The 139,524-nt window shown below is 42.5% G+C and overlaps 12 protein-coding genes across 24 annotated transcripts in view; 4 read left to right on the plus strand and 8 right to left on the minus strand.

The window, feature by feature from the left end:
- The window catches only part of LOC311260261 (nectin-2), a 79,842-nt gene extending 75,546 nt beyond the window's left edge, over positions 1-4,296 (minus strand). For both annotated transcript variants that reach the window (XM_084357875.1, XM_084357874.1), the window contains exon 1: positions 3,843-4,296. In XM_084357875.1, coding sequence (XP_084214001.1) covers positions 3,843-3,930 — 88 coding nt within the window. In that variant the 5' untranslated portion in view covers positions 3,931-4,296. The remainder of the gene's footprint in view (positions 1-3,842) is intronic.
- A 2,603-nt stretch (positions 4,297-6,899) lies between these two features.
- On the plus strand, positions 6,900-19,864 carry g6fl (g6f-like). The gene is made up of 11 exons (XM_084357873.1): positions 6,900-6,978; positions 8,153-8,479; positions 8,838-9,104; positions 9,408-9,443; positions 9,795-10,130; positions 12,686-12,940; positions 18,038-18,160; positions 18,375-18,448; positions 18,680-18,706; positions 19,089-19,135; positions 19,457-19,864. Exons 1-11 carry the CDS (start codon positions 6,906-6,908, stop codon positions 19,476-19,478), a joined length of 1,587 nt encoding a protein of 528 aa, XP_084213999.1. The 5' UTR covers positions 6,900-6,905; the 3' UTR covers positions 19,479-19,864.
- A 59-nt stretch (positions 19,865-19,923) lies between these two features.
- On the plus strand, positions 19,924-28,798 carry abhd16a (abhydrolase domain containing 16A, phospholipase). Of its 2 annotated transcripts, none has more exons than XM_084357226.1 (20): positions 19,924-20,050; positions 20,606-20,665; positions 20,749-20,815; positions 22,043-22,129; positions 22,399-22,484; positions 22,638-22,711; positions 22,875-22,982; positions 23,625-23,739; positions 23,829-23,930; positions 24,039-24,102; positions 24,196-24,245; positions 24,573-24,696; positions 24,824-24,928; positions 25,017-25,080; positions 25,236-25,292; positions 26,564-26,626; positions 26,716-26,792; positions 26,951-27,049; positions 27,183-27,229; positions 27,841-28,798. In XM_084357226.1, the coding sequence occupies exons 1-20, from the start codon at positions 19,949-19,951 to the stop codon at positions 27,922-27,924; spliced, it is 1,635 nt and encodes a 544-aa protein (XP_084213352.1). In that variant the 5' UTR covers positions 19,924-19,948; the 3' UTR covers positions 27,925-28,798. The 2 variants fall into 2 exon arrangements, with proteins under 2 accessions (XP_084213352.1, XP_084213353.1); XM_084357227.1 differs by having other exon boundaries at positions 20,609-20,665.
- Positions 28,799-28,904: 106 nt separating this feature from the next.
- vars1 (valyl-tRNA synthetase 1) lies at positions 28,905-42,345 on the minus strand. Its single transcript, XM_084357224.1, has 29 exons — positions 42,250-42,345; positions 41,202-41,557; positions 40,968-41,111; positions 40,590-40,803; positions 40,026-40,141; positions 39,803-39,881; positions 39,392-39,492; positions 39,150-39,277; positions 38,828-38,992; positions 38,642-38,723; positions 38,436-38,555; positions 37,484-37,592; positions 37,222-37,401; positions 36,933-37,057; positions 36,686-36,789; positions 36,416-36,574; positions 35,168-35,258; positions 34,956-35,061; positions 34,751-34,821; positions 33,673-33,798; positions 33,469-33,573; positions 32,901-33,048; positions 32,579-32,706; positions 32,170-32,325; positions 31,779-32,003; positions 31,489-31,600; positions 29,864-30,039; positions 29,187-29,336; positions 28,905-29,101 (listed from the first exon to the last, which is right to left on the minus strand). Exons 2-29 carry the CDS (start codon positions 41,553-41,555, stop codon positions 29,033-29,035), a joined length of 3,843 nt encoding a protein of 1,280 aa, XP_084213350.1. The 5' UTR covers positions 41,556-41,557; positions 42,250-42,345; the 3' UTR covers positions 28,905-29,032.
- A 1,004-nt stretch (positions 42,346-43,349) lies between these two features.
- Positions 43,350-48,192, minus strand: LOC311259450 (uncharacterized protein). Its single transcript, XM_084356596.1, has 3 exons — positions 47,574-48,192; positions 45,164-46,081; positions 43,350-44,281 (listed from the first exon to the last, which is right to left on the minus strand). The coding sequence occupies exons 1-3, from the start codon at positions 47,886-47,888 to the stop codon at positions 43,766-43,768; spliced, it is 1,749 nt and encodes a 582-aa protein (XP_084212722.1). The 5' UTR covers positions 47,889-48,192; the 3' UTR covers positions 43,350-43,765.
- Positions 48,193-49,395: 1,203 nt separating this feature from the next.
- On the minus strand, positions 49,396-52,820 carry ino80e (INO80 complex subunit E). 2 transcript variants are annotated; one of them, XM_084356213.1, is made up of 8 exons: positions 52,715-52,820; positions 52,352-52,434; positions 52,174-52,244; positions 52,028-52,080; positions 51,823-51,904; positions 51,134-51,251; positions 50,716-50,814; positions 49,396-50,204 (listed from the first exon to the last, which is right to left on the minus strand). In XM_084356213.1, the coding sequence occupies exons 1-8, from the start codon at positions 52,740-52,742 to the stop codon at positions 49,998-50,000; spliced, it is 741 nt and encodes a 246-aa protein (XP_084212339.1). In that variant the 5' UTR covers positions 52,743-52,820; the 3' UTR covers positions 49,396-49,997. The 2 variants fall into 2 exon arrangements, with proteins under 2 accessions (XP_084212339.1, XP_084212340.1); XM_084356214.1 differs by lacking the exon at positions 50,716-50,814.
- Positions 52,821-52,832: 12 nt separating this feature from the next.
- On the plus strand, positions 52,833-61,146 carry LOC311259221 (zinc-binding protein A33). 3 transcript variants are annotated; one of them, XM_084356209.1, is made up of 8 exons: positions 52,833-52,858; positions 53,781-53,908; positions 55,700-55,772; positions 56,022-56,117; positions 56,271-56,504; positions 57,165-57,187; positions 57,350-57,465; positions 57,547-61,146. In XM_084356209.1, exons 2-8 carry the CDS (start codon positions 53,865-53,867, stop codon positions 58,098-58,100), a joined length of 1,140 nt encoding a protein of 379 aa, XP_084212335.1. In that variant the 5' UTR covers positions 52,833-52,858; positions 53,781-53,864; the 3' UTR covers positions 58,101-61,146. The 3 variants fall into 3 exon arrangements, with proteins under 3 accessions (XP_084212335.1, XP_084212336.1, XP_084212337.1); XM_084356210.1 differs by lacking the exon at positions 52,833-52,858 and having other exon boundaries at positions 53,769-53,908; XM_084356211.1 differs by lacking the exons at positions 52,833-52,858; positions 53,781-53,908 and adding an exon at positions 55,497-55,515.
- On the minus strand, positions 59,273-75,907 carry LOC311259220 (uncharacterized protein). Of its 2 annotated transcripts, none has more exons than XM_084356208.1 (11): positions 75,696-75,907; positions 71,128-71,193; positions 70,798-70,818; positions 70,393-70,668; positions 67,650-67,770; positions 67,333-67,508; positions 66,919-67,061; positions 66,322-66,469; positions 65,553-65,734; positions 65,380-65,460; positions 59,273-64,640 (listed from the first exon to the last, which is right to left on the minus strand). In XM_084356208.1, the coding sequence occupies exons 2-11, from the start codon at positions 71,171-71,173 to the stop codon at positions 63,927-63,929; spliced, it is 1,908 nt and encodes a 635-aa protein (XP_084212334.1). In that variant the 5' UTR covers positions 71,174-71,193; positions 75,696-75,907; the 3' UTR covers positions 59,273-63,926. The 2 variants fall into 2 exon arrangements, with proteins under 2 accessions (XP_084212334.1, XP_084212333.1); XM_084356207.1 differs by having other exon boundaries at positions 65,368-65,460; positions 75,696-75,906.
- A 1,362-nt stretch (positions 75,908-77,269) lies between these two features.
- mdc1 (mediator of DNA damage checkpoint 1) lies at positions 77,270-89,443 on the minus strand. Of its 4 annotated transcripts, none has more exons than XM_084358119.1 (12): positions 89,398-89,443; positions 88,561-88,722; positions 87,852-88,457; positions 87,685-87,763; positions 86,249-87,528; positions 84,637-84,705; positions 81,174-84,511; positions 80,568-80,705; positions 80,288-80,470; positions 80,047-80,172; positions 79,347-79,457; positions 77,270-78,524 (listed from the first exon to the last, which is right to left on the minus strand). In XM_084358119.1, exons 2-12 carry the CDS (start codon positions 88,694-88,696, stop codon positions 78,327-78,329), a joined length of 6,264 nt encoding a protein of 2,087 aa, XP_084214245.1. In that variant the 5' UTR covers positions 88,697-88,722; positions 89,398-89,443; the 3' UTR covers positions 77,270-78,326. The 4 variants fall into 4 exon arrangements, with proteins under 4 accessions (XP_084214245.1, XP_084214246.1, XP_084214244.1 ...); XM_084358120.1 differs by having other exon boundaries at positions 88,561-88,727; positions 89,398-89,415; XM_084358118.1 differs by lacking the exon at positions 89,398-89,443 and having other exon boundaries at positions 88,561-88,821.
- Positions 89,444-90,910: 1,467 nt separating this feature from the next.
- On the minus strand, positions 90,911-95,568 carry tubb5 (tubulin, beta 5). Its single transcript, XM_084357359.1, has 5 exons — positions 95,403-95,568; positions 92,725-92,833; positions 92,375-92,485; positions 92,035-92,279; positions 90,911-91,907 (listed from the first exon to the last, which is right to left on the minus strand). Exons 1-5 carry the CDS (start codon positions 95,457-95,459, stop codon positions 91,095-91,097), a joined length of 1,335 nt encoding a protein of 444 aa, XP_084213485.1. The 5' UTR covers positions 95,460-95,568; the 3' UTR covers positions 90,911-91,094.
- A 4,200-nt stretch (positions 95,569-99,768) lies between these two features.
- flot1b (flotillin 1b) lies at positions 99,769-106,968 on the plus strand. Its single transcript, XM_084358122.1, has 13 exons — positions 99,769-99,903; positions 100,756-100,806; positions 101,227-101,302; positions 101,524-101,614; positions 102,753-102,896; positions 103,060-103,179; positions 103,484-103,579; positions 103,705-103,857; positions 104,000-104,181; positions 104,287-104,332; positions 104,513-104,650; positions 105,168-105,332; positions 105,429-106,968. Exons 2-13 carry the CDS (start codon positions 100,764-100,766, stop codon positions 105,456-105,458), a joined length of 1,284 nt encoding a protein of 427 aa, XP_084214248.1. The 5' UTR covers positions 99,769-99,903; positions 100,756-100,763; the 3' UTR covers positions 105,459-106,968.
- Positions 106,969-107,742: 774 nt separating this feature from the next.
- ddr1 (discoidin domain receptor tyrosine kinase 1) overlaps positions 107,743-139,524 on the minus strand; it is a 48,354-nt gene continuing 16,572 nt past the window's right edge. The window contains exons 3-20 of one of the 4 annotated variants that reach the window (XM_084358099.1): positions 136,366-136,468; positions 132,743-132,818; positions 131,378-131,530; positions 130,395-130,542; positions 129,177-129,279; positions 127,686-127,872; positions 124,760-125,006; positions 122,540-122,692; positions 120,863-120,922; positions 119,563-119,729; positions 117,436-117,643; positions 116,301-116,420; positions 113,465-113,766; positions 113,245-113,372; positions 112,320-112,517; positions 111,948-112,215; positions 110,558-110,707; positions 107,743-110,360 (exon numbers count right to left, since the gene is read on the minus strand). In XM_084358099.1, the coding sequence (XP_084214225.1) occupies positions 110,220-110,360; positions 110,558-110,707; positions 111,948-112,215; positions 112,320-112,517; positions 113,245-113,372; positions 113,465-113,766; positions 116,301-116,420; positions 117,436-117,643; positions 119,563-119,729; positions 120,863-120,922; positions 122,540-122,692; positions 124,760-125,006; positions 127,686-127,872; positions 129,177-129,279; positions 130,395-130,542; positions 131,378-131,530; positions 132,743-132,818; positions 136,366-136,468 (2,912 nt within the window). In that variant the 3' untranslated portion in view covers positions 107,743-110,219. The remainder of the gene's footprint in view (positions 110,361-110,557; positions 110,708-111,947; positions 112,216-112,319; positions 112,518-113,244; positions 113,373-113,464; positions 113,767-116,300; positions 116,421-117,435; positions 117,644-119,562; positions 119,730-120,862; positions 120,923-122,539; positions 122,693-124,759; positions 125,007-127,685; positions 127,873-129,176; positions 129,280-130,394; positions 130,543-131,377; positions 131,531-132,742; positions 132,819-136,365; positions 136,469-139,524) is intronic. The other 3 variants (XM_084358096.1, XM_084358097.1, XM_084358098.1) reach the window with 3 other exon arrangements.

The following is a 139,524-nucleotide window of genomic DNA, read 5'->3' on the forward strand; positions in this document are numbered from 1 at the left end:
GTTTTTGAAAATGAAAAGAGCCCGCTGCTAAAATGTTTTCAATACACCTATTAAAAGCTTTCCTACCATTTATTGTTGGATAAGAGGTACTTCATTTCTAGGCATCCATTAAAATACGCTACTAAGCTCAAATCACTTTTTTTTCCTACCTGGTGAAACAAGAAGTCATAATAGAAAGCTGTCTAAGTCATTAGGCTCATTTGGTGAGATGCCAAATAATTGCTTCTGTCTCTCTAGAATTTAGTTATCTAAAATTAATGCGACCACATTCGCCTCACAGAGTCCATGTCGATGCACACACACCGCTGCTTGGAATCACTTTCACATCTCCATTAGGCTGTAAATTCAAGCACAGTTTTATGTCTGAATCAACGGAAGTCTTAATGGTGATGATAAGGGGAGGAGGAGGTTATTGATGTGTCATTTAAACAGGAAGGCCCCTTTGTGAGCGTGTGCGCGTGTGTACGTACAAGCGTACGCCGCGTCCAGACTTCCTTACACACATATAGACACGCACACCTGACCTTTTCAAAATCCTTCTGGCATTTACAGGGCCGGTGCGAAGGGGCGAGGACAGCTCATTTACATAATGATGGGACCTAACTGCGACAGCCATTAACACAGGAACCAAACCCAGACCGAAGCCACTCGCTCCGCTGGGACTAATGAGATACTAAGGACTTACTTTTCCCTTCTTTTATTAAGGAGGGAGAAAAAAAAATAAACTCCAGTCATGATCCATCAACTACATTTCTCTTAATAGACAGAGTGTAATGCTGTTGCTCTGTTGTAATGATGAATGGGCCTAGGCTTGGCAGGAGCCCACTGTTCACACTGAATCTCCCCATGTGGAGGGAGAAAGTTTAGAGCTATTGCACAAGTAGGACGGCCAAAAGAAACATCACTTCATCAGAGTTACTGATTGTCTCAGTATGTGTGTGTTTGTGGGAGGGCAGGGTGTTGTGAAAATGCTGGAAAATCTCCAAAATGTTTCACGAGTCATTACAACATTAGCTGGCATGACTATGCAGGATGAAAAACGCGACTACAGAGGGGCTAATGCGACTCTGCCCGACAAGAAATCCGACAGCTACGGTGACAGACTGTGGTGAGGTCACTTGTAGTTTATTTTCCTGTCTGTCTGCATGTTGTTCCTGTCATAAACAGCATGGCCTTCAGTCCAAAGAGAGACTGGGGGACGTGGGAGGGAGGCCATTCGAATAAACCAATTACAAGCGTCACTCAAACAAAAGCGCTGGACAGGGAAAGAATGAAAGATAGCTGAAAATAAAAAAAGGAGACGAGAACAAGGCCCCTGTATGTACTCAACGGCAGTGGTGGGGGGAGGGAGCGAGGGATGGCGGGAGAGAGGAAAGGTTTCAAGTGGCGGAGGGGGGGGAGAGGAGGTGGGGCGTCGCCTGTCTTAATCAGTCGCTGGCCGTTTTAGTTTTCCAGCCAATCCTGAAACTCTGCGACACACTGCAGCGGGCAGCCGAAAAGCCACCTGTTTCCCCGAAACTGTGGAGAGCCATCGAGGGGAGCTTTGCATCTGAATTAGCTTCAGGTATATAAAAGACAAACATTGGTTTATTTGTGAGTGGAGAAGGAAGCAGCCTCCTCCCCCGGCCCTGACCCTGCATGCCCACCAGTTTCTCAGGCAGCCAGCCAGCCAGCCACCCCCTGCACGCTCGCAGCTTACTCAGCCATAAAGACAATGCTGCCATAGCCTCATAGCCCAAACTCCCCCTCACGTAAGCCCTCCCCTGTTCCAATAAAAACATCTCCATGGTAATGGGCCAAGCCTTTCTGACCCACATCCACGGGTCCCTCACAACCTTGACTTGGGGGGTGGGGGTGGTATTGTAGTGTAATTTCAGAGCTTAAACTAGACCCCCACTTGTAGGCTTCTGTTGAGTTGTACATACAGAAGGCTACCTTAATTAAAACCCCATCAAACTTGAATTTTTTGCACTACAGCTAAGCCACAATGAGCTGAAAACTTTGCAGAGAACGAAATCACGTCTCTCACTTCCAGACGCAGGATGGAAGCTGGAGGTAGGTGGTTGCTGTCACAGCTGGGGAGGAAATGGGAAACAAAAATGCAATGTAGACAAGTGAAAAGTTTCAGTTCTGTAACTGCGGTTTAGGCTGCATAGTTTATATATTTACCCAAAAGGAGGTCAACGGTTCACGTCGGGGAAAAAAAACGACTTTAAATGAAAGAAAAAAACTTAAAAAGCAGTGCTTTTGCTTGTTCTGGTAAAGCCTTTGCGTTTTTCCCCTCGCTCATAAATATGTAAAACCTTTTGTTTTGTTTTCCCCCCACTTTTCTCCCTCCCCTAAGAGCACTTCATGTTCTGTAAAATGAAATTGGACAAAAAAGGTCCACTGCATGAATAAGTCAGAGGAGTGAGTGTGCTTAAGAGTCGTGATTAAAAACACCACCACAATCAGCTGCATTACTGTATATACCCGACTGAAAATGCACACTGTTAGCTGTGCCAGATCTGCAGGTCCTACATTCTTGCCCCAATTACGACACAAAACAAATAGCTGGCCTTGGGAGGAAGCAGGGAAAATGTTGAACCGGTTTCATGCCACACACATTCATATGTTAATGGGTTAACTGCATGCCAGGGATGCCTTCTCTCAATATTTGGCTCTGCTCTCTGTGATACCTGTAGGCGAGTTGTGCTCAAGTTGACAGGGAAACATGTGAATAATTAACTTGTATTGCCAGACAGGCAGGAGCGGCCCGAAACCTTGTTTAAAGTAATAGCAACTTGAATGGAGGCCTACATGGGAGTGATTCACTGAAACTGAAGTTGAAGTTAAAAGGGCCAGAGAATAAATTCAAACTCAGAATGTTTATATTTACAATATTTATGAGGTATTGACACAAACTCAGACGTATTTAGTTTCCAAAACTGAATAAACAAGCTGTTGTTGGGGGGAAATAAGGTCCCCAAGCAAGAAAAGTGTCAGGGTCCGACATATATATAAACAAAGTAAAACAGTATGAAACTGTTGTCCTTTAAGGTCGGTTTGTTTATTCAGCGATGAAAACAAACAGTCTGCTTAGTTTGTTTTGGCTTGAGAAAACAGTCAACATCTCTCTTCTGAAAACTAAACAGTGCACCTTTAAAAAAAATTTAAAAAGCCAGCATAGGTTAAACGACCAGTCAGCAGCACAAATGATGGAGTTTCAGCTGTTACCCCTTCTGTTGCTCTCAGTGTACATTAGGAGCTGTTTCCAGACCCATTTTTCTCAACTGAAGTGTAACTAACACAGGATGATGTGCGGACGGAGGGAAGAAAAGGAGCATGGGGGACGTTGAGTAGGAGAAGGGTGGCTTTAGGGGGGGGAAAGAGCACCAAGGACGGACTGGTACAGTGACTCAGTTTAAAAGAGAAGAGGACACTATATAACTGTAGAGGCCGAGAGGCACCTGCGGAAAAACACCTAACTCCACAGCCTGAGCCACACCTTAGAAAACTAAACATGGCGTTGAGTCACAGCGACCGAAACTCGGGTCAAAGAGCGACACAGATGATTCATGGGCGAAAACACGAGAAGAATTAGAGAGGAGGGAGAGGTGTGAGTTGGTAGCACGACTAATTATTTGATATTTAATAAGGATGAAAGCTGGAGGGGGGGGCAAATACAAACTAGAGTGAGGAAATCACCTGCCGGGGTTTTCTGCTCCTGTCACCGCCCTGACAGGTGGTAGTTAAATTTATCCACCTCTGAATTATTAACAGAGGAGAAATGGAGAGGAAAAAAAGGGGCTGCTGACAATGAGCTGGACACTATTAAGTTCATGTAAGTGATCATTTCTTACCGTGTTGAAGAAGTATCGACGCGACCAAGCAGAGCAGTCCGATCATTTTTGAGCAGTCATGCCAATTTCGGGCGTCATGTCTCGCCATGGTTGATTACGGTCCTCTTTGTGAAACCACGCGTAAGCTCTCTCTCCGGAGTAAATGTTCAAAAAAAATAATAATAATAAAAAAAAGAAGAGACCTTCGGATGAGGGGGGTCAGTTTCTGTGGGAAATCTCACAGAAACTTGTGCGGCGTGCAGGACAAGAGCAGCAGGGGAGGGGGGGGTCCGACACAGATTCTTGCTCCGTGTCCCTCACTGCGCCTTTAAGACGGAGTCTGCTTAAAATAAATGAAAATCCTCGTGAAATCGTCCTGGCAGCGCACAGGTGAATATTTCCTCCAGCTGGTGCTCACTGGATGTAATGAAGTGCTGCGAGTGGTTCCCTCCCTCTCTCTCTCTCTCTCTCTCTCTCTCTCTCTCTCTCCAACAACTACTTCCTCTGAGCGCGCGGCTGTCCGACTGTGTGACTGACTGGGTGATGTCATCAGGCTGAGAGGCGTCACAGCCCCAAAATTTAAAAAACAAGGAGCAACCCAATTAGGACCAAGGATGGCAGAAGAATGGGGTTGAGGCCCTGGGAGCAACTTGTTGAAATGGCCACGAGCATTTTGATTTTTTTCTTCTTCTTGGAAAACACAAGCTGCACCTTGATGGTGTCTGAAGTGAGCAGCACTTGTTTTACTTCTGACGAGTTGTATCGAGGAATGCTCCTCTGTAGCTGTGTTTTTAAAAGCTGAGAAGTATCATCTCTGCGCATCCACGCGTAAAACCTGCCTGGAAGTCATCTTGATGAATACGCGGCCACAGCGCCAACAATCAAATTACAATCAAAAGGATGTAAGTGAAATCCGCAGAAAAGTGACATTTCAGCCGAACAAAAAGGCAACATGAAGTTACCACAGTGTATCCGAGTCAGACAGTTGTGATGTAGTGCTGAGGTGCGTGGAAACGGATGATTCTTGCGCCCTCTGCTGTTTGTTCCTGCACACGCCAAACCGAGATTAGCTCATACTGTTTAAACTCCAGCACAGCAGATGCCAGAATCAATAAACATTCATTAATAAACGGCAAAATACAAATCCAGTGGCAGTCAGCGCAATCAAATCAAGTAGGAAACAGCTTCTCATGTATCTATTTGCAGACTCCAGCAGACTCTCTGTTGATGAGATTTTTTTCCCCTCTCCTCCTCCTCCTCTTCCTCCACAGAATAACTTCCAATTCATTTTTGCCCTATTTTCCTCTGGAGCAGGGTGCGTACTAGCATAGCAAAGGCATTATCTGGTTTAGGTCTAATCCCTATACCCAAGTGTTTTACAGCCAATGTAATTACATCTTCATAAGTCCCACAGTTTAAACTGTGCTGCTGCTGCTGCTGCTGCTGCTGCTGCTCGGTTCCTCCTGTTCTTTTCCATTTTCAAGTTCCCCTCCAGTGTCACCCCTCTTATTTTCTATCATCGGTGCAGTTTCTGAAGACAACAATCAAAGGTCAAACCGTGTTCTGCACACCAGTGAAACAAATTAACAGCTGAAACGTGTTCTTCTTTTGGGAGATCTTGCAGAAAAAGGAGTGGTCTCTCTCTCCACTTTCTTGCCCACTGTAAATCCAGACACCGTGGAAGCATCTGCCATGCAAACAGCAGCTGTGACATTTGCATTGCCATGTTTTTCATTTGCAGCCCTATAGCTGAATGTTTAAGCACCTGCACAGCCAGAGGAAGTGCGCAGGGACCACCCAGATACAGCTACCACTAAATCGTATGCATTCACGGACTAGAATGAGGAGCTGTAAAGAAAGTGGCCACCAAATGGAGGATTTCATTTCCTTTCCTTCCCATGCTCATCCATTTTTCATACCCATAACAAATCGACCTTCACACCTTCCACTTTGCAGCTACCACCCACTTTACTTATGCACTTTCTTATTTTTTTCCTTCCCAACCATCTCACACCCCTCACACCTTCCCTTCGTTTACACGTCACTTTCCTCTCCTCCTTCCTCCCCCCTTCTCTCTCCCTCTTCCTGTGTCATTCGATTTCCTTTGTCCACTCGTCCTTCACTCCTTGCCGCTATTCATCCCGTCCTCCATCCGCATGCTCTCCGGGGGTCTGTGGCAGTGATAATGAAGCGCGTAGTTAACAGATATTAGCTCATTGGCAGTGGATTCATTAGACAGAGCCAAGGCTTATGGTGATTATTTACCCATAGAGGAGGGGCCACAGGATCAGTACCACGCTCTGTGTCAGCAGCCACAGGCTTCTTTGAAGTCACACACTGTCTCTCTCTCACACTTCTCTTCTCCCAGGGTTTTTCTCATCCTGTCTGAGCACCTCTCCCTTCACATTTCTACTTCTCCCTTTTTTTTTCTCCCCTCTCTCTCCCTGTCATTAGACACCCACAATACATATCTGCTTTCTCTCCCTCTCCCTCTCTTTCTCTATCTCTCTTCACCGCCCCCATTCACCCAATGGTAATTATGGAAAAATCTGTAATAGTGCTCAGAGGAGCTGATAATACCTTTAGCTTAATTAAAGACATTTATGGGATGTAAAGACATGTAGCCTAGGGGTTGCTGTGCACCCACACTAACCCAAACTCTTTATTTCTCGCTTTTTCATCTCCCTCAGTCCCTCGCTTTCTGCTATTCTTATCATTTTCTCGGTTTCACACACACATCGTGATACGCGCGAGTACACGCTCATTCCCTTTGTCAAACCGAATGTTAGGGTCAGAAGTTCTGCTCTGAAATGTTGTAAAACATTATGGTAATGTACTATATAGTTTATCAGCCTCGAGCACACGCATGTGATGGCAGTCTTTTCCTGTTGATTATCCCAGCGTTGCCACATCCTGTTGGGCTGAGGGATGCACAGCAGACTTGTTAACATGTCAGTCAGGGACAACAGTAATACTGCAGGAAAGTGAACAATACTCAATGTTCTGGAGCGTACTTAGAAAGGTCACAGTGTTGGAGCGACAGCTGGTGCAGCAAGAGTCTGGTTTTTCTGCTTTCAGTGTGTGATGGAGTCTGGTTTTCTCACCTTTATTCTCATTTCTTCCTTTGCGGTGTCTTCCTCTCACACTGGCACCCCAGGTATGAATTACATTGCGAGTCTTAGAAATATATTTTTTTTACTGTGCTTGAAACTGATCGTGCTCGCAGGGGAGCCTACATTTCCCGGCTAATGTTGCTTTTTAAGTGCAAACATGATTGAAGCTGTTTCCTTGCAGGTAATTGATGAGTCATGCACAGTTCCTCCGTATCCCAGGTGGTCAGTTTGAGAAGTTAAGAAGAAGAACACCTTGTGTTTTTTAGTGATTTTTTTGTTCTTCTCTTCTGACATCTGGTACAATTTATTTTCTTTAAATCGACCCAGACAATCTTTAAAGAACATGTTCAAAGGTTTTTCAAGTCTGTCCTTAAAGGAGCACTATGTAGTTTTGGAGAAGAAATTGCAACTCAGAATTTTGATATTTAAAATATTAATGAGGTAATGATTCAAACTCAGAAATACGCTAGAAAGGTGGCAGGGTCCGCCAAATATAAACAAAGTAAAACAGTATAAAATTGTGTTGTCCTTTAAAGTCAGTTTGTTTATTCAGTTTATTCATGAACATGATTAAAATGTCTCCCCCAGCACTACATAGTGCACCTTTAAACAACATTTACATGCACATTTCTTCACTGAGAAGTTATTGGTTGTTGTAAATTCTCCTCTTGTCCACACTGGCTGCAAAGAAAGTGATTTTAATGTAAGACAAAACCCTCAAAAAGTATTTCTTCCATTTTAAAATGGCATTATAGATGCATTTGAAGTTGATATGACGCTTTAGTAGTCTGCATCAGATACAAACATAGTGGTCATCTTCCAGTCTTTCTAGTGCAAAATTCTCTCTTTTGTCACTATCCATCTGCTGCAGCTCAGCAAAGAAACACTACCCAGGGAAAAAGAAAGAGGGAATTTGACACTAAAAAGACTGTAACTGCGGAAGATGCCCATTAGATCTGACCGACACAGAGTGCTGAAGCCTTGTTTAATCTTCAGCAAAAGTCCAGAAGTCATTTTTACACAGAAATAGGAATGTGGATTTCGTCCCCCAACACTTAGATTGAAAGTGCTCTGAGAAGAGAGATCTCTTTTGCAGCCATTCTGTCCAGAAGGAACAACTGGGGTAACCCCTTCGATGCACACAGAGTGAATAACTGATTAATTTCAATGGCCTGAATAATTAACCTGTTTTAATGCTTTTTTTCATCTCTCCCTCAGATGAGGTGTTGGTGGCAAGAGAGGGCACGCCTACCACCTTGATCTGTACTGATAAAGCAGTCAGGGGTGCTGTAACCATTAACTGGAAGGTGAAGTCATCTGGTGCGGATGAATCGAAACTGGTTCTCTCAGCCAGTGAAGGGAACACGTTCTCTGGTGGTGCCTCGAAGGCATCCATGCGTTTGACTGATCCAAACTTTCAAGACACCGGGGTTTTCTCTCTGTTCTTGCTCCCCAAAATGGAGGACGGTGGCCTCTACTCATGCTTGATAAAGCAACAAGAGAGGAAACCGAAGGAGAGGATTATCCTCTTAGCAGTCCTCAAAGGTAGAAAAATCAACAGGGCATATGTGAGGTGCTTACACTAGTACCAAGTACAAAGTGACTAAGTGCATTAACTCAAGTAGTGCACTGAGGTATAGTTTTGTGGTACTTGTACTTAACATGAATATTTTAATTTTTATGGGACATTGTAAGAGGGAAGTTGCAATTACAGTTAAGGTTAATATTTTATAATGGGGGGGTAGTGGATACTTTTACTATTGACACTTTAAGTATATTTTATCTATATTTGGCTTCTCTGCTTGTACAAAGGTAACATTTTAAAATGCCAGACTTTTACTTGTAATGGAATATACTGGCATTTTCTGACCCTTGATTTCCTGTGTTCCTCCCTCATCTCCAGTGATTGTTGTCCCCGCTGCACCCATTCCTCAGCTCAGCACCCTTCGGCTGATTGCCAGTGTGAATCCTGACTCCGCTGTCACCAGGATCACCTGGGCAGCGCCTGGAGATATTTCCATGAAGAGCGAGAAAAAGCCAAAAACAGGCACAGTGGCCAAACTTCCACGGCTACAGATCAATGACAGCGGGGCCTACGTTTGTGTGGTTCACTCGCAGGGTCACAGCAGTAAGGCTCTCTTCCCCTTCAACGTGGACGTGACTGTTGATGGTGAGACTGGTTTGAGAGAGAGGAGAGCAGAAAAGCACCGAGGAGTAGAAAACATTTGTTGTTGCTCGTCTTGATGGTTTGAGTGGGCATCAGTGCCAGAAGCTCCAGCAGCAGCATCATTTATTTAAGCATCCTGTAGCTACAGTTCTTCAAAGTATTTACTTTAACAGACCAGTTTCAAAAGTCTACTGTAGATCTGCGCAAAAATTCATCCAGTCCTCCTGTGAATATTATAGTTGCTACATTTATGTATTATTCATCATTTGCCCCCCCCCTCCCTCCCTGCTTCCCTTCTCTCCACAGCTGACAATGTGGCCTCATTCACCAATATAACACATGGTGAGTGACTTTGTAACACAGGCAGTCTGAAAGTCCTGTGTCAGCAGCTTGCTAATCAGGCAGAGCAGAATGCAAGAGCGACTGAAGAAGTAACTCTCAGCCTATAAGAACGTAATCCCTATTGTTGGAGGAATTTTCCCCCCTATCTCCATTTCCCTACTCTCTTACTTACTATTCTGTTTACTCTCTGTCTTCACCTCACTCTTCATTCAGCCTCTGTTTATTCTGAATTCCCTGTCGATATGTCTGCTTGCACTGTTATGTCTTCATGTCTGTCTCTACTCCATCTTCCTCTGTTTATCTATTTTAACATCCTGCTTTCTCTTGTCTTTCTCTCTATATTGCCTAAAGCCCCTTTGATCTCCACCGCCACTCAGGCGCACACATCCTTCACCTTAACCTGTCCTGCTGTCCAGGGGGACTACGTCTTACTGTACTGGCAACCTCCAGATCTCAGGAGGCAAACTAACATGAAGCTGGTGTACCAGTACGACCGGTGGAGGGGTTCCACCTCGTTGACCGAGCAGAGCAAGAGAGTCCAGCTTGCCGGCCCTCCCTACAACGCAGAGGCTGGGAGCTTCTCTTTCCTGCTCGTACCTGGGTTGAAGGAGGGCGGTCTCTACGTCTGTGATGTGTTTGTCAATGACAATGCCTTCAGCCAGAGGACCCTTCTCAGCGTGATGAAAGGTACAGATCTGTGTTAGGAAGAGGAGAAGGAGGAAGTGGTGTCACTGAAATGATAACCCTGCATATAAGGGATAAAAAACAACATACACTGCCAGACACTCTCATGTATGTGCTGTAAATATGGTCGGGTTACGCCCAAACAGAATACGTTTGTGCAACATGCTGTGTGCGACCATGCCAGAAATAGTGTTCGTCATTGTTCCAGATGACGACACTAGAAGAAAAGCTTGTTGTCATAGAGAGCGGAGGCGTGATCTTGTTTAAATATGCAGGTAATATAACATTAAGCCAGTCTCCTCTGGAAAATCCTCAGTTGTTCTCATGAAAAATTCAAGAAATAGTTGTGCCAAGGATGAAAAAAGAGCGCTAGAGAGAGTTCAAACCCTGGCTTCTCTCTCACCTCCGCACAGCTGGACAATCATGGCATGAAGTGGGTGTGAGTGTCAGATTGCTGGTTTCAGAACGCTAACAATCCTCCGTCGCCCAACTAGCACTTCTGAAGAAGCATACTGGCAGCTTAAAGACCACAAGCAGCTTTAGCCTGGCTGCCTCCAAAGTTCAAAAGCACGCCTACAAGCACCTCTAAAGGTTCACTAATGAACAGCTTGTTCAATTGGTACACAATTAGACATGTAAAAACAACAACATGAGTTTTTTTGGGGAACTATTTTCTTGACAAACCTCCTCCTGGCAATTCTGTGTAGCATCTCTACTGGTTGTCTGGCAACCTCACTGTGACTGTAAGCCTCCTGTTGATCACCAAGGAACCTAAAAAGAGAAGGAAGGGTCATTACGTCACTGAATCTTGCGTTGGGGCCAGTTTGCCGTTTGTATTGAAATCAATGCTAGATGTGTGGTGAAACACACTAAAGCCCAACATATCTATGAAGAAATGCCACCAGAAAATGAAAGGACACACTTCAAAGAGTAGGCTGACCACAGATATTTTCCCCCCCAAATGATTGACATGGCTGATAATATTGTCAACAAACAGGGCAGGTCTGACTGATTTCCACTGATATGACTGCAGTGACACTGCAAACAGGAGCCTTTCCTACACAAAGCTGCAGAACAAACAACATGTCTATAAAAAGAACGGTCGTTTACCTCCTCCCTGAATTGTGTTTTTTCATTTTCTTGAGGCATTTCTTCATCTGAAGTCATATGATGTACTGTAGATATGTTGGGTTTTACTGTATTTCTCCTATTGACTCCAGTAACTGTCACCATAGTCTGGCCCCAAACAGATTGGTGACACAATGACCCTTCCTTCTTTTTTTGGGTTCCTTGTTGATCACCCGGAAGTGGCTGCAACACAAATCCTCTTGAAACCACAACGTGTCATTTCACTTTTCTGTTTATGTATGGATAAAAAAAATGAGACCTAACGTGTTAACTAGTGAGCTTTAGACATGTTTACATTGGACAGAGCCAGGCTAGCTGTTTCCCTCTGTTTCCAGTCTTTATGCTAAGCTAAGCTAATTGCCTTCTGGCTCCAGCTCCATACTTAAGGTACAAACATGAGACTGGTATCGACCTTTTCATTACTCCTGTAATCTAAACACAATGGCAACTTAACTCATTGTTCTCATAGATCATGCACTGTGAAACAAACACAATGAAGATTTCCCAACAGCTCTTGGTAAACTGTCACATTATTATGAATACATTCACAATACTGCTCATGAAAAGGAACATTCGCTCGATTCATATATTTAAATAGAAAAAAATGAGCAGAACACCTGTTGATTTTTGTGAGCGAGCCTTGGGCAGGTTTCAACCTTTGCAGAAAAAAAGCAGAATACATTTGCACCTCACCCACCCCCTCACACACACACGACACCCAACATACACACGTACATATAAGACGCTCTGTCATGGCGGCCTTGGAAGGCTTTACTAATCACAGTCCCACTGGCATCCATCACAGCTGCCCAGACGTGACCAGCCGATCAGTCACTGTCACTGTCATCCCGCTTCACACATCTGCATCCCTCGCTCACGCACACACATGCACATCCACCCACGCACCAATCATGTGACGCATATATTTTTACCCCACCTCATTATAAGTATCATTATGTATGATTATACCTGCTGCCCTCCCTCGAAGGCTGGAGGTGGCCCACACTGATCACACTAATCAAGGCTGAAATGTGTGTGTTTTGATGCGTGTGTGCAGGTCTGTGGAGCTTGATTACACCCAGATGGATTCTCATTTCAGTTTGATGAGACACTAAGCATCAGTCACAGTCAACCAATGCATTAGCAGCAAATCACTTTAATGAATATATATTATTTTGACCCCTCTCTGGATTGTTCTTTGTTTTTCATATCACTTTTCCTTTACCCCATTACTCTCTATCCGTCCTTGGCCTTTTCTATATTCACACACTACCCTTTAACTCACCTTCTCATCCCGTCTCGCTCCTTTCTCCTCCCTCATACCTGTCGTTTTCACTTACTCATCTTTCCCTCGGTTTCTTTTGTTTCTTCCTTCTTTAACATTTTCCCTCCCACGCTCCCCTCCCCTCCCCTCTGCATCACATCTACAGTTAAAACCAGCTACTACCCCTCAAAGCTGGAGCTGCTGTGCCTGTACTCGGAGCGGTCCCAGGTCCAAAGTGCCAAGTGGAGATACCAGAATAAGAGTCACCAGCTGCGCATGATAACCAACGGCCCTGGCAGCGTCAGCACCCTTCTGCCCTTGCCAATCACCTCTGACACAGCCGGGAACTACACCTGCACTCTGCAACTGAAAAATGGGCAGACCGTCTGGGCAACGCAAGCTGTAACACTGCCCCATGAAGGTGGGAGGGATGGCATGGTATCACAAACACTGGTCTGTTTTCTGATTTTCTTCATCAACAGTATATTACAAGCACAGGAGTCCTGGCAGACTTCCTGTCAACTCAGTGAAGATAACGAACCATGAATGTGGATGATTCTCAAGTATGTGCTCCGTGAAGCGTTCTGCTGTGCATTCAAGCCAAGCTCAGGTCAATTCATCTGCCAGACAGCCCCTGGTTTACAGCGGGGAAAGCTCCTGACAGATACCATATGTTGTGGTTTTTAATGTAGTTAAAGAGGTCAAAGGTTAAGACTTCTGTGTAACAAGAAGTTGTGATTTGCAGATAATATGCAGCAGGATAACTGAGTCCATTTATATGCCCATGTTTCATAAAAATCCACCAGCGCTCTAATACTCTGCTTAGCTTTCTCTTCTCCTATAAAATATAAAACATAGTGGCTATCGCTTTTCTCATCACACTCACCCTGCTGATATGCGAATATAAGAAGACAGGACCTTAGGACATCTCTCCCCACCAAAACTAAATTATTCAGGCTTATTGTATTGGTGGCTGTGGGGGAGCGCAGGAGGATGTGACAGTTGAATGGATCCCTTAGCAGAGATGAGTTCACTCCACGTACCCCGATACATCACTGGGGCTGAGCGGCCCAGAGCTCATCATGATGCACGCTGATGGTATGGCCGTAAGAGTAATGGACATGGAGGAAAGAAAGAGAGGGTGATAAAGACAGGATGGGGAATAGGGAAGGCAAGATTTTGCCTGATTGGAGAAGTCGGATTAGAAAAAAAATCTATACACTCCCTGGCAACATTATTAGGTACACTTATACACATTTAATAAAGTACTGTATTTAAGTACAATTTTGAGATACTTGTACTTTCCATTTTTTGCTACTTTATGCCTCTACTCTATTAGATTTTGTAGGCAAATATAGTACTTTTTACTCCACTACATTCATTTGATAACTTCAGTTACAAGTTACTTTGCAGACTGCATGCTGCATCAGAGCCACAGTAATCTTTTTTAAAGAGGCATATTATGCTCATTTTCAGGTTCATTTTGGGTTAGCGCTAGAATAGCTTTACATACTTTAGTGCTCAAAAAACAAATCTGTTTTCTTATACTGTCCAGTACTGCAGCACTGCATTCCCCCTCTGTCTGAAACACTCTGTTTTAGCTCCTGTCTCTTTAAGGACCCCCCTCCTCCTGAATACCCAGTCTGTTCTGATTGGTCAGCTGAAACACGCCTGAGCCAGCACCACTAACAACAACACAGCAGCTGTGCTAAGTGAATTCTTAAGTGCCAAACTAGCAAGGCATAAATTATGCAAATGTACGACACAGTGACATAGTGTGCTGTCACAAAATCACAGAATTAAAGGCGGGACTGCGGACGAGGCGTTTCAGAAGCAGTGTTTTCTGTGGGAGAAAGGAGCTTCTTTTGGTGCGGACTTTGACCTTTTTAACTTTCAATATTTTTTATATGCACAAGAATTGATAGAAAATGCTAGAGGAAAGGGAAAAACAAAAAAGCATTATAGTTCTTCTTTAAATCAATTTATTTCATCAGCAATCAGATTTTTAGGGGGCTAAAAGTTGAAAGAGACAACTTCAGCCCCCCTAGCATTTCTACGTGGTTGCAAAGACACCTGGATCTTCTCAGTTTTTTTCAGTGACGCATCTGCCAACAACGCTGGACAAAACATGGGTTTATTTATTCATTTAGTCTATAATGGGGACGTGAAAGCAGATAGAAATTGTGCCAGCCTGCCAGTCAGCCTTCATTTTCTCAGGACATTTCGAGCTGGGTGGCAGACAAAATTGCATAGTAAAAGCCAGGTTTATAAGAAACCAATCTAAATGCTGATGGCGTCATTATTCTTTAGCCATTACATTGTGCAAACCACATTTACTTCATGGTGATACATTAAAGCAAAAACTTGTCTACTACCAGTTAAAGCACATTTATTGCCAGAAATGTACTTTTGATAAGTTAATTTAATATCATATTACTTTAAGACTTTTACTCAACTACTATAACTCTTCCTTAAGTATAACTTTTGGCTTTTTTACAACACTGATGAAACTTAAAAAGGCCATTTTTTAGTAAAAGTTTCCAAGAGGTGTTATCTATATGTTAATATTGAGCTCACAGTTAGTGGTGGTGTTGCACTACATTGTATTATATTGAAATGTGTTCTTGATATTCTTCCCCATATCTGCCAACTTTGAGACTTCAAAAAAAGAGGGAGTTTGAAAAACTTCTGAGACCTTCAGTCTGGTGACATTAAAAGACTGAAAATAACAAAATAATGATTAAAATGCAACAGCATTTTTATGTCAAATAATTAAAATTTTACTTAGTTTCTTAGTAAACAACGCAGAATAGTAAGCCCTCTAGTGTAAACGTTTGCAAATCTTTTCATTCATTCATTCAATTTTTGCCCCTGCACCTTAGAGTCTGTGCACGCAAATGCCCTGTGTTTGTCGGCCTGTTGATGGGGATTGACGCAGTGTAACCCCCCTGTGATTGAAATGAGAATTTTCCTGTCCATTTCTCTGTCCGTCTCTCTCTAACTGAGGAGGATGCCAGTAAAGCAGAAAACAGGTTATCACGACTAAAGGGGGAATAAGAGTAAAAAAATGGGAGATTGGCAAGTATGTTCTCCCCCCTTCAAGTTTGTGACTGAGGTGGAAAAAACATTAGAAAAACCTCTCAATTCAGTGCAGTTAGGTTTAACACCACTGCAAACTAAATCATCCATATAGTTGAATTAGACCTTCCTGACAGTATCAATCAAAAGTGACGTGTTGGATTGCATTAGATTTTACAGATTTGTATCTAATAAAGTGGCCGCTGAGTGTATGTTGAGTGGCAGGTGTCAGTCTAGTGTGTCATGAAGAATTTAGTCTGAGCAGAGTGAGAAATTCAAATAATGTGAGTGTTCGTTGACCTACATTTACACTGTTGACAAGTGACAGGTTGCACAAACTCTGCAATGGTGCAAGTGCTCAAACGTTCTTGGTTAATAATGAATAGTGTGACAATAAGCAGTGACAGTTTATAAAAAAAAAAACCCTGAAGCTTTATAAATAGTTGTTGTGGATGGCATGAAAGCTCCTGGAGACTGTGAGATTTTGCACAGAGTAAGTTTAAGAATGAACTGAAATAACTTTTTCTTTCACTGGAAATAACCAAATTACCAATACAAAAAGTTATATATGTGTGTATATATATATATATATAAATCTATATATATGTTTATATAGCAACTTGGTGATATCTTGTGTGTTGTAAGCCAAATCTAAAGTAAAGTGCCAGTGGTACAAGTACAAAAACCCCGCATAATAGAATTCCTTTCACTGGTGGCACAGTTCAGAAAATCCAAAATTGAAGCAATCATTGTGTTCCGCAGCACATAAAATACTTCAAATGTCAGGGATGTTCTTCAATCATTTGCTACCCCGAGTTGGCCCATCATTTGCAAAGCATTCGAGCAGTTCTTTGGTCTCCTTCCCATCAGCCACCGTCCTCTACAATGGCGCTGATATGATTCACCTCCTACCTCATTTGAGATGAAAAAGGCGAGCTAGAGAGGAAGTGCCAATAGAGGGAAGGAAGAGGTGAGATAGAAGAAGATGGGAGAAAGGGGGAGAGAAAAGACAGAAAGGGAGAAAGAGAGAAAGACTAGACATGGAAGTGAGAAAAGCAGTTTTGCCTCACTTCACTGCACTCAATTACCATAAATCATGGGCTAAAGCTGGCATGGAGAACAGTGCGGGTCAGTCTTGGGGTCAGAATACACCACAATATTCCATTAGCAACCTCCACACATACTCACCAATCAATTACACCTCGCACAGCAAATATTGATTGATTATTTTGAAGCTGGCTAAAAGCTGTGACACCAGGGCTAAGGTGAAGTCCAGGGGCCAATCCTTTCACAAACAAAATGTATGAAAAGTTAATGAGATGCCTGAGTTGGCTTTACTTTTGCCAGGTTTCTGTCTGTCAGATCACCTCCAAAGCCACAGAAAGACACCGTATGAATTGTGCTGATTCCATTAAAACTCTGTTCTCAGTAGCACGTCTTTGTTTACTTCGCTTTTGTACTCCAAAGATGTCTGACGGAGCTGATTGCTCTGTGCTCCATGAACAGCGATCTGGCAGCGAGAGAACACTTGTTCAGGTGCACTAAATTACAGCAGTCTCTGTGGAAACGAGTACCTCCTTCCTGCTTCTCTCGTCGCCCTGTGGCTGTGTTCTGCGAGGCTGATGTCATCCTCATTATGCAAACAGACCTGACAAGTTTGATAGCACGCGTGAGATCTTCCCACAAAATTTGACTGGTGCCACAATGAGCAAATGGTTGGCTTATGTAATCCTTGTTCAAATCATGCCTACGCTTTCTATCCACCTATTTCTCCAATGCTGCATTGACATGGTTTGGCTGAAAGATGTGATGTATACATTGTTTGTCAGCCTGCCCAGAGGCAGTGTGTTGCCAGGATCAGATATCATGGGAGTGTGCACGTACAAGCCTCTCTTGACTGCATGCTACATATATATTTAGATAATCAGATGGCGAATAGATGGGATTCGCAAGAAGTTAGATGAAACTAATCTGTATGGGAGTTGCACTTGGTGAGGCTTTGTGCAATGATCAGACAGCTTTTGGTCTCTTTGATACCAGTGCTTTTCTTCCTCTTGAAAATGTTTTAAAATTGACAGCATCCATACTGGGGGTCTGTCAGATCGATGTCTACTGAGGTGTCGTACAGACTATTCACTCTGTCTGACAGAGCCTCAATTTCCCCTCCTCCTCCACTGACTGCACCCATTGTCTGTGACTGACAGCAGCATGATGCAAATGCATGTAAGATGTTGAGGAAATCCTAACTGCAAAATCTCTAGCTTGGAGTGTTCAAGTAATAGAAAAGGTTGCCCCCTCTTGACTTGAGGGTGGAGAACAGGAATAGCTTCTCTCTACGTCAGTCAGCCGCTCACACTCATGGATCTACAAGTTTTACATTAGCACTGTTCTTGGAAACACTCATGCTTTTTCCCCTCTCTCACTTTTTTCTCTTTTGCAGAGAGTCTCATTGTGCCCCCCTCGCCCCACCTCCCTTCCCTCTCTGCTTTATTACTCCTGGTGCCCCTGGTTGCCGCGGCTGTCTGTGTGTTGCTATGGAGACGGAAACACATTTCTGATCGCAGTGAGTCTTCCGGCGTTTTCTCTTTTGACAGCTTTTCCTGTTCCGTCCATCTTCGACCCCTGTCGGCTGCCACTGAGTGATGTGGGCCGTGACATCCTCTGGGGTTGTTGTAATGAATCTGCCCCCACCTCCTCCTCGCTCCCTGTGCATTTGAGTGTATATATGTGGGTGTGCAACTCTCTCTCTCTCTCTCTCTCTCTCTCTCTGTACTTAGGTATTGAGCAGTCTCTGTCTGTCCACTCGGGTGAAGCAGAGAACATCTATGAAAATCCTGAGGATATCAGACAGGTGATGAATTCAGACGTTTCCAATAACTATCCTCTGATGAGTTCCCCTCATTTTCTTTGCCCTCATCATCGCCTCTGGTATTTATCACTCTTGCTCACCCTCCCCTCCCTTCTCTTATTCGTCTCTGTTGTACACTCTTTTCTGTTTTCCCCCGGATTTCCACTATCCCCCCCACTCTGTCACTTGTTGTTCATTAAACCTGTTTTCTCTGCTCTCCTCCCTTCCCAACAGGCTCCTCCCGAGGGCTCAGTCTACATGGTGAGTTATTGTGTCGTCCCCTGCGCACACACCGAGGCGTGGTGCACATGTGTGTGTGTGTGTGTGTGTGTGTGTGAGGAGTTGTGATACACCAATGCATACAGACTCTCCCTCTCTGCATTGCTCCCTCCCTAAGCTGTCAGCAAATATGTCTTCCCTCACACTCACAGTCCTCTCCTCCGGTCTGTCAGCCCTCTCTCAGATAAACCCATTGCCTATCAGCTGTCACCCTTACATTAGTGGTATTAACAAATCAATCTCATTACACAGGCTGCAGAAGGGCATAAATCTGGCCTCTGTAGCATGGATCTGGCTCTTTATCATCCTCTTCTCTGTCCCACTCTTCCCCTGCCTCCCTTCCCCATTTTCTTCTTTCTGCCAGGATTTGAAGCCAAGAGGAGAGGATGATGTCTACAAGGAACTGGAGCGGTAAGCAAAAACCCTTGCATCACCTGTGTGTGCTTTTTTCTGTTGAACTGCTTTTTGTGAGTGTGTTTGTGTGTGTTTGTGTGTGTGTGTGTGTACTGTCACTCATCTGCCCCTCACATTCTTCTCACACTCACCAATCATGCTGGCCTGAACATCACTGTGACACAGTGACATAATATCACGCCATGCACTGACAGGCAGCGCTCCTTCGCCCGTGTGTTGTTGTTGCGTGGGCTGTCTGTGTTTGTGTTTAAGGGAGAATAAAAGAGACTGGGGGACGGGAGATTTTTGTGCGAGTTTGTCTTTGTGCTCTGTTTTCAGATGCGAACGGTGTCAGAGCTGATCACCTACCCACATCTCATCCTCATCCAGCTGTCATATCCGCTCAGTTCCCAGCTGCAGCAGAGGGCCTTTATAAACAGAAGTAACAACTGTGTCTCAGAGCTGGGATGTGAGGAGAAACTTCAGTGCTTCAGGGAAATGCAACTCAATTGTCTGAATGATTTGTGCATTCTTAGCTATTGCTCTTTATCAGTACTTTGTTACTGATTTGCTTGTAATGTTTTTGAGCTGCACATAGAGAAACGGTTTTCAAATGACATGTGCCAAATGTGTGAAAGTTTATATGTTACCTATATTTGCTTTTTCTTTTCTTGACATCTTGTTTTATCTGTTACCACTGTGGATGTCTGTATTCACAGTCATTCTGAATAAACAGTGTTGACTGTTTCTTGTCTCCTGCATTATTTGTGAGCGCTTTCGCCTTTGAGAGTTTTGGTCAGTGCAGGCTTCCGTAGTACTCACAGTGGAAGAATGGCCGGCTGGATGTGGCTCCGCTGTGTTTTAGGGCCTCATTTGCACCGAATTCACAATTCACCGGACCAACTTCGGCCTGGAGGCCGGGCGGGGAGGAGGGTAGGGATATCTATAATGTTCTGCTTATGTTTGAGTACAGCCGACTGCGAAAACTGAACGGTATTTCATCTGTTAGCATCGATGTAGCTCCGGCTGCGTCCCGGAAGTGTCAGGTGTTTGTTATTGAAACCCCGCTGTCACTGCGCCGTACAGCCGGGTTGACAGCGAGTAAATGAATGAAATGACACGAACACGCCTGTCTTTTCATGCCCGATGCATTTCTGTTTCACCAACACGGTAGCAGCGAGTCCAACTGAAGCGTCATAAACTGTTTTCCCTCAATGACATTAGCCCGGTTATGCTAACGCTAGGTGAGAGGAAACTTTGCGAAGACGGGAGGAGAAAAATAGAAACTGAACAGAAAACTAATTATAAGAACAAGCATACATGTGAACGTAAACAGAGCCACTGTAAAGACTGTGTGGAGTTGGAGTATTTAGCAACACATCTATTAAAATTGCTATTACAAGTGCTACTAGCTAGCTGACGTTAGCTCTCTGAAAGGCAGACGTTAGCTTCGTTGCTCAAGATTTGAACAGTTTCTCTCACTTACAGCAGGGATGGAGCTACCAACCCAAGAGCCTGGAGAAACACACAGACAGCATCCTCGGCTGGGTCAGTATAATTGTATGATTCACGTCACTGTATGTGAAGGATTTCGAGGTGAAGTCAAGTAAAAGTGTGTCTTTTCCCTGCAGGCTTCAGCACTGTGGTCTCTGTCCTACTACAGCTCCCCTCTTCTCCTCTGCTATCTGTACAGAAAAGGTTGGTTGTATGAATTATGTTTGGTGGGAAACACAAGAAGACTTATCTTTCTCTACATTTTACGTTTATTAATTAGTTGCTCATCTGAAAATTACTCAGCAACAGTTTTGATGAGTCATTTATTAGGAAAAACAGCAAACACTCATCCAGTAGCGAGTTCTTGTTTTTCTCTGTTTGATATTTCTTTCTAAAATAAATTGAACATGTTTTTTTTTTTTTTTTACTCCATGACAATACATTTGAAGATATCACCTTGGGGCTATTTTCACTGTTTTTAGTGTTAAAAAGACCAAAGTCTTAATCAAATAATTGAGAAAGTAATCTGCAGATTCCCTGAAAAGTGATGTACCTATTAATTATTGCCTTAGTCGATGTTTCAAAGAGACAGGCTGGGCTGTAAAGGGGACAGTTTTGACAAAGGGTGGGTTAGGGTCATGATAATCATTCATGTTTTAATTTCAGAATAACAAAACCATGATGTTATGTTTTTTGTTCACTAAGTTTTATGGTAAAGAGAATCTGAACATTTTGTTAGCTACAAACGAAGAATTACATTTCATGTAGTGTGTAACAGTGGAGCACAGTAAATAACTCTGAGTACCAGTTTGATTATTTTATGTGTAATCTTGCCATATTATGATGTACATCTACTGTATGTTGGAAAATATCCCGATTAATATTGTGCTGATGATGTTGACCTCATTGCTCAGTCCTGCTCCCATGTAAACCATCCCAGCTTTGGGAGAAAACTAACTGTAAAAACACACCGAAGCCATTTTTTCTCATGGTGCATACAACAATGCTTTATCCTCTTTAAATGTGAGCATGCCATGTTTGAGTAGCAATCTCTCTCGGAGCGTTTGGCAGTAACATATGTCTAAACGCGTATATTTTTCCAGATGACATTTCTCCTTCCATTATGTTAGAAAAATTGCCAGTGTGATGGCGTTCTTGGGAATTACTGTTCTCCTACAAGTGGGATTAATATAAAGTTAATCAACTGAATCATCCAGCAAGACTATGCATCAATATAAATTAATTGCTTGAGGTTGTTTGCTACTCCTTAGTGTATAATTGAGCTTCTGATATTGATTTATGCATACAGCCGTCGGGTAGTTGTCAGACTGTGAATGTTTGTGTTGGTGCCTGTTAATGAGGCCCAAGACTAGCAGAAAAAGTGGGGGCTTATGTGGATGTCTGTGTCACTGTTGCTCTGTGTATTTTTAGGTTACATCTGCACCAGTAAGTTGGTTCCAGTGAGTCAGTATTTGGGAACAGTGCTGGTGTGTCTTCTTGGAGTGGCCTGTCTTAGAGGTGAGGCTACAGATTTCAACTGACAGGCAGACAATGACTGATTCAATTCATTCATCTTCAGATATTACACACATATGCTGTATATGCTGCATGCCAAAAAGATTTCATTAACATTGAGACAGTTGCACAAGGTCTACATCTACAAAGCATACTAAATGCAACCTTGAGGCTTTGCAGCAAAGTATGTTTTGTGCCTCATGTAAACTCCACTTATGTCGCTCCTTGTTTTTGCTTTCTACCTACCTTCCCTCTTTCCTTTTCTCCTCAAGGTTATGGGAGATGGAAAAACTCAGAGTATCTTCAGTTTATCTCCATTCTTGAAGAAGCCAAAAAGAATCACACACCAGCGAACAAGGTGAGGTCATGGCAACTTGAGTATTGAACAGGAGGATTTGCTATTGGTGTCTGCACAAAGTTTTTGGGGAAAAAGAGGGACAAAAGAATAATTACATTCCGTCAGAACTTAACTCGAGGTACAACTTCTTATTTGTTTGTGCTTTCCATGTAGAAAAAAGTGAGTTGCTATGACTTTGACTTCTCGTACTGGCCTTTGGATTTCAGCTGGACAGAAGTCAGCAGTCCGTGAGTTCCAGCTTTTATATTTTATTTAATTTGAAGTGGCTGTGTGTTCACTACAATTCTATTCCCATCAGGGTCAGTCCATTATAAATGAATTCATTCAAAGCACTGCAAAGTACATTGGTTTATTTGTTTCGATGTCTGCCTTTGATCCTCTGTGTGACAGGAAACTATCCAAGGCTGGTGTTTCTCTGCTAAAGCCGGAGCCCAGATTAAGAGGGGCTGCAGACAGTGTCCTCAACACTGTGCGGACTCTACCATGCCACATCATCGGGTAAATGCAGTTTATGCAGCACAAAGACTGCAGGAAGGCACTGCAGTTTTTTTTAGCTAGTATCCCAGTAGGGCCAGGCAATAGATCACTGTCATATCTTTATCTTGATATGAGACTATGTATCCTCTTAGATTTCCGATATCTTTATCATGATATGGCATAAGTGTTTTCTCTTCCTGCTTTTAAAGGCTGCATTACAGTGCAGTGATGCCATTTTTTTAAAATAATAGTACCTTTACCCACTTAGTCATTATACCCACATTACTGATGATTATTTATCTAAAAATCACATTGTGTTAACATTTTGTGAAAGTACCAATACTCACCCCTACAATTTTGTTGCAATATTGATATCGAGTATTGATTTTGTCACCAAGTCCTAACGTTTATGAAGAGCTGTAGAGGAGATTTCAAAATATGAAGATACACATTTTGTATTGTGATATAGCCTAAATATATCATGAAACCATTGTAAGGCAACATCACCCAGCCCTATATCACAGGGGATGGATACAGACTCCTTCGTAGTAGGTTTACATTGTATTTCTCCCAGATTCAGTCGTTTTTTCCAGGAAAATATACGTAAAATAAGTGTTTGTCCGATGTTGCTACAGTTTTGTCATGTCTGTATTTCCTCTCCAGCTTTCTTATCGCCCACTCGTTTGGGAGGAGGATGCTGTACCCTGGCTCTGTAGGTTTACTACAGAAAGCCATGAGGCCTATGCTCCAGCAAGGCCAGGCTAGGTTAATAGAGGAGGTAAATGAAACACATTTTCAGTCTGTCCATATTGGCTCCAATAAATACTGATCACCCTTCCCTGCTAATTTCCCTCCCTTTTTTCACAGTTTGATGGCCAAAGGAACAAGCTCGTGGCCTGCGATGGTAATGAGATCGACACAATGTTTGTGGATCGAAGGAGAGAAGGGGGACAGAATGGCCAGACGCTGGTAAATGTCTGCAGTGATTTGTTGTTTTTGTGTCTTGGGCTCGTTCCAGGGTTCAACAGAACTTGTGTCATTGTGTTCAGCTGTTGAAATCTAAGAATTCTGCCACAGGTCATCTGCTGTGAAGGGAATGCAGGCTTCTATGAGGTGGGCTGCATGAACACACCGCTGGAGGGTGAGGAATGGTTTTCATCATACAATTTTTTTGTCGTTTTATTGTCTCATTTCAATTATTGTTAAATAAAATTAAATGTTGGTGTCTCTGTAGGTGGCTACTCTGTTCTGGGCTGGAACCACCCTGGCTTTGGAGGCAGCACGGTAAGCAGTGTTGTCAGATTTACTACATTTAATCCTTAAACCAGTGTTAGTTTGCAGTGTGTGCTGTGTCCTGGGCTTCAGATACAGTAGCCTTAACAAACAACACAATGTAAAAAAATGTTGCATGTTGAAATTCTGGTTTCAGTTAGTCAGTATTTCACAAGAGGGCAAGTACACTCCCATGGTGGATATTATCAGTGGAGAGGAATGAAACACTGTAAATCTGTTCAAACTGGGAGATGCAGGGTTTTTGTAGGTGGGTCGAGTATTACTGTGATGTTTAATAATGCATAGATATCGCTTTTTTTACTTGGATCTTTCTGCCAGGGAGTGCCATTCCCCCAGAATGAGGCCAACGCCATGGATGTAGTGATCCAGTTTGCAATACACAAACTGGGCTTCAAGATCAGTGATATTGTCGTATATGCCTGGTCCATAGGAGGATTCACAGGTAGATGAAGACAAGAACAATACGCGATGAGCACTTTTATATGCTATGAATGTAAATCATGTTATTACATCCTTCCTTTATGGTTTTGTTTATTGCCGTCCTTCACTTTGTGTATTTCCTTTCTTAGCCAGTTGGGCAGTGATGTCATACCCAGAGATCCAATCTGTAGTGTTGGATGCCTCCTTCGACGACCTCCTGCCTCTGGCCCTCAAGGTCATGCCCGACAGCTGGAGTGAGTCTACAAGCTTAAAAGTTCTAAACACCATTTTTTTTGTTTGGAGCAGGCAGCTTCATTTGAACTGAAATATCTTCTCTCTTAGGGCCATTGGTGCAACACACAGTTAGGCAGTACATGAATCTCAACAACGCTGAGCAGCTTCTCAAGTGAGTGGGACAATCTATTTATAGTGACACTAATCATAAAAGTCAAAGTCTGCATCACTGAACATTACACAACATATTGGGGAGTAATTGTCTTTTGTTGGCGCAGCTCGCAGTGATGTCACTGATGATTAACACGACTCCTTCTCTTCCTCCAGATATCAGGGACCAGTGCTGCTCATCAGGAGAACCAGAGATGAGATCATCACCACAACGTGAGTCCCCCACAGACCATATTAACATGTCTCAGGGCCGCACAACATGTTGAAAGAATCTAATTGCAGTAATTAGCATATGATTCACAATTAAGGGGAATGATGATTACAATTTGCATTGCAATTTTCATTTTTACTGAAAAAACAATTAAAATCATGATGGTGTGACATTTGATTTAGTCTGTACCAAACAAACATCTTTCTAACATCTAGAGAACAAGATTTGTAGACCAGGGCATCTCTGCAGCACTTTAGTACTTCTTTATAGTTTTGTTTTGCCACATATGTTACCTTTATCAAAAAATTGCCATATTAAGATTTTGATAATATTTAAATTCATTGCACAGCCCTAAAATGTCTCGATATAGAGTATAAGTTTGCTTTCCATTGGGGTTGCATGTGTATAATGTCAGTAGGACACATTTTTGTTGAAAGGGGATGTTGATTGGGGTCATAAAAACAGTTCAGTTCAAATGTGGTCAAAGGGAATTTGTTTTTGCACCTAATGTCGGACACAGTAACGATTCAACCACAGCTGTTCATATCTTTCTGTCGCCTAAACAGCAAGAGACAGATTCTTACTGCAATTAAAATGTAAACCTCTTAAAGTGATAATGTCTGTCAAGGTCAAATTGATCACTGTAAGTGGATGATTATATCTGCACTTCTTTATTTCTAATTTATATATTATTGAATGAATACTAAAGTAATAAAGCAGACAGCTTTGCTATTTACTGAAATGTATTGACTGTTTCAAAATACAGTACAGCTGTTTCAAAAGCTTTTACTGTAAAAAAATTACTGTACAAATTATAGTACTGTGTATAGTTCTTTCGTCATGCGCCAAGTTTCACTGCTGCATTTTTGGCAGCTTGTCATCAGCTTTTTTCTCGTCACGGTTCCAATTTTCACGCGGCACCAGCCTCAAATAGCCACCCGGAAGCAGGCGGGTTACTGCAAGGCAAAGTATCATGGGATTTAAGTAAAAAAAGGAAAATCACTGTAGTTTTATTGTATGAGAAAGACCCAACATGAACACTGCTTGATGACTATAAGGAAATTATTTAAACAGCATTTGTGTAGGGGTGATTCTGTACCAGGCTTTTGATCCAGGTTAATCTCTATATAACATCTACTGTTTGAAACACGGTACCTGTCGATGGTGAGGGTTGAGTGCCTTGCTGATGCAGAAATGGGACAAAGCATCCTCCTCTTTAGTCAGCAACATGTCACAGGACTACTGACACTATATGTTGTACACTGTATTACAGGGGTCCAGAGGATGTCATGTCTAACAGGGGCAACGACCTCCTGCTCAAACTGCTACAGTTCAGGTCGGTGTCCTGATTTTCAAACGTCTAATCTCAGTAGAATTATTGTTGGATATATGCTCACCAAGTGGTGCTGTCATTTTCCTGCCCAGGTACCCAAAGATAATGACAGATGAAGGGATTAGAGTTGTCAGACAATGGCTGGGATCCTCCACTCCGTTAGAAGAAGGTAAGTTCATGTTCACACCACTGTTAACCTCTGATTAACCTTTAGCATATTAGAATTAAACCTACTGTATTAACCTGAAGAAAAAATGTGTATGTTGACATTTAAGATTTAAACACTTCATAAATTGTGTGTAATGTCAGTTCACTCTTGCTCCTCAGCATCAGTGTACAGTGGCTACGAGGTGGACGATGACTGGTGTGTGTCTGTGCTGCAGTCGTATCAGGCAGACAGAGATGTTTTGTTTCCATGGAGCGTTGGTAAGTCCCAGCGTCCTTTCACAGTCATGATGCAAATAAACTGCACACAGCACGTGTATACACGTGAGGCGATACATACATGTATCACCTCACAATGCTTCTACATATTCTCACACACTCTTACTGTTACCAGGTGAAGATATGACTCTAGAGGGAAGGCGGCAGCTGGCTCTTTTCTTGGTAAGGGAATAATCTATTATCTGTGCACTCCTACTCAGAGTGTACAGTTGTTTCTCCTGTCTGGTTTAAGGGGAAGCCACCTGTTGTCTTTGTCTCGTCTCTTTCGAGTCGGGTTAAAAGAAAAGTGTAATTTCCTTTTCTCAAATAAGCCCATTTTCTAGTTTAAACTTGGCTTACCTCCCCCCCCTCCCCCTGCAGAGAAGGAAAAAAACACATCACAGCTATTCACCGACATCATTACCACTGAGGAACACTTTTCTGGTCACCATAGTAACCAGCTCACCTGTGCTCTCAGGTTGACTGGTGTAATATATTTCACTGCGCTCAGCTTATTGAAGTCATTTAACATCAAACAAGAGGAGTGCCATCAATTACAGCTAATGCTATGCTTTTCCTCCCTTGGTAATGCCTTCTGAATTAGGCTTTATTCACCTCCCCTGTAAACCCTTAAGAGATGGAAGAGATTTGTATGGCGCAGAGCCATACAAACCGAAGCTAATATAATCAAGTTCTGCACTTTTTGTTCATTGCCCTCCCACACCTCTCATTTTCTATTCCTCCTCCATCCCTGCTGCCTTTTTAAATTTTTTTCTTCTCTCTCTCCGTCTAAGGCGCGGAAGTACATGCGAAACTTTGAAACAACACACTGCACTCCTCTCCCCGCCTCTGAGTTCCACCACCCCTGGAGACTGTAAAGAAAGAAAAGATGGATGGATGACAGAAAATAAGCAACAGAGGTTTTGGATGGCCTGTGGTCAGAGCGTGCTCCTGGCATGGTGTGAATGTATACTGTGATTTTGACAGATTTGTTGTCATGTATATTGTTGCTGTGGTGGCATCTGGAAAGATCTGGTCTACTACCCCCCTCTCCCCTCCAACTCCACGCAAAAACTTGTAAAATATGGTAAATCTTTTCTTTTGAGGTTAGTGGTGAGTCATACCTTTCAGTTCTTGTCACTTAAAGGGTGCATTTCATGTAAATGCATAAGCCATCTCTCACTCCTTCCATTGTTCCGTCTTTGGCTGTGTTTTTAAAGACTTAATTAAAAATAGAAATACATTGTAGGGCTGCAACTAACAATTATTTTCATTGTTGATTTATCTGTCAGTAATTTTGACAACTGACTAGTTGTTAATTAAATATCAGAAAAAGGTGAAAAATGTCAATCGGTGTTTTCCCAAGATGACGTCCTTAAATGTCTTGTTTTGTCCACAACCCAAAGATATTCTGCTGTTTGCTGTCATAGGAGAAAAAAACCTCACAAATGTCACATTTAAGAAGCTTGAGTCAGAATATAAAAAAAGCTTCTTGTTTTTACACGATTTAAACAGATTATCAAAATAGCTGGAAATTAATTGTTGCAGCTCTAGTACATGGCTACAATTTAATAACGGGAAGATCTCTTAATGGCGTCAGGTCTGAGGTATTTTAATTTTTAAAAATGCAGCCAAAGTTTTTATTTTTCCAGGTTTATTTACTTTCTGTGGACAGTCTTTATGAACAAAGCTCTACGTTCTGCTTACATGTTCGATTAAATATGCTGAATACAATAAAATGTTTGACATAAAGGACTGAATTCATTTGTTCATTACTTAAGTGCTCAACAAATTGCACTGATGTACAAGAGACTTAGATTAACAAACCGCTTCAGAACAATACAGTGCTGACGACAACTGTCTGTCATACGAGCTTTATTGAATTCCCTCCACAATACAATCAACTTGGAAAATGAATATGAAAATTGCTACAGAGACATGAAAAAGGGGAAATAAATCCGGATTTACATAATGCTAAGGGGAAAGTCACATCATTTTCCTGAAGTTGTCCATGGCTTCTTTGACTTTTTCAAGTTCGGTCTGGCTCTGCCGAAGCTGAGGAGAGAAGGAAGTAATTATCATTCAGCAAGAATTCACGTCACACATCCCGAGAAACATTGACTCAATTTATTTTTCCCACCTTCTCAGCATCCTGTTCCTGCACCTTCACTGGCACCTTTTCCTTGTAGTCACCCTTTGCCATCTTCTCTCTTAGTTTCTCCATCTGTTTCTCCAAGTCTCCTTTCTTTGTCATCAGCTTAGCCACTTCTTTTTCCACATCAATGAGACCCTGGGGGAATTAAAGGTGACGTGAATATAAAGACAACAGTTGTAAATTAACATCTTGTTATTTCAGATCTTTAAAAGGAGGAAGAAATACCAAATTTAAATTCAAGTGGAGGAGGCCTTGTTTAAATAGTATTCTTAGCTTATTTACCTGCCTTGAATGCCAAGTAGGTGGGCTGAGGTGCAATCATGCTCTTAGACTATTCAGGTAGTCATGTAGTGACTCAAAATTAAACCAGTGAATTTAGGAAGTAATATATGGCAAACATTACCTCGATGCTAGGTTAGGGTTAGTCTGACAGGATTTTTGATTTACATTATTGATTGTGTGGATGAAAAACCAGATTATCTATATTCAAATTCAAACATATTCCTAACCTTGAAGACATAACGGATAATTACAAGCATTTTCCAAAATTATAGGACTCAGTCCTAACTCTGAAAACAAAGCCAGAAAAAAAATGTATTACACACCAGAGAGATAAGCAGTGGGAGAAACAAAACAAAATGGCTCAGACGACCCTCTCTCACCTTGAGCATAAGGTTGACAGTACATCTGTCAGAGGCGATAGCCACGGCACAGCCTTCTGGGACAGGCTGGTTGTCTGTCAGAGGGATGATGGCCTGAGAATAAGACAAGGTCTGAATCTGCAGACTGTACTTGTGCACCAAGGACGCAGTCGCAGAATCTATGCACTGGAGGTAACCTGGGAGAGAAATGGGGAAATTGAAGTTTAGGCATCATAACTTGTTGACAAGATGCATTTATCATACATGACGTTTATGTGCTTTGGCTTCAGGGTGGTTTAGGCATTTGTCAACCTGGGTTTTATTCTCAGTGGAGGAAGTATTCAGGTTCTTATGCAACACCTCAATGTAAAAATACTCCATTAACAATAAAAGCCCTGCATTAATATCTTAATTAAAGCTAAAACAAGGAACTTTTATTCGTTGTTGGTTGTGGCAGCCCTTTCAGATGAAAGATGACCATTGTAAAATACAGTATACTTTGCGCAGCTTCTTTCCTCGGGCTGTGAGACCCCTCAATTCATCCTGAGCACTGCACCATGACTTATCTAACCCGGAGAAGTCAGTTAAGAGTTGGGTAACTATTTTAAGCTGGTTTCTATTTTAATTTTACAGAAATAGCCAATATTCTGGCCGATGGTCTCATTTGCTTATGTAGGTCATGTAGAGGCATCACTATTGAACAGAAATCATAACCAGTTAAAAGTCCTTGTAGTATGTTTAAGAAAATCCACAAAAGTAAAAGTAAGCAGACCTAATGCAGAAAAATGATACAACTATCTACAGTATGTGATGTTACCAGATTGTCATTACTGATGCATTATTGTGTAAGCAGCTTATAATGTTGAAGCTTGCCACAGTGGAGCCAATTCTCACTCCTGTAAACACCGTTCTGTAGTTTAATCTATTACAATGCATCATATTTTAAAAGGTCACCATATTTCTCGTAGGTAAAATCTTTCTCATCAAAATTACAAATATATTACATAGAGAAGCTGAATATTTGCATCTAAATTTCAGTTAAGTTTAAGTATAAGAAGTAGGATAAAATGTAGTACATTTTAGTACAACTACCTTAAAACTGTACTTAAACCAGCAATAGACAACCTTTTTGCTTTTACTAATCATTCTTAAGTAAATACTGATTGCACCATGTAATGGCTGTAGAAAAATCACACCTTCCATGTTAAGATTGACTCCTTATAAGTCTCGCTTTTACAATGCCATTTGGCCTGCCACCAGGCTGGAATTTTCCCGGAAAAACGAGGGCAGAATTACGGCACAAAGGGAAGTGAGTCTGACATTTCAACCAAAACAGGAAGAGGCATTGTTTTACCCTCTCACTGTGCCTAGGTAGCAGCGGTATAATTGGAATAACTGGAAACTCTACACTGTAGAAGAAAAATAACCTTGCTGATGGAGGAGGCAACAGGAAAAGAGGGAGTGTGATAGACACTGAGTAAATCAAACCACTTTTGTAGATGTCCATTTCAGCTTTGTGTATGGTATTTCAGTAAATGTACAGTTACTTTTCATCACCATTTTTCCCTTTCTAATTGAGATGATAATTAGTTCACCATTAACAAGATTTATTTCAGAGCAACTTTTATAATTGTGTGTAATCTTACAGTCAGCTCTGGTCTTGGTCAGGTTGTAGTCTGCCCTCAGGGACCGGATGGTCTTGACCACAGTCATAATGAACTCCATGTCCCGGTCGACCTCTTCACTGTTCCAGCAGAACTGCAACAAATCACAGAAAAATGTACGGCTCACAAAGACGGAAAGAGAGCATTGCTGCAATATGAACTTCAGTTTCCATCATCCTTTCACAACTGCAACTTTATAAAAAAAGAGGAATTTTCTTCAGCTCAGTCAGTTTTTCTTTAAAACAACCCTCATTACCCTTTCATTTTCTCACCTCCTCGGTTTCAGGATAGGATGTGACGCTGATGCTGGGGGGATCACTCTGTGGTCGTCGCCGTGGTAACCTCTGGTAGAGTTCCTCGGTGACGAATGGCATCAATGGAGACAGGAGGCGCAGACCGACTTCTAAACATGTGTAAAGTGTCTGTCTGCACACCAGAGCCTGTCTCTGGCTGGTGCTGTCTTCCTCTGCTTTACTGAACACTGGTTTCACACTTTCCTGGAGGACAAGAAGAGTGAGAGGGAAGAGATGAGGAACAAGGAGTAGAATCTGTGTTGATCCTGAATACATCTCTTCTGCAAAATCATTAAGTTTTTACATGCCCTCATACAATCTATTCAAGATGAATGAACCTGGGCTGCTCAGTGGTCTCCAAGACCCTTACCAGGTAGACGTCACAGAGCTCGTACAGCCAGAAGTTGTAGATGGCAGTCGTGATGCCAGGGAAGTCGTAGGCCTTGAAGGCAGTGTCGCAGAGGCCGACAGCTGCACTCAGTCTAGACAGAATCCACCTGTCTGACACACTCTCCTCTCCACACAACTGAGAGCATTGAATGAAGTGAAAAGAGAAAATGTTCAGACTCAGATAACACGACTTCTATACTTCCAAATGTCAACGTGTGCAAGTTTATGAATACAAAGCAGGGCAGCATATGGGGAAACTGAACCCCCAGACAAAAGAAATGGTAACAAGAAGAAAGATTTGCTAAACATCTACTTGGTCAAAATATGTCGCTGGATGAATATAAATAAGTATGGAGCAGTTTTGTTTTGTTCCTTTCCCCTGGTCTCACCTGGGCTTTCTCTGATGGCACAAAGTTGTCTCCCAGTGTCTTCATGGCAAACTTCACAGCGTTCCACAGTTTGTTGCAGAAGTGACGGTAACCCAGGATGCGGTTGACATCCAGGTTGATATCCCTACCTGTGACACAAACACAGGAATAAATGATCATTTCAGAATATATTAAAACGGATTTGTAACAACTGACCTTGCACTGACAGGATTGTAAAGTTCTTTCAAGCGTTTTGATCTATTTTATTTACTCAAGTATGAGATGCAGGCTGTGGGCCAATGGGGGAACAACTAAGAATAACAAAAAAGACAAATGAGTTCACCTTGGCTAGTGTAGGCACACAGGGCGAACCGGAGAGCATCTGTGCCACACTCTGGGATGCCATTTGGGTAGTCTGACTTCTGGCCCTGCTTTGCCTTCTCCACCTCAAGCTGATCCAAGTTGCTGTCAGTCAACTGGGCATGAAGGCCCTGGAGGGTAGAGGCTCAGGGAATAAGTCACCATTTGAAAAACAAAACAATGTGTTCAACAGTTTTCTCTTTTCATCTTGAGAGCCAGAAACCACTTTCAACTGCTTGATGTTTTAACTGGGTAGAAATGGACCTTTAAAGTGAAACATTAAGGGTAAAGTGGAGTTTTACTACAAGTCCTTCAGTGCCCCCTAGAGGACAGGTCTGCTTCGCCTAACGGAGCAGTGGGGAAGAGATTGATGGCCTCAATAAAAACTTGTTGGAAGCAGAAAGGGGTGCTTAATAAAGCTTACATAAGAATATGAGCCTCAGGGGAGCAATGAGTGTGTGCTCTCCATGTAAAAGACAACCCAAAAGGGAGAGGAAAGACTTTATGTATGCGTTTATCTGAACATGCATCAAAGAATGATTGGGCTTTACCTCCAGGGAGATCCCTGTAATGACATCCAGAGGGTCAATGACGTTGCCCAGAGATTTGCTCATCTTCCTCCCGTGCGCGTCCCTAACCACTGCATGCAGATAAACCTGGAAGGAAAAACAGCATCATCATTACTTGGTCGTGTCCTGCTTATAACACTTCACGTCATATCCCATTGTGTTATGCTCCGGTTTGATTGATCTCACCTCTTTGAAGGGCAGCTTGCCGGTCAGTTTGAGGCCCATCATCACCATACGAGCAACCCAGAAGAAGAGGATGTCGTGGCCCGTCTCCAGCAAGGTGCCGGGGTAGAACACGTTCAGGTCCTGGGTCTGGGGGGAAACCGCAAACAGCAACATTTATGACAAATACTGAGAAAACAAAACACCATTTAAAAGTCATATTTCAACACTTTAAGAGGTACAGTGACATGGGTGTCTAGTTTATATGCGTTTTGTTTTTTTTGTTTTTTACAAAATTAGCCTTTTTCAGATCATCAACATTGTTTACATACACAAAATATTCCTGTCGGCCCTGATTTTTTTTAAAAAAAGACCATATTCCTAATAAGCTGTTTACATGGCTAACAAAAATGAATATTCTACTTATATTCCTGATTACATGCAGCAGTGCATACTCCAATTAACACGCCCTAATGAGTTTTTTTTTTATGAGTTTTCCACCGGTGGCTGACTTGTTCGCTGGAGCAAACACAGCCTCCCTCTTTGATTAGTTCAACCACATTCTTGAAAAGGTCGGCAATGATATTTGCACATATCCAAACACCTGTTGACATCCAAGACTTTCATAATGTTTAATAGTGGCCATGTTTCTCCGTCTCAGAAATGGGTTTTTTTTGGGGGGGTATGCATCTCTTCACAGCTGTGCAAATGGATGGCTGGTTAGTTTGTGTACAACACATCCATGACAACACGCTAGGCTGACTATAAACAAACAAGAGGCTGTGTGTCGCAAACAGCAATGAGATGCATATTCCGAGTGCGCTGAATAGATGTCCAAAGAATGCTCCTAAATTCTAATTAATATCGGCATATTCCACGTCTTAACTACAAAATGCTACAGTCAGAATAAGGCCTAATTAGGAATAATGAAACAGAATATTCTGTTTAGATAACCAGTATCAAATTTGTAATATCGTCATATTCAGAATAAGAGTGTGCCTCTAAACGTACTCACTGTTTCTACCTCAGAAGATATCTTTATTATCTACAGCACAAAGTGCCATTTGTGTCAGCAGAAAGGTGGGTGACCTCAGTGTTTTACCTCATTAGGCCATCCGAAGATGGAGAAAGGGAAAATGCCAGATGAGAACCAAGTGTCCAGAACATCCTCATCTGAAACACGAGAACAAAAGTTAGAAGTATAATTAATTAAATTAGGTGAATGTGTGCAGTAGCAAAACATGAACTGATTAGATAACCTTTACAATGATTGTAGTAATGAGAAATTAAAAACTATTAAATCTTACCCTGTCTGAGGGTGATTTTGTCCGTGGACACATTGAAGCGTTTCGCTGCCTTCTCTCTGGCTACTTCCTCCGTGCTTCCACTCACCCAGTAATGACCGTCCATGTCCTGAAAGGAAAAAAACAGATGAATAAAGAAACTGAAATGTAGATTAATGGACACAAATAGCTTTTATTCCTCTTGACCCTGACGATAGTGACAGACATTATCTTACCTCTCCTGGTTTCACGGAGGGATCGTTGACAGTGACAAAGTAAGCAGGAATACGATGACCCCACCACAGCTGCCGAGAGATACACCAGTCCCTGAGAGGAAGATGGATGGATGACATCTGAAACAGGACTCACTACAAACTTGATTGTTCAAAATATCTATTTCTATAGGTACGAGAATTATTTTAATACCTGACAAGATACACTCATCAGCAACTATTTTGACAATCAATTAATCATTTATATAATTTTTTATATCTTCGTTATGTGACAGCAAATTAAATATTTTGGGGGTTTTGGACTGTCCTCCTTATAAATGAGTAAATAAAGGCAGATTAATAGATAATGAAAATAATCATTGGCTGCAGCCCAAATATTTTTGAGATTCTTTAAAAAGAAAACCAGCATATTCCCTAAATGTCAACATTCAATTTAAAATGCTTAACTGTACTTCTGTGGGCCAAAAGTGCAGTCACTGCATGTAGTGAAATCAGAGAGGTCAGAGAGGTCACCGGTATAACACTGTCTAGCATTAATGAAATTTGTTATTCAAAGGCCATTACTGCTACGATCTTTGTTGAGGAAATATAACAAATGCACGATCAACCTCCCAGGGACCGGAATCGGCTGGTTTTAGGCATGACCGGCGATGACCTGCTGTTGCACTGGTTTTCTTTTGGGAAAGTAAAACATTGTCGAGGATTATAAATGATAATTAACAACACAGTGACTCAGGCGCCAACTTTTAACAGCGGCGCATGAGAAACAGACTCCTTATGTTCTTACCTCTCACAATAAGCTTCCTGGATATACCAGTGCACACTGTAAATGCTTATCAGAGGGAACTTAAATTCTCTTTCACCATTTCACCAACAGGTCACTGAATAAAATAGCTAAAAACATGTTAGATGAAGTGGGATGTACTGCTTTTCATCTTTAGTTGTATTTTATTTTAAACAAAAAAGCTCTGTCCAGTTACAGAGCCCTTTATTATAAGATGTTAAGTGAGAGACAGAGAGAAGGTCCTGTGATGTAAGAGTGAGGCCTATTTAATAGTCAATGTTTTGTTATGAACATACAAATGTTGGTTTATGCCGTCAATTATAGTTCTTACAAAGATCGGAATCAGCCAAAATCAGAATCAAACAATACATAAATAATCTGAATCGCAAAAAAAAAAAAAAAAAATCTAAATTCAAACAATAAATGTTATACAAGAGAAACTCATTTAAAAATAAAACGATAATAACCTGATGTTGTCCAGCCAGTTGAACCACGTCTTGAGGTGGTGATCAGGGATGATTTTGAGCCGTCCCTCTCTGACAGAATCTGCGGCCTCCTTGCCCATGTCTGCGCAGCTCACATACCACTGTGGCTTCATCAGCGGCTCCACGATGTCCTTGGAACGGCTGGTAGTTTAGATAAACAATGAGGCTTTGAGGATGATCCGTAATGGGATGAAAAGATCTAAAACACAAACAACCCGTGTTCCACTTATGCACAAATGAGCCTCGCTTTACCTGCAGACTGGGACGACCATGGGGTTGTCTTTGATCTCTTTGAACTGGCCTCTGTCCTTGAGAGCCTGCAGCACGGCCTTCCTGGCCTCAAAACGCTTCATGCCCTGGGGGAAAGACAGAATGGTTAATAATGAAAAATTATGACATAAAAGCGAAACAACAAGCAAACTATGAAGATGGCTGACTTTTAGTGTCAGGGTGGAAATGCACACACTGCAGGGGGAAGGACGTTAATGAGACACTATACCAGGAAGGGGGGAGGCACGTTAATGAGCAGGCCATTCTCATCCAAGATGTTGATGAAGGCCAGATTGTGTCTCTCTCCAACCTCGTAGTCATTATGGTCATGGGCTGGGGTGATTTTGACAGCGCCTGAACAGAAAATGGTGCAGAGGGACATTTGAGTCAGACAGAAAAAGTAAAAGACGACAGTCGTAATAAGGGCAGTGGCCAGGCTTAACGACTTGCTATAATTACTTATTCTCTGCACGCTGCTGAACAACAAGCAAACTGTCTCCTCCTGTAACAATGCCTACCTGTTCCAAAGCTCATGTCCACAAAGTCATCGAAGACAATCGGCATCTTGCGGTCACAGAAGGGGTGCAGCACCATTTTCCCCTTCAGATGCTGATATCTGGAGTCAGTAGGGTGGACAGCTACGGCAGAGTCTCCCAGCATAGTCTCAATACGAGTTGTTGCCACGATCACTTCCTCGTCTAAGGAACAAAAAAGTGAAATGTAAAGAACAGATATGGCACAACGTGTTCAAAGTATTCTGCTCTCTATGAGCTCACGTACCTGATCCGTCCACCTTGTAGGCGAATGACACCAAAACTCCAAACTCCACTTTCTCTTTGTAGCCTGGCACAGGCAACAGAGTCCTGCCAGTGAGCTCCTTCTTATCCACCTGCAAAGCAACCAGAAGATTTAATCAAGAGAACAGCATGGCCAGTACTGGCAGAGCTGTTTGGATCCGTCTCCATCACAGCCTTGTAACAGGGTTAACAAAGTCAGGCTGAGTGCTGTTTGAAAACATTTGCTGTGAATTCCAAAATTAAACTTTTTTCAATACTCTCACTACATAAATCCTCATTATAATCACATTTTTCTTTGAAATTCAATTTCTTCTCCTTTCTAAAGGATTATTTTGGGGCATCTTGCCTTTAATTTGCAGTGTGCAGTCAAGAGCCAGACAGAAAATGTGGGAAGAAGAGAAGGGGGGGTGGAAGTGCAACAAATGTTTCCAGCTGGACTTGAGCCAGGGACGATACGATGTGACTCATATGATACGCATCTTAACCCTCTGGGTAATTTTTAATTTCTTGAGTAACAAACTTCTCAAATGCATCAGTTTTTAATTTTGTCTTAAACACAAAAACATTCCCTGGATGAAATCCAGTACACACTGAACCAAATTATGAATTAAATCATGTACTGTCTGATCAAAGACAGAATGCAGATCGAAGAATCCATACCAATAAACTTTCAGTGCGTCATAATTTAATCATCTTTGCTTCAGATATCTGTAGATACACCCAGCACTAGTAATCAGTGGGATATACGTATACACGTCGTTCATCTGTCAAAGGTTTAATAACACAGCATTTTAGTATTTTTGGTTAAATCTAAACATATACACTGAGTTTAAAACCCTAGAATTAATAGTAATAATAAAAATAATAACAATAATAATAATAAAGTAAACTAGTTGCCTGGATCAGTTAACCAAAATACTTCCTAAAAAAAATACCTCAATGTCAGAGATGGCAGAGTTTAGTGTGCAGGACCAGTTGACAAGCCTCTTGCTCCTGTAGATCACTCCCTCATCGTGCATGCGGATAAAGGCCTCTTGAACTGCATAGGAAAGTTTCTGGACAGAAAAAAAAATGGACATGAGAATGAGAAATAATTCCTCAGATTCAATTCAGATTAGTTCAGGGATTTCAGAAAACTCACAGGGTCCATGGTGAAGCAGGCTCTGTCCCAGTCCAGAGAGGAGCCCAGCTTCTTCAGCTGGTGGTAGATACGGTCTCCCTTCCTAAAAAGGTAAAATAGCTCAATTATTACTGAGTCTTTACTCTGGTATTTATTTCAGTTTATAATCTCTCACATCTCCTACTCTCTACTACTTGCTTCACTCACTCATTCTTCCATTTCCAGACTTCCTGGATGAAATTTTCCCTGCCCAGATCGTGACGGGTCATGCCCCTCTCTCTCATCAGCTTTTTCTCCACCACCACCTGGGTGGCGATACCGGCGTGATCACAGCCTGGGTTCCACAGGGTGGTCTCGCCTCGCATCCTGTGCCTGGACAGACAGGGGAAAGCACAGCATTTCAAACACACAGGTTCCAGATCACAACAAGTAAGTCTGAAATGGGCAGACAGAAATCCCAGGATGCAATAAGTCTCACTGAAAATATGACTTTGAATTTCAGCCTACTGAACAGTCAAATCATAGTTACCATCTGGTCAGAGTATCCTGTATGGCGTTGGTGAGGGCATGACCCAGGTGAAGTGATCCAGTCACGTTAGGTGGAGGGATACACATCATGAACATACCACGAGGGTTTGGGTCGCTAATGTTCTTCCTCTGCAGAAGGTAGGGAGGGAGACAGATATGGCATTGAGGACTCAATAATGATCAATAAAAAAAAATGGTATTTTCTGCTATGTGACTATAGTGTGAGGGGAAGGACTCCCTTACCCCATGCTCTGGCTTGAAGAATCCCTGCTTCTCCCACCATGGATACCAGGCTGCCTCCACATACTGAGGACTGTAGGAGTCAGGAAGCGGGCTGACAACATCTGACACCAGAGGAGAAAGAGAAAAAGGGTTGACATAAGGAGCTGAAGCTAATCACAATAAAATATGATAAGATTATTCATAATATGGAGGTAACATTCTGATTTCTCATAATACAATCCCCCCTCACCACCACTGAGAGGCAAAACAAACCTGCTCCCACTGAAACAAAGGTCCCAAAATTAAAACCTCGACAATGGAGAAGTAAAGTTTTTATGAACAAAACCTCAAGTCCAAACACTCCCGACATACTCCTACCCTTATACTTCCACTACAAGAGAGTAAATACCTCCACCAATACTGATCAATCACCTTTTTTCTCCCCAGGGGCAGTGGGGGTATCGTATGTGATCACTCCCAACTCCTTCTTCTTCTCCGGTTTGGCCTTTTTCTAAAAGAGAAGAAAAGCAGAGCTCACATGTGTTATGTGATCATAAACCTACGCAAAAAAAATTATGTTGTTGATATAAACCAAATTTTTGTTTTTCAAAGCTGCACCAAACAAGTTCCATTCGTAGAAGTTAAATATCTCTACCTCTGTCGGTGGCTGCGTCTTTTTCTTTGCCTCCATGTCTTTCTTCTGCTGGAACTTTTCCAGCTTTTCTCTCTTTTTAGCTTCCTTCTTCAGCTGGGCTTCTGTCTTTGGTGGGCCTGAATGAGGAAACCGAAAGCAAAATCAAAGTTATGTTCACACAAAAGAAAAGACAAATATTTGTGTACTGTGGCACAGGGCTTCCTGACCTACGCTACAATGTGATAATAGAACAATTGTCAACGTATCTCGATGCATCAAATGTTTTTTATTTCTATACATTATTCATTTTTTATATTCATTTTTTCCTCACTGTGTGACTACTTACTACTTTCAAAACAATTTATTTGTAGTGATCCATAATTACAATAAACAGATGAATTTACATCCACTGCCTTTGCTCACGCTCACCCAAAACTCAAGAAGTAGCCTAGCTTAGAACTTGAACATGATGCTGTAAGAAACCTACGATCCCCTTTTACAAAACTGTTTAAACCAATCATAAGAGAGAGTCAAGAGTAGAATCCCAATGCATCTAAGAATTTATTTTCCTAAAGCCATACTGACCATTAGCTGTGGCATCGGAAGACTCAACAGCAGGACTGCCGTTAGCAGCTTTAGCATTTGTAGCAGCATTCGTCTTTGGTGCAACTGGAACTGGAACCATCTTCTCACAAAGAGTGATTTTCCCCAACACCTTCAGGAACTGAGGCTGATTTATACAGGTTGTGAACCACCTGGTAACATTGGTCAAGACCACCCTGTCTGATGGCTCCAACACCTAAAAAGAAAAACAATAAATATGATCGGAGCTCGGCTGACTGATTTATAGCACAGTCAAATGTTGACTGGCAGAAAAGTGCACTAGTTTAATCAGACAACGGAAACTTTCGGAGATACAAAAAGCAACTATGTAGAAAAACATGGAAGACAACATATGCGTACATATTTGAAAGGTAGAAGAACAGCTGTGGCTACAGCCATATCAGCCAGGGTGATGCTCTCCCCCACCAAGAAGGTTTTCGGTTCAAGTGCCTGATCAAGAACCTTTAGAAGACGCATCAACTCTGCACGGGAACTCTGCTGGAGCTGAGAACACACAACAAGACAGTTTAGAATAAAAACTGATACGAATAAATCACAAACATTTCCAAGTAAATACCTGGAGGCTCCTCTTACCTTCTTATCCACTCCCGTCATCCCCATCAGTGGGAAGACCACAGCACAGGACACCGGGGTGAGTTCATTGTCTGCAAAGCCGAGCCACTGCCACACCTGGCTCTGCTGCTTTGTGTCTACACCAGCCCTCTTCCCCTGTAAGGCCAGGTACCAGGACACAGCGCTGGACCCGCTCAGGACGGAGTCACCTTCCCCAGCGCCCAGCACCAGGGTCGGTCTGGAGCGGGCATTCAGGGACGCAGGAGGGTCCTCTGTGAGGGCCTTCGGGCGGGAGGATGGACAGAACTCTGCAGCAATGAGAGCCAGGAGGCTCCTGAAGTCATCAGGGTGAGGGGACACGTAGAGAGTGGCCATCTCTGGTAGAGACACAGAAGTGATGAACACTGTGAACTGTTTTCACTTGTGACTTCCCTATTCTTCTTATCAGAGAGTAGTCTGGCAAAACAAGTATTACTACCATGCTATCTCAGACATTTTGTACCTGCCTGACAATTATGAAGTGGGTGTGTTTACCAGTCACATTAGTTCACTTCACTTTTTTTACTTTATGCACTTTTGGAGGGCCTTTAACACCCTGCAGCACTAGTAGCACTTTCTTGTGTTTTCTTGCAGCACTGTAGCATATTGCTATACAAATAAAATTTGATTGATTTGATTTGACTTCAAACTGACGTCTACCTTGAGGTTAATGAGGGACGAGCTTTGTAAACAAACTGGTTTAAACGTGTCACAGACAGATTTCTGTATTCTTTACTCGCCCTTAATCATTGTTTCAAAGTGTCAGACGATGACTATGATAGTCGTTTAGCTATCCCTTTCAATTTCTGCATGCCTGGTCTCTGCCACCTGTCAAAAGGCTGATGAAAAGTCATGTCCACCGGGCTAGTTAGCTTTAGCTAATCAGATAAACTAAAAACTCCAGTTTTTGTGAGTGCATGCCGAGCTTTGCGTGTGTACGTACGTACACCTCGTGCAAACTCGTTTAAAAGTTAGAGTTTAAGAAAACCGTGACTTGTTACAGAAAATGTCATGAAGAAACTGCCCATACCTTTGAATGAAAGAGAAAGAGACGTCAGCTTAAGTTAGCATGCACAGCAGAGCCACATGAGTCCTCTCCGCCTCTGAGCCGTCTGATGCAACGAGAGCGAGCAACGTGTTCCGGGTTTGATCCGCCGCTTCCGGCACAAAGCGGAAGTCATTTTATTATTATTATTATTATTATTATTATTTTATTTGATGTAAACAATTCCAATTAAAAAACAATGATGGCAATGAATACAGATTATGAATAAAAGTAAAGTAAAAAATATGTACATATATAAATAAATGATGAAAAATACAATCTGTGACAGCTAAGTATTGTGTACACAAATGTTTCCAAAGTAAAATAACTAGTTATTCAGAATGGCTCCTTCCAGAGTGTTAGATATCATAATATACTGTTTTGATATTATTACAATTGCTTTAACTATTACTATTTAATTACTGTTACTATTAACATAAACATGGAGCCCATTTTGTCTTGTCTGTAGCAATAAATCCTATATCATAAGATGATAATATGTTTGGCATGTAGACCTAACCTGTAAGGTTACTAGTAACTACAGCTGTCAGATAATTGTAGTGAAGTAAAATATACAACACTTCACACTAGAAAAGTAGTGAAGAAGAAGTGGAAAAAATACCAGAAAATGTAAATACTTAAATAGTATATAGTAGTAAGTACAAATACCTCATAGTAGTTCAGTGAATAAACCCACCTCCTATAAAATCTTGGAATACCATAATGTGGAAATACAACTAAAAACCCTGCATTCAAAGTTTTACTGAAGAAAACTCTACTACATATGATTGGCTAGATATACTACTTAGACTATCATAGGTAAAAGTACTCACTCAGTATAATATTTCCCTCTAAAATGTAGTGGATGGGAAAAAAGAAGGTAGAACGGAAATACCAAAGTAAAAGTACCTCTAAATTAAACTTAAGTACATAAGTATGTTCTATCCTTTGTTTGTGTTTATATCTTCTTATGTTAAGCTTTTGATTTCATAATCATGAAAACATTACTCAGTGTTACCATGAAAAGGACAGAACAAAAGTTGCTCGGTCTTATTTTGATGGAGGACACCTTCCATTCCACATAGTACAATAAGCCAGCACTCTCCTTTATTCAAATGTACATGTAAGCAAACATTTATCATAACAATTATCATACAAGAAGTATTTGAATAATTACATCCAAAAGCCTTGTGCACAGTGTTTTTTCGATCACAGTTGGGTCACTTATCCAAGCGCTCAAATACAGCAGGTTATTTGCACTGCCAGCCACAGTGAAGTGTAAAACCTACAGTGGAAGTAATGTGTGTTTCACTAAATTTGATTTAGTGAATTACAATCCTTCTAAAATGACTAAGGCATATCAAATGACATCAAATTGAAGATTTACCCCCTTTTCACACTCTTAAATGCTAAAGAAATTTACAAACCAAAACTGGAGAAAACATTTGAAAAAGTTTGTTACTAATGGCATCAAGTGTAGTTGGGATGTTTCCTCCACTTGTTACTCTGACCAATACTCAAAAGCCTCTCTTATTCCACCAATGAACACATCCATCCCCCCCATTATTATTCCCACTCCCATCCCAAACACATTAGCCACCCCGTTTACGCTTCTCCACACCAGCCTCCCAAACCCGCCACCCACAGCCTTCGCCTGACCCCCCATCTCTGACACCACTGTCCCTACATACCCCTCGCTCTGCTCCCACAGCCGCCCTCCAAAAAACTTGGTCACCCACCAACCATTATCCAGCACATCACTAAATATCCCCACTGTGTCTCCAGTCAGGGTCCCCATGCCAGTGACCCCAGTGTGGCAGCTGTCCAGCAGAGCCCCCAGCATGGAGGAGGTGCAGAAGTAGGCGCTGGAGAAGCAGGTTTCCCCAATACCCAGCAGCATATCTCCGGCTGAGCCCGTCCAGGACAGGAGGTCAGAGGTCATGAGGTGGAAGACGGAGTAGGTATCTCCAGGCAGGGCACACAGAACTCCGAGGTCCTCCTGAAGAACGTAAGTGACCTGTGTCGAGATAAGACAAAAAAGTCACTTTGAAAGTGAGATTAAAAGGTGTGACTGAGGAAATGACCAAATAACCTGAGGGAATGTGATCAGATAACACTTCCTGCTGGCCTCTCCCCTCATTCCAGTCTCCGGGAGGAGCAAACTGGAATGAGGAAACGCCTCAGGAACTGAACATGTTAAAATGCAAATAGTCTCTCTACAGGTTTGACTGAACTAATATTTGAATGATCTATTTCAATGTTGCTATCCAAAAAAAGACTCAAAAGTAGGAAGTAAGCAATGATTGGGGATATCTTTCTGCAATGTGGCATTATTGTGGTTCCTCTTGTGATTGTGCTTTATGTTGCAAACTTGTTAAACCTGTTTCGCTCGTATTGTAATAAACTAGCATCCTCATTTTCCAATACTTTGTTTTTTAAAAAGAATGAATCCAGTATTTTGCCTTTAATTGGTCAAATGAAACAAGAACGCCCCCAATTTCACACATTAAGTTTACTTAACACGTCATGAGGAGCGCAAACAACTATTATAATGTCATCTAAAGTCTAAAGTCTGACAAATGACAGGGGTGTGTCAAACTCAGTGGAGAACATTATGGGAAATGTAGTATTCATTATATTTGGAGCATGACCCATAATGGAGGCTAAAAGTCAGGACATCTCAGCCTCTGCTGCATCATTTTTTTGCCTTTTGGAGGTGTGATGTTTACTTGCCAGAGTGCACCTTTAAAGTTGGCAGCAGTAAGCAGTTACTCTGGTGTTATGCTGCCCCCTATTTGTTGTTGAGTATGAATTTGACAGGCAGTCTAATCTTACATATTGCACTTTTAAGATTAAATCAAATAAAACTTTGTCTTAATGGTTCAGTCACTTTTATCACCTGTCCAGGTAGCTGCGTGATTGTGGAAAACAAAGGCTGCAGAGGAGCCTTCATGATGGACATGGTAGTTGAAAGGATGTAGACCAGAGTGCTGCTGGAATTCGTGTCTGTCTCCTGCTCATCCACAGTTTCATATTCAGCTGAGGCCTCAGGAGACTCTGATCTCACAGCTCTTGAATGCGTCACATCACGCTGCCCTTCACTGCTGCTCTCCGAAGTCGCTGCATCTGCTGAAGTTTCTTGTGTGACCTCTGCAACATCAGCTTCCTCTGGCTGAGCATCAACACCAGCCACCTGCTCCTCAGCGATCGGTGCCTCGCTGCTTTCCTTAATGTCTTCATTTGAATCTTGGCTGGTGGAAACAACCTCCTCTCCTTCAGTGACTCCACCAGCAGTGTTTGAATCACCATTTGCTCCTGTGTTTTCATCAGTGAGATCCTCATCTAGCTGTTCTGTATTTCCTAGGAGCCCCTCATTCTGAAGACCCACTGTGATACCAACAGTCTCCCCATCTGCTCCTCCACAGCCTTCTGAGAACAGCTCTGCTCCTCCGAGCATCTCCTCCAGCTCCTTCACGCTCACTTGCCTCTCCCCTTCCTCTGCCTCTCTGATTAGCCCCACACTGAAGCCAGTCTTCCCCTCGGGGGCAGCGCAGCACACTGCAGACCACAGCGGCTTTGTCTGACACTCCTCTTCTCCATCCTCAGCAGCATCGAGACGTCCCACCCCGGTCAGGACGTAGAGATCTCCCTCTACGGAGCTGCATTTAGGAGTGATGCTCGACTGGATCAGTGTTGTGACTGTTGAGTCCCAGTGTTGGAGCAGGGAGTCTGTGTGGGAGACAGGATCAGACGGATCCACGTCTCCTCTGAGAAGAGTTGGTACTGCTACTTTAATGTCATCTTCTTCTTCCTCTGTCTGGCAGACACAAATCATAAAATCAGGTGTTAAAGTATGACTGCATTAGAATCTATGCAGATAATAACCCTCACTGTATTACCTTACAGACACTTTAGCCAGTGTTTTTTAAGGTTAATCAATTCATTTTATTTTAATGATCATTTCAAATGCTCAGAAGTTCTTTTTCCATATTAAATCAGTTTTGTCAACTTTTGAAAAACTGGACATGTTCCCGTTCTAGTGTCATTGTATGTCATCAGCAGGGATGGAAGTCACTAATTACATCTACTCAAATTACTGTAATTAAGTTTACACGTACTTAAGTATGCATTACACCATATAATCTACTAAAAATCTGAATTGTGGCCAATTTTAATTTATATCTAAACCTTTTATCTGCATTTTTCTAGCCAATAAGGCTATCTGATCACAAACGGACAAATGAAAACCCTGATATACGGACAAAAAGACAAAACTCTGCAGCAGGCCCGGGTTGGGAGAGGTGACCATGACCACTGAGCAGGGAGTAATTGGAGTAATTTCAAATATTATTCTCGTAGTTTTACTTGTAACTGAGTAATATTTCGGTAATCTAACTGTACTCATACTTGAGGGCAGATTTTTTCTTTCCACCACTGGTTGACAGTGACTTTTTCAAATGCAGGGACTTGAGTGCAGTGGTAGAGGAATTAATCATATATTTTCCCAATACAAAGTACCAGTACAACACCAAAAAACTACATACAGTATTTATATACTCTATTACAAGTAAAAGTCCTGCATTCATGATCCTATTCAAGTACTGTCCACAAAATGAACCTCAGTAGTTTAAGCAAAAGTGTCCCTGTGACTATGTCTTTTAAAAATCTGTCAGGAGCAGTTAACTGTTGCAGCTGGTCAAGTTGGAGCTAGTTTTAACTACTTGTGTATAGTTATATAGTTTAGTCCCGTTCTACTGGACTCGTCACAAGAAAAACCTGAAATGCTGTTAGATGATTAATGGCGTAGAAGAAAAGAAAAAAACAGTTCTGTAACACATCTATGCTCTGACCTCTCTAGGGCTTTAGGTTATTTTAAAATCAAAGTAAGACGGTAAAATGTCTCTTTGATGGCACTGCCAACAATCAGGTACATTATACACACCAAATTATTTTTAAACAGGTCAGAGTCCAAGGGAACTGGTTTAATTTTTAACACTGCATTTCATTGTCATATTTTTTTAAGTGCAATCTTAATCTGAAAAGTAGCTGGTAACTATATCTGTCAGATACATATAGTGGAGTAAAGGTAGGCTACAATATTTCCTTTTAAAATGTACCAGAGTAGAAGTATACATGAATAAATAAAGTAAATACCCCAAAGTACTTCAATAAATGTACTTTCCCCCACTGATTTACTGCTTGCATGCTGAAACACTGATCTCTGATCTGATCTTTGTTCAGTCCTTTCAAATTCCATCCTACAAAAACAGATCATGCTGCTTTAACAAGCATTATAGCTGCGTGCTTACCACAAGCTCTCCCCCCTCCTCTCCCTCGCTCTCTGTCCATCCATGGCTGAGATGGAAGGCAGAGTAGACAGCTGTGTCACAGTTCGGTCTGGACAGAGTGGCGAACGCCTGTCCCCCGGGCAGACTGTGGCAGAGTGGGCGCAGCAGTGGTCCTGCAGAGGCTCCCCGAGGAGGCGTCTGTCTGTGGAAGCAGTGGCTGCAGAGGCTGAAGCCTGCCTCTGAGTTGTCCTCAGCTGGAATAGACAGGCCTGGGCCCAGCACTGCCAGCAGCCAGAGAGCCGCAGCAGCTGCACTGACAGCAGCAGGACACAGCATGGTGGTGGTGAGCTCAGCAAATCCCCCCCCTCTCTCTTTCTCTCCCTCGCATACACTCTCACTCACACAGAGCGAGAGGGAGAGGCTTATAAATTATCCAATGGTTTCCGTATATAGATGGAAAAGATAAGGTGGCCAGGGTTGGCTGCTAATGGCTTCTTGTTTTCCTTCTAGCTCCTTGTTCTCTCCTCCAGTTTGTCTCCAACCATGTCTGTCTTCTTTTAGTGTCAGCTGTACTCTGAGAGAGTGAATCTGTGTTGCAGGCACAATCTTGCTTACTCCTTCATTTCTCTTTCCCTGACAACCTCGCCCCCTCTGTCAGTTCCACCCTCTTTTGACTCTCCCTCTGGCTGTACCTCCACTTCACCCCTCCCTCGTATACTCTCTGTGGTTACACCTTTAACTCCCAGGGCTGCTAGGTACACAAGCCAAGCCCACACCCATCGAACACTGTCAATTACCTGTATGTCTACATTCCCTAACAATGGTCGTTGTACAAGGAGAGCCTTTTGATTGACTCACTCTTGTTACCCATTATTCTTGGTTAAGCGCATTCCTGAAAGTGCTGACTCTGTATCAGGTCAGTTGCTTTGAGATACTTTCATATGAGTCAGGACTTCTCATTTTAAACTCCAGGTAAAGTGTGAGCAACAGAGCTCTAAATTTAACCCTGTCAGTTCATGAAATCCTCATTAAAGCTAAATCCTGACAGTGTCAGAGCCACGGGTCATTGTCTCACCCAGTGTGCAGTGATTCTTGAAATCTAACAGACTACACACACCCCCTTCCACGGCTCACAGATTGCAGCTTGCTCTCCTTAATATTAGAAACAGGCCTGCCGAGACATGATGTTGGCACTTGCTGTTCTTTGGAAAATCGTTATGTGTCATAAACACATATACACATAAACATCAATTTGACCGTAATCTAATAAACCAGTCCTGTATGTGTGAGAGTGCTCAGATACGTATTTTATAAGCTCTCTTTTTGACATCTAGAAGAGGTGGATTTCAGCAAGATGCCTTAATGTTGCTTAAGAGTAACAACCCACATGAGCCAAGTGTATGCCTGGGCTCCTTTCAAGAGATTCCTTTGCAGAGAGGACTAGCAAACAAAGAAAACAAAGAGAACCACATGCAATGATCAACAAATGAATGAAGCTTACATGCGCTTTCCTAGTCATAGCTTTAATCTAGTTAATGTTGTCATTCCTGTATACTATGACTGTCGACACAAACCATACCTCAGCATACCTCAGGGACTGTCTGTCACTCTGGAATGAGTGTTTGGGGTGGGGCATTAAATCATAGTATGAAGGTATGTTTGACACTTTCATAGCTTTTTAAACATCTAAAATGGTGATATGGGAAGTTAGTTTTAGCCAAACTTGCAACCGCCCTAACCAAGTATTTTAGGTAGGATAGCCACTGCAGCAGGTTGACAGCAGGACCTGTGAATGAAACCTGGCACACAATTTAACTTTAAACAAAAAAGCCCATGAGTCATCTGAAATGATAACATTTTGCATTTTATTCTCTGACACACAATTCGATAAATGCAAAAATAATATATCTCCATTAAAAATGAAGTAGCTTTGATTTTTGACAATTTGTTAAAAAAAAATATTAACATAGTACAAAAAATGACAGTTGTCAAAACTGCCTGTAACAAGCGAAGACGACTTAACATTTGAAACATCTATATCACATTAAAACAGCTTTAATGGTGGTTACACAAACGTTTTGTGCATTTAGTCAGTTTGTAGATTTCTAGACTGTTGAGACAAAAAATAATCAGCAGGCAGCTTGAAACTGTGTAAAATGCAAAGTATCCAAACACCCCAGTGGTTGTGGATTTATCTTAAAAACTGTATATTTCTTTCACAGATTGAATTCTTAACATAATATTGGAGAACATCTATGTGGGATGTTATATACAGTGATACTACAGTTAAGCAAAAGTCCACAAGGGGGAGCCTGGCTCCCCTTCTGAAAAAATGAGATGGCCGACTGATTACAGAAAATGCTGCATATTCAGTCACGTTCTGTCTCACATATGTACAACCTTTACACCTTCTGCTTATAAACACATGTAAACACACACTCAGGCTCACTCATTAGGGATGTCAATGACTAGTTCAGCCTCATCTCCCTCCCCTCTGTCCTCATCTCCTCTGTCGCTGTCTCCATCGCTGTCTCCCTCCTCCTCAGCTGCATCTCCACTAAGCATCTGTCTGGGAACCCAGCTGAAAGGGCCGCTAGCAGCAGGAGGGGCTGCAGTAGCTGATGGGTAATTAGCCGCCATTGGGGCAACGACCTGAGAGGTGTTAGGAGTAAAGCAGAATTGTTTGGAACGGCAAAGGGATGACGATACGATGCAGAAATTAATGGATGGATGGCTGCATCACGGATGAAAATCAGCAAGCATGAGGCATGAAGCTTGCAAACAAAATGACCAGAAGGGCATTTCAGCGTAGTATCAAACTTAAAATGGCTGAGGGGAATTGTCCTGGGATGTCTTACAAGTGATTGAGTAAAAATCAGAAAAACACAGATCAGACACTGTTCATGTATCAAAAACCTGTCAGCATGACTTTGCGACAAAGTGAAATTAATCATTACAGAGTTTTTGCTTTCTCTAAGGACAACAATCAAAGTCTACAGGTCTTACTTCCTAGTACTTATGCATAAACTATGACCAACATATAATGGCCGGCGAAGCCACCTCATATAAATGGCACATTCATATACAGTTTGTGAGAAGTAAGCAGTCTATCTGCATTATCATTATAATCCCTGAGCATCGCATTTCCCTTTTCCTCTCTCACCTTCCCCGCAGTCTCTTTCTTGTTTTTAGGCGTCTTTGTTTTTTTCTCTTTCTTCATTCGTTCAGCTGGGGGAGCCAAATACTCTGGTGGGAAGGGCATCTGCCCAACACACACACAGGCCCCCAAATTGCCAAACGACCACACAAACACACATGCACACAGGCAATTTACAAGACACACACACAGACAAAAACATACACAGAAAATGAACAATGCGTGGACAGTGAGAACATGATAAGCATCAAACAAAAAAACAAAGGAAGAGATAAAACAGACTTATGAATAAAATGACAGAATCAAATTATATAAACAATGCCAAATCAAAACAGGGATTATGTTTGCTGATGAGGAGATGACAGTGGCAGCAATGTTACTGTTGCATTAAGATGCCATATACAAAAGGGAGATGGAAACTTACAGTGTTGAGGTAGGCTCCAGAGCCTGACGACTGTAGGGGATTTACACCAGGACGGGACAGCAGGGAGAGATGAGGGGAGGATGATGAAGGAAGACATGCCCCGGGACTACTTCTTCGCCTGAAAAGAGTACAAGAAATTAAGAAAACTCAGGGTGTGGGGTATGACAGAATGAGCATGCAGAGCACAAAATGGTTGGTCCACATTGATCCATTTGGTTAAATAGGCTACACCAAGCCGACTGACTTTAAAAATGTATAGTTTTCTCTATGTTTTAGGCTTCTGGCTACTCTAAACCAGAATTATTCTCGACCAAAAAGTGATCTGTTCAAAATATTTCCTGAGATAAATCTGCAAAGGATTTGACAGCATGCATATTTTATCTTCTGGAAAACAATGAGATCTGGACAGTCATGATCAGCAAAAAAGGACAAATGTATTTATAATTTTCCTGTAATATACTCTCAGTTTAGTACATATTACTCTTTATGCATTGTTCAAGACATAAACACAATTTTGAGATGCTCACAATAACCAAAACAAAGAGGGTCTTATTGATCAATATATCATTTGCATGTTGACATTCATGCCACTATATACAGCACAAGCAACCTGTTAAGGTTTAACGTAGTAATGAAGTGGTGACGGACTCAAGGTTTTGACTGATTTTCAGAATTTTGTGAAAACTTACTTCTTTGCTACGTCTCGCTCTCTTTCCCTCTCCCTGGGGCCTTCTCCTTCACTGTTGTCTGAAGAAACTGTTGCATCTGAATCTGGAACAGGAGACAAGGACGCTTGAACCAACAGTGCAGTCAACAGTACAACTCTTATGACAGAAATGAATGCACCCCACTGTTATAAACACGTCATTCTTTAGGATGAGTAGAAACAACTACCTGAGGAGTCTTCATCTACCCTCTCATACTGAAGCAGTCTGTCCAGGAGGAAGCTGGAATACAAGTGAAGGCCACTATTATTGAGTACTCACGTATAATATTATTAAACAGCCACACATTATCATGTACACACAGTGTGATCTCACCTTTTGTCCCTTGAAACTTTGAGAAGTTTCCTCTGGGCTCTCCTCAGCTCCTCCTGAAAGCATTCCTGCTCCTGGAAAAATGAAACCAAGCACAAAATAAGTGCATTCATTTATTTGTAAAATACCGAAACATGGTTGAACAAGAATGATCGCTCACTCTTAAAATCACTGTACTCACATAAACCAGGAATTTTAACTTTCGTTTGAGATTTTTGTATTTCCGCTTGTAGTCGACTTCCACGTCCGCTTGACCGTTCATTTCTGAAATACAGCAAGTAAATGATGAAACAATGAACAGCCAACAGTCATAATTAAATACTTGAGGTTATTTTCGTAACACGGACTGCCTGTAAAACGACACGTTACTACTGAATAGGCTACTGTACGCTAAGCTAACGTTAGCTAGCTATCTAGTTGGACGCGTTAGCTTACAAAACTTAGCTCGCAGAGACCTATGAAAAGATCGACCTATTCATTTCAAGATTCAAACATGATTTCGACGAGTTACAGTATCGTTTTTAATCGTTAAAAACATTGATACCTCTTGTTTGAGTCTGTCTGTACGACATGCTCTTGTTTACTTATGACGTCATTTCCATGCGTCGTCATGGGCGGGACCTTCTTCTTCTCGTGTTTTGACAGCAGCTGACAACCAGCGCCATCTTCTGCATCGAAATGTGAACAGGTGTTGTATCCATAGACATATATACTTATATTATATTTGTGAGAGACTTTACATTTTGAATATTATGGACTTTTGGAAGAAAGTATGCTCATTCATTCATAGGCTAAATATAAATCGCTATTTTATCATATTTGTCTTAAATCCAGCTCCATTATAGCAGGTAAAGCACATCCTGACAGCTTGGAGTATTACTGTCAGATACTGTTCCCCCTCTGTTCAATAGGAAAGGAGGCTCACAGGACTTATCTCTTCTGGGGAAAGAATTCAGCAGTATGAATTTGAAAGATGTGTGAGCGTCCTTTCATATTGAACAGAGGGGGAACAGTATCTGACAGCAATACTCCAAGCTGTCAGGATGCGTTCCCCCTGTTGTAAATGGTCAAATTTAATGATATCAGCCTGAAAATCGCAGGACTTATCTGTTGTGGGGAAAGAAGTCAGCAGTATGAATTTGAAAGATGTGTGAGCGTCCTTTCATATTGAACAGAGGGGGAACAGTATCTGACAGCAAGCTGTCAGGATGCGTTCCCCCTGTTGTAAATGGTCAAATTTAATGATATCAGCCTGAAAATCACAGGACTTATCTGTTGTGGGGAAAGAAGTCGGGAGTATGAATTTGAAAGATGTGTGAGCGTCCTTTCATATTGAACAGAGGGGGAACAGTATCTGACAGTAAATATGATAAAATGGTTACATATTGCACCTTTAATATTTGTAATCCTACAGCAGCTCTGTAGATCTTTCCTTTCCACCTTCCTCCAGGTCTACATTTGCAGGAACCCAAAAAGAATTGACAAACCTTGCTGAATAAATCTGAAATAAATTGAGTTGCCAGCTGGAAATGAAGGATCTCAGGCTCTTAAGACCTGAAAGAGAATCGCAGCAGATTAAAGTGTCTCCTGGTTTGTTCTCTTCCAACCAGTGCAGAGCCACGATGAGCACTACCACCGAGAAGACTCCCAGATAATTTGATTTCATCCAACAACTTTCTGGAACTGGAAATAAAATGCAGCTCCAGTTGCCTGATGTTCTTTATCATTTCACCCATCAGTATGTACATACTGAGAGTAGCGCTCTCATACATGAACTGAAAAAGCTGTTAACAGATTGACTTTCCCTCTCTCTGACCACCTAAACTCCACCATGTACATGTCTATCAGGGGTGTTAAGTGTGTCCATGACTCAGCCTCTGGAATCACCAGGCTACTGCTGGGCTCAGCTTGATATTAATAACCCCCAGGTCCTCTGCATATCTTTTGCACACACCCACCCAAAGCTTGCTATTTGTCCTCTGCCTCACGCTCAGCTCTCCTGCAACACCACTCGAGTGGGGTGTTGTTATTTAATTCCTTTGAGGTTAGCACAGCAGTTGGTCATTAACTGCGTCTTCTTAACATCTTCTGGCATCTCTCCCATGAGGAGCTGCAGGGCTTGGATGTCTAACTTTTCCAACAACACTGTCTTGGAGCTTGTGTTTGAGCTTTGAGTTTTTTGAGGCTGAACCATTGACTACACTGCTGTAATTAAGTGCGACCTTTTCTAAATTTCTATATATATCCTATTATGTGTCTGTGCCTTTATCTAGCAGTAAACTGTAATACATAATTATATTTCTGTCTGTCACTATAAAAAGTCAAACTCAATTCAAATTCACATGCGTCAATATGAGGATTGACTTACATCCTATAATTAGCTTTTGAATTAAAGACAGATCATTAAGTTGAAATGTAATAGCCAACACTAATTAACAGCTGCTTCGATTCTCAGTCAGTTATTGCTGGGCACGCCTCCATGACTTAATCCAGTGGGCCTTTGTGCTTTATTGAATCATCCTGTCGGTGTCCCCTCCACCTGCCGCATACTGTAGTGCACTGGTGTTTGCAGCTCAACCTCAGCTCAGCGCAGTCACTTGCCAGGACCGGGCACCATGAATTATAGATGAGGAACATTTTCAGAGATGAGTAATGCTGCTTCAGTGCACTGTACCCATAGCCAGACCCCCCTGTGTGTGTGTGTCTCTGTGTGTGGGGGTGATGGGGGAGACAAAAACAGAGGTAGAGATATTAAAAGTGTGGATGTGAAGCAGTCGGTCGAAAAAAGAGACTTATGTTCAGACATTGGGATGCAGATATGAACCCCCAGTGGAGCGGGGAGCAGAACTGCTGACTGTACGTTTAGAAACAGTGCTCCCCCTCTCAGACAATATGAAGCCAGCAGGGTGCGGATACCCGAACAGCATCCTTTAATCAAGCAGTGTGACTGCTCATAGCCGCCACACTGGCTCCTCTCACACCCCCAGACACTGAGAGCCACCTATCAAAAATAAACACGCATTGTCTCCCTTCCAGGCAAAACAACTGCCAATATGAAACGCTATATCTGACTGACTGCCTGGCTGCCGCTCTCCACCACCAGATTCTTCTTTGTTTCCAAAGACACTGGCAGACAAAAATAGACTCTTATGTGTCGGCTGCCATAAATCGCTGCTCCCAGCCTACCAACCAGCCAGCCAGCAAGCCCTCCTGGCAACTACAGTCATCTGCACTCCTCCTTTCTCTCCTCTATACCTTTATTGGATCCATATATCCTCAAGTCAGGCTGCGGATACTGATCTGTGCTTGTCAATACCTTTTCTCTAGTTAATTTTCTGCTTGGATGTATGTCCTTGTTGCTCTATTAGTCACCGTAGTCTGTGTGTTTCTCCCTCTCTCCCTCTCCCTGTCTGTATTGTTGTGCTTTTCATGTACTCTGATTTGTCCCTCCCTCTCGGTCCCTCCATCACTTTTGTTGCGCTTTCTCAAGAGTCCTCCCGATTTCTGTTTTTGTCAAATTTTCCTGCAGAACTGGAATGTACCGAAACCACGCCAAAGACACCAACAACAACTGCAGTAAACGGCTTCTAAGCGATCACAAGGTAGGCTTCATGTTTTATGGTCTCCACCTGCTGCTGTTTGTAGAACGGCTGACATGAGATACATTTTCACTCATATTGTGGCCGTATTGATTTGACTTTGTTCGTATTTTATAGGCGAATAAACTGATGTGTTCTTTACTATTATTACTATTATGTGGGGTTTTTTTCCAATGTGTGTGTGTGTATGTGTGTGTGTGTGTGTGTGTGTGTGTGTGTGTGTGTGTGTGTGTGTGTGTTTGTGTGTTACAGGAAAAGCTTATCCAGGCTATTAAAAGAATCAAGCACGAGGTTGATGAGTGCAGAGAGGCAGAGAGAGAGACGTACATAGAGTCGGTGGAAGTAGAGGTACCGTTGCTGCATTATTAATAATCCCTATCCTTTGCAGAAATACACTCTTTCATACACAATAATTTCAGTTTAAAACAAAATAAATGAGTACATTGTCACGTCTACACACTGTCTTTGTTGTCACACCCTTGTTCCTGTCCCGTCTTTCAGAGCAGTTTTGATACCCTGGAACGAGAAATCAGAGCCGAGTTTGAGAACCTCCATCGTTTCCTGGATGATGAGGAGTGTAAGGACCTGGAGCGACTGCGGAGGGAGAGACAGAAACAACTGAAGCAGCTGAAGGAAAGAGAGAAGAAAATAGCCGAGCAAGGGAGGGACCTGGAGAGAGCCATCACGGTGCTCAACAGCAAACTGGCTGAGGAGGACAGTCCGAAACTGCTCAAAGTGAGGAGGCTAAAAAAGGACTGTCACGGACGTTTGGCTCATTATTGGCTTGAATTTACTGTAGCTGTAAAAGGCAGGGGTGCGGTGATGGGGATGATGTAAACTGGAGGGTGAGCTGATGTGTGAGTGGGTACAGAGGAGGAGGTGGAGAATAGTTTGGCCTCCTTCCAAAAAACATTCTGGAAAGTTCTGTGCACAACGGCAGAGCCACACTTGGGTTCACCCAGAGCCACTGTCAGCTCTCTCTCGGGCCTGGAACAAAACATTACATACCTTACTTGTGATTGAAATAACTGTTTATAACTGTTCCCTCTGTTTGGACTCCTTGGAACGCAGAGCTGCTGGGAAACCATGTGACTCTGCAGGTTCCCAGAGCTGCAGTGCAACCCTGTTCTGCGCCTCTTCACCGGCACTTATTTGATCAATTATAGGCATTGATTGGCTAAACAGTTGACTTGCCTGCTTTTGCAGGTCAAAATCAATTTCTCATTTGAAAGTGAAAGGACAGAAGGCAGTCAATGCGTTGGTCAGCAAATAGGAACGGACAGTATAAGGCGGCCTGGCAGCCTGCATTTTGGGAGTCCAAACCAAGACGAATGTCACCGCCATCCTTTTTAAGCAAATACAACAAACTTTCCTAAACTGTCTCTCTCATTGCAGGAAATTCAAGATCTCATAAAAAGGCAAGTGTTCCATCAAACTAACTGTTTCCCCCACACCTCATTACTCCTGTGTATATGCACCCTTGGCACTTCTGCACATGAATCCATCTTCATAATCCTCACTGTGGTGTGACACTGCAATTCATCATTTGCTCCTCCCCTCTTCCCATTTTGTCCAAGCAGGTCTCAGGTCAGCTTCGTTCCTCCAGCGGAGGTGGACACTGAGGTGCGCTCCGGTCAGTTTGTGGGGCCCATACAGTACAGGATATGGAAGCACATGAAAAGCTGCCTTTACCCAAGTATGTTCATGTATCTAATTTGACAGAACACATGCAAAACAACAACAAAGCTCACCTTACTTAATCTCTACTTGCCTACAGATATTACATCAGTGACCTTTGACCCCGACACAGCCCACCCTAAGCTGTCCCTGTCCGAGTCTTGCACCTCAGTGTGGTTTGAGGAGGATAAGGACACGACGGATTGCCAGCCCAACCCACGGCGCTTCCATTATTATTACTGCGTGTTTGGCCGTCAGGGCTTCACCACAGGGCGACACTACTGGGAGGTGGAGGTGGGGCATAAGACAGCATGGAGGTTGGGAGTGGCACAAGATGATGTTCCAAGAGGGGAGACGACTGCTACGGGAACCTCCGGTGGCCTCTGGACCCTGGCCCTGAAGGGAGGATCTGTCTTGGCCTGCACCGATCCGAAGCCCACCAAGGTCAACGTATCTGTCCGTCTTGTCCGCATCGGTGTGTTCTTAGACTGTGAAAAGGAGGAGGTGTCTTTCTATAATGCTATTACCATGGCGCCAATCTATACCTTCACAATGGAAACGGTCATGGTTCCTCTGTTCCCCTTCTATAATCCATGTGACACAGATGATGGGAATAACACGGCCGCACTTAAGATCTTTAACCCTTCGCTATGATAAGTAGTACGTACCAGTACGACTCTTATATTTGTGGAATTATTATCACATTTCAAGCTGAAAACATTGGCTAAACAAGCGTGTATTTGTACTTGCTGCATTCAACCACGCATCAAAGTATCCACACACACGCACAACCTCACAAACACTGGACTGTTTCGGTCATAAATCAGTTCAGAAGTTAGACCACTCCCACTGGCATGCCTCCTTTTAGTCTGTTGGCATGAGCACACACACACACACACACACACACACACACCCTTGACCTCCCTGCCAAGTTTCAGCCTCCTATAGGGCAAAAACTGTGGCTGCCAAAGTGTGGACTGACCTTTTGATGATCAATTAAAGGGGTTCTGGTGAACTTCTGTGTTGTGCCATTTCAGGGAAAAATGTCATACATTCACTAGTTCCAGCTTCTCCAATTGAAAGATGAACTGCTTTTCTTTTATCTGTTGTTGAAATAAACAGAATATTTTTGGGTTTGGAACAAAACAAAACATTTGAAGACACTGCCTCCAATTTTAGGGAAGTCATGATGAACATTTTTCATTATTTTCTTTCGTGTTATAGACAAAACAATTGATTAAAATAATAATAATAATAATAATGGTTAGTCGCACCCCTTATTAGTATACAATGTTTTTATAATTTACTGAGGAGGTGTTGTAAATAGAGGAAGTCTACATTAAATACATTTGTTTTAATGTTCTGTTACTGTGATTGCTTGAATGCTTGAATGCTTTAGAGTTTGAGGAAATAAATGTGGTGAAATATGATGCTTCAAATATATCCTGAGCTAATGTATGTATGTATTTATAAGTGTAGAGGAAAACAAAGCACGAGGAAGGTTGTAATTTGCAGCCAGCCTGGAGCTTCAGAGTCTATGACAGGTGCTAACAGCATTATGCTGTTACCTTTGGCCTGTTTATAAATATCTCTGCTGTCCCTGCTCTGCGCTGATGTGTCCTGGCGAGGTTCTGGCCGCTCAAAACAAGTGGGATTAATGGCACGCACGGCCTGAAGGGTGAGAAAGTGGCGCGTGACACTGAGAACAACTGATGGCTGACATTGAGTGAGATGACTCACTGCGAGATGGGATGGACAGCTCTGAGACAGAACTGTCCTTCTGTAAGTGTGTTGCTCTGAGAAAACAAAGACAGCAGGACAGCAAATGTCATAATCGCTTGTTTATTCTTAGTATTCCTTTAGACATGAAATAAAGAAAAAACTAGTCTTCTTTACAAAACATCTGTGTGAAGTGTTGTGCAAAAAGGGAGTACAGAGAGAACATGTGGGATGTCACACCACACCAAGGCCAGAACAGCAGAAGTAAACAGAGAGGATCAGGGCAGAGACAACTCACATAGTGCAGGAAGTGCCAGTGGTATTGAAAGTAGTGGTTCCTGTTAGTGGGTTATCAGAAGTGGGTAAGAAACTAGAATCCCTCTGGCACCAGTTAGATGTAATTACTCCAATCCCACTAGACTGACCCCTCTTTGAGATGCTGGTAACATGTAAACCAAAGGCTTCCCCTGCCCACCACACACTATCTGCCTCTCTCACTCTGAGTGGCTTGGTATTACAATCGCTGACAATATACAGAAGTGGTGGTGCACGAAAATGCTGTTTTAGCAGTCCCTCATCAATTGCTTGCCACAACATAACCCTGAGGGTTAGCCACACAATGCTCCGTCATTCATCTGCTGCTATCATGAATTCACTCACATACTCTGAACCGTGTCTTGATAAATGAAATGGAAAACACCCTCGCTTACAAATAGAGCACGCTCATCATTCCTTATGCTACTCAGAATCCTCTTGGAAACCAGTCTTCATACAATAAGTCACATATCTTCTACACATAAGCATGTCATAGGCCAGTCAGTGGTGTGCAAACGGCTTTCAACACCTGTGAATACCTAGCGAGATAAAGGTGCCATTAGGAGTGTCGGCTAATGCCAGAAAACAGGCCAACTATCCACTACATGTTTTTAGGCACTAAACAAAGACAGGACTCACTCAGACATCTCAAAGTTACAATATCTTTTACAATATTTCGTGGCTTCAAACACATTCACACTCATGACTTGAACACAGCACTTGTTTTCTTCACATTGCGAGACAATTTAAGCAGGCACATGAATACCTTACTCACGACAGATGGAGAAGCACACGTAAAGCACAGTTGTTTCATTCTGTACAAACTGCATATGCATAGACTATATCGGCAAACACAGTCATAAATCATTCACACTCGTACATTATGTGCATAATACAAACACAGAAATCCCAAACACACAGTGAGGGTCACATTAAAACACCACTCCTCTGGTCACACACACAGACACAACTTCAGGACAATAAAATGTCGTGGGCATGCTGCAGTCAATGCTTTAAGTGACACAGGTTAAACAGCTTAATACAACATGTAAATACTGTGAGAGATACTGTATGCTGTGGGTATCATCAGGTTGGAATGGCAATAACAGCAGATAATTGATCTAAAAAGATCTAATATAGTTTTGATAGATTTTTTTTTTACAATATTTGGTTGTTAAATTAGTTCAAGACGTTAGTGATTATTAGTGTTTATAGTACATAGTAATGTATGTGTATATATTTTATATTCTGGATTTAATGTTGGTGAGAAATTTAAATTAGTTTACTTTTTTATTTTTAAGTATAATACAACAACCGTTCTATACACTAAAAACATTCAGCCTTAAGGGGGTTAAACTGGCGTACACATGCAATATTTACAAGGCTGGAATGTGTGTGTCAGGTTTGTGTGTCTGTGTGTGTGCGTATATACTGAATGTATAAAGAAAATTTTTAGTAATGCCAAAATGGGTTTGTGGTTCCTTCAAAGATCCAGGCAAGAAATTAGGCATATTCAGTGTTTTACATTATAATGCATTTGTCCATGTGTAATACAGTTGACTATCTGATACTGTCTATTTAACATCGAGGCCCCTTTAATTTTTTTTGTTTGTTTTAGTTTATATATCATGTTTAATAATCTTTGTATCAAATCTGACATCTAAACCTATGTTGTCTTATGGCTTTTTTAAAACGCTGACATATCGCTTGATATTAATCTGTCTGTAAGAAAAATCGATTAGTTTAGGAAAGCTACCAAGAAAGGGCAGTTGGTTGTAGACGGATGTACTGCTTACAATTTTCCTACATTTCATTTAATTGAATTTTCATGGCTGCCATTTTGTGCTTCTCTAAAAAATCCAAAATGCTTTTTGTTGATTTCAGTGGTCATTGGTTTCCTAGTGGTCGGTTAAAACATGAGGTAGAGACATGCATTTTGTAACACTACAATTTTTCTGCACACCTCCTCTGTACCATACAAGAGCTTCAGCTAAGATGAATTTGTGTTGACTTAACATCCACATATCTCCAAACTCACGTAGAACAGCTCTGGACAGACGATGTTGTGGCATTGATAAAGGCCTCTAAGGAGTATTTTGGAGAGTTAAGCATGCTAGGCATAAATGATCAACCAGATGCCAAACTTCAGACGATCAAAGTTCACAAGTACTTAAAGCAACACCATGTCACTGTTTTACTGGCATCTCTACAATGCCTTCCGAACGCCTCATCTGGTCTGTATGACTTGGATGGGCAGTTATGGTCTCCTCTACTACACACCACCACTATGTTGGTGAAACTGGATATGGAGAAAATGTTTTCTGGTTTTCCTTCTTATGATCTGAGGCAACTCTGCCTCTGTGTGTTGATTTACTGTATTTCCTGATGGATAGATTGCTTTACTTGCTGCTTAAGTCAATCCTAATTGTAGCCACGGTTAGCGAGTTAGCTCAGATAGCCGGACTGAACTGAGTGTTCGTGTTTACACAACTAGCACAGGAGTTTTGGACCACCGGTAGGAGGAGGTCTTCAGGTCCGAAACAGGGAATGTGCACCAAAACCAGAGAGCAGGCAACGGAACTGGACTCAGCAGCCTCAACGGACATCTTGACATAGCTGAAAAGACCGAATAGGATGTTGACAGACAACACTAACATGAGAAAAGGGGATGCCAATTTGCAAAAAAATCCAATGTTGCTTTAAGTAATTAGAAATGCCTAGCAAGGGAAAGGAGAGAAAGAAGGAAGGGAAATAGAAAGGATCAAAGAATGAATGAAAGACAAAAGGAGAGCCTGAAAGTAGTCAAGACGTGGAAAATGAAAAGAAAAAAACAAAGAAACTCACAAACATGTTCTTTTTGAATTTACCAGACACTTTCATTCAGTATTTCACCTTTTGAAAAGCCCAACGTACAGCGGGTATATGGTGGTCCCATTAAGCGTCTGAAGCCTAATAAACTTTCAGATTTTAATAGAGCCGTCCAGATTAAAGACAGTGAAGTAGTCAATCCGAACTTTCACGATCAGGCTGCAAAACAGGTTAATCATCTGAGATATCCACAGAGAATCTCAATCTGAGAAGCTTTAAATAGTGGGGTTAGTAGTATTAGTATGTTTTCATGTGTGGTTAAAGTTGTGCAAAACTTATCTTTGTTTTCTATATGTGATAATGTATTGCACATGTTTCTGAAGCCAGAGGACTGGCACAAGCGTATAACACCCACAATTAAGCTATGTACAAAATGCCAACAACATAAGCGTCATTTATGTGATCGAAAGGGCTTTCATTAAATGTCCAATAAAAAGGCAAGAGGAAGGTTTGGCTGAAAATTTCATGCAGTTTGTCTGTTTTATCCACATGCTGATAGAGGAACGACCATTTAGATGGGAAACGACAGTTAGTTAAAGGTATACTACGCAGGATTTTTCAGTTGCTATTTGTAAACACACCATTCAGAGTTGGTCCCTCCGCCCCGCCACTATGGTCAACACAGGGAGAGAGCAGCGGTGGACTAGCAAGCTAGATAGTGAATGACGAGAGGGAGCAGCGTTAGCAAGAACAAAGCAGCGAAAACGTTCTTTTCTAATATCTCCGCACTATCCTCCAGATTATGTGTGGATGCAACCAAAAGTGCACACTTCACTTCTCTCTGTGCTTGTGTGTGAGTAGCTCAGCCCTGTCCTCGGTAAGACAGAGCAGAGAGCAGAGGAGAGAGACGGAGACAGCAATGTAACCTGGTTGCAATGTTTTTATAGAGTCAACCTGGATGCTGTTATTGGCTGGGAGCTACACACCACTGCCCAAAAGTTGACGCCCAGAAACATCCTCCACAGGGCAAAATACTTACTAAAATAATTACTAAAATGTACCCTGCCCTTTATGGAGCAGGGTGTATGTAGATACAGACACCGCCACACACTTTTAATGGGTTGTGATAATTGAGAGGGATTACTTTTGTATGAGTCTATGCATTGTTTTTTGATAAAATCCTGCATAGCATACCTTTAAGGTCAACAAAGAGCGACTGGTATGTTCTTGTTTCAATGAATTGTAAACCTTTCAGGCTACCTCAATATGTTAGAAAAGACCTTATGTGGAGTTTTATTTGTAAACTCTGCAAGGATTTAATTTGCAGTCGGACCGTTTTACCAAAAAATTAGGCGGCAAGGTGTATACAACTAAAACGTTTAACAATCAACAGGCCACATTTGTTGTGTGGAGTTGTTCAGAATCAGAAAGTCTCAAAAGTTATGTGTTAGTTATTGACAAGTGAGATACCGTTATCAAGATAATACTGTGTTCAGGCATTAGACATGTTAAACCAAAGTCCTCGCCCCAGTTTCAGTGGTTTCTTCATTATTTGGTAGGGGGGTGTTCGATTGTCTACAGTGGTGGTAGATGGAGAAAATCTGTAGGGCTTCCCTTGGATTTTTATGGGGTCAGTTCTCAGGTGGTGGTGGTTGAATCCTCAGCCACAGTGCCGTCTTTGCTGGCCTCCAGTGCGGCACCACTGGATTTCAGCTCCACTTCAGGGGTTTTAGGGGGAGCAGCTTTTGGAGTCGAGCCTCCGATAATATCAGCATGATCTGGGCTTGGTTTGGAATCCGGACCTGGCTCAGGTGTACCGTTGGTAATGGGTTCTGGTGTGGTTGGTTTGGGGGTCTCAGGTGTGGGGGTCAGGGCACTCTTACTTTCAGGTGTTGGAGTGGTGGCTTTAGGAACAGCTGGTTTAGGCTCCGGGCTTGGGATAGGTGAAGGTTTAGGATCAGCAGGCTTTGGATCAGCTGGACTTAGTGAAGCCTTAGGTTCAGGGCTGGGGGCTGGGCTGAGCTTAACATCGGCTGGTTGGGATATTTCCAACTTTGCTTCTACTGGCTGATCAGGGGTTTTCTTGGTCTCAAGCGCTGGGGATGTTTTAGTCTCAGCTACTGGACTTGGCTTTATTTCTATAGCTGGTGGAGCGCTTGGCATGGCCTCAGCAGCAGATGGTGGACTTGGTTTAGTTTCAGGGACAACAGGGAGGGTTACAGCCACAGACTCGGAGGTTGCATCAGGGGCATCGGTGTCAGTGTCCAGTGGGAGGGCGGTGTTGAAGCCAACGCCAGAATCACTGGTCTCTAGGTTACCTATCCCAACCTCCTTAGAGGAAACCTCCAGACCCTGAGTTCAAACAGACAGCAAGGTAAGTTGTTTCAACAACACGACAATTCAAAATGCTTTTCAAAATAAAGAAAAAGACAGGATAAAACAGACATACAAGGCAATAGAACGGGCATACAAATAGGATTTAAGAAGAGTAAAACAAAATAGAAGACAATAATAAGCTAAAACAGGAGGATAAAAGTCAGAGTGCAGTTATAGTGCAGTGCAAGAGAGGAGTAAACTCTCCCAGTAATTATAACTAATTCAATAAAAGGCAGTGGCAAACAGAAAAGCTTTAAGGTTTGATTTAAAAGAACTGAGGGTTGGAGCAGACCTCAGGTGTTCTGGGAGTTTGTTCCAGTAACAGTATGTGGTGCAGAAAACTGAATGCTGCTTCTCCGTATTTAGTTTTGACTCCGGGGACATTAAGCAGACCTGTCCCAGAAGACCTGAGAGGTCTGTACGGTTCATAACATAGCAGCAGGTCAGAGATGTATTTTGGACCTTTAAACCATTCAGGGCTTTATCAACCAATAACAACAATTCTCTGTCACACAGGAAGCCACTGCAAAGATCTGAGACCTGGACTGATGTGATCCACTTTGTTGATCTTAGTGAGGACTCTAGCAGCAGCGTTCTGAATATGCTGCAGCTGTCTGAACGCAGAAAACAGCATAAACATGGAGACATTATTAAAACCTCTCAAAGACTCAGTTTGAAGAACAGAAATAAGACATGATCTCACTTTAATATCCACCTCAGTGCTCTGAGACTTCTCGGTAGTGTCTGCCTGGGAATGCTTGGATTCCTCACTGAGTTTGGTGATGTTCTTGACCACCTGTGAAGATGCACAGGAAATAATATTCACTTATTATAGTAGGACAACAATATCATCATCATCATCACCACATTGTCAGTTTTCCCTCCAACCTGTCTGAAGGCCTCTCCCTCATCCTCTTTGCCAGCGTTCTGGGCAAGCTTCTCCAAGGCAGCGGCCCTCTTGGCCCTCTTCTTCACTTTGATCAAGCAGGACAGCAGACAAACCAGCAGAAGGAAAACCAGCAGGCCCAACAGGGCAATGATGGCCACATATAGCGACTCCAGCTTGTAGGCTGCATGTAGGCATGGTGGGAAAGGGGAGAGAGGGACAGGAGTGGGAGAGTAAATAATTCAACTGACCTTTTATTGGCGTGTTGAAATTCCAGTGCATTACTACAGTAGACAAAACACAGGGATTATGCTTTCTCTCTCAGCTATCAAACAACTATTTTGGCACTAGACTTTCCTGTACCATCAGCAGCTATCACAACATAATATACTGTATATATCGTTGAGCCAAAAATCTAAAATGTCAAAAAAAAATGCAACAGTTAACTTTGTATTAAAATGAGATCTATTATTTAAGCATATTTCACACAAAAAATTTAAGCATTTGAGTAACTAAACATTAATATTCAGATACTTTCTGTAAATTATTCATCCAAATATTTGAGAATAGAGTGATCATACCGATCATTTTCAACAACTACAATTATTAACATTATACTTCTTCATCATCAACAACAACTTAAGAAACTGAGTAAGTTTTTGTGGTACCTAAGTTATTATAAAATTCATTTAAAAACTACTACTTCACTTCACTACTAACACTGAGTACATGTTAGTTTTTTGAGTGCATTTGCCCGATCCCCATCCTTACGTAGGACTTCCAGGTGGACGCTGGACACAGTGAATCCCAGTATGTCAGTAATTTTGAACAGGCCATCATCTGAACCCCTGACCTGATCCAGAAAAACCAATGAACCCTCCATAGAGAGACGTTCCTCGAGACCCAGTTCAGCTCGAGCCTGGAATGAAAAGACGATAACACATTGATACCCCTAACTTAAAAAAACTGAACAGGAAGATACATATAACTTTAATGAACAATGCAATAAAGGAATTAACACAAAAATCAACGTTAACTGTTAAAAGACTGAAGTTAATCAACAGCACGAAATGCAACAATTGTAGCTGAATATGAAATCTATCATTACCTGGCCATATCATTTGTTTAATTTAAATGCATTTTCGTGCATTTCATAATGTAAATACGGTACATAATTTATTTAATCACAAGCTGTAAATAACCAACAATAGAAAAGAGAGGCTGTTCAAAGAGGACTTATATGCAACCTATAGTAATATCAGCCGCCCTTGTTTAGTGATTTAAAAGTTAAAGCCCTTTTCTCTGCCGGAGAAAATAAATAATCACAACAGTGATGACACTACACAAGAAATAAGAGGCTCCAGTTACATCTGTAAATTTTCCTTTTTCCAGCAGCAGACGGGTTATTTTATCAGAGTCTGGGGTGTAGTAGAGGTCCACCAAGGAGCTGTTGAGTATCAGGTTGATCTTCAGTTTTTTGGCGTACGGCACTTTCAGAAAGTTTTGGTGCTCTGAGACACAGACAGACAGAGAAGAAGGAAGGACGTACATTAAATACATGGCTGCTCTCTTTACAGGCCAATGGATCATCTAAAATGCATTAGCCTGCTGGAGCCCATTAACGTTGGGTCTTTAAAAAGCCATTATGATAGACAAGAGGAGCGTTATAACTAGGAAGGAAACAACAACAACAACATCCTGATGGAAAGGCTGGTCAGTTAAAACAGGTCAAGCATCGAAGAGGAAAAAATATTGTCTGACATCTTCATTTTGTGCTCACACCTTTGACGTTGAGACACACTTTCTTTTGGATGTGACCGTCGAGATCTCTGACAGTGTAGCTTCCTTCATCTGCACCTGTGACGGCACTGAGGGTGACCTGGCGCTCGCTGACGCTGATTCGACCCTGGTAGCCATCCCTGGACATCCCAGTGCTGGTCAGCAGCACCAAAGCAGGTCTGCGAGAGGAAAAGTCAAAGAGGATGAACTTTCCTCAACATTTTCCGAGCCATGTGTCAGAGTGGATATACATCATGCTAGGAAAATGTCATTACAGATTCACTTGGGTTAAAATATCAGTGTAATTGTGCTGACGCTACCTTGACGTCTGGTTGGCCTCCACAGCAATGGGCCTATACTCCAGGGTGATGGGAGGAGTCACCCCTAACAGCAGAATATCGAAGTCGCCGCCATATTTAATGCTCTGCTCGATGGAGCAATCTAAACGGTCAAAGCAAGGGGGTAAAAAGAACAAGGTTAATTACAGTGGGCAGGAAACTGGTATTTAAGCAGAAAGAAGTGAAGGAAATGAGAGAGTGAGGGAGAGAGAGAGAGAAAAATGAGGACTTAAAATGAGAGAAAGGACAGATAGGGGTGAGGAGGAGAGAGGAAGAGGCCTGACAGATGTGGCAAAAAGGGGGACAGATTGCAGAGAAAAGAGTAGTGATCCAAAAATATCAGGGGAGCTCAAATGAAAGGGTAGGGAAACAAACCGAAAGGACAGTAAAGACAAGATAAAGACAAGAAAACAGCAGGGAGGAAAGGAGAAAGGAGTGGGTTGGTGGTTAAAGAGCTGCATAATTACTGCCTGGCAGCTCCGGCGTGCTCTCACACAAACACACACACAAGCACACACACACACACACATCTCTGAATCACCTCACAGCACATTTCTGCCTCCATATGGCACATCTTCCAAATATTGCTACGCTACAGTCGCCTTTATCCATGCTGGGTTTGAGCCCACTCCTCCCTTTGCATGTTTGAATCACTCCATCCTTCTCTCACGTCTGTTTGTGTTTGTGTGTCTAATCTCATCAGAATTACTAGTCAGAGTCCAAAGTCAACATTGCTGCAACTCGTAACACTCCGAGGACAAACAGGATGTGTAACTGAGAGGTTTACCGGCTGCTGACTGCGTGATTAGAGCGGGAGAAATGTCAGCTCCTACGCTACCCTGACTCTGACTCCAGATCAGATATAAGAGGCTTATTCTTCATCCTGTGGTTGTCGCTCTGATGTCATCCAGAGGTGGAGGAATGTGAAAAGGCTCCAAGTAAAAGTCAAAATACATTGAAAGTATTATTTTGTCCTAACCCTAACCCTAACCCAGTAATAAAATGTACTCTGAGTATCTAAAGTAGTCTTCAAGTATTCAATGCAGATAACTGGCCTCCCTGAAGTCAAAGTATTTAATATCACATTATTGGGATATAAAAGCATTTAACTTCTGTAGTTTGTTGAGGTGGGGCTAATTTTAACTATGTTATGTCCTGTTAGGTGGTTTAATCCATAACAACATATCATAGTTTTCAAGATTTTAATGTGAGCTAAGTAAAATTTGAACAATAAGCTGTCAAATGAATATAGTGAAATAAAAATCACATCATTTTCTTCTGATATGTCATGGATTAAAAGTACCTCAGTTCAAAGGTACTTAGTTACATTCCACCACTAATGTAACCCATTAGACATTTGAAATTAGAGCTGAAATGATAATAGATTAAACCATTAGTCCATCTTCATAAATATATTGGTGTCAAATATATATATATTATATATATATATATTTGTAATTTGAATTATCTTTAAAGTCATTTTCAAAGCAAAAATGCCCCAAATTCACAGGTTCCAGCTTCTTAAAGGTACATTTAATTTAAATACCTTTTGGTTTTGGACCAATATCCCCCAAAGATGTCTGTTGTGCTGGACATTTTCCACTATTTTTCTATTTCATAGATATAAATGCTATTAAATGTAAAGTTTATTATGTGGACTTGTAACTTGATCATTTAGTATCAATCGAATCCATGAATCCAAAAGGAACTTGTGCTAATATGAATGTAAAGGTGCTCAAAGCAAGTAAGGAGCAGCAAATCACCAGAGTAACCACTAACTGCTTCTAACTGTAGCCGCTGCTAGCTCAGTTAGCTGTGCAGCTAGTCGTCGGGACTGGTTGCTCGGGGACCAGATGTGTGTTGGTGTTTACACCACTAATACAGGAGCTTTTGAATGGGATGGGCTGGGGCTAGCTGGTTAGCATGCTAACTTCTCTGCAAAACAATAAATGTCATAACATTAAAAATATTACTTCTTCTATTTTAGTAAAATGTTAAATGTTTTTATCTAAGTTCTTACATATTGCCCCTTTAAGTTTGAAGAATTTAAGTCTTCCAGCTGATTTTAAATTGGAGTTTTGATTTGAAATTCCCATAAGTTAATTTAGTCTAGTATATTTTATTTTGTATTATTTTAGTGTATTTTGGTTTATTTTATTTTATTTTAGTTTAGTTTCTTTCACCAAGGAGATTGTGTTTGCATGTGTGTCCAATGGTTGGTTGGTTTGTCAGCAGGATTACACAAAAACTACTGAACGGATTTCCACTAAACTTGGATGGAGGATGGGTCTCAGTCCAAAATAGACCTCCTTAAACTTTGGTGCAGATCTGGAAAAAGGGACGGATTCAGGATATTTTTCGCACTTTCTTTAAAATTGCGAGATAGGGCGAGATTTTAGTCAATTTTTCAGGGAATACAGGATCTTGAAGAAAAAAATCAGGTGTATTTAAGTATCTATGAGTAAGCACAATTTGATGCTGATCTAAATAAAAATCCAGATTCAGATATTTGATATTGGATTAGGATTGATTGAATTAAAGTGGACTGTTGGGCCATAGTGGAGGTATGCGCTCTACTGAGTGTCAATCTAGTTTAGTTATTTATTTGACATGGACAAAACAAAACCATTAGTGCTCTAAATTAAAACCACGCCAAAGCACCAGATGCACTGTACTTAGTGTTCATAGCGAAACACAACTTTCTGCCTGTGATGTCATCCAGTACCTCGGACTATGAGCGTGATGCGTTTGATGTCCTCTGGGTCGTCTGGATTCTTCACAGTGTACACTCCCTCGTCCCCCTCACCAACAGCATCTACGACGAGGTGGCTGAGGTGGCGGTTGAGTTTGGCCCGAGTGTTGTGCGGGGCGCCTTCCCGCATCAGGACCACATCGGGCGACCGCGGAGCAGACCTGTTGCGAAACGTGACCTCCAAGTTGAGTGAGGGCAGCATGATGTGGAAATCCTCCCCGTGGAACAAGGTCCTGGACTCCTCATTGACTGGATTATATGGTGGCAGAAGATGGGGGAAGCATTGTAAAACACATAAGAGGTCAAGAAAGGTTCATATTTTATAATTGATGAGATAACTTAGAATTATGTATGATGCACTGGTGCACCAAGTCTTACCTTTCACAGGGGCAGAAAGAGCTGTAAACAATAACGAAGAAAATATCAATTAAAAGTGAAAACTATAATGCAAAATTGCAATACAGTGTCTGAGTCCTTTTCTTCTCTACTCAAACAGAAATGTTATTGTTTTTCTACCTGTAGGGCTTTTTTCTTACATATTCCTCTGGATGACTGAGCAGATTGTCTATTAGGCAAATTGAGCACCATCAAACTTAACTACTAAATAAAACATTGCTTCCTGAGAAAGTAAAAATGCCAAGAAAGACAGTTTCCATATAAGCAGATCACTGTTAGCGGGAACAGCATCACTCATTTTTCTTAACATACCTGAGGCGAGCAGAAAGCCGAAGACGATCACACTGACTGTCGCCATCTTGGCTGATTCTTTTGTCTCTAGAAATAAAACAGGATGATGTATGTTGTCAAAGAAAGTCAACATTATAAACATTATTGTATTGCCTTTTTATTTTTTTACATACAGTATATCACTCTTTTTTTTACTTCAACCTGTTTGGTTCCCTTCAGGATGTATGCAGGTGACAGATCATGCTTGACCTTGTTGCTTATTTACAGTGGAGCTGCTGCATGACATCATCCCTGGATGATGTCACCCTGTGATGACTGAAGCATCCGCTGAGGCACAAAACTGACACTGAAAGTGTGCTTTAGTCTTTCTTTGTTTGATTTTGTTGTTTTGCTTTCTTCCAAAGCAGGCAGTCACTTTTAATTTGAAAGGAACACTAAAGGTTTGTCTTCTGTGACTGCGCTGTGACTGCTGCTGTTGTTCAATATTGGCTGAGAAATACAATTAAAACCTTCCTTGCTCAAATCCTCAGATCACCACCGAAATGTAATCAGTTGTTCGTTAAATCAAGGTCGATATAAGCACCAAATAGAAATATGAAGATTTCCTGCTGATATATGTGCCAAGACACTCAAACTCAAATTTAAAGTTCAAAATATTCCTCATAGTTTAGACATTTTCTCATAAAGATTCAAGAAGGACATAAGTCTCTTCCACAGCAGGAGAGCACACTTTTACTTTAAAAAGTCTTTGCTTAGGTGAGCTTCAAACAAACGTCCAAAACAAGAAAGAGAACAGGGCAAAAATATGATTTTCCACAAGACTCTGTGAAGGTTTCTGAGGCGAATCCTGATTAATTGCAGCACTGACGGGATATTGATGATGCGAATGGCTTTTTTTTTCCTGTGCTGAGACATCAGAGGCCACACATCAAGGGGTTGGACCAAAAGAAACTTTCCTGTGGTTTTCATTTTAAAAGCCCAGGAGGGGAGCAGGAGGAAACACCTGCAGTGCTCACAGTCAGACAGCATGCAGTCAAGGTTATCTGTACACCACAAAGGGTCCTTCTTTCTTTCTCTTTTCGTTCTTTTGCTCTTTCTTTCTCTCATCTTGTCCTGTATACGTTCTTTAAGCTGCATTAAGAATTCAATTAGGCTATCTAATCAGCTTAAAAATCTAAAAAAAACCTCCCCTGAAGATCTGCAGAGAATCTTGCAGTCCCCATTAATTCAATTTATCTGCCATTTCCTGGAGATTATTATTGGACATCAGATATAAAAAACAGCCAGTGGTGCAACTTAAGTGGAGAAAGCTCTTTATAATTTATAATACCTGAGCTCAGTTTAAAATCAGGGCCACGCTTAGATTTATGGGTCAAATTTAGTGTTGTTTAAAGGCCGCACCAAGACGGACTGATGTCTTAAATTTGCCTTTCCTTTTAAGTGTATGTGCATGTTTACAGGGCCATCTGGCTTTGGATCAGTGACAGGGATTGTCTATTGATTATGTGCCTGAATTTAAACAAAGGAATAATTCATGAATCTTAAAGATTGTAGTGACGACTCGCTCTGTTTCCAACAGGAAATGTCCAGAATGAGAAGCGCTGCAGGCTGAATCTGTTTTCCCACAAGACACTTTCTGAGAAGAATCGTGATGAATCTGTACACAGAGGGGATTACGCTGATATGAACTGAAGCAGCACATCGAGAGAGTTTGCGATAAAAAGACGTTTTGCTGCTGTTTTTCATTTACAAAGCCCAGGAGGGGCCCGGGAGGGAACACCTGCAGTGCTCGCAGTCACACTTTGCAGCAGCTAATAAACATGCAGTAAAGATTAAAGTGTCTCAAAATAAGACGTCTTACTCCGGCTGGAGATGATGAGGCACTAAGCCGTCCTCACACGTCTTTCCTGCGTGCCTGCCACCTGTCTGTCTTTGTGTAATGAACATACTTTAGAAAGAGCAACAGCAGAGAGGCCCTTTTCTCTGTTTCTTTGATGAAAATAATTAACATTTCACAGTGTCATAATCTGACAACCACATTTGCTGTTTCGCAGACGGCTTCGTACAACCCTCTGCATTGTATCTTCCTCATCCGCGTGCCACAATCCGGGCAGAGAGCCTAAAAGCCCACTGATTTTATTGTATCTGAAACAAAATATGGAACAAAGCTGCGTCACGCAGAACAGTGTCTCTTGGCAAACACACCAGTAGCGTCCTTTGCTACAGTCATCTCTATAACTCAAATTACACTGTAATTGTATTACTGCAGTGCCCATCCTTGTTTCGGGAATGTTTTGCCTTCATATAATGCTTTGAACTCTCATCTGAGGCCACTGCATCGTAAACTGATCATACCTTCCAACTAAAACACAACAAGACTGTTGACCCCTGTAGCTGTCAGCGTCTAATTAATAGGCTACAGCCATGTGAGATGCAGGATTGGCTGGCTCTGAAGAAAAAGACAAAAGTGAACCGTATCCATCTGTCACAGCAGTAGGCCCTGTGGAGTCACCACAATCTGCTGTTTCCATGCGAGATCTGTGAAGCAAGAAATCTAAAATCTCCTTCATTTGGAGCATTTGAGGCCAAATCAGGGGCCGCCTCGCTGAGCACAAACATGCAAACACATGAAAACACATGCAATAAGATATCTTTATATTCACACACTGTCCTTTGGGCTGTAACCCATGAGCACACATGCCATCTGGTATTCTCCCCTCACTCGCTCTCCCTTCACTTAGCTTCACTCAAGTCTTTATTTTCTTCTCCATTCTTTCATCCCTGATTTCTCCCCTTTTCTCACTTCTGTCACCATTCTCTCACCATCATCACGACCCGGATCAAGCCTGCCTGTCCTCCTCTGCTGCCTTCCTTAACTTTCTATGCCGCTGTGTGACAGCTCTGTATCATCTCTCGCCTTCTCTCCACCACATCTTGTCTTCTCAGTTTGACTCGGCTCCCTATCTCACTGCATCGCCGTCATTTACCCTTTTTCGTCCTGTGTTTCTCGCAGGATCTCTTTCTCTTTTTATTATGTCTCTTTCATCCTTCTCCTCCTCCTTATCTTATATAATCCAAGCCAGTGCATCCCACTCTGAAATCAAAGCCCGTGCCTGTGTTCCTTCTAAACTCCAAACTCGCTACTTACTGGAAGGACAGACAGGTCTTTGTCCACGGGGCTTTAAAGAGGCGGATATGCATTCAATGACTGCAGATGTGGGGACCCTACAAAGCAACCTCTGTGCCTTCACCCTTCATCATTTCTCTTTCATTTTCACTTTACTCCATTTCTTTGCGCAAGTGATGATGAGGAGAGATCACACTGCGTGGGGTGAGGTCTGGCATGTTAGAAGAGAGCACAAACATTAACAGATGCACAAGTCGAACCCTCTTCTCAGAGCACTGGACATTTATAAATCATGAGGCATCAGAAAGAAAACAAATGATTGCTGCATCAACAGACACATGTGAAAATGGCTGAATGTTTACTTTGCTGTAGCTGCAGCACTTGCAAACAAATATGCATTGCTGCTAAACTTCAGATTTTCAAATATAGGGATCCAAAATGTCTCCCAACGTCTAGACAGAATCCAAATCATTTCTAAAATGCATCTTCGATAAGAAGCCTGCAGCAGCTGACAACCTATTTTCCCTCCAAAGCTGGCTGCAGTGAACTAAAGGATAAGACAGGTTTCCACCATATTGCTTGCACCTGTCAGATTCATTAAAATCACTGGACATGAGGGAGGAGGAGCAGGGGAGTGGAGGGGCCTCGGAGCAGTGTGCAGTATTGACAAACACACTGTGATGACAGCACGGACGATGTGGGATTCATTCTCGGTACGGATGAGATTATAATGCGGCCGTTGCTCTCGTGTGGCTGGGCCTTCATGCAGCTCTGGCCACAGTCACTGAGCAGCACACTGCAGGCGGAGGCAACATACAGCCCGAGAGCCTTCAGGCCGGAGCCTCCTGTCAGATAATGGATGCTCTTAAGTGTTAACAGTACAGAACATTTAGCCTTTTGGACCAGATAACCTCCTTATAAAAAGAGATACTAGCTTTAGAAGGATACAATAAGAGGACTATTAAATAAAACATATCATTTTCTTATAATATTCATTACAATACAAATTGCAAGAGTGATAACAGTTTATTTTCTCATGTTTTCAATCCAGATGGACTATAGGCTGAACACACCTGCTTAAATTCAAGCCTCTGTAAGGCAGTGAGACACACCTGACATCATCTCGCATCCTACAAAATAAAACTGCATTATATTCTTAAGCACCTGGGTCCAACCAGGAGGCTGGGATTAACATGAGTCTAATGAAGGCGAGGCTCCATCACCCATCAGCGTTCAGTCATTAAACATATCTTCACACCTCAATCCCACACTGACAGCATTATGTGTTAGGTGATAAAACCTCACGGCTCAAAGTCTGATCAGCTCACCTCCGGGCTGGGACAGCCGACAAGCGCATCAACCGAAAAACTGCAGAATTTAACCCGTCACGCACCAGTCAGATGTAGGACAAACACACGCATGTTAGGTAAAGAAAGATTCCGCGCGCCGCACGCTCACCCACCTTTAATTGGCCGTGTCGGAGCTCGCGGTGCAGTCAGCGAGGATGTCGGGATGCTGTTCAGAGGTGAAAATGTGCGCGGTTGCTGCCTGTTTGCTCCCTCGTCGTCTCCCTCCCTCTCAACCTCGCCCCCCTCAAGAGCAGCACTTCACGACTCGGGCTCAACATTTGGAAGATGTTCAGAATATGTCGGGCTCTGCTCGCACTCGGAACCACTCGACTCGAGTCGGGAAACACCGGACACCCTCCTGCGCCCCCCCCATAAAAAAAAAAAAAAAAAGGACACCTACAGTCATCTGACAGTGAGGAGGGGAGTTTGTGTGTTTAATGAGGTATTAGAGAGGCAAGCCACAGGAGGATGCTGATTCAGCACAAAGGTATGCATCGGTAAACAAATTAAGCCCCAGACATTATGAGCAAAGTGGATGATGGTGTGTTCAGGATAGGTGTGTTGTCACTACATGGATGCCTTAATGGACTGCTTCCCATCACGTCATTTTTATAAAAAATAAATAAATAAATAAAAGCATTTTATTGGCCAATTGGCTTGAAAAAAAGAAGTTTGAATTCCATGTGGACAATAAGATGTCAGAAATAAAAAAAATAATAAAATCTGCATATTTAAATTTCTGTAGACCATCATTGAAGAAACAAACCAAAAATCAAACTTTTTTTCACCGTTCAGCTTAAAAGTAATCTTACAAACCCAAACATTCACTAAAACCTGAAAAACAAACAAAAAAAAGTTTTCAAAAACAAACCTGAATCCAGTGATGAATGTAATGAAGTAGTCTACATTTAGTCAAGTACTGTCGGCTACTTAAAGGTGCAATATCTCAGAATTTCAGCTGACAACATTCAAAAATTACAATTATCACCAGAATGTGAATAAATAGGCTCTGATGTTATGTGTTGCATTGTAAATATATCTAGTGAAGTTAGCATGCTAATCAGTTAGCCCCGAGCTGTCCTGAGCTGCTGTGCTAGCGGTGCAACACCCAGTTTACTAAACTTACACTGTGGACTGCTAGCTGCATGGCTAACTGAGCTAACTAGCTAATGACTAATTCTAATTAAAGCTAAACTAAAGCTAATTCAGATAAATGACTTTAACCTCTAACAAAGCATTATTTTAAATTAAAGAGATTAAAAAAGTGAGAGATTACGGAAGCCCTAAAGGGCCATGCATTAATTTATCTCGGGAAAACGGCAGTTGTTATTTCGAGATAATAACTCGAGATCTCGAGAAAACGAATGAAATTAACTTGTTATCACGGGAAAAAAATGTATGAATGCATGGCCCTTTAGGGCTTCCATAAGAGAGCCTTCTCAGTTAAGTCATTAATGAGTCCCAGGTCTCAAGCAAGGCCTGAAGGCAGTAAACACCTTTTTTCTGTTTTGATCTTGCAGGCTAATTCTTGACATTGAAAATGACAGTTTGAGAAAAAAAAGAGAAAGAAAACAAGTCAGTACATGGTCCTCTTACTTAATGTTTGTGGCTTTCCCAACTGAGCAACTAAATAAAAGCCTAAGCAATGCAGCATGCTGTTGCAAAATTAAATACACATTTGCTTAAAGATAATAGAAAATATTTAATGTTTTCATTGGCAATACAAACAGTTTTCATGATTTCATACAAATATGTTGAGCTATTTAATAGTTCTCCAATCAAATGAAGTTACAAGCTAACGAGTCCGTCTTAAAACACCAATGACACAGCAAGTTTAGATCTACAGTAGGAAACCAAATGTGAGTTCTGTATACTTGCTGGTCTTTGAGCATGACAACTTACATAAGATGAACACACAGTCAGTAAATGTATGGCAAGAACAAACACTATAAGATATTGATGTGGAGGCAGCATCAGCGTTCACATGCCTGTATCTCATGTCTCATCTCTGGAGGTACTATGTTTGGATGAAGCCTTAATGGAGCAGACGGTGATGGTTAATGGAGACCGAGGAGCAACGGACTCATTGTTAGGTTCATGATTACCTCGGTATAAAAGACACTAAGGCAATTCTTATCAGGACACGAAAGAAGCTTGTTTCTCTCCACTGATGGACTTCAAATCAGACCCCATCGGTTCCACCATCCAAACATGATTATACAACTCCCTCTTCACGGTTGGTTACCTGCCAAACTGTCTGATTTACTTGAAGCACTTAGCATACAGAGAGAGTAGCAGCAATTTCGCAGCATTAATTCCCGCTCTGCTTGTTATGGTTGTACAAAGAGAGGGGTGGAGCACAGGGGCGGATAAGAGGGGGAAAGTGACAAGGACGGTTAAAGGGTAATTATGTCCCAACCTGCATAGCAGCAACATCACTTTTAGCTTTTGCGACTTTAAAAACTTATTTTTTCACATGTACAGTAGAAAGCGAAAGATTGCAAGAAAAGACTGCTTTCTCTTACAAAACAGAACAATGTAAAATTATTTTTTAACACAGTCAAATAACAGCACATCCACAGTGTGTTTACCACAATGCAAGTAAACACACAACTTCTGCTGCATACAGCAAAAACATCCTTTAAGTCTTTCATACAGACGAAAAGCTGACTCACTAGTGTTTCTACCGGTCTCTGATTTGAAAGGGAATCTACAAGTTTGGGTTTTTCCAGTGAACCCTGGTGTTAAGACTTCTTCCTGCCTCTTCCTCTTCCTCCTGCAGGTTGTAGAGTAGGTGCAGAGAGCGAGTGGGTCTGGAAGTCGACTTTCTGCTGCAGGATCCCTGTGAGAATGAACTCAGCAGTGACGACTGGGAGAGACGCAGAAAGAGCCGGGCCACACAGCGGCCAGTCCTCCTCGCAGGAAATCACTACAGTCTGAGGCTGAGAGGGAGGAAATAAATAAGTAATCACACATATGTTGACTGACAGGATGTGAAGACCATAAAAATAATGTTGATTTATTGTGTGTGAGACAAGAGCTGTAACAATTACTTGATGAGTCAGTTAGTTGTCAATTACTAAATTAATCACTAACTATTTTGGTAATCGATTAATTGCCTTGAGTATTTTTTTAAGAAAAGAAGAAGAAAGTAAAAATGTTCCAGCATGACAGTAGACTGAATATTTTTTCACGTCATCTTGGGCTTTGGAAAACACTGATCGACATTTTAAAGACAAAACAACTAGAGATGTTCATCTCGATTGCAATTGTCTTGGCCGATTCCAATTTCTGATTTTTTAAAAGTCTGACCTGCCGATTGTGTTTTTCTTTCTTTCCAAGAACTATAATTAACAGCATGTGAAAATGTATTTGTAACCTTTTTTAGTTGAAAAGTTAATTGTATGTTTGTAATAAAACACTAATTATTAAATAACTAATAAAACATTGTGGGCTATTTTAATGACCTGTTACTGAAATGTTGAAGTGAATTTTTGACATGTGTGCAGAATAAAAAGTTTGTAGCTCTGGTTAAGACATCCATCCTTATCCTCAAAGTAAATGGGCAATTTATAGCCCTCAGCTCGAACGTTTTACTTTCCCAAAAGAAAACAAGTGCATTAGATCACAACGCATCCCGTCTTTAGTTGATCGATGCATCTTTACAAACAACCTAACAGATTAATTGAGAATGAAAATAATCATTAGGTAAAGCTCTGTGTACAACCTGACTGAGAAAAAGTTCTATTAAGTTTGACTGGTACCTTGTGAGAAGAGGGCATCTTGGGAAGAAAAGTAGCTCCACTGCAGGAGATTATGTCCTTCATTTGAACTGGCTCTGGCTTCACTGACTTTGTAACATGGATCTCGTATCCCTAAGAGAGAGAAGACAAGAGATGCAGAGCACAACATGTAAACAAATATTATTTCTCCCTATTTTTATTTAATCTCTGCAAGAACACCTCAGGAAATCAATACAAGTCTCTTGAGAATGAAATTCGGTAAACACGTGTATACAATTCCTCAGTATAAGCCAGTATCAGCATAATAAGTGGTATTAAATTATCCCTTTGCAGCTTTGATGAAACGGTGCAGGGCTGGGCTGGGGTATGTGATGGAAATGGAAACCTCTTCCCGACGTGAAGTGCCCATAAAACCTTACCAATACATTAAAAATCATTGTCAAATTACTTTCCACAAGTCACGGTGTAATGGCAAACAATCAACACTGTGCTCTTGTAAATACACGAGCTCATTCAACTACAAAGAGGCTGAGCTGAAAGCAACGCTTGTGGGTAAAAGGTCAAGCATTTCACTTGCACTTTTATAGGCTGAGGATGATTATTATCACAACACAAACATCTATTATCCACAACCCCTGTGCCACACTCACCCGCTCAACCTCTCATTCATAGGAAAAATATAAAGGAGACAATGTAAATGGTATGGCTGTGTTATGAGTACCTGTAAGAGAGGCTGACTGCTGGCATTCCTCAGAGAGTCCTGTAAGCAGAAATTAAACTTCTTCTCCTGCTCCGGATCCTTCACAGTGAATGCATTAGGAGACAGGAAGCTCCCAGCCTTACCACTCTGACACACAGAGAAAGACATCAAGAGCAGTGAGTGTCTATTTGACTCCGTCTCTTAGAGAGAGAAAAAAAGCTGGTCTGGGGCCAGTTTTTACTGCTAATATATAGCTACTAACCTTTTCCAGCCAGTGTGTGGTAACAATGGGGACTCCTTTAGCCACCGCACACAGAAACTTGACAGTCCTGCGCACCTTATCAGTCACCAGAACGTTCATGTCTGCCACACCGTTTGCCATGCTGCCTCCTAAACGAGCCAACACTCTCTCCCCTGCTTCATCCACCACGCCTGTGAACAGCACCTGAAAGAACGTTTTTTCTTTCTTATTAGTCAAATTTCTCCCTCTTGAGCATAATTCTGCGGACAAATACGGCTACGTGTTTACAAAGACATAAAACCTTGTAGGCTTGGTTAGCTGCTCGTGATCGGCCACTAGCTGCCGGGGATACGCAGGAGGAGCGAGGGGTCTTTGCCACAGGCGAGGAGACCGCAGGAGCTTGTCGCTTCCGGGATACACTGCTGGTTGGAGTCTGGGGCTGTTAAACGGGAGAGAATGCAGGGAGGGGAGGATAGTGTACATATTACGACAGACAAGGACAAAGTATGAAACACATAAGGAGAATGGTGAGGACAGGAGGAGTATCAAATAAGAGTAGGCAGTGACTGAGACCATTAAAGTACTTAATTCATTAGTGTATTAATGATGTCTCAGAGCAGGTCAGACTACTCTTGTTGTTCAGAGAGTGTGGGAGACCTGGACAGTCCCCGGCCTGTTGTTGATTGCAGTACATTATGCTTGTTGGAAAGGCTGACTCATAGACAGAAATGCACCAGGGCCTTCGGCCAAGGTAAAAGCCTTCATCCTCAAGGACAGAGGTTCCTGTACACTAATTACAGACTACTCAGCTTTCTCTCTGGTCTGATTTATGTTTTGGCCCTAATGTTATTTTTCTCAATCAAAAGCAACAACCTCAAAATTTAAAGGTGAACCAAGTAAAAGTCACCTCTGATGCCTCCACATGTGCATCCCGGTCAACAGATGTTCCACTTTCTTCCTGCTCCTCTGTTTTCTTCTTCTGGATCGCTGATGGACGACCTCTGCCTCTCCTCTCAACCATCTCCTCCTTCATTTCCTCTTTCACCTCCAAATCAGTAGGGGGATCTTTTGCATTCTTCTTTGCTTGAGTGCTGGAAGCTCTTCCTCTTTTTTTAGCGTCATCTTTTGTTTTTGCCTCTGCTGCCTCTGTTGTTTGGGCTTTCTCTTTTCCTTTAGGAATTTTGGTGCCACTGTTAGAGTCCTCCTCAGTATTTGGCTCCAACTGTCTTTTTCTTCCTTTTCTTTGCTCTTTAGCCTCAACTCTATCACTGACTACAGGAGCTACTGATGCCTCCACACTCTCACTGTTTACTGCTTTTTGGCCCCTGACATTCTTTTTAGGTGTGAATGATTCTTCATTGACAAGTCCTTCCTCCTGATTTGAAGGGGTTTCCTGATCTGCAGCTGCAGGTTCAGAGCCCTTTGCATTGGCTCGCCGACGCCCCCTTGTGGTACTTGCCTGTTGAGACTCTGCCTTCTCCTCATAATCTTCCTGGGGAACCGCATCAGAGGACTGCTCTACTTTCCTGCTCTTCCTGCCTCTGGGTGTAGATTTGGTAGTTGAATTCTGATCACTCTGACTACTGATAGGAGGGATGAAGTCTGCCTCCGTTTTCCTCCCTCTTCCTCGTTGCCTGCCTCCTCTTGCGTTGCTCTGAGAGCTCAAGCTGCAGCTGGAGATCTCAGAGTTGTTAGAGTTCGACCTCGAAAGGACTCCCTTAGGGGAAGTGTCATTACTGTCCTGCTCTGTTGCCTCTGCAGCCACTGTCCTCCTCCTATTGCTGGCTCTGGCAACGGCCGCTCTTGGTGGCTCACTGGTCCTCTTTGCTCCTCTGCCTCGGCCTCTCCCCCTGCTCCCCTGGGTGTTAACACTTGAAGCAGACCTCTCTGAGCTGACAGAGTTGGAAGAGTGGGAGCGAGATCTGGTTCTCCTTGCTGGGACGTCATCATTAGTTGGTATGTGTGAGTCTTGTTCTGGCTCTGTTGTACTCGGGGCAGCGGTTGTTCTCCTGGGTGCTCTTCGACCTCTTGCAGGCGTTTTGACACTTTCTTGTTGCTTTTTTGTTAATTTTTCTTTGGCCTCTTTTTCTTCTTTTTCTCTCTCCAATGTCTCTCTTTCGTCTCTTTCCTTTGCTTCACTCTCCAGTCTTGCTTGGTGTTCTTGTTTCTTCCTCTCCCTCTCAAGTCTCTCTTCTAGTTCCCTCTTTGCCGTCTCCAATCTTTCTTTTTCTTCTTGTTCCATTCTTTCCTTTTCTATTCTCGCTTTCTCTTCTTCTTCTGCCTGTTCGCGCTCTAATCTCTCCTTTTCTTCCTTCTCCTTTCTTTCCCTCTCCAATTGTTCTTTTTCTTTTTGCATCCTTTCAGCTCTTTCCTTTTCTTCTTGTTCCTTTCTTTCCTTTTCTATTCTCGATTTCACTTCCCTCTCCAATCTCTCCTTCTCTTCTTTTTCACGCTCTAATCTCTCCTTTTCTTCTTTCTCCTTTCTTTCCCTCTTCAATTGTTCTTCTTTTGCTCTTTCCTTTTCTTCTTGTTCCTTTCTTTTCCTCTCTGTTGGCTCTTTTTCTGTTTCCTCTTCATCCTCATCTTGTTGCCTTGTGGATTTTTTCCCTCTAGCTAGCTTAGCCTGCTCTACCTTCTCCCCTTCCTCACTCTCATCTTTATCAGGCATCGGTTTTCCTCTCCTTCCTCTGGGGGTTGGCAAAGCTTTATTCTTCCCTCTCGTCTGTCTCTTGGGAGGTTCAGAACACTCTGCTTGCTCCTCCTCTTCTCTTAATCCTGACCTTGTCCCTCTTCTACCTCTAACTGTGACGCCACTGGCTCCAGCTTCAGATTGTCCCCTCTTTCCCCTCTGAGGCTGCAGGGCAGTTTTTGTTTCTAAGGGCTGAGTTTGAACAGTGGAGGCCTCCGAATTTGTGAGTGGTTGTGTCTCCTCGTCTTGGATTTGCAGCGGCTTTGCTTTTCTTTTTCGCAGGCCTGGAATTGAATCTTCACCATCACTTTCCTTGTCTTCACCGGTGACCATTGGCTGAGTTTCACCAGCGGAAACTTCAGAAAAAGTGAGGGACTGTGTCTGCTCTTCTTCAAGTTTCAGTGCCTTTGCTTTTCTTTTACGAGGCGCTGGAAATGAGTCCTCGTCGTCACTTTCTGTATCTTTTCCTGTATCCATTGGCTGAGTTTCAACAGCCGATAGCTCAGAGTTTGTGAACCTTTGTGTCTCCTCTTCTTCAAGATGCAGTTGCTTTGCTTTTCTTTTTCGCGGACCTGGAATTGAATCCTCTTCATCACTTTCCTCATTGCCACTTGTAGCCATGGGCTGAGTTTCAGCAACACAGATGTGCATTGGCTGGGTTTCAGAACTAGTGAGGGACTGTGTCTGCTCTTCTTCAAGCTGCAGCGGTTTAGCTTTTCTTTTTCGTGGACCTGGAATCGAGTCTTCTTCGTTACTTTCCTCGTCATCACTTGCACACACAGGCTGAGTTGCAGCTTCAGACAGAGCTTCACTGAGGTGCCTCTCCTGAGGTTGAGCTGCCTCCCCATTTCCCTCTCTCTCTTCATTCTGCTTGACTTGTAGTACAGATGAAGCAGGATTTTCTTTCTCTAAACTCTCTGCCTCCTCAAAGGCAGACATAGGTTGGGTTTCAGCCATGGCAAGAGTGGACGAGGTGGGAAAGTCTAAAGGCTGAGTCTCAGCAGTATCAGTATCTTTTGTCTTATCTTCATCTGTTTCATCCTCTGAATCACAGTAGGGCTCTGAAACGTATGCCTGTGTTGCTTCTAGGGCTAAATCTACCTGGCCTTTCTTTTCAGCCACTACTGAACATTTGGCAGCTTCCTCCACCTCTCCATAAGCCTGCGTAGCCTCCAGATTTGAATCACTCTCTGAGGAGGTTCTGTCTGAATTTGAAATAGCTGCATATGCTTGAGTTTCTTCCAGATTCACACCCCCTTCCACAGAGACAAAGGCTTGGGTGCTCTCCATGGCCAGAGCTTGGGCCTGACCCTGCAGGTGGCTGCTGTCAGATAATCCCAGCTGGAAGGACCCTCCTCTGCTCGGCTGTTCGACTTTTTCATCACAAGAAGACTCAAGGCCAAACGCTTGGGTGGGGTCCATCGTGTGGTCCTCTGGAGGGTTGCCCTGGCAGTCTCTGGTCTGGAGAACGAAGGACTGAGTCTCAGCCACCACAAAATCCTCATCCTCCTGGCTGTCTGAGCAGGAAGACAGTGCTTTGGGTATTAGAGCAGCACCTGGAAGGAGAGAAAATAAAGAAGTTTGTGCAAGGTTATTTTCTCTCTGATATTTTCTCACCCTCTTGGTTACAAAACAGACACAGTTATGTGCAATCTGACTGCATTAGAAGTAATTTACTGACGTCTAAATGGAGCTGAAGAGGGACTCAGGAATGCCTGAGTATCCATATCCTCCACTCCTCCTTCTGGACCTGTCCCAAAATGAAAATAATTACATTAAAAGACAATTTAAAGCAGGCTTTTATCTTTTATGTTTAAAAATGTGTTCAAAATGCTAAGCAAGTTATCAATGACAGTGGATCAAAGAGGCCAGGATGTGTTTTCAAATTGAGAGAACTGAGGTCCACTTTAAAAATAAATAAAAATCTGATTTCACTTTATTGATTATTTGGAGAACCTTTCTTTTCCAGCATAAATAGATTGCAGAGGTCATTCATAATCATAATCAGAAATACTTTATATATATATAATAAGCAGATAGTCTGACCAGGAATGCACAATATATATCGCACCAATAAATTATAGGCCCAATAATGGGAAATTCATATTGTTGGCTGTCAGTTTATATGAAGCCAAACTGCTTTCACTGACTTCAGAAATATATCATCTACACACTCCAATACAGTAGAATTTTATGTTTTACAGTCTCAAAGGAAGACAGCACCACTGCAATTTGTAATACATGTTCCACAAGGGTTATCCATCTTTGCTCAATACGTCTTAGCCTTTCTTATCCTCAGGTGTATGTAAACTATGGGTTAGGAACTTCTTTTTACAATACAAAAACATGAAATTATCTGTAATCTGTAGTGGCCACGAGAAGCAGGTAATTATCAAGTGTCAGAATCGGCTGAAAAAAATCCATATCACAACCTAATCCTGACCTGTCTGTATTTTAAGAACTGACAACATACGTACTTTTCTTGTATTATATTGTTGTTAACAATGTATTCTATTTTCATTTTTTTTCTTTTTGGTTGTTGACACGGTTAAATTCATTTTTGTCTTGATCTTTGAATCTCTGCAGTACACTCTCACATCTGATTAGCTGTATAAAGAAATGATCACACATCACATCTGATAATCATGATAATCCATCGTCATTATGACCGACTTGATCTGTCATTAAAATGTAAGAACAGGCTTTATGTACTCACGGGGAGTCTGTGATTGTGTTAATGTAATGTATAATTGTACAATAATACAGTAATTTTGTCTTGCTTTTCTTTGTCACTGTTGTTTGTACTGTTGATCCAGTGTTTTTTAAACAAAATGCTAAACAAATGCTAAAAGTATTGCCTAAATACCTTCACTATAAAAAAGCAAGAACCTGCAACAATCCTACTACTAAATTAATATGAAATTTATTCTAAAGCTGCACTGATTGGCAAATTAATCGGTCAACAGAAAATTCACTGACAACAATTAAGTTATATTGGTCATTTAAGTCATTTCTCAAGTAAAAGTGCCAAATATTCCCTGGTTCAAGCCTTTTCAATGTGAGGATTGGATGCTTTTCTTTGTCATATATGATAATAAACTGAATATATTTTAGGTTTGTACTGAGCCATTAGAGTACATAATTTTTGGGCTGTAGAAATTATAATGCCAATCCTATTTTTAACATATTATCTGATATATGATCAGTAGATTAATCAATGAAAAGACTCATCTTTAATTGCAGTTCACAGTCATTGTATTAAGTTCTTATTTTAAGGTAAATCGGCTGATTACCTGTCAGTTGTACAGGTGTAGAACAGTTCTGCAGAGGGGGAGCCATCAACCCAGGTGTGTTTTCTCTGCGCAGAATAGGAATCTGTCCCTCACCAGCGCCTCCAAAATCCTCCTCCTCAGCTTCCACATCTGTGTCACTGTCCACACGAAGGTCCGCTGGATTGACCCCGTCCCCAGCAGGGGGCACGCTGGAGTCATCCACATCTGTGTCCGCATCAGAATTTGACTGAAGAGCTTCTGATGTGGTACTGGGAGCGAATGACAAGGTTGCGACAGCAAAAGGTATAACCAGAGGAGCCTCATCTTCCACATCTGTGTCACTGTCAGACAGAATATCCAAATCGGCTCCTGCTTCTGCAGTGGTGCGTGATTCGGTGACAGCAGACACCACAGAGGGTTCACTGATGACAGGGGCAGAAGTAGCTTCATCATCTGTGTCACTGTCTAGATGCAGGCCGTGAGGAGCGGCAGGGGCGGTTTCAGGCCAGATTGGCTTGCTATCTAATCCAGTGGGACTTTCATTTATTTTAGAGATTGTATTAATTGTTCCACAATCCTTTTCTTCTTCCTCATCAACATCTGTGTCACTATCTAGGTGGAAGTCTGCTGAAGTGGCAGAGTCAGCTGTGGGTGTGTTCTGTACCGACAGAGGTTTTGCTTTTGAAGCAGCGTCTGACACAGCAGCATCATCATCATCCTCCACATCAGTGTCACTGTCCATAGTGATGGCCTCTGGCTGAATAACTGTAATAACATGAGGAGGTTCGGTGTTATCAGCAGAGGAAGGCACAGATTTGTGAATTTTGTCCATTGCATCATCATCCTCATCGACATCTGTATCACTGTCCATGTGAAACTGGGCTGTGTTTGGTGGCTGATCAGTGTTTTGGTTTGTTGACAGGGTCACCGGACCAGCAGGTGCCACCTCTTCCTCCTCTCCCTCCACATCAGTGTCACTGTCCATGTTAAATGCAGGGATCACGTCTGTGAAGACTGCAGGTGCAGATACAGGCAATTTATCTTCTCCTGTAAGACTGACATTGTTTTCCTGTTTCACTGGCACACACTGTTCACTTCCCTCAGACTTGCTACCTCCCAGTGCTGCTCTTTCTTCCTCCTCTCCCTCCTCCTCTTCACTGTCGTCCACAATTGCAAGTGCCTTTTTTTCCTTCAGCTGCTGTCGCCCCACATCTACTTCTGTCTCCTCTGTGCTGAAGCTGACATGTCTGTGAGGCCTATTTTCAGTGGAGATGGAAGGTGTGATGGGACTTTCATCCTCGCTGTAAAACAGTGGAAAACAAGGTGACAAGCATTAAAATTCCAATGTTTAAGAAGGAATAAACTGTAATAAGGTGTATGTTTACAGGTTTGGTTGTGCCTATATTATAAATATACATAATTTTAAAAAGATCCAAAATATATTGTTGATAATGTACCTTTCAGGGACGATTTTGTTTGTGGGACTCAAGAATGTTGAACATGTGGGACTGGATTTATAGGAGTCAGAATCAGACACTGTAAAAGGTAATAAACATGAACTTGTAAAACATCAGATACAAAAGACAGAGCTTGATTACAATAACTATTTACATAATATACAGACCTTGAGCCTTGCGCCTCCTATCTGCTCCTCCCCCTCTTTCTCCGTCTGAGTCTGAGTCAGATTCTGGGACCAGGGTCCCCTGTGGCTGGGTTGGAGTTTTCTCAAAGGACAGGCAACTGGTTCTGACAGGGGTCTCCCTTGTGTCCTCCAGAACTGGTAAAGACACCCTTGCCTCTTTACCTCCATTGACACATTTCTTGCTGCCAGTGCTTGTGTCAACTTCTTTTCCCCCTGAGGCATCTGACAACCCGGCCTTCACCCCTGTTTTTTTGCTCAGAGGAGTCCTGAAGTCTCCTTGAGAAGAGGCTGTGTCTGCAGCACAGCTGACATACCGACATGGGATGTCTGCCACCACCAAACTGTCACACTCACTGAGGGCATAGCGTACACTTGGAGTGAGCTTTAAGCGGCCCTTGCGAGTCCCGTTCATGCTCCCTAGGTCCCATACTAAAGCCTCTGTTTCTTCTTCACTGTGGCAACCTCTTTTCCCATGGACAGAGATGCAAATGGTAGCGTGCTGTTTGGATACCGAGGGTGCCAGCAAGGGCAGGGTGCAGGTGTTGGGGTCACGGCCCAAAACATTTTCTCCCAAAAAGAGGGCCAACTCTGGGTGACAGATGATAAGATGTACATAAACAATGCATGTCCATACAGGTTAGGCACACTGTGCTTGAATTGGGTGTAATAACAGCAGCAGTAAAACACTCACCTGTCTCAGGGATGTGATCATTTTTTAAGATGCACAGTTTAGCCAACGGTCGCCCCCTCTTGTTTTCATTCTCCTCTTCATTTTCTTCCTCATCTGACTCCAAGAAGGAGTCACTGATCATCTGAGTAGCATCCATTCCTCACACAGGGTCTGACAGGACGACTGCTCTACGTAAACACATATAAATAGATATTTAGGCTGTAATGCTAACGTCCTATTTCACAAACGTCTGACCGGCCTCCAGAACACAGATCGTTAACTAGTTTTATAAAACGGTAGGTATTGCTAGGCAACTCCACGCGGCTAACGTTAGCCTTACTAGCTAACTGATGATCTCTTTAGCTACACCTTCCTGTTGTACTCCTGCTGTGCTCCTGGTTGCAGCAGTTATCTAGACAGCGCTGAACAACGCTGATACAACTTTTATTGAACGTGTACAAACATGTCTCTCAAAAAACAGAGCGATTTCACTTCCGGTCAGCATGACAACAAAACGGAGGAGAACACTAAGCTTGACCCTAGCTTGGATAATTCAAACGTCACAATTTCATATTTTAACAATCCTAACTTCTCATTGTATAATTCCGTCTTGAGAAGACGAAAATAATGCTCTCATTTTAATCGTTACTGGTTACTATTTAGAAGGTAATAACAGTCCCAATTAAGAGATAACTGTCTGGGCAATTATCCTGAAAACTATGAAGAAAGTTTACGCCATAAGTCAAGCAAGTGCCTTGACCGTAGTTCACCCAACTGCATGGAAAAAATCCTCAAATAAGCTCATACTGTCTTCACATATGCTTATACTCCTACGGGGAAATGTTGCACTATACCCACCTTCACCATTCACACGTCTCGCCTTGCCCAGTGAAGATAAACAAAAATGTACATGCATATCCTGGAAAGAATTAACCACGCCCAAAAGAGGCGTTTACGCTGCAAGCGATTGGCCAATATACCTATCAGTCACGTTAAGCTCTGTTGCCATTGGACAGTCGAACCTCAGCCTAACTTTCAAACTAGCTGATTGGACCAGAATTTCTCAAAGCGTCACAGTTCACACATTCATTTTCGCGCCGTACACCCGTGTCTTAAAGGGACTGTACGCCCCAGTCTGACTCACATCAGAGGGCAGGACAATTGACCTGACTCCCCAAATAATGTTTTTTCACCAATTTATATGAATATTTGTATGTTAAAGTGTGTAAAGCACAACATAACGTGACATAAGGGCTTTGAGGTGGGTGCTGCTTTGTTACCTCCTGAACCATGATGATGCCATGAAAGAGGTTCCATGTGTCAAGGTAGGTTGTTTTGTGCTTATTATCTCATGCATGTTTGTTTCTGTCTGCAGCTAATCTCTAATCGGGCTAATATTTTTGTAGGCATTCATGACTGCTCAAGGACATCTGGGGGTTGTGCTGATTCACATTTTCTGTACGTAAAATTGTACCATGTGAGGAAGGCCCACAAAGATGCTAGACTGAATAGCTGTGGATGTGCCTATGTACAGGTTCAAGAATGCTGTGCTCATCTCCTGACTGTGTTATACACCACCATGGACTGCTGACTCCTCAATCTTAACTTGCTGGTAGGGTGCCCAAATGATTAACAACTGCTTCAGTTTGGGATTTTGTTATTATGTTGGCATTTTCACTTTTTTGACATTTTGTTTTGAAACCTGCATATTGTCTCCCCCCTTATTCCAAAACCCTTGTGCATTCAACCTGGACACAGAACCTGCCCTGCGCTCCCTGTTCCACCACACACATTCACCCAGACACACCTGGCAGAAATCTGAACTAATGAGTGCATTCTTTTAGTATTGTGCATTAGTTACCACACACAGCAACCTTGGGGCTTGTGTGGGAGGACCCAGCTGCCAGGGTCCAATGAACATATGTTCTTTGGCTTGACTCATAGATGTGGGAATGTGGCTCTGTCTGACTCTTATCATGTTGCAATTTGGTTGTACACCGTTAACCATCATACTGCTTGTAGAGTAGAAACTCATCTGGATGCACCTCGTTAAATGCTCTATATGATATCTGGCAACCATGTCTGACCGACTGTATGAGAAATCTTGGCGTTTGAGTAACTGTTTCAAAGCTTAATGCTCATGCAACAGAAATTTAAATCTACTTATCCATGCTTTACAAAATGGGATGACACAGCTATTTTTCACAGCTGCAGGAAATAGCACATACATTTATCAGTAGCTTCTGGCACAGAAACTGCTGATCTCAACAGAGTTAACATTAATCCACCTCTGGAAACCCCCCTTCATAGCCAATCCTTCATATTTACACACATATTTTTTTCAAAACAAATAATCATTCATATGCAAGAATTGATAAAAGGCACACAAGTTTTCTTTTGACAACTTTATTCGCAGTGAATCACAAGGGATATCTAATGTATGCTAAAGTTTGATTCTAGCAATGACACTATGTTCCATGGTTACCTTCTGTGGTTGTTCCTATTTGATTATTTTTTGTTTTGGCAATGATGTCTTGACCTTCACATCTTCATCTTCAAGCCTCATCTTCAGCCTCCTCCTCAAATTCACCCTCCTCTTCAGCTGTGGCGTCCTGGTACTGCTGGTACTCAGACACCAGATCATTCATGTTGCTCTCTGCTTCAGTGAACTCCATCTCATCCATACCTTCACCTGTGTACCAATGCAGGAAGGCCTTACGACGGAACATGGCTGTGAACTGCTCAGAGATGCGCTTGAACAGCTCCTGGATGGCTGTGCTGTTGCCGATGAAGGTGACGGCCATCTTGAGGCCACGGGGTGGAATGTCACAGACGGCGGTCTTGACATTGTTGGGGATCCATTCGACGAAGTAGCTGCTGTTTTTGTTCTGGACGTTGAGCATCTGCTCGTCAACCTCCTTCATGGACATGCGGCCACGGAACACAGCGGCGACGGTCAGGTAGCGGCCGTGACGTGGGTCGCACGCGGCCATCATATTCTTGGCATCGAACACTTGCTGGGTGAGTTCGGGGACTGTGAGGGCTCGGTACTGCTGGCTGCCTCTGCTGGTCAGGGGAGCGAAGCCAGGCATGAAGAAGTGCAGACGGGGGAAAGGCACCATGTTGACAGCCAGTTTGCGCAGATCAGCGTTGAGCTGACCGGGGAAGCGCAGGCAGGTGGTGACTCCGCTCATGGTGGCGGACACCAGGTGGTTAAGGTCTCCGTAGGTGGGTGTGGTAAGTTTCAGAGTGCGGAAGCAAATGTCATACAGGGCCTCGTTGTCAATGCAATAGGTTTCATCTGTGTTTTCTACAAGCTGGTGGACTGACAGGGTGGCATTGTATGGCTCAACCACTGTGTCTGAAACCTGAGGACAGAAAACACAGTATCTTTTTCAGTCTCATGATCATAGAGAACAAAACCTAAGGCAAGAGAAACTTTTTTTTTTAATTTCATTAAAAAAAATATCATGCTCTGTCACAAGGGTAAATTACCTTGGGGGAAGGCACCACGCTGAAGGTGTTCATGATACGGTCGGGGTACTCCTCACGGATCTTGCTGATGAGCAGGGTGCCCATACCAGAGCCAGTTCCACCACCAAGTGAGTGGGTGAGCTGGAAGCCCTGCAGGCAGTCGCAGCTCTCTGACTCTTTGCGGACCACATCCAGGACTGAGTCCACCAACTCAGCTCCCTCTGTGTAGTGACCCTTGGCCCAGTTGTTTCCAGCACCGCTCTGACCTGGAGGGGTAGGAATGACATGCAGATGAGCCATTCTTTCTCCTTGTTCATAAAAGGCTTTACTTATACAGTAACAAGAGCTTTATTCCACCCACCAAACACAAAATTGTCGGGTCTGAAGATCTGCCCAAAAGGTCCAGACCTCACGGAGTCCATGGTGCCCGGCTCCAAGTCCACAAGAATGGCGCGAGGTACATATTTACCTCCTCCACAAGAAAAGAAAATGAGAGAATATGTGGAGAAAGGAGGGAGAAGGGGAGAGAAACCAAAACAAATTCAATAATGCAGGAAACCACAGTCTTGGCTGTGACACAACATATACTGTGTAATGTGAGAAAGTCCATGCATGACAGAGGACATGAGAAACACGTCTTAAAGCAGAACACATATCCACATAATGTACAGTTTATTTTTGTACAGATCAGTTGTTTGTAAGGCAGCTGACCTGTGGCCTCATTATAGTAGACACTGATCCTGTCCAGCTGCAGGTCACTGTCTCCGTGGTAAGTCCCTGTGGGATCGATGCCGTGCTCATCGCTGATCACTTCCCAGAACTGCAGACACAAAATGGAAGGTATCACATGACAGTTACTTGCAAGAAACTACGCATCTATCCATTAGCAGTGCGGTTTATGGGACTGGGGACTTTAAACGAGGAAAACAGCCGTGGGTTTGCATTTTTGGGTTCTGATGAAAATGACAGGATTTTTCCCCTTTCACCGAGCCATATCTTAACCCCTTTAATACAATGCAGCTGTTAATATTTCCATAGTCATGAACTGATGACTTAGCAGAATGCAGTTCTTTTAGATGTTAAAATGCAAAGGAGGGAGCACAAAGGGACTACAGATCACTCGGCAAGCTAAACTGAGAGTACACTCCATTTGTGGGCTGCCACACTACACTGAAGACGCTGATTGTCTTCAGATCTGTATTCACGTCTTGTTCTCTCTTTAAAGACCACACTCAGAGTGGGCTTGCATTAAATCCCATAAGCGGGTGTGACTGTTGCATACGCAGGCAGCTATTTGCATGCACATATATTTGAGGTATCTTCCAACTGAGGCTTTTTTTTTTTTTTTTGTCATAGCGCCTGTGATTTCCTGCTAACAGCAGCAATAGGAGGATTTAGAGTAATCTGGATAAGCGGGCTGCATTGCAGCTCAGTACTTAGGAGATTGGGAGTCAGCTGTGGTTTAAGTATCATGACATCTAAATAAGACCATGTAAAACAAAAAATGACCAAGTGACCTCAATATGAGGGATATCCAAACAGGACAAAGAGAAGAACAAAGGGTCGAAAAAGTACTACCAAAAGAATGACAAACTAACCGATATTTGACAGTGACATGATAGATGGCTATCAGTAAAGACTGAAAATATTCAAAGTGAAAGAATGAGGACAATAAGCAGGAAAGCAATGCCACACCCTGACCTAATTCACCACAATGTAGCCCTTCAGCAATTCTGTCAATCATATCCACCGGACATCTGAGTCAATGAGTCCTGGGGGAATGGAAACAATTGGAGATCCTCCCTGCCAGGCCACCAGTGGTTATTTCAGCAACATATTGGGAAAACACAAAGACACTAATGATGAAAAGGAGATGGGTATAAAATTACTTCATTAACTCTGATTGGACGAGCCTATATGTGTATGTTATTGACTAGCTGGAGTTGGAAAAAAATTGAAAAATTAAAAATGTTTTTAAAAAAGTAATATTAAGTGTATATGACTGTTAAATGATTTATTGTAGCTATTATGTCAAGACATTGGCAGCACTTGCATATTAAATCAATTGACAGCCCAGTGACTTCACCCACTGTGCATCAGCTGTTTCCTCCGCTCCCCCCCACCCCCCACCCTACCCCTAATTTGGTTAGGAGAGGACAGACATTGATCACAAAGACAGTCCCTCCTTTACTGGACATTAAAACCTCTGTCAGCAGGGCATCACTATGATAATGATGCATCCTACAATATATGGGCCATTGTTAATCTGGTCTCCAGATTCCTGTGTGTGTCTGAGTGGGGTCCCACTTAAACATATGCTGCCTGTAACAAATGATCAGTTGTTAAACAAAAGGAGGCCGGGATAATGATGGGCCAAGAAGGCCCTGCAATTGTTGCTGTAAGACTGGGTGGGTGATGTATTGTACGTGTGGGGCAGACTGCAGGGCCCTATGAGTAGACTTAAGTTAAGAAAAAAAGCATTAAAATTAAATATAAATTGGCAAAAGTATGTATATGAGTGCACTTTGTTGCTAAAACACTGACGATGTTTGTCATAAAATGCAAATGATCTCTTTTTTTAGAAGAAGTAGCTCTTTCTTCACCAATTATCCATGCCACACCCTTTCCACAGCTCCCCTGCCTTCTCACCAGCTGAAACAGCAGTCTGCATCTACAGCCCGCAGAAATAAAACCTGATCAATATTTGCTATGGATCCATCTGCCATTTGGGGCGAGGAAAAAAAAAAAAAAAACTAGGCCTGCTATCCCAGCTCCCCACTCCTCATTGTCTGAAATACCAGCCATATCTGCCTGTGCAAGACAAAGAAACCAGAGGAGTGCGGAGTAGGCTGACTGAGGGGCTCTGACAAGTGAAGAATAGACTGATTTTTTTTCTTCTTTCTATTCCCCAGACATTGTCTTGAGGTCAGCTGAGTCTTCACTGTTGAGGAGACGCAGACACGCCCGGTGTTGTGTGAACAAAACCCGTCGAGACACAAGAGCCACGTTATACCGTTATATCGATGAGAGCAGAGCACGGTCCGCTGCTCCACACCCACCCACCCACCCACCAGTTACCGCAGTGCACAAGATTCAGACAGAAAAGCACAAAAATACTCATCAACAGTGGGATTTAACTATCTGTGGTGCATTTTCAGATGTATGATGTGTTTAAATGCACAAAAGTGAGATACATACGAAAGGGGTGTGTTTTTTAATGGCTGTATAATGGCACTAAAGCAGTTCTTTGTCTTCACATAATCAATCAGCTTCATCAAGATTTAAGATAATGAGTGATCTGCATAATGAGGCTTGGGCGTTTTCAACAATGAGAGGACTTATTTTCTAAAAAAGGAATTGATAAATGATCAATACTTATATTTTCCTACCTTGGCACCGATCTGGTTACCGCACTGGCCGGCTTGGATGTGCACGATTTCCCTCATTATGGATGCGAAAGTTTTACAACGGCGAGCAGAAACGTTTTCTTCACGGGACCGAGGAGCCGACCGCAGACTGGTTTTAAAGAGCCGGCGGACAATGCATTTATAATGTTGGAGCGTATCCAGAACGAGGCTGGGGCCGGGGTGTGGGGCGTGGCCTAGCCCCAGACCCAGCTGCTGCGCGCGGTGATTGGCTGAGACGACTGACCCAGAGACAAGACGGGGAGGGGCAGCTGCTGCAGATCAGGGAGGAGACATTAGATATAGAGATTGAGCAGCATTTTACAAGCTGGTGTCCAGAAACACCCAGTAATGATGATGTGATGTATTGCTGTTTTTCTTTTTTTTCCCTTTCTTTTTTTGTTTTGTTTCATATATATTACATGTGCATAGTTAATGAGCAGTTGTAGATCACTCCCCTTACTGTAACACTCCCTGCAGAGGAGCCAGATGGCAGGAAATTTAGTTTCCAATCTGAGACAATGGGGTCAGTCAGTTCAAGCCTCCCTCACCGGGGTGCTTTGGCGATATTAGGAAATATCTGGGGTGACATGCTGAAAAGGTCTATATAGTAGCTGTTCTGGAGATTTTCATCGTATTACATGATAAGCTCTAATGCATTGCATCCAGTTGATATGTTATCCTTTCTGCCTGTGTCCAATCGCTGAATGTTCAAGTGTAACTCCACCAATTTTACGCATTAAAGTGTGTTTACAGGTCTTGGGGTGTACTACTGCATGTGTGGAAAAAAGGAGGATAAAGGCTTTTGTGGCTCCAGAGGAAGCTGCATGTAATCTGATTGCTTCCAGTGATGTCACCCCAGTGGCCAAGTAGCATTGTGGGTAATGTAGGCACCAGGTTTTGAAAAGAAAGAAGACAGTATGGTAACTTGTTGAAATGATTTTCATTATTTGTTTTGAAACTATCCATGAGTCCAGCAGGATTATAGGAGTGAACTGCTAGACCAGTGGACTGCTCTTCAAAACCTGGCACCGACATTACCCACAATGCAACTTTGCCACTGAGTGAGATCACTGGAGGCAATTTGGCAGATTACATACCAAGACAAAATGTCAGTTGAAGTTTCTGTACACCACAGATTCAATTCTGTGAACATTCAAATGTGTAAATGTCGTGTCACCATTGACATAAAACATGTCATGTCATGTATTACCTGACTCTTATGTCAGGAGGAGGAGGAGGAGGAGTTAAAGGCAACAAGGCTTGCCAGCGACCGTGACACCGCTAGATATTTGTAAGGAGATCATTTTGGCAGAAAGTTGGGCCATCTGTAGCACGACCAAACCAGGTGTTTTTAAGGAGACCGCAGGACAATTCCAGCTGTGTTTGTGGTGACCAAAACAGGTATTTTAAGCCAAAACTCAATGCTTTCCTAACCCTAACCAAGTGTTTTTTCCCCTGAACCTAACCAGAGCATAAGCAAAGCATTGTGACAAGAGAAAAATGTAAAAAAATTATAAAATGTACCTAAAGAAATGTAAAGTTTCGACATGGTTATTTTTGCATAAACATACAGTGCCAACATTTATTCTGGCAGTTGGGTTGGATACATGCAGCTTCCTCTGGAGCCACAAAAGGCTTTATACTACTTTTTTCACATATGAATTCCTATTCTCCAAGACCTGTAAACAGGGCTCTGTAGCTTTTCATTTTGGGGCTAATGGGACCAATGCCACTTAGCTCCATTTCTCTGATCAGCAATCTTCAGATCATTTTGTCTTGATCGATTTAACAAAAAGGAAAATGTTGAATGTCAAAGTTCAGAATACAACCTGCTCAATCTCCCACAGAGGCCTTGGTAAGTGACTTCATCCATCCTGGACACAAAGGAGGATGCCTGTGGCTAATAAGAGCCTTGGCCTGATGGTTGAGGTCTGGTCAGGATGTGTGAGCCAGACTCCTTTTTCCAGCTCCCATCTGATAGTGAGGACTAACGGGAACAAATCCAAAGCCATCCATGTCTATAAAATAATTAGATTATAGTGTTAACAGTTATTACAGAGTATGAACTAAACTGTGCTGATGGGGGATTTTTATTTATAAAAAATAGTCTAGTAAGGTTTGAACATCCCTTATATTATTTTGTTTCTATTAGTTACTCAACTGAATTATTTTCCTGATAGAGGCAGCCATTGGGAAATAAACATGAAAAGAAAGCATGTGTTGCCTTTTACTACCTTTGCATTTTTCCACAGTGACGTTCTTGGTTGATGTAATGCTCTATCAGTATAGTCGTAGAGTCTGATTGTAATCCAAGACTCCATTGCAACTGTGCATATTATTACTGTTATAACTATGTAACACATAATAGTGTGCACTTTTAGACATTGTTCCTGTACAGTGATCAATCATTGGGAGGATCTAAACTGACAATTAACAGCCCATGTCGCTGTCATGTTTGTGCTTCAGTTAGAGGCTGTGTACAAATTTGCTTTTATTTTTCCAAGGCAAACATTGATGGTCAAGGTCAAATGTATGGGCCAACTGCTTTCAAAGCCAAAACATAAGCCCAGTAATCAGGAATCATGTGTTTCGTGCGATGTGTTCCCTGTCTGCAGCAAACTGTATCCTCATTCAGCAGTAGAAATTATTATGTAAGATTATAGATTCTGGCAGGGCTGCTGACTTTGCTGAGGCAGCTGGCAACTAATGCTGTGGGCAAAGCAAATACACAAGGTCACTGGAAAACAATATTTTCAAACCATCTCAAACGGGTCAGATGAGGAGTTTCAGACCTCGAATGAATGTAATAGTCATGGTAAACACTAAATGGCTACTTTGTTAGGCTCACCTGTACAACTTTATCCCTCTAACATAACGGCACTGCCATCAGTTCTACCTTTATGAAGTTTTTAATTTTCAGTTTTTGTTGACATTGTTGGAAATTTAAAAAAATGAAATATACATAATATACATTTATTATTAAGGCCACAATTAAAGGTGAAATTTTTTTTCTTTCAAAACTGACTAAAAAAGCTGTTCTCAGAGGAAAATAAGGTCCCCAGAACACTGTTTGAAGCTAGAAAGGTGGCAGGGTCCGCCACATATAAGTAAAACGTAAGGTCTTAAGATCTTAATGCTATAATATATAATTGAATTAACACCTATATGTCAGTGTCAAAAAACAGAACATTATACACATCATAAAAGTAGAGTTTGCGGCAGAGAAGTTGCATTGGACTGCATTAAACTGTGCAAAACAGAAAAACCTTGCTCATGCAGAGACTCAGTGAGCACAGCCTCACTGTGGAGAGAGGCCGCCACAGGCTGCCCCAGAAAAAAAAGAGACTGTGCATCCAATGCAGACAACAGGAAACTGAGCCGCACTTTTACCAGCCAGCTGTACCAAGATATCAGAGACAAATACTATCTGCAGATTATAAAGACCCCAAAACACTTTGAGCATTTGAATAATAACAAAAAAACAACCCTATTGGCTTGGCTAAATAAAGCAATGTGCAAACACAGCAGCAAGATTTGTGAGCTGATGTGACTGGACAAGTCCTAGAGAACACAGCCACCATGAAGTCAGGTCAGTTACTGGTGTTTTTCTGCACTGACCAACTACAATGTGCTGATCTCACATTCACATACACACACACACATATATATACACATATGTGTGTGTGTGTGTGTGTGTGTGTGTGTGTGTGTGTGTGTGTGTGTGTTTATCTCACCTTTTGTATTTACTTAAACATAGCATGGGGCCCAAAAGGCTAATACTACATTTAAAATCTTGAATACTGTCACATAAACCTGGAAATAATTCTTAATTCTGAGCAAAGAGGGCCTTTCTCAGCATCAAATCATGGCTCGACTACAGGTGTCTATGGGTGCAGTGCATGTAGTACCTCTAAAATGCTTCACAGAAACTGGATCAGTTGTATTCGAAGCACCTTCGGGCAGACGTGAAGTGAGTGACCACACCATCAGAAGATATATGAGTAATACATCAAGCCTAATTTCCCGAGAGTTGGAAAAGCAACTTCATCACAGATACAGAATTTGATAAATAAACAACACAAAAAAAGATATTTGTAAATTCACGTCTATTTTTCAAAGATTCAATTTCTCACTCAAATTGTTAAATAGATATTATTATTCGTAGTGAAAAAATAGTATTTCATTCGAAGCACATTCAAGATAGAAGTGTCTTGACTAGTGGTTACAGGTCCCTGCAAGTCTAGATAGATAGATAGATAGACAGACGGTGAGGCGCAGTTGTCACCAATGACCACCAGATGGCGGCAGACACACGTCATCATTGCAGTAATGATGGGCGTGGTCAATGCGTACTTCCCTCTCCAAACAGACATTTTTCTAATTCCAGTTGAGTGGAAACGGCTCACCGTCTGACCGTAGCAACAGAGATATCTCACTTCGATCTGCTGGAAAAACGTCTGCATCTTTTATTGACCAGATATCAGTAAGTGAAACTGAAGTATCAGCTCGACTCGTTATATCGTTTATGTGTAGTTGCTAGCTGTATTACAAAACACTAGAGTATTTTTCCATAGGCGTAGTGACGCTATCGATCTAGAGCCGATTCCGCTGCCTTTTACAAGCTAGCTGACGTTAGCATGTAAGCTAGCTTTCCTTTCGGACCTTCATTCAGCTTCATAGCTAACAAACTGTACGTCTGACGTTATTTCTTGCAGCACCGACGTGTTTTAAGCTGCTCTTTAACTAATGTTTGACAACACATTTGACAAGGTTTTGCGTGAGGTCGTGAGGAAGGGGAGGAGCATTGAGGTTCTCCATGGAAAATGGAGGCTTAACCTAATTAACGGTTTGGGTTTGGATGATTGACATAGACACATGTCAGGCGTAACCTGTGATTTACTACCAGTCTTATAGACGGCTTATTAACCCAAACAGTCGATCCAATAACAAACTCTTACGATAGCGATCCGAAAGAAAAAGAACACATGTATGAATGTTAATAATATTTATCTCCAGAATAGTGTTTGATTAAGTCATAAAACATATATGTCATGTCATGTTCTATAGGGTTGAACAGTGGACTGTGTATTGGTCGCTTTAATATTGTTTATGGATAAACTGGGCGGTGGCTCATGTTCTCTACAACACAGAAATAAACATATACTCTGGTGTCCAGATTTCTAGTTTCAGATATTCAGTTTATATTTCTTTACAACCCCAATGCACCCCGGTGTTATTCAAGAAAAGATGTTGCTGTCTTTTTCTTAGTTGTGGCCTAAGAGTAGTGATTCTAAGCTATAACAAGGTCTTACATTCATTTTTTGCCTCAAACCAGGAGTCAAGATGTTTTACACATGTGGACCCAATGAAGCCATGGTGGTGTCTGGTAAGATATTGGGTTTGATTTTTCTTCATTGATTATTTCCCACAATAGCACAGGATTTTGGGAAACCACAACATTCCAGGCTGGCTAATGACACACCCCAGCCTCCACAATACTGTAACAATCTTACAATTGTTACAGTATCAAACAAGTTTTGTTGATAGTGGACCAGTAAACCTGTGTCATGTGAGTGCTTTAATCATCACATGGCTTGATATTGAGCAACACTGATTGACTGTCTGGAGTAAAGTAGGAATTTTCCATCTTGCTGTAGTGTCATGAATAAATTGCATCACTCATATTGTTGTAATACTGGGTTCCACGTTGAACTATGTCCCTGACCCTCGAGTAACTAGCTGTATGTTACTGAATGATAGTGTAATGTTTATGTTATGTGTTCACCCCTCCTCTCTTTCCCACCAGGCTTTGGCCGTTCTCCTCCTCTAATGATTGCTGGAGGAAGAGTGTTTGTCGTCCCATGTATTCAGCAGATCCAGAGGTGGGCCTATTTTCAGTCTCAATTTCTCTATTTTTCTATTTTAAGTGCAAAATAGCTGGTTGTGTTTGTGGATTAGTCAACAAACAATAAATGTAGCCTGTTATTGTCTGGTCTTTGAGGCTAATGGTGGAGTAATTTCCTCTGTCTCTCATTTGTTATGCCTTTTCATTCTTGCTCTTTGTTATTATTTCACCCTTTCTAATCCTTCTTTTTCTTCTCAGGATCACACTCAATACCTTGACTCTCAACGTGAAGAGTGACAAAGTCTACACCCGTCATGGTGTGCCTATCTCTGTGACTGGCATTGCACAGGTATGCTATGAGAATGGAGCAACTGAAATACCAACTATAATACCCATATATTAAACGGAGTCTAAAATCTGTTTATGTTTCCCGAAAAGTTAAGTTATTCTCAAAGACTAAAATATTTAGCAAACACTTCAAAACGCAGGGAAGGGGGCCAGCTGCTATTAAACAGCAGTAGCTGTTTACAGAAACAGGCCCGAGGCTCTCTGTATAACTGACATATTAATGAGGGGTTTGAAACAAGTAACTAGTGTGTATTATTTTTAAGATACGAAATACAGAAATGCAAGTAAATTAAAGAAAACCTTTTTTTTTTTGCCAAAGCTAAAGCCTCCTTGGCACTTATAAAGATAAAATCAAAGCATGCTTATTCAGCTCAGTTTGAAGGTTCCTTACTGTTGGTAAATAAGTGAAAGGAAGATGACACTTGAAAGAGGTCAATAGGACGCCTCCACAGGGCAAGACTTTAGTGAGTCATTGGTTATTTTTGAAGGAATTTGCATGTTCAGGCATGTGCAACATAGAAAGAAAGAAAGAAAGAAAGAAGAATATCTGACTATGGCATCTTTTATTTTTTGTTCTCCTGCCCTAGCAAACTTTAACGCTAGGTTCAGGATTCGTACGGGTGCTGGAAATCCTTGAAAATGCTAAACTTCTGGTGTGATGTTTTCAAGGACTGAAAAGTGCTTGGATTTTGGATAAAGTGCTTGAAACTGCTTGAAATTGGGACTTTATTACCTTCAAAGTTAATAACTTTATATTGGCTCAACCAAGTTATAGGTGCGATTTTTACTTACAGGCCGGTGACACATTTTGAATCATGAAACTTTTCTGCTTTCCTTTAATATGTCATCCTGCTGTAGAATGTTATCATGAAGCATCGTTTGTGGTTGTTTATAGCACTAACACATTAGATTTAATGTGATGAAGTGAAATGATCATTTTGAGTGTATGTACTTGACCATATCTAAATATGTAACCAACCACAACCGCAAGGTGCTATAAAGCTTTAGATGCCACTTGAAAATACTTGAAAAGTACTTGAATTTGACTATGGAAACGATATTGAAAGCCTGCAGATTTTTACTGTTTAGTCCAACCTGCTACTCGCTTCTTCACATTTTATTTTCTTGTCTTTCTCTAGGTGAAGATCCAGGGCCAGAACAAGGAGATGTTGGCCACTGCCTGTCAAATGTTCATGGGCAAGTCTGAGCCTGAGATTGCCCAGATTGCACTAGAGACACTGGAGGGACATCAGAGAGCCATCATTGCCCATTTGACTGTGGAGGTTGGTGCACTGACGTTGTCAAATTGAAATTGCTTGACTGTTTCCGCTCATTAAAGATTGTTCAGAGGCTTGTTTATGTTAATAATTCAGCTGTAACTGAACCACTAAGTGAACAGCCATGAGTAGCATGTAATAACTCTGATGTATATATCTCTGTTTACAGGAGATCTACCAGGATCGTAAGAAGTTCTCAGAGCAGGTCTTCAAGGTGGCCTCTTCTGACCTGGTCAACATGGGGATTGGCGTCGTCAGCTACACGCTCAAAGATGTTCATGATGATCAGGTACTTTGTGTCTGTTTGGCTCATTTTCTTGTTTTCTAACATACATTACTGGAGCAGCAGGAAGTGTCACTGTGAGCCTGTGTCTTTTGTAATATGAAAGCTTTTAGTCTTGTATGGTTTACAGTAATGCACTTTCTGACTCAACATACCAATGGCTCTGTGCAGTAATTAGGTCTAAGTGCTTCAGTGGTAACCACACCATCTCCTGATTTGTTTGCCTTATGCATTATCTTCCTTTTTAGTGCTCCAACGGTGTTGTCTCATACTGTCACTGTTTCCCCCTCTCTCTGTCCCTCTTCTGCAGGACTACCTTCACTCCCTAGGTAAAGCCAGAACAGCCCAGGTGCAGAAGGATGCCAGGATTGGAGAGGCTCAGTACAAACGAGATGCCGTTATGAGGGTAAGTAAGCTCTTTTGTTTTTTCTTCATCCCTGTTGCTCATATGGACAATCTGAAAACAAGAATAATCCATCATTTGAAAAGAAATACCAAAATGAATCTGTCTGTCCTTCTTTCTATATACAGGAGGCCCACGCAATGCAGGAGAAGGTTTCAGCTCAGTACAAGAACGAGATTGAGATGGCAAAATCCCAGAGAGACTACGAGCTGAAAAAGGCAGCCTATGATGTTGAGGTCAACACCAAGAAGGCTGAGTCAGAGATGGCCTATCAGCTTCAGGTACAGTCATCTTTTCATGGTCTGATATTCGAAGGTCATGCTGTCAGTATTCCAAGCACCAGTCCAGATTCTTGACAATATCTGATTACTTTACAGTTACTGAAGGCTGAGCAGTGTTTGAGTTTCCCCTTTTCTTCCTCAGGTGGCCAAGACCAAGCAGCGCATTGAGGAGGAGAAGATGCAGGTGCAGGTGGTGGAGCGGACACAGCAGATTACCCTGCAGGAGCAGGAGATCATCCGCAAGGAGATGGAGCTGGAGGCAAAAATTAAGAAGCCTGCGGAAGCAGAGAAGTACCGACTGGAGAGGCTGGCTGAGGCGCAGCGGTGAGTACAGCAGCAAAATACTGGAGTGTACTTCTGATGATAGTTGAACACTGATAAAACTCATCACACTGTGAAACAATTTACAATCTGTCACTTTCCTGACAGCCTGCAGCTGATCATGGAGGCTGAGGCTGAGGCCGAGTCCATCAAAGTGAGTCCTGCTGCATGTTTCCTGTTTATTTCCTGAAACACTCCCTCCAGATCTCATTTCATCTTTCCCCTCACTGCCTGATAACCATATTACCAAACATTATTACTGTCTGGCCTTGTAGTCCTGTACACTTCTATTCCAATTCTATCTCTGTACATTTATGTGTGTGTGTCCATGTAGATGAAGGGCGACGCAGAAGCTTTTGCCCTGGAGGCTAAGGGTCGTGCCGAGGCAGAGCAGATGTCCAAGAAAGCTGAGGCCTTCAAGCAGTACAAAGATGGAGCCATGGTGGACATGCTGCTGGAGAAGCTGCCACTGGTCAGTCTGACTCTCATGGATTAATGAATAGAGGAAGTAAACATTAGAGCTCTGTGATGAATTAATATCTAATTATCATGGCTTGCAAACCATAAGCGACCATCTAGCTTTGAAGTGTCTCTGGGTTTTGTGTAAATCAGTAGACTTGTTGACATCACAGAATGGCCTCATGATAGAGGATCTTTGTGTAATTATGACTCTGTGCTGTTGATAGTCTTGGCCGGAGGCATTAGGTGTTCGGGTTGTCTCTATCCCCAGGCGTACACCCATTCTCATGAACACAGTATCTCAGCCTTGACTGGTGTGTGGAGGCACACAACTGCAAGGGCAATAATTCTAGTTTATTCCTAAAAAGTCCAAATTATTGTCTTTCACTTCCCTTTACCCTGTTAAACAAAACCGCATCTGATGCTTGATAGATTTAAACTTCCCTAAATGTTCCAAGTCTCACTTTCAACCTTTTCAAAAAGTCTCCTCTCCGCTGTATTAATTCCTCTGTTCGTTTCTTGTCCTGCAGATGGCAGAGGAGATCAGCAAGCCACTGTCGGCGGCCAACAAGGTCACTATGGTGTCCAGTGGCGGCTCAGAGGTGGGAGCTGCCAAACTTGCCGGAGAGGTGCTAGAAATCATGACCAGGCTGCCTGCCGCTGTGGAGAAACTCACTGGAATCGACATCTCCCAGGTGAGCTGGAGTATGTGTGTGAAAGACAGATGGATGGTGTGAAACTGAACGACTGGTGCGGGTGGTAATGACTCATTTCTCTCGTTGACTTCACAGGCTGCAGGACATACCACCCGGGTGCATTAAGAAGAGATGAGAGTAGAAGTATCAGGAGAGGTGTCACCAATATCCACTCAAGGAGCTCCTTGTGCCTATAACCACTGTAATGACTCTGCAACACCGTAGTCTGTTTGTCTGTGTGCATGCATGTGTTTCACCTATGTGTCTCATTTGTCGCCCTCCTTTACAGTATGTGGTTTCTTTTCATGTCCTGGGTCTGAGCTGTTGTGCTTTTTGCGGTGGGTGACTGCAAAAGCAGCTGCAAAGGATAGAATTATTAATGAAGCTACTTTTCTCCTAGGAAGAGACAAAAACCTCAGCCCACTTTAACAAGTTATGTCCAAATAGAAATTTCTATCATTGTTGTTTTATACTTCACCTTCAGTATGCAAGTTTTAATTTTTATATCTTGCAGTAAGCAGCCTCATTATCCTTGCTGAAGGACCGGGGTCTATAAACTGTCATTCATTTTTTTAAAACTTTTTTAATGTAGAAAAAGTTAATGGCTGAAAGTTTTTGTGCCTTTCAATAACACCCTTTATCACTGTTTCATAGCATAGCTTTCGCTGCTGTAGTTGTAGTTCTTTACTAATGACTTAACACAACCTAGCTCGATGTTATATTCATTCTCTGTGTTCATCATAGAGCAACAAAGATGGGTTGTTGCTTGTTTACTCCTTGTCTCTGTTTTAACGATGTTGCCGGACCCAAAATCATATCAGTTGTACTGCAAGTGGAAGGATTTTCTTTGTGTTTCAGACTGAAGGGGAAGGAAGTGGTTGATGGGAACAAGGTAAAGGGGTTTCCTGTAGAAAGCAATGAAAGTAGGTTGTGGTGGAAACAACAATGCTGACTTTTGACTTGGCTGCAGTGTCTTCTGGAGTCTTGGTCTTGATATCTTGAGAGTAAAGAAGAAGCCTCTCTTTTACTAACTTGCTAACTAACTAGCCTGCTGCTCTGATGTACTTGCTGCCTGGAGTTTAAACTAACAAACAGGGAATACTATGACTTTTTATTTGGTTACTGATTTTTCATGACAATGTGATGCTGAGTATTACAAATTATGGCAGATTTTAGCTCTCAGTTATAGAAGGTTTTAAATGACAGTTCAGTACCTCTGCTTTGGAGCTGATTTCTTTTTCAGACTCTTCACTAAGCTGCCAAGCCTTATGCATTTTGTTATCGCCAAGTGCCTGGTCAAAACTCCTCAATAGTCAAGTTGACTTCCTCTGACTAAGCTTCTTATATTTCTCCGTCAGGTTATCTTTCCTCATATGCAACTGATCTGATCATAAGCCATTGGTCGTCGCTAACGACAGCTGTAGACGAAAGCCAAATCTGTCTGTACTTCTTTTGTATGTTCTCCTGACTAATCTTTCACTTTCCCTAAAATTGCGCTGGTGCATGTCTATCCTTTAAAGTGTCAGTAAGCTCTTTTTACATAGTGTGGAAGTTGTATAGTAGTGTCAAATATTCAAGATTTATCTGTAGTGAAATGTTCTGTAGACAATAAAAATTTTATGTTATCAGCGAAAAACCTGTTGCCGTCTGTTTACTTCACTGAAGCGGCTGAAGACTCATTTAAGACCTTTGCCTTCCTCTCAAATGTGAAAATTTGCTGATTTTCTTTATTTAATAACCTCTGCCAAGGATGTTTTGTTTTAAGCTGCATCCATTTGTTGGCTGTCAGCAGGATTACACAAAAACTACAAAACACATTTTCAAGAAACTTGGATGCAGGATGGGTCTTGGCCCAGAATAAACCCCATTAACTTTTGGTGCAGATCCAGAGGTTTTTTCTCACTTTCTTTAACATTGTGAGATAGAGGTCATTCTCTCAGCGGAAATGCAGCGAAAAAAACCCGAAAAAAACAGCCGTATTTAGGTCACTGGTATGTATGAGTGATTACAATTTGAGGTGGACCATAGACCTGGTTACCTTACATTACCCAGTTGTGGGTGGCAAAATGGCTCGCTAGCGACCCCTAAAATGCAGCCCCCAGGACTTCTTTCAACTATATGTATGAAATTTGGTAAACATGTTTATCACAGCTAGACCTACACAAAAGCCTCTTGGTGCCATGACCTAAACCCAAGAGGGTGTCAGCCATTTTGAATTTCATGCTTATTTTTGGCGATTTACACGTTATACTTTAACAAACTCGTCCTACAGCTTTAACCTGATCAGCTTCAAATCTTATGAAGCCTGTGTTTATTACTTTGTTATGTTTTATGGACCAAATGATTAATCAATTAATCAGAAAAACAATCTGTAGATGAAGTGATGATGAAAGTAATTGTCAGTCGCAGCCCCAGATCACATCTTGATTTATTTGAAAAGGTTAACTTTATTAAAACATCTACAAAAATAGACAACAATGAATTACAATGGCATCAAGGTAGCAAGCGTTCTACAGATACAGAAGACCCCAAATGTAACAAAGAGTTTTCCATATATTAGTAAAGGAAATTACAATTCTGTCCTTAGAATATGTACATACTATTATGCTCAACTTCAAAGACACAAAAGGACAGAATGAGACACCAAGGAGTGTCTAAGTACATACAGTATATATAAAAATATGGGTTTAGCTGAACTACAGTGTATCAAAAATGACTCAAATGGCACAGTAAACATGTATTACTTGATAATCTTGATCATCCCAGGACTGATTTACAGTGCTATACAATCAGTATGGTAGATGTCTTGATTTTACTACGGTCAGCTTAATGTACTAACATGGGATAATGCAGAGGTCGATGTTGACATTCACACTAAAATCAAGACTCCGAGCACTCCCTGTTTGGACAATGCCACAACTCTGTGTTCTGAAAATACAGTAATGCATTCGGAAGGGGGAAGACAGATTGTTCGCAATACACTGATAGTTTCAGAACAAAGGAAAAAGGTTGTCATACATTTTAAATGAGATGAACTGATGGTGCCATTCCATTTTTTAAATAATATTTTACATCCGACGGTTTGGCAATGCCCTGTGGGAGAGGATTTAAAAAAGGCAGACAGACTGTCCCGAATTTCGATCTCCCTTGGCAAATATCTGAAATCACTGCAACTAAAATGCAACTGAATCCACATCGACAGGAATCATATCAGGTCCCTCACGGAGAAGAGTTTCGTCGTGGCCTGGGATATGCATGTGGGATTTAAAGTGCAGCTGGTTGTGGAATTCTACATTTATCCTTTGTGTCTGGATCGCGGCCAGATACAAAACAATCGCCGAAACACCTGAGCAGGCACATCTGAAGACGTGCCGTCCACCGCCCCGGCTGGCAGTATTGTCTCTCTGCTCGGAGAAGCTGTTCCAGTTTCATCGGCAGCAGCAGACTCTCCTCTTCTGTGCCTGTTTCCTCAGGTTTGAGAAGTCCATCTGGCACCAGGGGTGCAGTTCCTCTATACGTGTGTCTCACAGATGGGGTTCATAAACTGCTTGGGGCTTTTTGACTACAATGGGAGGTTGGTGGTTGAGAGCTTTTGTCTGGTCCACATCATTTCACAAGTCCACAATAACTTTGAGTTACAGCTGTGGATGTGGGGCACTAAGAGTTTGGGGTTGAGATAGTGGATTAATGAAGGGTCAGCAAACATGGTAAGATCCTCTTATCAGTCGTCTTCTAGCCTCAAAGTTGAAATCCTCATAAACATTTAGTGGATTATCATTTTGGCACCAGATGGGCAAAAGGAGCTAAAGCTCGGAGTACTCCGACTGAAGTAGATTTATTAAAGGTCCCATATTGTCTTTTTTATTATAAAGCAGGTCTAGGTGCTATATAAATACTGTGAAAGTATTAAAACGCTAAATACACGGAGAAATTAATGAGCCGCCAGGACTTCATAAGGTTGTGCTGTCATAATGATACAGTCAACGCCCTCAGAACAGCTGTCGTAGCAAAATACCAACAGAGCTGATGGTGAGACACGGTAGGCGGTACCTACTCAGGCATGTAAGAGCTGACCAATCGCATCAGACTGGGGTTTTTAAGGGGAGGGGCATTAAAGAGACGGGTACTAAAATGGAGTGTTCAGACAGAGGGTGAAGAGAAGTGCTGCAGCACTGGACAGCATCAGAAATATAATGTGTTTTTTGAACATTAAAGTGTGAGAATCTTTTTTAAATCAACCTGAAAATGAGCATTATATGGGACCTTTAACATGTGTACAGTAGGTTATACATACTATAAATACTAAGACAATCCCTGTGTGTGCACTTTCATGTCTGAATGATAGGTGTTCCACTGTGAAAAGTGTGTGTGTCATGTGCAGTGTGTGTGCACCTTCACCTGTTGCCCTGGAAGTAGTATTTGAGGTGTTGAAGAAACAAAAGTCATAAAACTTAAGAATTGTTCATTTCCTAGCTTACTATTGTTTATATTCTGTCATTTAACCTCTGCAGCTTCCCGTGTCATTAGCTCTACAGCACTCAATCACGTATCTGAGAAGAGAGAAAGTTCCTATGCAGACTGCACCCACCACCATCCGCTATGAAATGTAGCTCCGACTGTTCCCGCATCTAAAGCTGGGGATAGGTTAGCCTCTGGCATTGGGGTCTGATGTGAAAGTAAACCGAACCAGCGGTGTCTCAGCCCCATCCACCCAAATAAAGTACAAATATAAAAAGCGAGCAACCCACTCTCCCTTCTCATCTGCCTCTGCTGTGCAGCACCTCCACCACACCATCCCACTGTAGCAAGGATGCAAAAACGTAGACGTTTCCCCTCATTAGCGCCGTTGCCTTTCTCCTCTTCGTGTTTCTCGGACTCTCTCTCTCTCTACACCATGTTCATGGCGTCCTCGGTAAGAAAGGAGTGGATGTAGGCGAAGGATGGGCGGAGCTTGCAGTCTCTGTTCCAGCAACTCAACATGAGCTCATAGAGGCCCTGAGGACACACAGCTGGCTTGCTCAGATACACCTGGGAGACAGAGAGAGTGAGAAAGGTGTATAAAGGTGGCACCATTTGAATAATGAGACCTTATTTACTTGTGCTGAGGCCCAACGAGTTTTGACCCTGACACATAAATATGTGAAAAAAATATTAAAAAAGAGAAAATAGGTGGAAATAGTGTGTGTGTGTGTGTGTGTGTGTGTGTGTGTGTGTGTGTGTTGTACCTGTCTGCCCTGGTCTCTGAAGAACTCCCCGGCGTTGTCGATGACCTGTTCGTCTGTGAGGTTGGAGTACGGCTGCTCCTGACAAACACTCAGCATCTCCCACAGAGTGACCCCGAATGCCCACACGTCACTGGCTGTGGTGAACTTACCCTGAGAGCACAAAGCACACAGATAAACACTTAAAAGACTGTCAGCCTTATTATCAAAGAATAGCAAATGATTGGTAAAGGATGACACATTTAACAGATTTCTCTTAAATATGAAGACATCATTTATTAATTAGTCATTTTTGGGGGATTTTGCAGACTTTTCTTTTTGTGTGCATTGATCTCTAATTTTTACTGTTAATGTTTGTATTTATTATTATTAAATAACTAAATTACTATGGCAAATAGACCATAGACCAAATAGAACAGAGCTGGAACAATTAGTTCAGTGATTTTTCGAGCAAAAACGTCAAGCATCTGTTGTGTTTGGCTTCTTAGATGTAATGATTTGCTACTTTTTGTTAGTAAATAAAGAGCCTTTGGGTTTTGGGCTGTTATTTCGACAATTTAAGCAATTAAAAGACATCACTGTGGGCTCTGGGAAACTCTGAGGAGCATTTTCACAGTATTTGACTTTTTATTGACAAATGACTAATTGATTGATTGTGAAAATAATGGCGAGATTAGCTGATAATATAAATAATCATTAGTTACAGCCCTAAAATAGACACAATACAAGCAAATTAAGATAACATCGAACATGTTTAACAACATTAAGTGAGAAAACAGAACCAAATACAGAAACGCTGCAAGCAGAACGGGCAACACCAGAAACTTTCCAGGGGAAACTTAAAACTGGGACAGGCTTGTTGATGCCATGGTTTGTGGCTGAAGAATTTACTGAGGTCGGCCACCGTGCTTCTTTTGGCATTTAAGATATTTCCTTTGTTTGCTCGTGTTTTGTCTCTTTGCATGTGTTTGTAATTGCAGTGCGTTGAGCTCTACGGGCCCCTGTAGTAAGCTGCTAAATGCTCTGTCCTTTATGCAAGATGCAATACACATTAAGTTGGATTGATTGAGACATTTTCAGAAGGAATAAAAGGGGCTTGACTCATTTCCTCTGAATTTCATGTCTCAGTGAATCCAGAAGTTGTATTTACTGCCACACAAAGACTACCACTGTTTACAGTAAACAACTTCCTGCTGTTGCATATACAAGTGGAAATCTTCAATAATACCAAGTGAGGAGAAAAACAGGAAGACATCTCAGGTGAGCTGTTGACTGTGAAACAGATTCATCTTAAAATAGTTGGTATTTTTGATCATGGATAAGTAATAAGTATAGTAGTAATTGCACTATCACACACCATCAGATGCACAAACACACATTCCTGTCCTCTCACCATGAGGATGCACTCCCAGGCCATCCAGCGGATTGGCAGCACAGCCCTGCCCTGGATCCTGTAGTAATCTCCAGCATACAAGTTCCGGCTCATGCCAAAGTCGGCTATCTTGATGTGACGCTCACCGCCCCGATCATCTTCACTCTCACCCCTCTCACCCCCGACCAGACAGTTTCTTGTGGCCAGATCCCGGTGCACGAAGTTGAGGGAGGAGAGGAACTTCATTCCTGACGCGATCTGGCTCGCCATGGAGATGAGCGCCGGGTAACTGGGGGAAATGTTATCGGATGGAGGGGATAGTAATTAATCAAAGCTGAGCGACTGTGTTTCCATTTATATTTGTGTATATCTGTGTATGTATTTCATGTTTACCTGATGGTCGGGGTATTGTGTGACGGCCCTGTCTTGTCCAGAAGCACTCGGTGGGACAGATACTGGTTCAAATCTCCACATTCCATGTACTCAGTGACCATACAGAGGGGATCACTGCTCACACACACTCCCAGCAGACGGATGATGTTCGGATCCTTCAGGCGAGACAGGATCTTCACCTCTTTCAGGAAGTCATTCCTATGAGGGCGAGTATGAAGAGTGAAATGCATCAGAGGGGAAAGAAGCGATAAAGCAAAGGAGGAATAAAGAGTAAAATATGTTGATTTTAAGTTACATCTTCTTCTTAAAATATTAAAGCCTCATCAGGCAACATTTTCTCGTCACCACTTAAGTGAGAAGGCTGCTGATTCCCCTGTGAATCAGCACCTCATTCTGCAGTGCTATGTGGCTTTCCACCTCATTGATTTGTTTTGCCGGTCAATATGTTTGTGCTGCTCGGTCTCTCAGCGATCTCCCATACAAACCTGTGGACAGCCACTCGGGCACACGAGCTGATTTAACCTGCCCAGCGCAAACAAGGCTGACAGCCAAAGTAAACAAGCAGCTGATGAAAAGAGGCAAACGTCTCAAAAATTCACAGAGGTCCAGACATTTTTTCCGAGGAGCTGGGGGACCGAATCAGGGCTAGAATGTGAGAAAATGTTGTCCCGCTCAAGCTGAAAATGTAAGTAATGTCAGGCAGTTGATTACCAGCTTACGACCAAACTTCTCAAGGAAATCCATCAAATTTCCTATCTCATATGTCTGGCATGCACCTCTAAATCTACCCATTTATTCATGAAATTCAATGCTGCAGTTCAGTGAACACATTCAGAAGTGGAGAAGAGGAAAGAAGCTGTAAAGGCTGAAAGAAAAACTGTGAACCACACAGGAGCCAAGCTCAGCTATGTGTGAAGGTACAGACCTGGCATTCTTGGAGGCGTCCGGGCGCAGTATCTTCACTGCTACCAGAAGAGGGCGACCTTTTCTCACATTGAAGGGGAACTCCAAGTTGGGCAGGTCCTGAGGGCTCTCGATTTCACACAGGTGCACCTTTCACCAGAGAAATGCAGACATTGTTAGAGCACAATCAACCTTCTGCCCACGCCCACACCCACAAAACATTTTTCCAGGTCAGTCCTCACCTCTCCGAACTGGCCTTCTCCCAGTTTTTCCTTGAAGATGAGGCACTGGCGCGGCAGCTCCGGCAGCGGGCCGGCGTCGGCTCCTGGGCTCGAGGAGGCCAAGGCGGGCACGGCGTAGGTGTTGTTACCGCTGACACCCTGCAGGCTCACGATGTCTGCCTCAGCGTAATGAGGAACACTGGGAGGCAGTGGGGGGGACACGGGGGGAGACAGGGAAGGGTAAGGAGGGGAGCCGGGGTAGGGGGGAGGCTCCTCCTGAGTCGGGGGGAAACCCTTCTCCATGTCCATGTCCAAACCACAGGCTGAAGGGAAGAGACAGACAGGGTGGATGAAGTGAAGATTTACGCTGGGAGAAGAACCGTGTGATTAAAATCTAATTATTTTTGCTTTAAGACAGTCTGTGAGTGAACGAATAAGATGATATCAAAAATTCAGACAAGTATTCAGACAGCTTGTTATGAAGGGATCGTCTGGATTCAGGGGAATATGATTTGATATTAACAGAGAAGAAATCTCTGTAAACCACTTCTCAAAAACAAAACTTCATAAGGCTCTGCACAAAAAATAAAGCTTATAAAAGAAAAATGAAGCTGATACAATAAAGGACAGGATGATGAAGTTACAGAGACGGCTAAAAAGAAAACCTGAACGCAATAAAATAGAGGACAAACAGCTAAACTTGATAAGATGGTAAAAAAGCAAATGTGTAAAAGTTTTAGCCGTAAAAATGTCTTGACTATAAACTATTTATGTCTTTGCTTGTTTTGAACGAGTGCAATATAATTTATCATTGTCTGCTTGGGTTTCAAATTCAAGGTTGGGCACAACTAAAAAACCTTGGCCACGATGGGGATTGGCCTTGCACTGCCTATTCTTATTTTTCCTGCTTATTTCCTTGATGTCCACCGGATCGTGTAGCAGTCAAAGTCAGGAAAACACATAACTGACGTTGTTGTGATGGATGAGCGGCCTTTTCAAGAATCTTTGTAGAACATTGCATTGTTTCACTGCTGTACTTGCTGATAAAATTCAAGGAACTCGTAAAGTTTCAATTCATCAAAAGTTGTTACAATCTAACACTCAACTTATTCATCTTTCCATGAGGTTCTGACAGCGCACATAAGTCAAAACCTTGTCGGGAGTGTGGCTTTCGAATACTAAGTTCCTGTAACTTTGTTAGACTCATAATGCTGATGACTGGAAACGTTCCATTACACGTCAAGATTTAGGCTGTATTATTCAGAAAAATATTGAATAAAGTTTGACACCAGGCCTCTCAGTATCCAACAAAGAACTGAACCCTTATCACGTACATTACTTGAGACAACTTTTCAGCTTCTACTTATCATTCTGAAGTAAATATTGATTGCACTGTCTGCACCGTCTGCGTACAGATTGGTTCCCTATAAACCTCACTTTCACTTTGCTAATTGGCCTGCCAACTGGGACGGATTTTTCCTGCAAAAATTACAGCACAAAGGAAAGTGCGTCTGTCGTGGTGGAGGCAAAGAAGGCGAAGAGGGAGAGCGGTAGAAACCGAAGTAAAACAAGAGTGAACAGACGGGCCCTCACTCGATGGAGAGCGCTCCGGTGTTGTGCGTTTCCTCTTACAACCAGGACTCAACTCTACTAGATCAGAAAGGAACAAAACCTGCCTACTAGGTAACACAACTTTTATTCTGCAGTAACACTGAGATCAGAGTTCTAGGTCAAAGCTAAGCTAAGCTAAGCTCACTGTCAAACACAGAGACAATAAGACTACAGGTCTACAACCATACTAGAGGCTGCACCTAGATCAGGTGTGTCCAAAGTGGGGCCTGCTGCGTTAAACAATTTTAAAAACAGGCCTGTATAGATAACAGAGAGACGAGGAAGGTTCATTTATCCGCTCACATACGGCCAATAAAAAAGTGATTCACACATGTAAATTGATACTTATTGTTTTGCAGAGCCCCTTTGAGAGAAAATTAAAATTGATGTTCATGCCGAGGTAAACTGCACTTCAAATATCCCTAGTTATAAACTGTTTTCATAATCTGAGCACGGCAGCAGAGGGATACTTTGTGCAGGAAGTCAATTCAGGGATCCTCGTGCCTCGTTACAGCTTAAATGATACAATAAAATAGGTGTTTGCATTTTGCCCGTGGCCCCTCATTGACTTGCAGTTTTGGCCCTCCGGGGGAAAAAGTTTGGACAGCCCTGACCTCGACACAGCAGCGCTCTGAGGTAAATGCTAATATTAGAATGCTAACATCCTCACATCTGGTCGTTTTGATTGTTTTGTTAAACAGGTATAATGTTTATAAGATGTTAACCATCTAAGTTTATCATTTTGACATTTGCTAATCAGCAGCACTAAAGACAAAGTACATCCATGGAAGATGAAAAATTAAAATGTTGTTAGCTTTGCAGGTATTTCATTAGAAGTCAGAGGCAAGGATCACCAAAGTCCGAATCTTACTACTCTGGGCAATGATCATTTCTTTACAAAATTCATCAAACAGTCAAAAATACTTCAGTCTAGAAGAAAACGAGGGACCTAGAGAAAGACATTAGCATCAATAGAGCCACAGATACACATTACTGGTAAGAAAAATTGTATAATTCCCAGATACCAAACTGTCCCTTCACACAAAGCATGAGTCATGTTGAGTGGTAAGTGAATGAGAGTGACTAATCATGTGAGTAACAGGAGGGATGATGAAGGTCAGACACATGCAAGATAGACTCATCACATCTCTGCTGTGAGAGCAGTACTACTGCCCCAACCCTGGATAGATTGGTAGTGAGGGAGGGGCCTCTCCTGACTGTGTTGGCCCAGTCTGAGGTCTCTTACCCTGGGGCACATTGAGGCTCTTTTCCTGAGCCTGAGTGGTGCTGGAGACGACTCGGGGTCTCGAGCCATTTCTGTGATCTGACAGGAGCAGGTGATAGGCTGGGTTGTTTAACAGCAAGGCTGGGAGAGTACACACACATGAACACACAAACAACACGCACAGGACGAGGCGGGGTACACGCACGAACCATGATATGGATCATACAGATGGTACAAAGTGGAACGTGACACAAAATACACACACACACACAATAAACAACAATAAACCATTAGCATGACACACCGTTAGCATATCCATTATGGAACAAGGGAGGAGGAGGGGTTGCAGTGACACATGGAGAACAGAACAGAGGAGCATAGCAAGAACAGGCAAAGTTAACACAACCAAACATTACAAAAAAATAAAACAATGGATGAAATAACGTTTCTGTTACTCATGTTATTTCAAACTCACACAGGCGCCTAGTAAAAAAGGCATGCAGACCTCCTGTGGTGCAATGCAAGTGAAGGAATGCCTCGTCTCTCTTTATTCCTCTCTTTCTCCTCCCTCTTTTCTTTTTCTTCCCTTTTCTCAGAACAATAGCTCTTTTGTGCCCCCTCTGCGCTGTGCATCCTCATAGAGGCAGTCTTCCTCGCGGGGTGTTTGGTTTGATTTACTTTTGTTTGGTGTGGTGAAGTAGATTGTAATACCAGTGTTTTCGTGATATGCACGCCACATTGTTTCCTTCTGCCGTTTGCCCCTCGGTAAATGAGTTTGAGCTTATTCGTTCAATCAACAAACTGAGGCTGCAAAGGCATGAACGCAGGCACGCAAAACAGAGCAGTTTACAGAAACTACATGGATGTTTGCAGACGTATACATTCAGAACATAGGAACCGCTGCATTGTTCACATTTTCCACTGAATCCGTGCCATTGTTTGTGGTTGACCATAGATCAATCCCTGTCATCGCATGTGGCATGTTTTTCTCCTTCTTAGCATGCTGCATGTCACACTATTCATGTTCTTTGTCACGCTACGAAGCTGAATATGATTTGTTTTTGGACTGAAATGCTCAGCTACAACACTGATCCTATCACACATATATATATATAAAGGCAAACTGTGTGCTCATATACGTGTGTTGATAGATTACCTGTGCTGTCTCTGTGATCCCGTGGCCGTAGCAGAGCACTGGGCTCCTGGTACTCTCCTTCTCCCTCTCTTTCATGGTCACGGTCGTCGGGGAAGGTGTGGATGCGCTGGTAGCGGCTAGAGTAGCTGTGTGTGTTGTTGATGACCACGTTGTCCGAGGGGACTGACAGGTGAACCCGCAGCTCATCACTGGACAGACTACCCTGGGCCTGGGAGAGCAGAGGACTCATTTGTAGGTAATAAAGCTCAGTTGGTAGCTTATTTGGTACATCAAGCCAATACTAATGCAGTCTAGTACAATGTTCCTGCAACAAATCCACCCTCATGGAGATGAAAGTGTTCAGGTTTTGTTGGAACTATTTTAGAGAGATGTTGATTCAATGTTTATCTAATATAATTGGGCTTTTTTGTGGCTTAGTTATCGATGGGATAGCTGAAGATATGACAGGAAAAACAGATAGGGACTCAACTTTTGTACATGGGGTGCACACTACCAGGTGCGCTATGGGGCCCCATGTCCAAACCTAGCTACCAAGCTAATCGATTGATGCCGACGGATTAAAAAAAATAAAGGTATAAAATGTAAAGTATATGTGTGGGAAACACTGCTATACATTTAATAAGTTACATGTATTAGGAGACAGTCTAGGTTTAAGGTGCCCTGTAGGCGACTCATTCCCCTTTCTGACCAAAATGAACCAAGTACCGGTTCTGGGCTGGTGCTCATGCTGGTTCAAAGTTGGTTCACCCGCAAATCTTTTAAGAACCGGCAAAAAATACACAGAAATCTCACTTCCTATAATATGGGACCTTTAAAAAATTTACATTATGTCCCTCATGAAGGCAGAATTGGTTGCAGGACCGATGTGTTTGACTGCTTTACCTTTATCTTGTTTTTTCTTAAAAAAAACTGGCAGATAAGTGTAAGTGCATTGTTTGAATCCCTAAAGCAGATGGTGGAAACTGCCTCTAATCTTTGAACAATTAGAAGTAAATGTAAAAGGATCCCCACAACACATCCAGATGGAGATACAGTGGTACGCTGCCAAAGGACAGGCAGGCTGAGAGGCAGTTGTTATATCAGCCTGCTATCAATCATTTAAACTCGGTTCAGAGGGACAGCTTAGCCCACACAAGAATACATTTTCTCACTTAGGGTCATTTTGTAGAAAGTAGTTGGCATTGTTCCTGGAAAAGTAAGTGAATAGATAAGGAGTTTCCAAAGGCTTTAAGCAACACGAACGTGATGTGATTTACCTCAATTGTACCAGGGTGGTAACAGACATCAAGGAGAGACAGATGTCTCAGAGGTTTGGCCTATAAAACTAAGACTGCAGGGGCGAGCTGACCCTTTACAGCTGCTGATGTGAACATGAGAAACCTGCAGGTTAAGTCCGGTGTATTTTACCATCTTGACTTAATTACGAATTGATTTGCACTATTTAAAAATGTCAGAAAAAGGATGAAAAATGTTGACCAGTGTTTCCAAAAGCTCAAGAAGATGTCCCTGAATATCTTGTTCTGTTTACAACTCAAAGAGGAGGCAAGAAACATGAAAATATTGACATCCTTCATTGCCTCGAGCACTTACAAAATGCTGCAGCTCAGCTCTTAACTGGTTCCAAAAAAACCACATTACTCCCATTTTAGCTTCTTTACGTTTGGTACCCGTGTGTTTTAGAATTGATTTCAAAACCCTTTCATCACTTTTAAAGCCCTGTCTGGATTGGCACGTCCTCACATCTTCGAGCTGCTCTCCCCTTACGGCCAAACGCGCTGCCTGAGATCATCAGGAGAAACTCTTTTATCTGCTGAATTGATGCCCCATTTGAAATCGCTCCTCAAAACACACATGTATGAAGCTGCTGTAACCACTGATTTTGATTCCTTTGTTCTATCCACGTATTTTTGTGTCCCTGTGTTATATATTCTGTTGTCTTGATATTTATATTTGCCACTGTAATACTTGCGTTTCCCTGTGACTCTTTCATTGTTTGCTATAAACATGCTTAAACATATATAAATAAATAAAGTTATGATTATCAAACAAATCAATTACTGCCTCAAACTCAATTACTGCTTTTAAATGAAACTCAGTCATGACATGTGGCGTTCATTTTCGACTCACCTTGCCCAGAATCTTTTTCCAGTACTGCCTCCACAGGATGACAGCTATCACGGCCAGCAGCAGGAGGATGATGCCCACCAGGCAGCCAATCAGAATAGCTGTATTACTGCTATCATCTTTGGCTACAGGAAGCCCCGCCCTTGGAGTGTTAGCAGCAAATTCTGGATCTAGATGAGGACAATACAGGAGGAAATATCAGGTGTCTGTATGCGTGATTGTCTGAAACCTGCTGTTACATTTGTGGATGTGATGTGCATATATCCACCACCGTCTGTTTCTCTGTGTGTTTGTGTGCTTGCATGAGTTAATGCACTGTTCAGTCAGAGTGCATTAGCTCTTTCAGCGCAGTCACGCACTAGCTGGGGTCACACACCAACTTAGTTTCATCAGGCTTACTAAACATCTGATGGGGATTGTCTGTTTGAGTATGCATCCGGTATGCCCACTCATACCACAGGGCTTCTCAGAGAACAGAATGTGAACACTGTCTTGCTTCTCAACAGCTTTGTAGTTGACTATTAATCTGCACCATCCAGTTATTTTTTTCCTCCTTTGAAGGTCAAATGTGGCATGTTATTTAAATGAGGGATGAAACTAGACGAACTTCCCCAGTAGTGTAAAGTCTGCTCATAAAAAAAACCCCTCTTAAAACCACTTTAAAGGAAAACGTGACGGCTTGGAACAAAGAGCTCCATTAAAAAAAACAGGCACACACACCATATATGATGCTTTTATGTGTATACACCATATACACCTGCAAACGCACACTGTCACGCACACATTCACCAGCCAAAGATTTACACACCACATTGTCACAACAGAAAACAAGCCCCCCCCCTACTCCCTTGTCAGTTCAACACCATGCGGGTAATAAATAAACCCAAACAAAGCCGTTCAACCACAGCCAGTAACAAGGACAAAGCAGCATACACGCCACAGAAAACCATTTCCAGCTTTTTAAAAGGCCTGTTATTGTTTAACTGGGTAGAGCAGAGCCAGTTCCCCCGAAAAAACATGCAGTTTGTGGGACCGCAGGAAGCCAAGTTGTTATTGTACATAAATATAACGTACTATAGCTCTGTTAGTGTTTTTCCTGCAGCTGTATATCCTCAAACCCAGGGGACAGAGCCCAGTGCCAAAGCCTGCCCCTTTAATCCCTCCTCCATTATTCTCCATACCCTCTACCGAGCGCTGGGACAATTTTAAGATGCTGGAGGAGGGCCAGAGCGGATGGAGCTAGCTCCCGTCCCTCGCTTTATCTCTCTATCTGTCTATTCTTTATTTTCTTTCACTCGCTCACCTGACAGCGTCCAGTTACCAGTGGTGTCCGTCATGAAGGAGGTGGTGGTGATGGGGGGTTCTGGAGGAGCGAGGGATGGACAAAGGAGGAATGTGTGAGAAGAGAGGAAGACTCAGAAGAGGGTGATGAAGAGAGAGGAAATCACCGATAGCAGGATTCTGGCTCATTTGGCCTTTCATCCATCAAACGGCCAAAATTTCACACCTTCACAACTTTTTGAAAGCCGCCCATACAGTAAATAAACGGAAGGTGTGAGTTTTCATTTTGAAGGTATCAGCCATAGGGATGTCTGCCTTCAACCAAATATAATGGAAGTGGATGGCACCCGGCTTGTGGTGCTCAAAAAAGTACATTTGAAAAACTCAACAGCAGCGTCTATTTTCAGAAATCATACTAAATATAATCCACAGACATTGTCGAGAGGAGTTTCATGAAGGAACTATTTTCACACCCACCAATTTTACCACCGTGCAGAAGGAAGTGTGGACGAGAGGCTAGCCAACTAAGCTAGCTAATGTTACAGCTCAGCTGAGGAGGACGCCATTAGCGTTCACATCCCCCGCTGTCACAAGCATGAGCCTCTTGTCCACGAGTAGTAGGGGTGTCACGATTCTCCAAATCAAGGACGAGATCTGACTTTTGATTTAAAACATTTTTTCAGTACTGACGGCTATGGTATTGTTAGACTTTTAAGCCTGAACAAGTGTCATTTACAATTTTTATAAGGTGCACTTGAATGAACCATAAAGTCCCTCTGAGTGTGTCAAACTCTGACACAAACAGACAGCAGAGGAGAGAAGCAGAGGTACAACTACAGAGATAAACAACACCAAACAGAGTTTTTCATAAATGACCTGCGGTACAAACTGTCAGACTGTCACGACTAGATCGACGTTTCCTTCCTTCTGCTTGTTGATATGTTTGAAGCTGAAGTAAAATAGTTCCCTGATGAAACTGCTAATGAGAAGGTCTGAGGATTATCTGGAGTAACTGGGTCATGATTTCTGGAAAGAGACAAGTTTTTCAAATGTATTATTTTGGCGCTTTGAGTACCGAGTGCCATCTATTGCCATTATGTTCAAGAGAAGGCAGACATCTCCACGGCCGATATCTCATAAACTCGACAACTCACATCAAAACAATCTATATGGATAAAAGAGCACTACAGAAAAGTGGAAAACTTGTACTTTAATTTTGGGGTGAACTGTCCCTTTAAGAATAATAAATAAAAAAAATAATCTTTAATGTTAAGCCAGATTTCTCCTGCCTTTAAAGTGAAATGAAATCCCTAAGATAAGAGGTGACTGAGGTTCAGCAAATTTTGGCTCAAATCCAAAGGATTTCAGCTCTCGTGATAAAGAGGGAGGCTCGTCAGACGTGGGCCTCCTTTGGCACTGCCTGCCTTCAGCTCTCCCTGTGACACATCGCTTAGACACACTGCCGACACGCTCACGCTCATCACAACTGGAGAGAGAGAAACGAGCGCAGCGATGGGAGGTGATGAGAGCGAGATCAGGGGAATGGGAGAGAGCGGTAAGGAGGGGAGGATGAAGTGGCATGGTGGCTGATGAAAAGAGGCGAACAGAGGAAGAATGGTTGGTGGAAAGACAGATTCAAGAAGATGTGAGGGGGAAGAGGAGGAGGATGAAGACGAAGAGGAGCTACTGGAGGACTCACCAGAAGGGCCGGGGGTGGAGTTGGAGGAGCTGTGGCTCGAAGTGGGAGTGGAGGAGATGTCGTAAACGGGAGGAAGAGTGGTATTGGTGTCAGGAATCCCGGGACGATTAGGACCCAATGAATCAGTGTCTGTGACGTCCTCCTCATATGGCTCTGGATGAGGAGATAAGGAGACAGAGAGGAAGGGAGGATTTAATGAAAATGACTCAAGTTTTATACGTTTAAGGAGTCTTTCGTATGGCACAACACACCATCTGGCGTCCTCAGCTGCTGGGAAAACAGTGGTTGTGGTTACAGCTGGATGTGTTTCCAGACAAACATTCATCTCAGGAGATTTTGTTAATTATGTTGTTTTTGACAGGGAGCTGAGCCATTCCTTGATTATGTATTGACAAAGTGTTACCCTATTGGCCAGTTAAAGATATAATCTGTAACATTTCTGCATTAAAATGTATCAGATGATACGTCAGAGAGCGAGGAAGGAAGTCGGCGAACGTGACTTAATGTAAAGTGAAAAAAACTTTATCACATGAACCCATTTGTGAACATTTCTGAACAGAAAGATTTCCATCTGCAATGGTGGTTGTTTAACAATACAGCAACAGCTCCCATAATCCCACGCTTCATCATGGTGTCTACTTATTTTGTTTTCATTGTTTTCATCCCCTGCAGCAGAAATTACATCCTGTGTGTTTACGCCTAGTTAACTGTCCAACTAACCATCTATGTTTAGTTTAAAACTTGCCAACATCTCTGTGTTGTGGTGTGTTTAACAGTATCGTCAGCTGCTGGATAGCTCACTAACAGTTTGTCACCCATGTTTACAGACGAGTCGACGCAATTGTCGCTAAAGATCGTCCACCCTTCTGTCGCCAGAGGACCAAAAACAAGAACATTTGGCTGAATTATTTGGTAGTTTGGTCATGTCGACTCCAGTATCCAGACTGCCGGTGCCAGGACCTCGAAGCAGACCAGTTCGGTGCAACAGTCTGGCGCGAGTCCAGCCACTAAAAACGCCAGACCACAGCGGGGTCAAGTAATTCTAGCTACCTGGGTAGGATGTGATTACAGAGCACTTTTGCTGATTCTTATCACGCCACAGCTGACAGTGTTTCTGATTAGAGAGGACAGTTTAATTAGTCACAGCAATCTCAGCTGGAGAGCAGCAGGGGCACCTCTATCTGACTTCCAATCAGATAGGCATAAATCCTATCATCACAGAAGATATCGAAACCACCTTTTCTATTTGTGATTTATGATTCTGATAAACTTTAAAATAAATGAGGAGGGTATAAAGAATAACTGATACAGCATCTGCTTTCACGGTAGGTCCATTTATTTATGAAATGCCATGTCCAACCTTTCACTAATTGAGGTAGAAAGTACACCTTCTAATGTTTGAGCACAACAGCATGAACTTTCTGTTGAATTCCTGCCAGGAATGGCACAAGGTCCTAGACTTTAAAAAATACCGATACCTTAAATGAACTGAAAGCACACGTCAAGGACGAAAACTTCATTCTGAATGTCCGTTGCCTAAAGTCTGGAAAATAATCTAGCTCATTAGATTTCAGAGTGTTACTTCATTTGACTTTTACTTTGAGCATTAAAAGTTTAAAGGTCAAGGTGTTTTCCTATAAAATGAAATACCAACTCTGCCTTCCACTCTGAATGCTGATTTAAAAAAAAAATGAAACAGATATGAAAGTTAGAAATATAAGAAAGTAAGGGATTATGAATGATGAGGTGTCCATTATCAGGAATTAATGGACGATGTGGAGACCAGCGCGTTGGACAGTGTTCTCCCCAATGGGCATTATTCCATTTATACCGTGCTCACTTGCCAAAGAAAAAACATTTACAACAATTATCTGTCTCTCTCCTTTCACTACCATACATATTTTTTCAAAAATAAGGTCCCATGGGATCCACTGGAAGGGGCGTGACTTCAGCTCTCTATATCAAAAGTTAATTGACACCCTCCAGCCAATCAGGAGTTGAGTATTCAGTAATATTCAATAACGTACACAAAGAACTCAAAGAAGAATGCTGGTTGGATTTTCAGCCACAGTACAACAATCTTTTTCAGGTATCTCTTGTCCAGTTGCCAGGATTTGTGTGACGCAAGTGCAAAGCCTCTATGGAAGAAATACTGCCTGTCAGAAACACATACTTTAACTCACATAGGGGAAATAAATGATGACTGCAATTCTTTCCTACCAGAGAGGAAAGATATCTCGCTGATGAGCAGCCAGCGGTCAGCGAAGTAGAATTTGCAGCGGAGGATCTGAGCCGGCCGGCCGCCCAGTGGGAGGGAGATGGGTCGTGAGGATGGGTCCTTCAGATCCTCGAGGGGCACGGGCAGAGTGAGAGGGGAGGACCAGGGCTGGAGGATGCCAGGCTTAAAAAGACACTCCACCTTGTTGAATACCCGCACTCCCTGAGTGTGGCGGTTGTTACTGTGCACCTGGAGGAAGGAGACAAGGAGGAAGAGATGCAAGACAATCCTTTGACCACGCACGGATTTGAATTAGCGCAACTTTCGTGCAAACATTCAAAAAACTAAATTAGGGCCGTAATCATTAATTATTCATGGGGCGACAGGAGGAGATTCAATTAACACACAAAATTAATGACACATTCTCATCGTGTTCGGCCGTAATTGCTTTGGCACGACTTGAAGCTGAGTGGGACTACAAATGAACAAAATTAGAACACTGGGAGGGAAAAGAAAAGAGCGCGTATGAAAGAAGGAAGATGGAGGAGAGCGGAAGATGTATCGTCCCTGTTTTTACAAGCATGGAAAGGCCAAAGAGAGAAGAATCCATAAAGGCTGATCTAATATATGAGGCGGCGTCGTGGCTGGAAGGCGGCAGAGGAGGCTTGAGGTGAAGAGAGACAGAGAGGGAAGATGGAGGGCGTTTAAATGAGAGAACGAGAGGTCAGACTTATAGATCTGAGAGATAGAAAATTAAGGGAGGAGATTTTTCTCTCTGAGAGAGAAGGGCTGCTCTGACAGGTTAGCTATTAACCTCATACTTACTGCAAAGGCCAGCCACTCTAACCTAATCCACATGTTAATGCGCACACACGAGACGCAGGAAGAACAGCTGCGCCAGATGCTGAGTTGACGTGTAACTGACTCTAATGGGAGGTGGAGGTATGTACTGTATGTTGGTGGTAGCGGTGGTGGGGGCCTAATAAGTCAACAGAGCTGAGGTAACTCACTACTCCTTGAGGGAGTACAGCTCCAATGACCTGCACAAAGCTTAATTTAAAAGGATAACACTGCATTCATTATGCTTTGCTTGTTTCATCATAAATCTAACCTACATTATGAGTTCCCTCTGATCTTTTTGTTTGGTTGCAGCGTCTTCCACATGAGCTCACAGGAAATGTTTTCCATAAATTCCCAAAGGACAGAACTGGATCTTTACAAAGACAAATCAGAGTGTCTCCAGTCTGTTAAAAGTCTTGTAGGAAATGAGGTTACGACTAACAAAAGGTCAGAGTGCAGATCTCCCTGTGGGAGAGTGATTAGGTGCAGGTTAAGGCACTACAGAGACGAGTCACAGCAGAATTAGGTTCAGGTTCCCACTCTTTATTTATTTGACCTGTGGGTCTGACACATCCGTTCTGCCAGGCTAGCATAACGGTGTGTGTCAGCTGAGGTTAGTGAGGGAAAAACACTGGGGAAAAGGCAGGAAAACAGGATAAGCCCTGGAAAAACACTTGGAAGACCGCTGGGAAAGGTTTTAAAAGGTGACTGAGAAACACTAGAATAATAATGAATATGTGGAGAAAAAAAACGACAGAAAATTTGGATCCGAGTCAAAACCAGAACGCTTGGAGATTACTTGTCAGTTATAACTCTGGCTGGGGATTCATAGTGTTTAATACGCACATGTATAGGGTGAATCCCACCCAAACCAACATTCCAGCCCGCGTCCAATGAGAAAACACAGTTATAACTCAAACTGGGTTGCTTCATATTATCATTCCCCCACTGCTGCTCCAAAAGCTAACCCCAGAAACCACACAGACGCACAAACAGACTCTGATGCAACTCGGTGGCACCCAGAGAGCCGAGTGCAGACGCACTGTCCCATGATAAACAATGGCACATTAAAACTAATTAAACGGCTGCAGAGCTATTCCAGTCGAAATGCAGCTTTCTGGTGAGACGGCAGATTAAATAAGTTATTACACACAAACATAACTCTGCTGCTGGGGTTTGTTTTGGAGGTCGCGCTGGCTGGAGCTGCAGGAATTTTCTAAGGAGTTTCATCAGATCAGCCTAATGTCCTGTCATAATCACAATGGCATGCTTGTGATTGCTGCTTAATGAGATAATTAATTAACCAAATAATGTATTAAACAAATAGTTGATTGTCTGCATACTTGCGTCTTCACACAGGAACAATTCACACAGTGTCCTCATTTTAAAACATCCAGGAGTAACAAAAGTTAAATAAAAATCTCTTTTACTTCTTTATTATGCAGATTTATGCATCAAGGTGCTCCAAAGTCTAATTAAAATCATCTCTCCTAAAAGCGTAACAAGTGGCTTATCAAGAAAGTTTGCGTTGTGTTCATTTTAGATTAGTTTTTTGCACTTTTGCCTTCACTGGATAGTTGAGTATTAAAATACAGGCAGGGGAAATCGAGAGAGAGGGGTGTGACACGCAAAGTCCTCATATGGAAGTGAACGAGCACTGATTAAGAAGGTAAACTATGCGTCTAAACCACAAAGCCACAAGGACAAACAAAGACATTCCAGTGGGATAACAGAGTCGTGCCTGACAGTCTGACTTTAATTTACACAAAATAACACAAGAAAGACAATATACTGCCATCAGATCTGATGTGGGCGATGAGAAACTGAGCGTGAATAAAAATGTCTCTGGATTCAGTAAAATCTCTGGTGTGTGGATGGACCGAGCCGCAGCGCCTCATAATTCACATATTTCAGGAGGATGGTCTCCCTGAAGACACACACCGGGAATTGTTTGGCTTTTAGCCTTGATGACATCTCTGATTTACAGGCAGCTCCAGGCTGTCTGAGATTCCAGCGGGATAACAATGTCCTGCATAACCCTCTCCCACAATCGACACGTGCGCAGTCACACAGACATTCGCTGCCTACCTGCATGTTGTGGAAGACGCGTGGCTTCTCAAAGTGGAACTCGATGTCCACGCTGCCTTGCCCAAGGGCTTCCCGGCTCCAGCCGAGGTAGTCGTACCCAGGCCACACCCTCAGCTCCTTCGTTTGGATGAAGTCGTCTCCTCCCAGGACGCCGTCGCACAGCTGACCCAGGCCTCCAAACTGCATCCTGCACACACGCACACAAACACAGCGCTGCATGGGTTAAAGGATGAGTTCGCCCAATGATGAAAATTCAACTATTATCTACTCAGCCCCATGCCCCCAATTGTCGTCCGTCATTATCCAAGTCTCCAGAAGCCCGGCAAGAACAAAAAAAATTGATACGATGATGCGTGGTAGAGCTTGTGCAACTATTTCAGACGGGGTGCATGCTAACTCTTTTAGCTTAGCAGCTACAGTGAAGATTTCAGCTTTAAAAAGGTTGTTAATTGTGTGATTAATTATGATCCCAGGGCTCCCGCAGACTCTGATTGGATGCAATATGGAGCAATTTCATGTTTTTTTTTCAGTTGTTTTTTTAAGTCCCCATCTACTTCAGTTGTTCAGAATGCTGCTGCAGAATGCTGTTTTGCTGTGAAGCTCCAGAAATGTTTTGTGGACTACAAAACTTTACCTGACTTACAATCGACACGAGGGGGAGCGATAATGACTGAATTTTCCTTTTTAGGTGAACTTATCCTTTAACATTTGCTGTGCGCCGAGATGATGAGATGCCAAACGCTGTGGGCTGCCCTCGGCTTTCTATTTACAAATTTATTCACGCGCTGGCATACAGAGATGCATAAATAAGCTAATATACATAAATACACATTCAAACATGCTTTTTCCTCTTCCTCTCTCTCACATACAAACACACACCTCGACAGGAACAAAGCAACACAACAGGGTCACCAAATCGGTCCCCTCAATCCCAGCCTGAGTCTCTCCCTCACCAACACACACATGCTGCTACAAACACGTCTGGATTACATCAAAAGTGTTAGCTCACCCGCTAGCAAAACATTTCAGCCCCATTAACCACAGTGTGGACTCCCCCCAGTTCCTAGTTCACCCCTCCTTTGCTCCCTGCCAAAACATTATGGTCAGGAAACACGCCTCAAATCCCAGGGCGGCTAAAAGAAATAATGTTATTCCCTTTCGATTAGGCGGACACCAGAATAATCCTTCAAGAAAAGGATTTGGCAGCGCTTCAATACTAACAGATGTGATGAGAGCTGTGGAGAAGCTGTTGCTATTCCATTGATCGAGGCACATTTCACTCCACATTGTTGACCGTTAACGCCTGTGAATCTCTATCCGGATCACACTTGAGGAAGCCGTGTTGCAATTTGCAGGCAAGGCCGCGTGAAAACAAAATCCAGGGGAGCAGTTTATTGGAATGTATGGAGATGAGATGCTTGCTCATAAATAAAAATGAAAATGGTAAAAAAAAAAAAAAAAGTAAAAACCTGGAAGGGCTGAATATCTTACCCTTGCTCTGTGCTGCCATCGTAGGTGGAGTCGTTTAGATAGACGGGCATGCCAGGCAGTTGCATGACGTTACCAACTGGAGCTGTGTAAGCCTTCAACCCATCTGAGTGACAAGAAAAAATATTCAGCATTAGTCTTATATTTGTTGAAACAAAACATGCTTTTTTTAGTGCTCGAATTAAGAGACAGGCAGCCACAAGCTGCATGTGAAGCTTTTTATTCTCGTCATGAGCAGCTACATGTTTACTGAGCCAACTTCCAACAGCAATCACTGCCGCAGGGAAACGGCTACAGATGGTTTTTAGGTAGTAAAACAAACGAAGAGGGCCGCTGCTCGGGCCCCAGTCGCCATTAACCGGTGAAACTCGAGCCTCTCTGCAGCTAATCAGCCCGATCACTGAGAACAGAGGTGACGTCAGCAACGCGGACTACAGCCCGCCGCTCTGCCACCTACAATAAACAATGCTCCACATAGGATTTACAGTATGTGTGCAGTATGCTCTGTTTGCACATAAATGAGTGCCTGTGGATGTGTGTTTAATGTACACGTGTAAGAGTGCATGAAGGTCAGGCGGATCCAGTGTAAAACAATAAACACAGAGGGACACTGTCATAACATCCAATACGGGTTGAGGCGAGAGGCCGAATGTGCGTGAAACTTTTCATACTGAAGACTCTGTATTATCTGTGGATTGTGTACAAACTGAACTTCCTAGCGAGAATCCACATCAGAGCACATTTTAAGAAAGATGGTCTCCCTGAAGTCACAGACTAGGAACTGGCGTTTTAAGCCTCGGTGACAGCTCTGATTTAAAGGCAGCTTGATGCTCTCTGAGGGTGGTGGATGGGGCAGGGGAGGAGGTGAGCCGGTCATAAAGTCAGTGTTGTGCTTCAGGAAACAAGCAGACCAACACCATTTATCACCATGTGGCCTCTTTTATCATGGAAAACCCCGACTGCGGCTGTAAAATTTGATGCAATGCCTCCCATCACTTCAGGGGATGAATGGAGAAAGTATGCACTTCGAATCGTTACCGTCAACAAATCCCTTTTGCATCTGATAGGGGAGTAAATACAGGACAAACTGAAGTCAGTCACCTTCACCGTCTGAAAAGCAATCTGATTTATACGAGTGGGCATGCTTTAGAATAAAAAAACAGAATGAATACCTAAGTAGCCACAAAATCGCCTCCGTCTCGCCTCCACACAAACACTTACCATTCCATAAACAACCGTAGAGCTCCACCCGAAGGCAAACGCTCATAACCCGGTCAGCCAGGGGGTAGAAGCGCACCATGCGGGCCACAATGGGAGGGCCCAGGTCCTTCAGCACAACGTCATAGGTGTTCTCATTCCCTGACACCACCTATGGGGAGAAGTACAAATATTCAATCACCCAGTACATCAGTCACCTCCCCTGTCATCTGCTGAGTCGAACAAATCTGGCCTGAAGGCTCTGACTTATCATTCAGTTTGTGTCTTCAAGTCCTGTGAATGTCAGTGGAGCTCAAACTAACTGACTGAACTTTTTATTTAAACACACAGTTGGGTAAAGAAGGACCCGTTTTAGAGCATGAGCCTCAGGCACAGTTTTTGAATGGGCTGCCTTAACCTGAAGTTTTACATCAGCTTGCAAATTCTGAATTTGTTCTAAATGTATTTGTTGTGCGGCACCTGAAAGGGAAAAAGAGTAAGATTCATTTCCTCAAACGTTGGCTGTTGCAGGACTAAATTCCCATGCCATCAAAGTACTAGTGGTACAAAACACACTGCAGAATGTATCACCACAGAAAATATTGGACATTTACCAAGCACAATAAGAGGAGGCTGCCTTTATCTGCACAAGGTAAGCCATTCATTGTATAGTGTTGAAATCTCAGGCAGTGAAGGCTGCTTTTGGCTGAATAGTGAAGTTTAGCGGGCGTGATGCCAAACGTCTCCACTGCCCAATAAATAATAAATAAATCAAATGCAGATGAATTATACAGCCCATCAACGAACATTCATTTTAAACTGCCACAGGATATTGAGCTCTATCCCATCAATAACGGAGAGTCAACCTCAACACTATGTTCCTTGTGTTGTTTCCTTGCTTATTTTAAAGACATTCAAATTGTGACTTTTCTTCATTTGTGAACACGTGAACGAGACAGTGGACTCCAGCTCTGTTGTAATCAACAAAACAAAAACACCCTGCTTACTTCCTGGCTCCAACGGTCCTTCCAGGTGAGCCACTTCACTCCGTCTCGGGAGTAGCGGAGGCGATAACTGCGGGCAAACTCCTGGCCGTGCCCGTCGGCATGGCGACCCTGGGTACCGACCAGAGCCAGGAAGTGGAGTTTGTGCAGGTCTACCTGCAGGAGACAGGAAAAACATTAAGTAACTCAGATTGATGTACAGATAAATGATCTTTCAGTTAAATATGAAGCTACAGCCAGCAGCCATTAGCTTAGCTTAGCATAAAGACTAGAAACAGGGGAAACAGCTAGCCTGGCTCTGTTTAAGGTAACATATACCCCCATAAAAGCATTTTATTTATTTTTTTTTCATTTTTTCTTTTAACAACTTAAACAAGATACAACATGTCAGCTTCAGAGGTGCTGGATGATGGATTTGATCTATTTTGGCCTTTAGCCTAAGCTGAGCTAACCACCCTCTGCTTCTAGCTTCATATTTAGCAGGGGTGGGAAAAGAAATTGGTGTTGTGATTCTTTGTTTCACAATTCCTGAGTCATTTTTATATAACTAGGGTTAAGTCATTTAACTCGATGCTAATACACAATGGGAATCTCATTAAAGTGCTAAAGGAAGTTAGCTAAATGAAGCAGTTTACTTCAAAAAGTATTTTATTGACCACTTTTATGTGAAGTATAGCAATGATGCTACTGAAATAAGACTCAGACCGACATTTTATGTGCATTGTTATTGGAAATATGACTCATGTCAAATTGTCTCACAATTTCTTTCAGAATCTTAATACGATCACAGTATGTATCGAATCGGTACCCAAACTATTGCGATAGTGTCGAATCAGGAGAAAAGCTAATCATCCCAGCCCTGATACTACGTCACCATGTCACACATAATGCATAATTTAACGCCTAGCGACTAGTTGGGCACGGAAGAATTGACTTAGCACAGCTGCTCTGTTGTCAGCAGTGCTGGCTCAGGCGTGTGTGAGCTGACCAATCAGAGCAGACTAGGTATTTGGGAAGGAGGGCCTTAAAGAGACAGGAGCTAAAACACACGGTGCTGAAGAACTGGACAGTATGAGAAAACTGAAGTGATTTTTGAGCATTAAAGCAGGTAAACCTATTCTAGTAGTAACCCAAAATAAAATTATGTAACTGAAAAATAGCATAATATGTCTGCTTTAAGGCATAACTGAACAAATGCTTTGCTATTATAATATACTTAGCAATACTTTACAGCAGCTTCCTTATCCTAAAATAATAGCCGACAACGATTTAATGTTATTCTTTCAAAAACAATAGAGCTATTGTACAGAGCACCAACTCCAAAAGTAAAAGTGTGCATATCAGATGAGAGTAAGCAGAGCTTCTGACCTGAAGATATTCTGATCCACTGGGGAAAACAGCTCCTGCAGGACACCACGCTCCATCCCCCTCACCAGTACTCAGCCTGAGAGAAACAAAGACTTATAAATGTTAGATAAGAAAATAAGAAAAACAACTGAAAAGTTCACTGAGTCCCAGCCCACACTCAAACACTCACACGCAGAGATATAAACACACCAACAACAAGACTACATCGAAGGTGCAACTGAGAATTCAACACAAACAGTCCGACCTTCCGCTACCATACATAATAAACTCCACGGCAGCCAAACATTCACATATAAAATAGGGCTTTGTTGTCTGAAAGAAAGAGAAACACTGAGACAGAGACTTGGCCATGGCCAAAGGAGCACCGTAGGCAATAGAGAGGGAGAGCGAGACACTGCAGACAGATGGAAAATACAGAGAACATACGGAGAGGGAAAGAGATGAAAGGAGCGGAGTGAAAATTACTCGCTCTTCCACATTCGTCAAACCTCAAAACAAGATCTGGTGTAGAACGTCAGGACCAATCCTTACTCACAGCCTGCCATGACCACACACATGCACTGCTAAAAGATTTTCACTCAGTGTGACCTTCTCCAATCCAGCCTGAGAAGAAAAGTCCACACTTCCACCACATGTTGGCCACAGAAACACCACAAACTTGGCCGACGTCGCATCAGCTCGTACGGGGAGCTTTGGTACAGACGCCAGGCCGCAACCATGCTCTGACCACTTTGGGGCTTCTAGCAAAAAAATGAAAGCTGCTGCTCAGAGCAACAGAACAAATCATTTTATCAAGTCGGTGACACTGACAGTGGCGCTAGTATTTTAATCAATCCCATTCTCCTCTCGGTGGGTGAGATCATGCATCCGGAAAAACCGAGGGATGATATCACACATTAGTGCTCCCGCGACGGAGGGAGGCAGAGGGAGAGAAGAGGAATGTGGCTGTGCAGAGTTCAGGCCACCATGCACCAGCCAGCAGGATTAACATTACAGCACACTGTTCTGCCAGGTACCTCATTTTTCTCCGATTTCTCTCTGCTCCTGTCGTTTGCTTCCTACCTAAATACCAGCCAACAATTCCCTCCTCCTCCCTTGTTCTCAGTTACCTTATTCCCTCCTTCATTTCCCAAATATGCTGATACTTTACTGCTTCGGAGTAATAAGAGCCATGAAAAAGAAATACCTAACAACTCTGCATCCCTCTATCCCTCCCTTCACCCAACACCTTCTCTCCAACACTTTCTTTCCAATTAATTTCCCTCCACCTTTCAGCACACCGTCGCAGTGATCCACCTTTCACTTGTTTTCTTTTTTTTCTCCTCTCTGTTTTCTCTCTTTCTCTCTCAGTGTCTCCCCGATGCCTCTTAAAAGGAACTAGGGCTAATAATCATTTCCACATGGTTAGACACTCGGCCAAGAGACCCAGCCCAGCAGACCAAAGGAGGCAAATGAACACGCACTCAAACACGCACACACACACACAGTCCCGCTAATGCCCTTACACATGGCTGTAGCATGTTGCGGGCCTAGCTAGGCTCTCACGTCTCTGACCTTGCTGCCAGACAGACAGGGTGGTAATATAATTACCAGGAGGCTTTTAAAAAGACACACACTATCATCTTCTATCATAACCTAATAGACCTCTGACAAATTACTTTAGTGCGGTGCCAGCAGACTGACAAAAAGGCATGCAGACAAACATCAGTCCTCAGTGACATGCACATGTTAATTAACTCACATTTGACTCAAGTAGAAATAGATTACTTGCACTGAAGCACAGTTAGCTAAACTATAACAATCCAGTGGGCCACAACGTGCCAGATCTTAGCCAGTGCCTTGGTCAAGGGCACCTGCTGGAGAATCAACCTAATGTGTTTTGATGGTGGGGGAACCAGCAAACACAGGGAGAACATTCAAACTCCACACAGAACCCTGGACTTTCTTGCTGTGAGGCAACAGTGCTAACCACTGCGCAACCGTGCCGCATACTGCAATCACTTTACATTAAGAAACAAATACAATTCTTTTATGCATCAAAGACACAACATCTCTTTGTAAAACAATCAAACTATTCAGTGACCAGAGCTGGATGGGGGTCATGGAGATGAGAATTGTATATTATTTCTACACATCCAATTTAACCAACACCCTTTTTTGTGGGGATACAATAAGAAAGCCGAGCATTCAGCCATGGTGACAGGCTTTGTGGATAATAATAATAATAGAAAAAGATGCAGAATTCTCCTTGTAGCAATTCAAGAGTAATGAGTCAATCAATATAGGACGGCTGGTTATCGAGCTAGACAGCTTTTTGCAGTCACTCAACTGAGGATATAACAATTATCAGAATTATCTCGATAATGGACATTCACTACAATCAAACTTTACTTTAGTGTTTTTCTCACAATCTGTGATTACATCTTATATAGTCCTTTATACAATTAGACTGTGACACATCAATGGTGCTGATTGACAGTCAGCCTGAAGGAAGATAACAAGAGGGAAATGGATTGCTTTCTTTTGCAGAGCAGTTCACCTCATGAAATGTTGTGACTTGCCTGGTTTATATGTATGTATGTATTTGTATCCGATATATAAAAACAGACGTGCCTTGAGATTCTAGCTTGCCCTGTGCTGTATCTTGGGCACAAAAAGTTTTAAATCCACTGGTGTAATCCATCACAGTTAACATAAAGTCTGCATTAATTTAGCTCAACGTTATATTGTCATTGCTCGTTAATGTAGTTTAATTGAAAATTGATTTGAAAAGTCTGCTCTGCATCAGTGGTTGACCTTTTCACTTTGCCGGGGTGATAGATATGCGTACACCCGAGTGCGTTACAAGTGCAACAAAGCAGACATCTGACCACATCACATCAGTGAGACTGGGTGTGATCAGACGCAGTGAAAAACGGATCGCCTGCGGCAGAAATTATTTCATCAGCACTGGAGAAGAAAGCGGTGTGTTTCTGGATCAAGAGCAGAGGACTTTGAGTCAATCTCTGCCCACGGCATCTTTTGAAGATCCAACCTGACCAGCCAGACCGCCCCAGGGAGGAAGAGAGTCGGAGCAAGAGCCATGTAAATCCAGCTTGATTGTAAGGCTGCTCCTGGCTAATGTCTGGTCACAGGAAAAAGAAATGAACAAATAGGACTCATATCTGCACTAAAGTGTGATATCAGTCTCAAATCAGAGACTGCTGTGCCCACAGAGACTTGTCTCCACCCCAACATCTAAGACCAATCTGTGAACTCGACAGGCGGACTGTGTTTCAGACAGAGCGCAGGACGAGGGGAGGTGGACTCTGTGTTTATAACATTGATGCTTGGTCCTCACAGACGGTTTAAGTTAATGGACAGTGTTTCCCAGATGTCCGACCATGTTATCGTCACCATTTTGTTGCTGCTGTGTTAAATACACCTGATGCAAATTCAAAAGATGCACTACGTGTTTATGTGAAATTTGTATATAAATAACTTTATATATGTTCTGTGTTCTGTGAACTTTCATTTTGGTGTACAACACTGTGTTGACTGCCTTGTAAAGATATTCTTAAAGCAGAATTACAGTTTATAAATGGTAACTACACAAAGAGTACAGGAAAAACACTACATCCTACCTTCCATGTTTGGCCTCTGTGGAATCTGACCAGGCGCTGGAGGCTGTGATGTCAGAGTCTGGGATGGTGCCATCCTCCATCCCCAGGGCATAACGACACTGAGCTGTAGGGGAAGGATGAAGGGAAGGAGAGGGGAGAGGAAGATAGAGACATGAGTAACATTCTCATCTGTATGGAGAAAATGTCCGGGAGAAACTTAATATTTCCATTAGAGTGTCGGCAGCCATCATTGGTCACGGAGCATAATGTTGTTATGTCATCTCTGGGAAAACTTCCGGACTTCATGCTTCATAACCCACACAGACACTGAGGGGGGGGAGAATAAATACCAAACACTACAATGAAATTGTTCCTGTTGTCTGATTTGTTGTCCCTCATGGGCTCGTGTAAAATGTAATTCATCACTTTTTCCTGTAAGTCCCCTTTGTCTCCTGTCAAGTGACTACATCAAAGAAAGTCATTAGAATTCATCTGCATTTCTGGCTGCCCTTTGTGAGACGCTGTGATCAATCTACTCCAAAAGTACACCTTTACTATTCCTTTTATGCCGTTTTGTCTTTCCGACTAGCTCTCCAGCCCACACAAAGCCATCTCCTCGGGGTTCCAGCCATCCAATACGGCCCCTGTTCCAGTTACTACTGCTGGGGGATTTGCAGGAAGAGAACAAAAGAGAGAAAGACACGTCAGGCGAATGAAAGAACACAGACAGGTCTCAGATATCTGCGCTGACTCTGCTCCAGCAGCAGCATTATCAAATGATCCAAATAGTGTGGTCCCAGGCAGGGATTACCGAACGCCCCAGCTATCTGAAGCCCGTCATGAGGAGGAGATGGTTGAGCGGGGTGGGGGTGGAGGGGTGAGAGGCTGAGGGTTTGGGTAGTGATAAAGTGGAAAGAGGGACTGACAGTGATATGGAGGGGAGGCTGAGGGTGACAGAAAGAGGTGGGGTGGGGGGAGGCATCTAACTCAGTTTCTGTCATTGAGTCAGCGGACAGGAATGTTGGGCTGGATGACAAACCCTAAAAACCCCAACGGGTGCAGCAGACACACACATGCGCGCACACACACACACACACACACACACACACACACACACACACACACACACACACATATACAATTCATACAAACCCTGCAGACAGGTTCCCATTTCAGTATCATCACACATCACCGGTCAATATCCCCTATCTCCAATAATTTCACCTCTCTGTGTTCTCTCTCTCACCTTCCTTTTTTGTCATTTTTCATAAAACTTTAGCACATGCACCAAACCTCTCTGCTCACACTGTCCAGATTTCAACAGGACAAACTGTTTGAGCATCTGCGCTTGTGTTGTGCCACAGTCTGTTCATCGGTCTCCATCTGTTTCCTGTCCATCAATCAAGCTACAGAGCCCAGATTTGATTAACGCAGACACGATTAGTTAATAAATCAATTAGCCAGTTAGCAGGCAATCCACAATGATTTGGATTACTGATGCAACAAATGAATATGCCAATTATTGATTAATCTGATAAATATTTTATGAACTAAATCCACTAATTGTCTCAGCTCAGGGAGCTGTGGAGCTAAGTGGCTGCAGAGCAACCTCGGGTGACTCCCTGTCAACAAGCACAGACATCCAGCCTCCCAGTGAAGACGGCTAGACGGCAGACTGGGACTGAACATATCCTGAGAATGACAGTTTGAATACAGATGATACAGTATGGATTTAGGACTATGAATCGAGGGATGAGAAGACACATAATTACGTCTTACTTGGTGAATTGAGGATTTATTTGGACTAAACCAGAGGTGGTTGTGGAAAGACAGACCGGGGCTGTTTTGTTTTTAGTTTTATTTCGTTGAATGAAGTGTGCTTTAGGTTATTTAGCTTGTCCTAGTTTGGTTAAAGAGAGAAACTTGGATTCAGAAAGTGAACAGTTGTATTTTTCTGTTTAGAAAGGAAAATAAGTTCATAAATATTCCCTTTCTTGACATTTTGTGAGTTTACTGTGGAAAACTGTCGGGGGCCATCGGACTATCGCCTCTTGCTGTAAAAAGTGCTATAATGAGACAGGACAAGCCGGGGCTAGCTGGTTAGCATGCTAACTTCAGTAGACATTTCTGCAACACAGCACATAGACGTCTTTGACAAAACATCAACACTGTTGTTTCTTCACTCTCTGTTGATAGTGTTAGTTAATGTTTTGAATGTTTTAGACATACATTTTGGTCATATCGTACAAATTGCTCCTTCGAGTCCGACATGATGTCTCCAGACAATGTCCAAACCTGATTCTCCAGATATTGTCGGGAGTTCATATGTGAAAACAGCTATGCTTTACAGATGTTCAGCAGGTCCAGTTAAGGTTAACGGCTGAGGATGGGGATATCATCAATTTTGTGCAATACCACAGTGCTTAAATTGATAACCTGATGTGGGCCCTATAAAAAGGTTAAGGGATCGCCAAAGGTAGACTATTCTTCCTGAGGGGAACATAAATGTCTGTACCATATTTTATTACAATTGATCCAAAAGATGTTGAGATATTTCAGCCTGAACCAAAGTCGTGGACCGACAGACCAGTATCGGCAGGCCGATGGGCCGATCGACAGGCACGTTCAGGCCACGCAGCTGAAATCCATTTTTTTGTCAAACGATTCATTAACTGATCGTCTGACAGTTTCAGCTTTAATTAGGATGTACTATTAATCATTTGAGTCATTTATCAAGCAGAAACTCCAAAAAGTCGATGGATGAAGTTTCTTAAGAGTAAAACTCTCTCTTTTATAAAATAAGCAATGGATCAAATAAATAATCAATGCATTATTAAAATAACAATCAATACTTGCAGCCTGCGTCTCATTCACAGGCTGGCTGCCGCAGTCAGAGGGTTGACCGCACTGCAAACAGTCTCCTCTAGTTACACCTGGTGGGCTCTCATTCACTAACCCCTCATGTGCTCTCCTTCCCCAACACTTTGACTGACACTTTCATGAGCTGCCTGTGCATTAGTGGTCTTGACGAGCCGGTGGGGGAGGGGGGGGGAGAGGTTGGACCGCCCAGCTATCTCATTCTCCTATTACACACGACTGGCTGGCAGACAGGGAGAGGACACAGGATAGCCTGTTGATAGCGGACGGAGAATGAGCCTTACTGATCTGAGAATGTGAGGA

Source organism: Pagrus pagrus (genome assembly GCF_965226575.1).
Source record: "Pagrus pagrus genome assembly, chromosome: 7".
Lineage (NCBI taxonomy): Eukaryota > Metazoa > Chordata > Actinopteri > Spariformes > Sparidae > Pagrus > Pagrus pagrus.

Bases quoted from the DNA above. Each gene is read 5' to 3' on its own strand.
- LOC311259450 (XM_084356596.1), bottom strand. From the start codon at position 47,888: ATGCTGTGTCCTGCTGCTGTCAGTGCAGCTGCTGCGGCTCTCTGGCTG. The intron at 46,082-47,573 runs GTAAGCACGCAG...TGTGTCTGCCAG, and splicing joins AGGAGGGGGGAGAGCTTGTG to ACAGAGGAAGAAGAAGATGA. The intron at 44,282-45,163 runs GTGATAAAAGTG...ATCTCGACACAG, and splicing joins TCACGCAGCTACCTGGACAG to GTCACTTACGTTCTTCAGGA.
- abhd16a (XM_084357226.1), top strand. From the start codon at position 19,949: ATGGCCGGCTGGATGTGGCTCCGCTGTGTTTTAGGGCCTCATTTGCAC. The intron at 24,246-24,572 runs GTAAGCAGTGTT...TCTTTCTGCCAG, and splicing joins CTGGCTTTGGAGGCAGCACG to GGAGTGCCATTCCCCCAGAA. The intron at 27,230-27,840 runs GTAAGGGAATAA...TCTCCGTCTAAG, and splicing joins GGCAGCTGGCTCTTTTCTTG to GCGCGGAAGTACATGCGAAA.
- vars1 (XM_084357224.1), bottom strand. From the start codon at position 41,555: ATGGCCACTCTCTACGTGTCCCCTCACCCTGATGACTTCAGGAGCCTC. The intron at 32,326-32,578 runs GTGAGACCAGGG...CAATGCTCTCAG, and splicing joins TGCCATCAGAGAAAGCCCAG to TTGTGTGGAGAGGAGAGTGT. The intron at 29,102-29,186 runs GTGGGAAAAATA...TTCTCTCCTCAG, and splicing joins AGGAACAGGATGCTGAGAAG to CTTCGGCAGAGCCAGACCGA.
- LOC311259221 (XM_084356209.1), top strand. From the start codon at position 53,865: ATGCAGCTCCAGTTGCCTGATGTTCTTTATCATTTCACCCATCA. The intron at 56,118-56,270 runs GTACCGTTGCTG...CCCGTCTTTCAG, and splicing joins TAGAGTCGGTGGAAGTAGAG to AGCAGTTTTGATACCCTGGA. The intron at 57,466-57,546 runs GTATGTTCATGT...ACTTGCCTACAG, and splicing joins GAAAAGCTGCCTTTACCCAA to ATATTACATCAGTGACCTTT.
- g6fl (XM_084357873.1), top strand. From the start codon at position 6,906: ATGGAGTCTGGTTTTCTCACCTTTATTCTCATTTCTTCCTTTGCGGTG. The intron at 12,941-18,037 runs GTGGGAGGGATG...TCTCTTTTGCAG, and splicing joins TGTAACACTGCCCCATGAAG to AGAGTCTCATTGTGCCCCCC. The intron at 18,707-19,088 runs GTGAGTTATTGT...TCTTTCTGCCAG, and splicing joins CCGAGGGCTCAGTCTACATG to GATTTGAAGCCAAGAGGAGA.
- mdc1 (XM_084358119.1), bottom strand. From the start codon at position 88,696: ATGGATGCTACTCAGATGATCAGTGACTCCTTCTTGGAGTCAGATGAG. The intron at 84,706-86,248 runs GTAATCAGCCGA...ATTTTGGGACAG, and splicing joins TACACCTGTACAACTGACAG to GTCCAGAAGGAGGAGTGGAG. The intron at 84,512-84,636 runs GTCAGTAAATTA...CTCTCCTTCCAG, and splicing joins CTCTTCAGCTCCATTTAGAC to GTGCTGCTCTAATACCCAAA.
- flot1b (XM_084358122.1), top strand. From the start codon at position 100,764: ATGTTTTACACATGTGGACCCAATGAAGCCATGGTGGTGTCTG. The intron at 103,180-103,483 runs GTACTTTGTGTC...CCTCTTCTGCAG, and splicing joins AAGATGTTCATGATGATCAG to GACTACCTTCACTCCCTAGG. The intron at 104,651-105,167 runs GTCAGTCTGACT...CTTGTCCTGCAG, and splicing joins TGCTGGAGAAGCTGCCACTG to ATGGCAGAGGAGATCAGCAA.
- LOC311259220 (XM_084356207.1), bottom strand. From the start codon at position 71,173: ATGGCGACAGTCAGTGTGATCGTCTTCGGCTTTCTGCTCGCCTCAG. The intron at 70,669-70,797 runs GTAAGACTTGGT...CATATAATCCAG, and splicing joins TCTTTCTGCCCCTGTGAAAG to TCAATGAGGAGTCCAGGACC. The intron at 67,062-67,332 runs GTGTGAGCACAA...TCTGTGTCTCAG, and splicing joins AGTGTGTCTCAACGTCAAAG to AGCACCAAAACTTTCTGAAA.
- tubb5 (XM_084357359.1), bottom strand. From the start codon at position 95,459: ATGAGGGAAATCGTGCACATCCAAGCCGGCCAGTGCGGTAACCAGATC. The intron at 92,834-95,402 runs GTAGGAAAATAT...TTGTGTCTGCAG, and splicing joins GTAACCAGATCGGTGCCAAG to TTCTGGGAAGTGATCAGCGA. The intron at 91,908-92,034 runs GTAATTTACCCT...TTCTGTCCTCAG, and splicing joins GCGTGGTGCCTTCCCCCAAG to GTTTCAGACACAGTGGTTGA.
- ino80e (XM_084356213.1), bottom strand. From the start codon at position 52,742: ATGTCGTACAGACAGACTCAAACAAGAG. The intron at 51,905-52,027 runs GTAGTTGTTTCT...CTCCTGTTCCAG, and splicing joins GGTAGATGAAGACTCCTCAG to ATTCAGATGCAACAGTTTCT. The intron at 51,252-51,822 runs GTAAGTTTTCAC...TACTCTTTTCAG, and splicing joins GAGCGAGACGTAGCAAAGAA to GCGAAGAAGTAGTCCCGGGG.